Source organism: Ambystoma mexicanum, chromosome 14, assembly GCF_040938575.1.
Source record: "Ambystoma mexicanum isolate Mex_15411 chromosome 14, UKY_AmexF1_1, whole genome shotgun sequence".
In the NCBI taxonomy this organism is placed as follows: Eukaryota; Metazoa; Chordata; class Amphibia; order Caudata; family Ambystomatidae; genus Ambystoma; species Ambystoma mexicanum.
Window position 1 is genome coordinate 4,134,156 of NC_090940.1, and position 144,179 is coordinate 4,278,334.

General features: G+C 48.4%; 1 protein-coding gene across 3 annotated transcripts; it reads right to left on the minus strand.

The window, feature by feature from the left end:
* Nucleotides 1–53,040: 53,040 nt before the first annotated feature.
* LOC138527335 (uncharacterized) lies at nt 53,041–102,878 on the minus strand. 3 transcript variants are annotated; one of them, XM_069638396.1, is made up of 3 exons: nt 102,757–102,878; nt 96,885–98,660; nt 53,041–53,828 (listed from the first exon to the last, which is right to left on the minus strand). In XM_069638396.1, the coding sequence occupies exons 2-3, from the start codon at nt 97,947–97,949 to the stop codon at nt 53,823–53,825; spliced, it is 1,071 nt and encodes a 356-aa protein (XP_069494497.1). In that variant the 5' UTR covers nt 97,950–98,660; nt 102,757–102,878; the 3' UTR covers nt 53,041–53,822. The 3 variants fall into 3 exon arrangements, with proteins under 3 accessions (XP_069494497.1, XP_069494496.1, XP_069494495.1); XM_069638395.1 differs by lacking the exon at nt 53,041–53,828 and adding an exon at nt 92,800–93,426; XM_069638394.1 differs by lacking the exon at nt 53,041–53,828 and having other exon boundaries at nt 95,678–98,660.
* Nucleotides 102,879–144,179: the final 41,301 nt, after the last annotated feature.

Below are 144,179 nucleotides of genomic sequence, written 5' to 3' on the forward strand. Positions count from 1 at the left end.
AAGGAGCTATGGTAGTTAGCAATTACTTGTCTTCTCAGTTCTTCAGTAGGTAGGTACAAGCGATTTTGATAATGCGGTATATCCTCCTGCAGGGTGAATTGATCGCCTCGATTAGTCCAGGCAAGCAGCTCTTCAGGAACCACATTCCTCTTGACTTCCTTCAGTAGTTCTTCATAAAAAGGGTCTTCTTGACTTCCTTCAGTAGTTCTTCATAAAAAGGGTCTGAAGTGTTTAGTAATCCTAAAACCCTTTCTCCAGCAATGATGTTGTTTGGAACTTGGGGAACAAAGGTCTCGTCTTCATTGCCAATCTGGGACAAGGCATCAGCTTTCCCATTTCGAACTCCTGGCCGAAAAGTGATGACAAAGTCATACTCTGCGAAGAATAAAGCCCATCGCAGTTGTCTAGCCGATTGGGCCTTGACTGAGCGGAGATACTGCAAGTTTCGGTGGTCAGTAAGGATGGTGACTGTGTGTTGAGCACCTAGCAAATAATGTCTCCATTCCTTTAAGGCGCACTTGATTGCCAACAGTTCCCTGTCTGTAATTGCATAATTTCGTTCTGCAGCTGAATTTTCTTTCGACCAAAACGCCACTGGATGCAAAACTTGAGTCTACGGATCTCGTTGGTACAAAACAGCCCCCATGGCAGCACTCGAGGCATCTGTCTCTACAATGAAAGGTAAGTCAGGACGAGGATGTCTCAATATAGGAGCCTCAGTAAACTTGGACTTGAGAGTCTGAAACGCAACTGTGGCCTCCGGGGTCCAGGCAAACTTCTGGTTCTTTTTAAGCAAAGACGTGATGGGATGAACCAACTGCGAGAAATTTTCCACAAATCTTCTATAGAAATTTGCAAAGCCTAAAACATGTTGGACTCCTTTCACAGAAGTTGGAACCGGCCATGATAGAATTTCCTCCACCTTACGAACATCCATCTTAACTCCTTGAGAGGACAGCACAAACCCTAGAAACTCTACTTCAGGAGCATGAAATGAACATTTTTCCATTTTCACAAAAAGGGAGTTCTCTCGCAATTTTTTAAAAACTGCAGAAACGTGATTCACATGCTCCGAGGGGGTTGCTGAAAAAAATCAAGATATCGTCAATGTAGACTACTGCGCAGACATCGAGCAAATCTTTCAAAATGTCATTCATAAAGCACTGAAATGCTGCTGGCGCATTGCATAACCCGAATGGCATGACTTGGTATTCGAAGAGGCCATATTTTGTGCGAAATGCAGTCTTCCACTCGTCGCCTTCCTTAACTCGGATCAGGTGATACGCCCCTCCAAGATCCAGTTTGGTGAATATCTGAGCTCCTTTAATTTGGTCCAACAAATTTGAAATGAGAGGAATAGTTTATCGATTCTTGACAGTAATCTGGTTGAGTGCGCGGTAATCGATACAAGTTCTGAGATCGCCTTCCTTCTTGGCGACAAAAAAAAAGAGGCGAAGCAGCAGGAGACTTAGAGGGTTGGATGAAACTATTGGCTAAGTATTGGTCTAAGTATTTCTTTAGGTGAGAATCTTCTTTCTCCGTTAACGAATAAATCCGACTACACAGAATTTCACTTCCAGGAAGAAGATCAATCTGACAATCATAGGGTCGATGTGGAGGAAGCTCCTCGGCCAATTTCTCTTCAAAGACGTCTCGGAATTCTGCATACTCGGGAGGTAGTAAGCCGATTATTCCTAACGTTGAAACAGAGACCTTCTTCATTAAACGGCAATCATCCTGGGTGTTTGTTTTACAGCAAGATTCTCTACACACAGCAGCAAAGGTCAGAGACCGAGTTCGCCAATCAATCCTTGGGTTACGTTTCTCCAACCAGGGCAAGCCAAGTATAATTTGGAGTTGGGGAGCGCTAATAAGGTCGAACGTGATTCTCTCTTCATGTTTCCCCTGACAACACATAATAAGGTTCGCCGTGCGTTGAGTAACAGGACCTGAAGCCAAAGGCGTACCATCGACTGCTGATACATTTTCAGCTTCGTGCTTGTTCACACGAGGAAACCCCATCCTAGTTGCCAAATCGATATCCATATAATTTCCAACTGCTCCACAATCGATGTAGGCTTGCAAAGTCTGCATTCTTGTGGGCTGTTCTGTACTGGATAAGGTAATGGGAAAAACAAAATGTGAGGTCATCAAACCTTTTTCCATGCTCGACAAGTTGACCTCTACACTTGTCGGGCACTGGAGTTTTCCGAATTCAAGTCCTTCTTGTCTGGGTTAACACCTCCAATAGGCTTCCGGGAAGGTTTAATAGGACACTCCTTGAGAAAATGACCAGCCTTACCACAGTAAAGACACAACTGTTGTTGGCGTCTCTTGTCTCTTTCAGCTTGTGATATCGGTCCTCTGACGGCTCCCAACTGCATGGGTTCAACGAAACTCTCTGAACTGGCTCTCAACTGATTTTCCTTGGGTCGCACAAAATAAGTTCTGTTTTCTGAGTGAGAGCGATCCATCCTTCTGTCTTGCAATCTCTGATCAAGTTGTACCGTTAAATCAATAAATTCTGCAATTCCTTCTGGAGGATTCACCACCTGAGCCAGGATGTCTTTCAATTCATTACGTAGTCCTCTCTGAAATAAGGTGGTTCTTTTCTATGTGGGCCAATTTGTTTCTGCCACCAATCTGTTAAAGGTTGCTACATATGCCAACAATTCCTGGTTACCTTGGCGAAGTGAAAGCAACTCATTATCCAGAGCCTGACCCTCAGCATGACGTGCAAACAATTTCTCCATCTCCTTCTGAAAGTCTGCAAGATTTCTCAAAATCGGATCATCCTTATTTACTAACGGGATTGACCAATCAGCTGCATACCCACCCAAATAGGATAATATAAACGCTACCTTGGCCTGATCAGAAGGAAATACCCCAGGGCGACAGAGGAAATGAAGCCGGCATTGGTTGAGAAAAACCGCAAACTTCTTAGGATCTCCTAGAAAGCGTTCAGGAGGAGCTAATGGGATATTGCCGGGAACAATTACTTGAACTGGTGAAGGAGGCGTGACTGAAACGGGGGCAGAAGCACTGGCAGGAGGCAAGGGAGTTTGACCCGCTTGGGCTTGCAACATCTGGCGAGCTAAATCATCAGTGCGATCCCGGTTAACAATTAATTCTCTCCGGAGAGCACTGGTTTCTGAGCGGGCTGCATGGACCTCAGCCCTTAGTTCTCCCAATAACTGGGCGAACTGGTCTACTTCTGGAGTTTCCATAATGTCCAGGCAGAGTATTTTTTAAAGTTGGCTTCGCGTTCTGTAACACTCACCTGAAGTCTCCGGGAACCTTCTGGAACTCCAACTGACTTCTACCTTCCTGGGAACTAGACACGGAATTTCTGTGAAGAAAATAACAATTTTCCCTTCCTTAGTTTTCTTTTGTTAAATAGGAGGAACAGACTGGTAACTATGGGACCAGCAATAGCTCACCTTGGTATTTAATTTGTTGAGCTCTCCATCCTGTTCTATACAGGGGCGCAAGTCCTGAAGATGGGACACAGGAGAATGTTTTCTTCTATAGGGGCTAAATGGGCTCTGATGGAGAGCAATTATCACTGGGAAGAGGAAATGACAGAAACCCTATCCTAATTTGACCCTAAAAGGGGCAATATGCTGTGGTGAGATGCGTGTGTAAAAATACAGACAAAAGAGCAGTGAAGAACTATTACGACTTGCCAACTTCCTCACAACAATGCGTGACAGAATAGTAAACCCCTGAAACTAAGTAGAAGGGTCAAAGAACTACTCAGTCGGAAACATGGAAGCACCTTATGACTTTGCGTAATATGAACATGAGTGTGACCAAAAATATCTGACTAGAAACAAACTTCCAAGGCAAACTCCACAGAAAAGGCACAAACCCGCTAATAACAACGTAATACCCTGAAAAGCCTGAGGAATTCTAATAACATTTATACACAATTCAAAGTATCTGATAAGGCAGCAAAAACGAAGCAAATGCATTCGCACATCACTGGGAGTAGTTGCGTGAGAGAAAACTGCCACGGACTGTGAGGTGAGGAGACCGCTTTGACAGGACTCCGGACTATGGACTGTGACTGAGCCGAGACGACTGCAAACTGGATGAAACAGGAAGGGAACTGATATCTAGTAATAGTTACTCATGGAATGAATGGTAATTATATGTTGACAAGGAATATTTGAGCTGTGACAGCAAACAGAGGTATGCGGCGAGCGTTCCATCTGAACTCAGACGAACGACGCGAAGCGCGAGCCTCCTGATGGGCGGGGCTTAAATAGCCGGCTCATGAAAACAACCAGACCCGCTAGCTAACTGACTAAGAGGCACAACCTAGCGGCCATTAAAGAAACTCCAACCAACCATTAACATGTGGGAATTAGAATCAATACCCAGCTAGGGCAAATGAATTCCTTATGAACCTGTATCTCTTAGGACTAGTATGGGAAACCTAACCTGTGGTCATGACAGTGATCGGGGACTTTTCTAGCGACTTTTGCTTGCACTACACGTTCCCTTTCTCCACGCGTATTCCGTTTACTTGTCTCTCTCAGCAACCCACTTAGTCTCCGCCGTCATATCCCTCTCTAGTGTCGGGAGACTTCTATCTTTACTCTGTTCTATCCTAATTTTCGTGTTCCCTCTATTGTTACCTTTTCTGATCAATTCATACCTGCATCGTTACCTCTGTGCAGAATCTTTCACGGAAGTCCGCAATACCGTTTAATCCTACGGACCATCTATCCCGGGTCCCGAAGGCTCCAGCAACCAGCCTCTTCTATTTACATCGGAGCTTCGCGTCTGTGGTGTCAGCGGACCAGATTCCCCACTTCTGCAAGTCTTCTGGTTTATCATCGGACCTTCCCATTACAACAGTCTTGGAATCCATCAGGGTTTTTTCTGCCAACCGGCTTTTTCCCCATTTTTAGGGCGTGCTCCTCGGGTTACCTCCGGATCTCTACTATATTCAGACCACGGAGGCGGCCAAGGGAGCGCAACCCTACCTACGTCAAAAAAAGGAAAAGAAGCCTGGACAAGGAACGAAGATAAAGACCAAGAAGAAGAGCTCAGTCAGGGTAGAGGAAGTACCTGAGGATACAGGTGAGGAGGAGTCAGGGGAGGAGGAGAGCCCGTCTGACACCAGGGGGCAAAAAACAAAGCACAGCTGAGGGAGACTCAAATTGGAGGTGGCTGGCCTTATCGCTACGTGACTCCATTCATCAGCTGAAAGAAATTAAGCTAAACCTTAAATAACGGGAATTATATTTTCGTGTTATCCTGGAATTCTCGAGGCCATACCCATTTAAATAACTCTGCAGAACTGGACAGAAAATTCATAAAATCTTCAATCATCTGTAGTCAGGAAACCTGGATGACCAGCCTTTTTCTCCTGAATGGCTTTGAAGTTCATTCCTAATTAGCCACTCAGGGTAAATTAGGGTGCCCAGTGTGAGGCCTCTTAATTGCTGTTAAAATTGGCAACAATATGAAAACACTGAAATCTATTCATATATCTAAGTGCATACTGGTGTGTGGGAGCGAGGGGCCAATGGGCCCCTCTCTACCATCACTTCTCAGGACAAAACTTGGACCAAGTGCCTCCAGTGGTGGGTACGCCCCTCGCCCTTATGCAATACTAACTTTTGGTTATATTCGCGTAGATGGGTCCACCGAGCAGGACACAGGGCATCCATTTTCTGTATCCCCTTTCAACTCCATCTTGGTAACTAGGCCTCACGGCGATAGCAAAAAATGCATCTCTCCCTTTTTGCCCGCCGCTGTAGCTCGGAGCACATGGCCCCCACCCTCGTCCCCACTCCAACTGGAAAAATCTGCGGCTCCATTCTCACGCTGAGGCCGGAGCTGCTTGCAACAAATAATAAATGTAACACATCCCTTTTCCTCTGAGATCACTGTCCTGCATGTGAACCAACATGAGCCAAGCACAGGGCTTGTCCATCGCCACAAAAGTGTCCTTGCCCTCTTACACTCGCCAGTTGAAACTTATTGCCATTCTAACCCTGTGTCCTTGCAAGGCATCCCTTTCATGTGCCAGACTGCCAACCATACTATGAAACCTACCCAGCAGACCCCCAACTAACATTAGACCCCTGTGCAGTATATCGTGCCCAATACTAACAAGTGCCACATACTTGAGATTCTTGTGAGACTAACCCTATAGTTCAATGACAGTATTATAGTGGTTAAGGCCCTTAAACCTGTGACCTGTGTAACCCAAATGTGTAGATGGTATAAACCCTTGAGTGATTTGTATAACGACAATGATACACTATTGAGAGTCTTTTGATCAACTGTTATTTAGTGCATGCATTACTCAGAATGTATTTTCTTAGCTTAGATAGTGACCACCGTGTTTCATAGCGACCTGACCTTCACCCATCCGGAGCACAAATGTCTGAAGTCAATCCTCCCGCCAACCAAGCAACCAACCCGGAGGAAGAGATGATGCCCACACCTAAGTCACCACCACGGCTGACCAATCCAGGTCCAACGTAGCATCATGTGTTAAAAATGTAGATGTACTATATAAATGTGTTACAACCTTGATGTGGTCAGAGCGCTCTCAGAGATCTAGATAAACTTTTCCTTGAACTCTCGCAGCCTGCGCTTTTGTGCCTTATTCGCTGCCCAGGGGGTGTCTGTTTTATTAATTTTTACACGTGTGAGTCAGAGTGGGCACAAACACTGGCAATAGTTTTAGAACTAAAGATCAATCCGACACCATTAATTTTACTTGTAATGAACATCTATTGGTCTCCAACCCAGAATCTTCAGGACACATTGGAAGTAATGAACAAAGTTATCACGGAAGAAATGATTACGTATACTGAAATGAAATAAAATGATATTTTATTTATATCGCGCTTGTACACAAGTGTTTCAGAGCGCTACCAGGCAAAAAGGGAGGGGAACAAGGGAGAACAAAAAATAAAACAGCAATCTTACTAGGCCAAGTGACATTTAAGAAAGCGCTGTGCATGGAAAAGGGAAAAGGGCGAAAATGCACGGAAGGGGGGGGAGTGGAAAGTGCGGAGCAGAGAAAACATAAAATAAATATTTAAATAAAATAAATAATTAATAAGGGCGATGAACCATGGTAGTGCAGCCAGCAAGCGGCAGGTGAAAGTTAGTCAGATAAGGTAAATCTGATAAGTGCAGAAGAAAAGTGGGAGGGCGACTGTATGGATACAGATACAGAACCCTAGTGCAGAGGGTGGCCTGGAGGCAGTGCAGGAGGGTGGCAGGGTGAGCAGATACCTGGGTCCCAATGAACAGAGGGTGGCCAGGTGAACAATGCCAAGAGAAGAAACAGATCAACAGGGGAGAAGGGGGGCATAGGCAGAGGCAAAGAGGAGGTCTTGAGATGCTTCCGGACCCAGAGATGGTTGTCCTCAAGTTTCAAGGTGGCTGTGAAGCTGTTCCAAAGGGAGGCACCAGCTGACGACAAAGATCTACCGCCAGCTTGTTTCTTTGCAAAACGACTAACCCTGAGGGAGTTAGAAGTAGAGGAGCGAAGGGCTCAAAAAGGGAGGTCTCGAGCCCCAGAAAGCCTTGTGAACAATGCAGAGGGTTTTAAATGTAATCCTTGCATCCAATGGGAGCCAATGAAAGGATTTCAGGGCTGGAGAGATACAATCCCAGGGTTTGAGGCCAAGGACAAGTATCGCAGTCCTGTTCTGGATTAGTTGTAGAGGGAGGAGAGTGGAGGCAGGTAGATTTAGAAAGAGGCTGTTACAGTAATCGAGTCTGGAAAGAACCAGAGCTTAGGAGACAGTGAGCTTTTGAGAGAAGGAGAGGAAAGGCAGAGTACCTCTAAGGAGGTGCATTAAAAAGTTTGACTTTTTGGAGACACCAGAGATATGTGCGGAGAAGAAAAGTGTAGAGTCAAATATAACCTGAGGTTCTTAGCCACACAGGTGGGGGTAGGAGGATGTGGTGTACCAATAAGGAGGATCTCTGTCTTGTTGGCATTTAGACATAGATTGTTGGCGGCACACCAGTTTTGGATGGCGATTAAACAATCAGAGATGAGGGAAGGAGAGGAGGAGGCTGAAGGAAGCCTGAAAATGAGTTGGGTGTCTTCAGCAAAGCACTGGAAAGTTGAGCAGAAAATGGAGATGCAGTAGGCGAGAGTTGCCAGGCATTGGTGGAAAAGCCAGGGAGAAAGGTTAGACCCCTGGGGGACACCACATGTGGAAAGGGAGATAGAAGATAGGAAGGACCCACATTGTACCTGCGAGGTCGATCAGAGAGAAAAGAGGTCAGCCAGGCCAGAGCCTGATCAGTGATACCCAGGTTATCACAGAGACGATTGAGCAAGGTGAATGGTTGACCGTGTCGAACGCAGAGGAGAGAACAAGTAGGATGAGGACAGAGGGAATGTTAGAATCGAGGTTGGAGAGCAGGTCTTCACGGACGTTCAGGAGAGCAGTTTCTGTGCTTCTGGCAGCCCTCAAGCCAGATTGGTGATCATGGAGGGTGCCAAAAGAGTCGGAATGAAAATTGACAGGTGACCAGCTTTTCCAGGAGTTTACCCAAAAAGGGAGTCATGAAAATTGGGCGGTAGTTTGCCAGACATACTGGATCAGCAGTGGATTTCTTGAGGACAGGGTGCACAAGGGAGTGCTTAAGTGGAGAGGAGAAAGAGCCAGGGGCATAAGAGAGCTTGCAGAAATCATCAAGGGCCGAAGCAAGTGTGTCAATGTGGTCCTTAATGGTTTTAGAGGAGCAGGTATGGACCTGTTTTGATGAGGTTTTCATAGATCAGACTTGTCTAGCAACCTCATCAAGGGAGAAAAGAGGAAAGGAGGAGAAACGGGGAGAAGGGGTAGTTGAGGGAGGATGAGCAAGCCGAGAAGCAGAGGGAGGGGGAGGGGGAGGGAAGAAGAGGAGAGGGTGGACAGGATGTCCTGGGTTTTAGAGAGAAAGTGAGAGCCAAGAGCACTTCAAAGAGCCCGTGAGGCGATAGGAGGGGTGGAGGCTGCAGCAGAGTTGGCCAGCTCCTTGCAGATTTTTAAAAGTTCTGCCGAATTGTTAGATGGCTCAGAAACGCTGGCTTCTATGTGGACTCTCTTCTTAGTGTGGACAGTGAGTCAGTATTTCCTTTGGAGCAGGGGGCAGGCCAGTTTGTCAGAGGATGAGCAAGAAGCCCTCCACTTCCCCTTCGCCGCCCTACACTTCCGTTTAAGTGTAGCTAGCTCAGAGTCATAGCAAAAATTTCACTTGGTTTTGGACTTAAAACGGATCCTCATGATGGGGGCAAGAGTATCAAGAGTAGCAGAAATAGAGGAGTAGAGAATAGAGGGCTGTGTCAGGGTGTGAGTCAGCCTGGGGTGGAGGAGGGAGGGGGCGAAGGTTGCAGTAAAGGCCTCGACTGACACACGCTTCATGGGCCGGATATCCGAGAAGGTGGGTGGCAATCTAGGAGTGGACTTGGCTTGGGGGGGGTGGGGAGATGGATAGATGAGAGGAGAGGAGGCAGTGATCACTCAGGAGAGAGGAGTGGTAAGGGGACTAGAGAGGGGGAGGCCGGATGAGATCAAGACATCAAGTGTGTGTCCAGCAGAGTGAGTTGGGCCGGAAGGAAGGATAGAGAGGGAGAGTGAATCGCAGAGGTCGTGGAGAGAGAGAGAGGGAGAGTGAATCGCAGAGGTTGTGGAGAGAGAGAGGGAGAGAGAGAGTGAATCGCAGAGGTCGTAGAGAGAGAGAGAGAAAGAGAGAGAGACTGCACACTAGGCATTCAAAAGAGGAGTAATCTTGAGTGGGAATGAGAGAGGCAGGAATCCACTCAGGGAAGATGAGGGCTACACCTCCACCAGGCCGGTTGGATCTGGGGGCTGAGAGGATCTTGTAGCCATTGGGGAGACAAATGTCAAAACTCGTGGCAGAGCTGGCCATGAACCATGTCTCGGTGACACCGAGGACATCAAGGTCGAGTTCTTTAGCGAGGTGACAAATGTCAGGAGGAGTGCTTAACCGCTGAGCAAGAATTGAGAGTGGCGAGATGGAGAAGGTTGTCGGCCTTAAAGACCTTCCGGGGAGCGATACAGATCAGAGGTATGCCCTGCGTAGGTGTGGAAGGAGCTTGAGATGTGGCAGAGGAGGAAGTGGAGGAGGGCAAGGAAGCCAGGGGAAGAGAGTAGGGGACAGCTGGCGACGAGAGGAAGTTGATGAGGTGAGGGAACCGCCTATCAAAGAGGACGAGATTAGCCTGAGGGCCTTGCACCAAGACAGTACCATTTTGATATACGTTGGTTAAGGCTCTGGAGGAGTCAAAGAGATCCATACGTACTTCCCAGTGGGTGCCACCATTAATGGGAGAGGAGGAGATAGAGATCATATGAGGGTTCCAGAGATCTGGATAGGGAACGAAAAAGAGGATGTTAGTGAGGGTTTGTCTGGCAGAGGTGCTGAAATAGGTATTAGCGAAGGGAAGACCTGGGTTGGAAACCAAGATATCCTTTTGAATTTCTTCTTACCAGACTTAGTGAGAAGGGAAGGAAAGTTGATAGAGAAACAGGTGGAATAGTTATGGGAAACAGATAACGCCATGGGCAGGTAGAGAAAGGAGGCAGTAGGAGAAATATACAAGATCAGAGGTATGGAGCAGTCAATGGGTTAGCAGGTTACAATTGAGGGCTGAAGTAAGGTGAATAAAAAGAAGAAAAATAAAACTGGGCTCCAGATAGCTATCATGGGTGATTTAAATGCAAAAATTCCACGATCAAAGGGAAATACACCTCAAGTGACAAAGGGTCGAGATCTTTTAACCGTCATCAATGAGGGTGATACATGTCTTCTAATGGGAGGATCCTTAGGGTGGGGGCGAAAGAAATCTCAGGGCCGCCTGTGTAACTCCTTTTTTACAAACTGGGGCCTATATACAACTAATGAAACTGGTGCAGACAACACAAATCAAACAACTTGGACAAATGGGGTTAGGTCATCAACTAAACACTATATATTTATGTCCCAGTTCCTATTTGACGTGATAACCTCTTTTTACATTACTGAGTCACCAATGAGCGATCATAAAATGTTGAAATTGACTTTGAGATTGGGACAGCGACCAAATCACCAGGAGAACTATTCTGTTCAATTAGTAGCATATTGTTCCAAAACTAGAATTAAATGGCATAATGGCAACATTTTAAAAGTAAATACCACCTTCATAAAGGAATATAAGGGTACAACTATCAGGGGAAAGCGGTTACTCTTCTCTCATGAGAATTTTGTGAATTCAATGGACCAAATGTTGGGACAAACAATCGCAATCTCTACATTTCGAAAGACTATTGTCAGACATAAGCACGCCTATGACTATCTAGTAAAATTCAATAAAAACCTCTGTAATAGAGAAGTTTGTTGTTTGAAAAATTGGGGTCTAACAAGAGAGTGGATAAATATGGGGATATTATCTGATATAAATATCAGAGGAGCAAAACAGAAATAAAAGAATTGGTTGAAAGACTACCGCTCATTCCTGTTCCAAGCTGACAGTAAAGTAATGTTAGAAGCTCTTAAAGAGGGCTCGAGTAGACAGTTTTGGCTCCTAATAAATAAGATGGAGACAACACAATTGAGTATCCAGGCCACTCCGATACCGGAGGAAGTGTGAGTGGGCCATTTAGGAACTTTGTACGTGCCGAATGAGAACTCTGACAGACATCCTCCTAACAAACAGCTAGACTGGAACTGCAAGTTCTCAGTGTTGGATATAGAGTTTCAAATAAAGAGGGCCAGCACGTCACGAGCAGCTGATCCGAATAAGCTTTCAGATGCCTTATTTAAAGGAAACCCACAATTATGGGCGAAGGCATTGTGATTTCTGTTCCAAGATATAATACGTAGCAGATGTATCCCCACTCCGTGGCACTATGCATATGTTATTCTGATTTATAAGCAGTGGGATAGGAAAAATTCCCATAATTACCACCTGATTGCCATACTCGACACAGATACCAAAATATTAGCTGGACTCATTCTGAAAAAATTTGAAGATTGGGCTGGCCAAAACCCAATTCTGTCCTCACAACAATTTGGGTTTAGGAAGCGTGTTGGAACTGAAGCAGGGGGCCTCTTACTTACAGTATTGCAGGAAATGGCTTAGCAGGGAGACGCAACACCTATTTATATGGCTGCAATGGACCTTTCCATGGCCTTTGATTTAGTTGATAGGACTAGGCTATGGAGTAAATTGGATAAATTAGGAATCCCGGGAGATATTTTATCCATTTTAATTCACCTGCATGAAGACTCTCAAATACAGGTACGTTTGAACATGCAAGGTCTGCTATCCCATCCTAGAAGAATATATAACGGTCTCCGAGAGGGCTGGATCTTTGCCCCATCCCTTCTCAAATATTATGTTCGGACAGTGGAAACAGTTTGGACAGTGCCTCCTTTGCACCTCCTAAAATTGAAGGGAATACAATAGCGTGGTGTGCACACACAGATGATTTCCTGCTTATTACCCAAACACCTAAAGGTCTGCAGCGTCCGATTACGGCTTTCTGTGGCTATATTGACTTAAACTATCTTCACATTAATTTTTTTTTTAACCTGTCATTATGAGGCTGACTAACCGTAAAACATTGATTGGTTACTCTTGCTTTATAAACCATGAAAAACTCAAGATTGAGGACGTTTCATCCAGGAACTGCCCAGCGCAGTGTGAGCAGCTTTACTGTAGTTGAGGTGGGGGATGGGCAGTGCAACACACACATATTTTCAGCCAGGAAGCTTCATGTGCTGTTAGTGCCCCTTGGAAGCCCACCATCGTCCAATATAATTTAAAAGCGGAGTGGACGGAGAGTGGCAGTCCTGCAGGAGAGTCTGTTGCCCATTTCTACTGTTTTCAGCGTGGGGGAGGACCCTTATATAAACCCCTTCTATCCGCGGAGCGGACGGAGAGTGGCAGTCCTGCAGTCATGACTGTCAGGGCTGCAAGGGCAAACAGAGAAATGCGGGAAATTGTCATGAACCCAGAGCAGAATGACCCTCCGAGAGAGGAAGAAATGGAAGAAGAGGGCAGACGCCTGAGGAGCGCCAAACTATGCCAGAAACAGCTGAGTCAAAAACAACAACAAACACCAATATCCATGAATTACCTAGCGACATTGCCTCAAATGGGCTCATCAAAACCGACGTTCCAGCAAGAGCCAGCGAACACCATAAAGGTACATCCAACCAAAAGCAAAGTCTTCCGGCCTGCAGTCTTACAAGACCCCAAAGCAGACCAACACGACCCTCAGGAACGACCATCCTTAACTGGAGGAGCAACTGATGATATATGGGCAAAGAGCCTGGAAATCAAGACAGTCGAGGCCTCGGCTGGCCGGAAAGACACCCGGCCGCCACTCCGAGCCGCCGCGGTTGAGCGAGACCCCGCGGAGGCGACCCTCGAAGGGGGACCGCGGTCCGCGTGGGACGGTGAGGAGGGGCGGACGGAGAGGGAAGACACGGCTAAGGAGGACAGAGCCGCCGGGAGAGCGAGCCTCGGAGTGGGAGCTAGGCCTGCCGGTCCGGCGCAGCACCCAATACCTCCCTCCCCTGGAGCCCGGCAAGACGCTCCCCGCCCCACGACGGGAGCTCTCGGAGGAGGGCTGCCAGACGTGGAAGTTGCTGAGGGAGAGAGGGGAAAAAAGATGGATGGCACGACTGCCTCAGGAGAGGCAGAACCGGAGGAGGTGTCGGGCACCCCACCTGAGGTGAATGGGCAGGGGGAGCCCGATAGAGAGCTGCACACCACAGGAGTATCGCCGATGTGTTCACTAGCGGAAAGGAAAGTGAAAGTGGTGGCTCTCATTCACAAAGAGGCGGAGGAAAGTGCAGAGACCAGTTGGGTCTCAGAAAAAATCAATGTACAAGGGCCATCAAACCCCAACAAAAAGAAAAGACAGAGAACAAGTTCCTTGCCTCTCAAGAAACTCAAGAACCGTATAACAACGAAAAACAAGATCAGCAGCAGAACGAAAAAAAGGCCCCAGAAGCTCGAACAGCAACAAAAAACACCTGACCAACTGTTGGTCAAAACAAATGAAAACGACCCACAGAGAGGAGAAGGAGGGGCACTTAAAAACTCAATAAAGGATTACTTTTACGCAAACATTAGACAAAAAGCAACAAAAGAGTACCCGCAGAGGGAACTTACAGATCTCGAAATACTGGAAGCTTTAAACGACTGCCTGCCGGTAGCAAAACTACGCAGAGTTGAGCACTATGTCAGTGATAACCGGCTGCATAGTAAAAGATGGCCCTCAGGAGAAAGTAATAAGCCACAAGGACAGTTGAGTGACAAAGTGGGGCCTGAGGGGGAACAACCGTGCCCGATACTACCCCAAAAGATTTCCACGAATTCACCAAGAGGCCAGCAAAATCTGAAGCCGACAAAAGTCACAGAGAAGGGGGAACTAAAGAGAAATCCGGGCAAAGCACAGCAGACGAACTAAACCCAGAAAATCTTACGAGACCCCTTATCAACCAAAACTTGAACATGGGGGGAAATGACAATCGAAGTCTCCACACCGACAAAAATCGAAAAGGAAGAGCCTCACTAGAAACAACAAGGCAAATTCGAGGCAGCTGGACAAATCAGACAACAATGTTAACTGAATCCCCCTTAAGAAAAACCTCGCCACATCATTCGACCAGCCCGACGGATCCCTCAAATAAAAAAAAAAATGGACTTACTGTCAATTATGTCATCAGTGAACATTGCACTGGCACCATTCATGAAACTTTACGAAACTATCGCTGACTCCTTGAAAGACCACACAAGCATCCAAGCGATGATCCACAGCAAAGTTATCTTCTTAGAAGCATATGTCATCGCTTTGGAAGCCAGAAAATCAAGCACAGTTATAATAAATGACGAGGGTTCGTCTTCACGACAAAAAGTGCAGTATGAAGACAAAGAACAAAGACCGGTGAATAAAACCAGGGGGACTCAAACCATAGCTATTACAGGTCATACAACAAATAATCCACCAACAGAGGGTGCAAATAAAGAGGCGAATTTAAAACAAACTGAGATTCAATCAACAAAGAGACCACCACCTAGACAACCCTCAACTGGAAACCAAACTGCAGAAGGTATTTTTCAACTTTTCACACGACCAGTAAAACACAAGGAAAAACCACAAACGAAAGACAAAGAAATAGAGTCGAGGCAAACAAAAAACCCTGAAACTTCAGAAAAAAGAACCATCAGCCTATCGCCGTCAACAATTGAAACGCCAGAAAAAAGAACCTTCACCCTATCCCCATCAACAATTGAACGCATCGAAGACGAAGAATTGATGAATCTGAGCCAACACCTGGCAGAAAACTCGCCTACGAGTCCAGCTGCACATTGCTCCAGTGAAGGACCAACTTCACAATCACACAAAGAAAAGGAAAACACAGAATTCAGAAGAAGAAATGAAGAAGTGACTGGAGAAAAAGCAGCAAAACATTTTAGGGAAAACGCGAAGAATACAAAGAACAAGGGCGCCAGTCCAATTGATACAGATAGACAGACAAAGCCAAAAAGGATGCAGAAAGAAACAAAAAAAGAAAACGAAAGGTCGAAATCGAGACCTAGAAACAATCAGACCTCAGGAAACTGGAAAAAAGAACAAAGATACAACTCCTCCAGACAGAAAGAGGGTGAACGCGGTAAATCAAGAAGGAGATCAGCAGGTTGTCATGCATGCTGGACGCTACGCTCGTAGGACAGCTAGACCGTTCTACTCCAAATGGAGGCTATTCGATACGTTACCGGGAAAACGACGTTTGCACTTTTCACGTCGCTAACTTCACGTGACTTTTGCTTCGTCACGTGAACTACGGTATTACGTATTTAAGCAGCGTAGTAACTTCACTCGCTGCTTCTGATCGTCTCTATTGGCGTTGTGTAGCTGGACCTCTGATCTACATCCTGGCTGAATCCTACAGCTACTTTTGGGCCTTCGATAGCGTGTGTTCCGCCACACGCTGATTCCTGGAGCTATCCCTTCGCGTGATAATTCACACGCGTTCTCTGTCTCCAAGCGCGCCTGGCTAAGGCTGCGTAAAACCTGCCCGCGTGTAAAATCCACACGCGCTCTTCGTCTACACACGCGGCTGGCCAAGGCTGCGTGAATCCTGCCCGCGTGTAAAATCCACACGCGCTCTTTGTCTTCACACGCGGCTGGCCAAGGCTGCGTGAATCCTGCCCGCGTGTAAAATCCACACGCGCTCTTCGTCTACACACGCGGCTGGCCAAGGCTGCGTGAATCCTGCCCGCGTGTAAAATCCACACGCGCTCTTTTGTCTTCACACGCGGCTGGCCAAGGCTGCGTGAATCCTGCCCGCGTGTAAAATCCACACGCGCTCTTCGTCTACACACGCGGCTGGCCAAGGCTGCATGAATCCTGCCCGCGTGTAAAATCCACACGCGCTCTTCGTCTACACACGCGGCTGGCCAAGGCTGCGTGAATCCTGCCCGCGTGTAAAATCCACACGCGCTCTTCGTCTACACACGCGGCTGGCCAAGGCTGCGTGAATCCTGCCCGCGTGTAAAATCCACACGCGCTCTTTGTCTTCACACGCGGCTGGCCAAGGCTGCGTGAATCCTGCCCGCATGTAAATCCACACGCGCTCTTTGTCTTCACACGCGGTTGGCCAAGGCTGCGCGAATCCTGCCCGCGTGTAAATCCACACGCGCACGTTGTCTTCAAACACTATTTTCTTCTAACTCCTGCATCTGTGGAATTAACAGAAGGATTGATCCCTAAAGTGGGAAGGAAGTCTTTCAAGGATTATTGGAAGTGACTTTGAACTGAACTTTGGACGCTATCCTGTGGTGAACTCAACCCGTATCTAGCGTGAGCCTCGTTCCGTTCGGGATAAGTCTCCCTTACTAATTTTCCCTTCCCTGTCGTTTGTTCTTCATTTCAAATCCATCAAGAGACTTCTGGATTATTCTACCCAGAGATACAGGTCAGTGTGATCATTCCTGTCATTGTCTAATTCATCATACTCAGGTTGGAACAGTTACTCATGATACTTTAATTTGTCCTAGGCTGGGTTTCTATACCTTACCCACGCCCTTTCCAGTGATCCATCGCTCTGCCTGTTTTATCAGCCAGAGGGTTGTATCATTTGGAAGGTCTTTGTTGACTTCACGACTATCAAATCGGGTGAACAGGGATCCGGAAGACCCTACCTCCTGTATCCTTTTGAGTATTGTATCCTTTTCAGTTGATACTTTGGTACATTCTGACAGAATCAGAAGCCATGGAGGGTACGGATCCTTTAGCTGTTTTGACACAGTTGATCACCGATTTGAGAAATGAAATGGTTACTGCACAGGACATGTTACGGCACCGTATGGACGTTATGCAAGACGCCCTACATGGTAGTCCTCAGGGAGCACAGGCGCCGATGGCTACTGCATCTGGATCGGGGAGTACGGCACCCCCACAGGAAACTATTAATGTGGTTATGCCCACTCAGTTTCCCTTGGCCCCTCCGGAAAGGTTCACGGGTGATCCCAAAGCCTACAGAACCTTTGTAAATCAGTGCCGGCTCCATTTTCTTTGCCGTCCTACATCTTTTCCTGATCTAACCACAAAAGCAGCCTTCGTGCTTTCCCATTTAGGGGGCACAGCCGCTGCTTGGGCTAACCCTTTGTTGGAAACTAATAGCCCTTTGTTGTACGATTGTGACGATCTCTTGACTGCTATGAGTAAAGTCTTTGACATGCGTTACTCTACTCAAGCCACCGATTTAGAGTTGCTTAACCTACAACAGGGCAGCCAACCCCTTATGTCTTACGTTGCCCGGTTCAATCAACTGACGGCGGAAACCCAATGGCCTGACAGCAAGAAAACGGCTGTTTTTTATAAGGGTCTTTCTGAAGAACTGAAAGACGCCTTATCTACAGTTCCTGTGGTTCCTACGGGTTTCCCAGAGCTGCTCGATTTGGTTCTACAAATCGACGCCCGAAGGAATGCTCGAAAGGGAGAGAAAAAGCCCTTCATGCCGGTCTCGGGGCGGTCAGAGACACCAGCAGTCACCTCTAACGACCCTGAACCCATGCAGATAGGCGCCGTGAGAGGCCGATTGTCCAATGCAGAACGGGAGAAACGAAGAAAAAACCACTTATGTATGTACTGTGGTTCTTCCGAGCATTTGTTGGCAACATGTCCTAAAAAACCCATCAAGCATGCGGGAAACGCCAAAACTCGACATTAGCAGGAGTCCCTATGTCGAGTGTTTCATCGGACTCCAGTACCATTCCTAAACATGCGCCTGTAATAGTTCAGGTGACGTTGCATTGTGAGGAGCGAGAAGTGGTTTCCAAGGCCATGGTTGATTCTGGAGCCACCAGCAATTATATAGACATCACTTATGCCAAGAACCGTTCCTTACCCCTTGTAAACAAAAAAAGACCTGAAACGGTGAACACCGTGGACGGATCTGTTCTGATTTCTGGTATGGTAACCCAGGAGACGGTACCTGTTCAGATGACGTTATCAAATAACCATTCAGAAGAAATCATCTTCGATGTTATTGCTGCTCCGCAGTACGAGATCATACTTGGTCTTGCATGGTTAACCCTTCACAATCCTGCTGTTGACTGGGTTTCGGGATCGCTCCAATATCCTTCGACTCATTGCAATGAACATTGCTTTACCAGTCAGGAGGTGTCAAATAAACAACACATATTGGCCTCTATGGTGGAGGATTCTATTATCAGCGTTGTACATCAATGCGACAATATCATACCATGCGAATACGCTGATTATGCTGATGTCTTTGATAAAGGCCAGGCAGAACAATTACCTCCTCATCGACAGTACGACTGTCCTATCGAATTGATTCCTGGTGCCAAAATTCCTACAGGCCGTGTTTATTCTTTAACACCTAAAGAAGATGTCGTGTTAAAAGAATACATTGACAAAGCGCTAGCAACGGGCTTTATACGACCCTCACAATCTCCTGCTGCATCTCCTCTATTCTTTGTTCCTAAGAAAGAGGGAGACCTCAGACCATGTATTGATTACAGGGCACTTAATGACATCACCATCAAAAACCAATACCCCTTACCACTAATAAACGTTCTGTTGGATCAGTTAGGCACTTCCAGTTATTTCACCAAATTGGACTTGCGAGGTGCATACAATTTGGTTCGCATTCGTGAAGGCGACGAATGGAAGACCGCTTTTAAGACACGGTATGGTCTTTACGAATATTTGGTGATGCCTTTTGGTCTGTGCAATGCTCCCGCCACATTTCAATTCTTCATGAATGATATATTCAGAGACATAATGGACCAATTTGTGGTGGTCTATCTGGACGACATTTTGATCTACTCATCTTCTTTATCGGAACACGTCAGACATGTTTCTACAGTCCTACAAAGACTCAGGGAGAACCATCTTTATGTGAAAGCCGAAAAATGTGTCTTTCATTCACAGGAAGTGGAATTCCTTGGTTACGACATTACCAATCTAGGTGCTCGAATGAGTCGTTCCAAGGTAAAGGCCGTCTTGAATTGGCCGATTCCACATAACGTCAATTCACTACAGTCTTTCTTGGGCTTTGCGAATTTCTATCGCAGATTTATCCATTCCTTTTCCAAAACAGTAGCTCCTTTGACGGCTTTAACTAGTTCCAAAACACCTTTCTGTTGGAACCAACATGCCCAAGTAGCATTTGAAAAGCTGAAGGAAGCATTTACCACTGCACCCGTGCTTCAACATCCGGATCCTGATCGCCAGTTTATCGTTGAAGCGGATGCATCCAGTGTCGCTATTGGCGCAGTGCTCTCACAAGTTTGCACAGAAACTAAGGAGGAACACCCAGTGGCTTTCTTCTCTCGTAAACTCACCTCATATGAACGGAACTACACCGTTACTGAGCGGGAACTACTGGCTATCAAAGATGCTTTCCGAGAATGGCGTCATCATCTTCTTGGGGCCAAACAACAGGTGTTAGTGTACTCTGACCATAGAAATCTCCAAGCATTCAAATCCATGAAATGCCTTACGGCCCGTCAGGCCAGATGGCATGTCTTTTTTGCCCAATACGATTTCCGGGTCACCTATCGTCCTGCCCGAGAACATGTTAAGTCGGACGCTTTGTCCCGTATGAGTAAAGAGGCGCAGGAAGAAAAACAAGTACAGATCCAGCTGTTGGCAGATCATGTGATTTGTAGTTGTTCGGTTCAACCATCCCTAAAAACCGATATACAAGAGTGGGTAAAAAATAATCCACAAGTAGTCCAGGATATGAATCTGGACGTGCATAACGGTTTACCTTTCACACAAGGAGTACTTTATCTACCGACTCCTTCAATGCGGAATAAAGCCCTCAAATGGAATCATGATTCCTTGATTGCAGCCCATCCTGGACGGAAGAAAACACTGGACCTGCTCAAAAGGTGGTGCTGGTGGCCATCCATGGCAAAAGATGTTATAAACTATGTATCTTCTTGTTCTGTATGTATCCAATGTAAAAATACTCCTGGTAAACCAGTGGGCTTACTCCAATCCCTGCCTGTCCCTAACAAACCATGGGACATGATATCTATGGACTTTGTGGTAGAACTCCCCCCAAACCAGGGATATGATACCCTATGGGTCGTAGTGGATTATTTCACTAAATTGGCTCTGTTTATTCCCTGTATTGGTTTACCAACTGCTACTGTTCTGGCTGAACTATTCATCCAACATATATTTCGTTTCTTTGGTCTACCATCAGTAATCATTACTGACAGGGGCTCGCAGTTTGCGTCACGCTTTTGGAGAGCTTTAACATCTGCATTACTAATTGATGATAGAATGTCCAGCGCTTATCATCCTCAAACCGACGGACAGACTGAAAGGGTCAATTGTACTATGGAACAATATCTGCGGTGTCTGTGTTTGCAATACCAATCGGATTGGCTCACGGTACTGCCGGTGGCTGAATTCGCCTATAACAACTCTTATCATAGTGCCATAGGCACTTCACCGTTCTATGCTCTCTATGGACAACACCCCCGATCAATACCTCTGGATTCCGGTCTATCCCTGGACACGCCTGCCGCAGGCCGTACTCTTCGTGATCTGAAGAGTTTACAAAGAAAGGTGAAGCAGCAATTGGAGCAGGCTAAACGACGTGACAAGTTCTATGCCGATGCTCATAGGGTATCCGCACCTGTCTATAAGGCTGGGATGAAAGTCTGGCTGTCCACTAAGAACTTAAGAATTCCAGGCAAAAAGAAATTGTTGCCTAGATACATCGGTCCGTATGTAGTGCTCCATGTTCTTAATCCTGCTGCTGTACGTCTGGCTTTGCCACAACGATGGCGGGTGCATCCTGTATTCCACGTCTCGCTCATTAAGCCATTCTCTGACACTACTAGACTGCCTGTACGGCCTGTTGCTATTTCTGTGCGGGGTTCTGATGAATACGAGGTACAAGACATACTGGATATGAAACTCCGTTCTGGTAGACCATATTATCTGGTGGACTGGAAGGGCTATGGTCCCGAAGATAGGTCCTGGGAACCTCTTTCCAACATTCATGCTCCTGCTTTATTGAAGCGCTTTCACACAAGAAGGGGAGAGGTTGTCCCTTTGGGGGATGGCACTGTCATGCATGCTGGACGCTACGCTCGTAGGACAGCTAGACCGTTCTACTCCAAATGGAGGCTATTCGATACGTTACCGGGAAAACGACGTTTGCACTTTTCACGTCGCTAACTTCACGTGACTTTTGCTTCGTCACGTGAACTACGGTATTACGTATTTAAGCAGCGTAGTAACTTCACTCGCTGCTTCTGATCGTCTCTATTGGCGTTGTGTAGCTGGACCTCTGATCTACATCCTGGCTGAATCCTACAGCTACTTTTGGGCCTTCGATAGCGTGTGTTCCGCCACACGCTGATTCCTGGAGCTATCCCTTCGCGTGATAATTCACACACGTTCTCTGTCTCCAAGCGCGCCTGGCTAAGGCTGCGTAAAACCTGCCCGCGTGTAAAATCCACACGCGCTCTTCGTCTACACACGCGGCTGGCCAAGGCTGCGTGAATCCTGCCCGCGTGTAAAATCCACACGCGCTCTTTGTCTTCACACGCGGCTGGCCAAGGCTGCGTGAATCCTGCCCGCGTGTAAAATCCACACGCGCTCTTCGTCTACACACGCGGCTGGCCAAGGCTGCGTGAATCCTGCCCGCGTGTAAAATCCACACGCGCTCTTTTGTCTTCACACGCGGCTGGCCAAGGCTGCGTGAATCCTGCCCGCGTGTAAAATCCACACGCGCTCTTCGTCTACACACGCGGCTGGCCAAGGCTGCATGAATCCTGCCCGCGTGTAAAATCCACACGCGCTCTTCGTCTACACACGCGGCTGGCCAAGGCTGCGTGAATCCTGCCCGCGTGTAAAATCCACACGCGCTCTTCGTCTACACACGCGGCTGGCCAAGGCTGCGTGAATCCTGCCCGCGTGTAAAATCCACACGCGCTCTTTGTCTTCACACGCGGCTGGCCAAGGCTGCGTGAATCCTGCCCGCGTGTAAATCCACACGCGCTCTTTGTCTTCACACGCGGCTGGCCAAGGCTGCGCGAATCCTGCCCGCGTGTAAATCCACACGCGCACGTTGTCTTCAAACACTATTTTCTTCTAACTCCTGCATCTGTGGAATTAACAGAAGGATTGATCCCTAAAGTGGGAAGGAAGTCTTTCAAGGATTATATTAAGTGACTTTGAACTGAACTTTGGACGCTATCCTGTGGTGAACTCAACCCGTATCTAGCGTGAGCCTCGTTCCGTTCGGGATAAGTCTCCCTTACTAATTTTCCCTTCCCTGTCGTTTGTTCTTCATTTCAAATCCATCAAGAGACTTCTGGATTATTCTACCCAGAGATACAGGTCAGTGTGATCATTCCTGTCATTGTCTAATTCATCATACTCAGGTTGGAACAGTTACTCATGATACTTTAATTTGTCCTAGGCTGGGTTTCTATACCTTACCCACGCCCTTTCCAGTGATCCATCGCTCTGCCTGTTTTATCAGCCAGAGGGTTGTATCATTTGGAAGGTCTTTGTTGACTTCACGACTATCAAATCGGGTGAACAGGGATCCGGAAGACCCTACCTCCTGTATCCTTTTGAGTATTGTATCCTTTTCAGTTGATACTTTGGTACATTCCGACACAGGTAGACGGAACGATCAAAAACACAAAAGAAAGCCGTCTAGAAACATAACACCTGGCAGACCGCGTTCCCAATCCACGAATGCCCATAACAAACCCAATACTGGAAAACGACTCATCCCGCCACAAGACAAAGGAGAAATGATCTTTCGGTACAGATCCAGACCACAGAAATATAACCTAAAACCGAAAAAAGTGGACAAAGCTAAATGGCGTATAAAGATCACACAAGTGAAAGAAAACAGAGACGAAATAATCTTGAACCGAAACTCAGTGCTAACACTGTTTAAATACATTCGAAAGCTGAATCAAATAAAATCAGAAGATCTCCTTGTAGTAGAGCCAAGCCACGTAAATGCAAAAGCAAAAACGGTACTCTACGTAACATCAACAACGTTGAAAAACCTGATCCTCGACTGTAGTGAAGAGCTAGACGTAATGGGGTACGAAGTCAAAGTGCAATCAAACAAAAGCGAAGAAGACAATAAAAGGGAGGCAGAAAACATAAGGCGTATTAAGCCCAGTAAAAAGGAAGTAGACAGACACCCAAAAAGTGCCTTAGGAAGAACCGGTCGCAATAAGTCGCCTGAAAAAAACAAGGACAGAGCAAAAGCCCGGGAAGTTGAAGAGAAATTGAGGGAAAAGCGACAAGCCTCGAAAGAAAACAAAAATTACGAAAGTTTCACAAAAACCAAAGATACAAAAAAACTTAATAAAGCCAAGGCAATTCCAGAAATAACAGCCAAACTTTCAACAGAAAAATTTCCCCAAAAAAGATGCGAACCCACGAAAGACATATGGTCCTGGTTGCCCAAAATCCTGAGGGAAAAAAAGCAAACATAGCAACCCGCGAGAGACGAGCACATTCCACAAGACAGACATCGCGCGACCCCCTTAAAGTGCGAACTAAAAATGTGCTCATGGAACACGAGAGGACACATCCATCTACTGTCTCCAAAAGACATGGACCTGGGATCATATGACCTTCTAGGCCTCCAAGAGACCTGGCTGACTGAACCCCCTGCAATAGGGGGGTTCGAAGTCATCCTTGCTCCAGCCAAACAAGGATGTCGAGGAAGACCCTCGTCGGGCTTATTGATTGCATCTAAAAAAGACTCAGGGATCAAACTAGAAGAAACATTGATCCGCAACCAAATGATTCTGATGGTTAAGGCGGCATGGAGCCGGTGGAGTACCGTTAAAAATGCCTACGAGAAAGTCACCTTAATTGTAGCAAACACCTACTGGAACCCCGCAAGCATAGAGCCTACCGCCTACATAGAAAAAATGGAGGACGCTATAGATGAGGCACTATCGGAACACCTGGTAAAATACTTCCTCATTTGCGGAGACTTGAACGCTACGTGTATGAGCTCGGAAGAAAGAGTGGCGGACCTAGGCCACAACTCAACAAGCAAACAACGCGGCTACCTATGGGTCAAATTGATGAATTCAAGAAACCTTCACAATTTGCACGAAGCATTCCCAGACCCAAATCGCCCGCCATCATGGGAAAGGAAGGAATTGACAGGTACCATAGACTACATCTACGTCACTGAATCACTACTGGTAATAACGAAAGATTTTGTAATTACAAGAGTTACAGCCAGTGACCACAACCCCCTGTCAACAACCTGGATGTCAATAAGGCCACAGAACGAGTACGTCGAGCACCAAGTCATAGCCAACACGAAGGGAAACCGTCTACACCTTACAACTGAGGCCATTAAGGAAATAGACAAAGGATTCAGCTCAATGTCAAATCACTTGGGCAAAAACAATACAGACTATACGCCATTCCTGACGAAGTTTAAGAAGACTCGTAAAATAAAAACAAACAGGGGAAATCCCCCAAGACACGTGTATGACCTAACACTGGTGGAGAAACGTCGGGCACTGCGGAAAATACAACGCAAAGCAAAATCTTCAGGATCTCCAGGGGCTGTGAGAGCGGCAGAAGCGGAAACCAAACTCTACAAAGCATGGGTAAAAGGCCACAGACTGTCTCTCTATCAACAAGATGCTGAAAACATTCTAAAAGCGATAAGTGGTAAAAACATAAAAGAATTTTGGAAAATTTTGAGAGCGATTAACGAAACCCAAGAAAACACAATCACAACCGAGATCGGGGAAACTACTTGGACAAAATATTACACTACTATGTACCAGGCACCAAGTACCAACTTAAAACTACAGGGCGGAATGTCTCCTGAGCCATGGATAATCATAGATGACCCACAGGAAATCCGAATGAAAATCAGAGGCTTAAAAAACTCCCATGCCCCAGGACCCGATGGGATCACGAACTCCGATCTAAAAACACTTGAAAATGAGTGGCCAAGTCTGCTAAGCAAAATCTTTGGCAGACGCTGCAACTTAAAAACGATACCACCCTCGTGGAAACAAGCAACAATCGTTCCAATATTCAAGAAAGGAGACAAAAAGGACCCGATAAATTACAGACCAATTGCGCTCCTGGATGTCATAGGTAAAGTGTTTGGCTCAATGCTTCTCGATCGTTTCAAGATCTGGATGGAGGAATCACCCTGTAACGATCCACTGCAATCGGGATTCAAAAGAAATCTGGGCACGACAGCCAACATTCTAATGCTAAACGTGCTGAAAAACAGAGTACTGGAAGGAGGAACGAGAATCTTTGTGGCGTTCATCGATCTGACACAAGCATTCGACCGGATAGACAGGGCCCGCCTATGGTCCAAACTTGAAACCTGGGACTGTCCACCGTCTATATTAAACCCGATTAAGGCACTATACACCGATACCTCAATACGCATCCGACTCGATCAAAATGGCCTTTTATCATCACCCATCCCAACAGCGAGAGGAGTGAAGCAGGGGTGCCCGCTGGCCCCGGCCCTGTTTCTGGCATTCATTGGTGACATCCAAAACGAGGATCCAAAAATTCGAGCATTTCCCCCAAAAATCTGCAAAACCCCGATAACACGATTGCTTTATGCAGACGACTTGGTCCTAATGGATCACACACCAATCGGTCTGCAGCGCCAACTGACAAAGCTTCAAGGGTATATGCAAGAAAACAAACTGGAAATAAACGCAAAGAAAACAAAATTCTTAGTGCTGGAAAAAGCGACCAGGAAAACAGAAAAACTGAAACTAACTTTGGAAGGATCACTGATCAAGCGAGTGTTCGACTTCAAATACTTAGGAGTAACCCTAGACTCCTCTTCGCAAGACAAAGCCATGCAATCGGTCCTGATGTCCAAAGCCAACAAATTGGCAGCCCAAGCTAGGGCCATAGATAAAAAGTTTGGAAGATTCTCACTGATCCCTGTACTAGAACACTATAAGAAAAAGGTGATGCCGACATTAACATATGGGGGAGATGCTATGATGAACTTACCACGATCCATTTGGACAAAAATTGAGGCAAAGTTTTGGCGAAAAGTCCTCAGACTCCCAAACTCGACCCCAATAGCCTCAATCCGACGAGAGCTTAGTTTACCCTCTCTCAGAAGTTCAGTCTCACTATCGTCTCTAAGACTGTTCAGGAAATGCCAGATGGCTGAGCCACCATCAATATACTTTCTCATTAATCTCGAAATAGAAAGGAATACAAGCAAATCCCTTAAAAAATGGAAAGAAGAAAACTTCAGCTTGCTAGAACAGGTCAATGCAGACGAAGAAGAACTAATAAAGTACCCAAAGAGAACCTTTACCAAAATCAAAGAACTCGACTGGATAAGCACCCTGGAGACAGCAGGAAAAAATAAACTAACCTTACACCTGCCGCCAACCACGAAAAAACTCAATGAACTCCAGGAATATATAAAGAAGTTTCCATCCAGGAAAGGGAGAGACATGCTGATGAGAGCCCGTTTAAATGTCTTGCAGACAAATGAGATCTTGTCAATTAGAGGCCAGACGGGAAACAACAGTTGTCGATTTTGTGAGATACAAGAAAAGGAAACAATCCGCCACTTGCTCCTAAAATGTGCCTCAAACCAACATATAAGAAGTCGATACTTAAAATCAACCTTCACAGATTTCATCATAGAGGACGAAGAAATATGTTGGTCTCGTTTGATTGGAGGCGACAAAACATCATGGCAAATAGCATCCTATAAAATCCTGGAAGCCATAAACTGGCCGACAAAGGCACATTTTTAGAGAGCTGTTCTCATTTTCTCATTTTCTTTCTTTTTTCTTCTTTCCGTCACGCTACAGACAAAAGACAGAAACCTCAAATTTTGTAAAAATCTTTTGATTAAATACAGAAAAAAAAAAAAAAAAAACTCAAGATTAAAAGCTCCATGAAATATTTAGGATTTCCAATTTTTGACAAATACAATAAAGTTCAGTATTGTGAATATCTGCTGCAGAAGACCCGTCGTCAGATACCGCTGATGAGGAAAATAGATAAAAAAATTAATTCAAAGGTCATTCCCAAAATCATTAATGGCCTGGAATTATTTCCCTTTCGGGATGAATAGAGTCACTTATATGGAGATTGAATATTTATCACTTGGCAAAATCTGTTTCCTTTGTTGCCATAAGATATGAATTGGCCTTAGATTGGGTAATTCTAAGACAGCCTTGTTGCTAAATTTGCAGGCAAACAGCTTTCAAACACTAGACAGGCTGGGCCTCTCAAGAGAAACGTTAATAAACAACCCCCTCTGAGTAAAAAAGGTTTTACAGTTTGTGGCTTGGGCAGAAACCCTGGAAAGAGTTGGGTAAACAAAGCTGGTCTCTCACCTGGTATCACACTATAAAATGCTGGGCTCCCCGAGTTATATCTAGTAAGATTTCCAGATAGAAACTGGCGTAACGGCCACATGAGGCTTCATTTTAATGTCTTGTTGACCTATGAAATATTGGAGATAAGAAGTGCTAAGGTCAGAGGGGAGAGGGACAATACACTGATACCATGCAGATTTTGTAAAAGCACAATCGATAGAGAATCTCTAAGACACCTGTTACTAGACTCATTTCGAGCCGTATACAGGCCTTTAAAAACGTTGTCTGTAACTTAGAAAGCGTTAACCTAGATCAATTATGATGGAATATGCTATATGATCAATCAGTACCATTAAAAATTGCGGTGGTTCGGTTTCTCTGGGCTATTTGTGGGCTAGTTCACTGTGGCCAAGTGAAAACTGCTCTTTCAGCAGGCCGAGATGAGATGAGACCACCAGAACAGACTCTTCAAAGGATCTGAAACTGTGAAATTTAAGAGGTTATTGGGGTCATCTCACATCTCAGAAAGGAGAGGGAAAAGAAATGAGGACCCATGTATAAATGCCGATTTACTTTTAGACAAATGCACAAACGTTTGGTAATTTTAACATGACTATCTCGCCTGTAAATACACGGTTTTCTTTTTTTCCTTTGCAAACTGTATGGTGTTTTTTTTTTTCTTTCTATCTTATTTTAATGATGATATTTTAGTATTATTCTGTTTGTTTGTAAATATTTTGTTTTGGTTTTGTATAATGTATCTCATTCTGTGTGTAATTTTAGCAAATTTTTTTTTTCTTTTAAAAATTGAAACCAAGTTTATATCTTTTTGTAAAGGTTTGTAAAAACCAAATACAAATCAATAAAAAAAATAAATAAAAAATAAATAATTCGAGGCCATAGATAATTTCAGGAATACATTTCCGCTCATAACATTTTAATGCTGGTTTGATCGAATAGCGACCACATTTTTGGTTCTCAATCGCCAATTGATTCGACAGAAGGGAAGCTTTTTGAACCAAGATTTGCTGAAGGTTAAGTGTAGATGGGCCAGCAGAGATTAAACAAACCCAAGTAGATCATGCTGGGGGAGGGCAAAAGGGTGGCTCCTTCAGAGGGCCATGCTAGCGAGGCCGTTTTACTCCGTCCGCTGAAGCTAAGAATTTAGGCAGTTAAAGAATTAATTATGAGGCCATTCTCGTCTACAAATTCAGAAAAAGCGGCCAGCAGCCTCTTTATGCCTACGCATGTATGATCAACCAATAAAAAATCATTTGCGTACGCCAGCCATGATATTTTTTCCTGGCCCAGCTTAGGAGAAACCAAAGAGGCCGTCCTTAAATACGTCGGTACATCACAGGCGTACAAATTAAAGAGAATGGGAGCAAGTTTGCAACCCTGCCTTAGACCGGACGGGGTAGGGGTAAAGTCTGCATTAGCACATCTCTATTCTGACAGCCCATCACAACCCTGAGTTCTCTTGAAGGGCCATTATTCGTTTTTAAAAAAATATATGTTTATTTTAAACAAGTCAGGATACAAGTACAGTTATGCATTGCTTCAACATTCCGGTCACTTTTTAATCACATTTCCCCCTTCCCATCCCTCATTCCCACCCCCACCTCGAGTGCCTGTCCGGGTTACGATCCTGGAGGTTGGGGTCCCTGCCCACCCCCCCTTTCATGTTTCACACCCTTCATTGGGCGTATTCCCACTGCACAGGATCCGCTTAGCCTGCTGGGGCTTATATGTGAGAGCCGGGAATTTATGGTCGTAGTCTAGAAATGGGCCCCAAATGTTTTGAAAGCGGTGAAGTTTTCCCGCCTTAGCCGTCGTCACCTTCTCCACATTTTGCTCCACCAGAAGGGCAGAGGTGGTCCCTCCCTGGTTTTCCAGGAGCGGGCAATTGTTATTCTCCCTGCTAGAAGGCATTGGGACAGGAGCTTGGCTTTGGCCCCCGACCTAGAGTATACTCCAGGGACCAGGGCGCCCAGGAAAACGAGTTCAGGCTCTAGGGGGAGTGTTGTTTGGGTGATATCTTCAATGATATTCAAGCATTGTCTCCACAATTGTTGGGCTTGTGGGCATGTCCACCACATGTGAAGGAAGGACCCTGTGTGTCCGCATTGTCTCCAGCAGCTGTTCATGTGGTGGAGCCTTAGAGGGGAATAGTATCAGCGTAGCAATATTTTGTAGGCACATTCCCTGTTAGTGATGCATGCTGAGGATGAGTGCGCCCGAGACCATATGTCCACCCAGGTCTGGTTCTCTATGGGATGGCCTAGTTCTGCCTCCCATTGTGCCATGGCGCAAGTTTTTTCGACGAGGAAGTCCTCCTGGAAACGTTTATATAGGGCCGAGATCTTACCTCGGGCCGGGAGATCTACCAGAGTTAATTCCAGTGCTGTAGGAGGGCGGACTGCTGCGAGACGGGTTTGTGGGTTGGAGCACCAATGGCGAAGCTGGATGTAGGAAAACCTATCAGTCTCGTGAAGTTGAAAGGCTTCCTTGCATTGGATGAAAGTGCACGGTTCACCCCCCTCGAACAGTTGCCCCAGCGGTTCCAAGCCCCCCATAATCCAGTTCTTAAAGTTCCAGGGGTTCATAGTTCATACCAGGAGAAAAAGTTGGGTTATGGAATACCGGTGATGAGGGGCTCAGTCCGCTAGGGACCCCTTTTTTCTTTAGCGCTCTGTCCCATGTGTCTAGAGTGTGGCTGGTGGCAAGCAACAGTCTCTCTGTCTGTTGCATAGGCAGTGGAATGTGCGGGAGGATGCGTGGGGGGAGAGATAGGCGGGATTGTTCAAGTTCCACCCATCTTGGGCGGTCAGAGGACACTCGCCAGGCTTGGGTGTTTGCCAGTTGTGCAGCCAACTGGTATCCTTGTAGGTCGGGTACTCCCAGGCTGCCCAACCTGACATTCCCTAGCATCGTTCTTAGGGGGATTCAGGGTTTTTTCCCCCTCGAAAATAAACCGCAACATATTCCTTTGGAGGTCCCGAAGAGCTGGGGGTGGGGTAGGCACTAGGAGTGAGGAGCAGGCATATAGGAATCTGGGAAGAAGGTTCATTTTACAGGCAGTAATGCGGCCCATCAATGAGATTTCCTCTAATTTCCATCACTTCAAGTCATCTGCCAGTTCCTTAAAGGGGGGGGGGGAGTTTGCGCGGTAGACATCCTTTGGGTTTGCTGGGATTTGGACCCACAGGTAGGGGATTGTCGTGGTGTTCCATTGAATGGGGCATAGCAGGGTCAGGGTTTCCTTTTCCGACGGGGTCAGGCCTATCACAAGAGCTGCAGATTTGTTAAAGTTGATAGAAAAACCTTTGACTCTTCCATAGTTCTTTATCTCGGCCAGGGCGTGTTTCAGTGAGAGGCAGGGCTGTGAGATGGTAAGTAGGACGTTGTCCACGTATAAGGCAACTTTGTGTTGGGAGGACCCGACCTGGAGCCCCTTGATGGAGTTATTTAGTCTGATTCTTTGGGCAATGGGTCCATAGTCAAGGCGAATAGGAGTGGTGATAGCGGGCATCCCTGCCTGGTCCCGCAAGTCAGGGTGATTGGGGCAGAGAGGGTGCCGATAATTCTCAGGAGAGTCTTTGGTGATCTGTAGTTCGTCAAGACCATGGTTCAGAACTCCGGTCCGAAGCCAAAGGCCTCTAGGGTGAGGTTCATGAAGGTCCAGTCCACTTTATCGAACGCTTTGGTGGCGTCAAGGGCTAGGAGTGCCAGGCCTTGAGAGTTCCGGATGGCCAGGTCCACCAGATCCAGTGTTCTACATATATTATCAATTGTTGCTCTATTTTTAATTAATCCGGTCTGGTCTGGGTGGATTATGTCAGGCAAAATGCAGGAGAGACGTGTTGCCAGGACCTTAGAGTAAATGTTGGCATCGATGTTCAGCAAAGAAATATTTCTGCAGGAGGCTGGGTTCGCTTGTTCCCCCCCAGGTTTAGGCAAGAGGACTGTGATAGATTCTTGCATGGAGGGGGCTATAGTGCCTGTGTTCCGGAAGGAATTAAAGAGATTCACCAGTGGTTGATGCCTGAAGATTTTGTAGAATTTAGTGGTGTATCCGTCTGGTCCGGGAGCTCTGGATTTAAGGGGTTTTATAGCCTCTTCTACCTCTTCTGCTGAGATTGGTATGTCCAGGGTGTCTCGAGCTGAGGGCTTCAGCTGAGGGAGGGTGGCTTTCTGCAGGTATTCTGTCTGCTCCTGCAGGTTTCATGGCGGTGCGGACATCACTTGTACCAGATGGTTGGTCGCTAGCCGTAATTTCTCCGGCTCCGAGTATTGGGTGTTGCCCAGGGGTCTCGCAGTCTGATAATGGTGTTATTCTTCTTGATTTTAGCGAGTTTTGCTACCATTAATTTGTTTGCTTTATTGTTCCTGATGTTATAAAATTGCTTGGCCTTCGCTAATAGGTGTGCCGTATGTTTGACGTAGTGCGCCTCGATTTCCTTTCGTGCCATCCGGAGCGCTTGTTGTATCTTGGGGGACCATCCTTTTTCCTTATGCCTGGCTTCTGCTTCCTGAAGGTCTTCCTCAAGGGCCACACGCATCTTGCCTCCTGTTCCTATGGTATGCCACTCCACAGGCTATCAGTTCCCCCCCCCCCCGGATGACCGCCTTCATGGCGTCCCAGGTGTTGGCCGGGGAGGTGTCTTCGTTGGGGTTCTCCTGGAAGAAGTTTGAGATTGAAGTTGCTATAGCGTCCCTTATTGGCATTTTGTTTAGCATTGGGTCATACAGTGACCACTTGCGGCGAGCTGTGGGGGTCGGATCGTGAATGTGGATTTCCAGGGTTACCGGAGCGTGATAGGACAGTATTCTTGATCCGATAGACACCTCATTGGTGAAGGCAAGTACCTGTGGTGATGTCAGGAGGAGGTCAATCCTCAAGAAGGTTCTGTGTACGTAAGAGTAGAAGGTGAAGTCTGTTTCCGACGGGTGCAGCACCCGCCATGAATCCACCACTTCCAGGGTCCTAAATAATTGTAGCAGGCCGAGGGCAAGGATGGTGTCCCCGGAGGAGGCCGGTGTGACTTATCCTTCGTGGGGTCTGCCACTCCATTGAAATCTCCTCCCATCATGATTTGGCCCTCTGTGAAGGGGACCAGGGCGGTGTTCAAGGCTTCATAGAATGCGACTTGTCCTGTATTCGGGGCGTACACCGAGATGAAAGTAAATAGCTGGTCCAGCAGGAGACACTTCACCACCACAAATCTTCCCTCCGGGCAGAGTTTAGTTTCCAGGATGTGGGGGTTCAGCCCCTTCTTGAAGAGAACTGCTGTGCCCCCTTTCCTGCTGCCACCTGATGCAATGAATTGCTTTGGGAATTGTGAGCGCAGGAGCCCAAAGTCTGCTGGCATTAAATAGGTTTCCTGGATCAGGGCCACCGCCGCTTCCTCGTCCTGGAGCTTCTGTAGGATAGATTTACGTTTGGGGGGGAATTCAGCTCCATGACATTGATGGAGATGACTCTCAAGGTGCTATGGTCCCAGGTGGGGGGGAAAGCCTCTGTTGGGTTCATTGCTCGGAGAGATGGGGTTGCCTGCTAACCTGCTCTTCTGTTTTTAGTCCCTGCCTCCAACAGGGAGGCTGGGTATTAACTAGAGGGGGGACCGGCTTTGTAGGGCCAGCACCACCCCAGGCCAACTGGGCCAAACAAACGTGGTCAGCCAACATGGCTGGAACTTGCGGCCAGATTATAACTGGCATTCCAAGGATTTGTAGGTGTAACATACCTCGGAAGTGGGCAGGAGCCGTGGGGGGGGGGGCTGCTATGGATGTGAGCTGGTTCTTCTGCAGTGTTTCAGTTTATGGCGTCTCGTCAGGGTCGAGGAGAACCAGGTCGGAGGGAGAAATAGGGTCACGTCAATTTGGACCCTGGTTGTGCAAGGGTTGTGGGCTATCAGTATCCGACGTGATAGCTTCCCGGTCTTGTGCCTATGCGCCTTCTTGTAGCATTCGGCCATTTCTTCCTTCTGTCCCTTGGGACCCTTGTCCATGTATTTCGCTTTTCTTTTGGCAGGGGTATAGGATCCCCACCTGTGGCAGTGTCGGAGGCCCCTGGGGAGGTAGTCCCGGGTGAGAGTGGATGCATTATTTGTGTGGCATCATCTAGGTGGCTGATTCTACGAAGGGTGCCTTTGTAGGTGAATTGTAACGCTGTTGGGAAGTACCATTTGTAGCGGACCTGTTGGGCCTGAAGGAAGAGAGCCAACGGTCGAAGAGATCATCTTTTTTGGAGAGTGATGAGGGAGAAGTCCTGGTAGATTTGGAGAGGGGACCCCTGAAAGGTTAGCTCGTCACGGGTGCGACAGATTGATGAAATGGCCTCTTTGGTGGTGAAAAAAGTGCGCTCTGGTGATGATATCGGGAGGAGAGTCTGACTCCACTCCGCAGCGTGGGCGTAACCTGTGGGCGCGATCTAATAGGAGTTGGGCCTTGTCTAAGTGTGGGAGAAGGCTCTGTAAGAGGTCCCCAACGTATTCCGTTAGTTTTTGATACGGAACCGAGGCAGGAATACCTCAAATTTGTAGGTTATTGCGCCAGGCTCGATTTTCAAGGTCCTCCTGTTTAAATTCCAGGATTTCGCATCTGTTTTGTAGGGCTCTGATGGAGTGTTGGATTCCGTCTATAGCCGTGGTATGGTCTTGGCCCTGGTCCTCAACCTCCCCCAACCTTTGTTCTGCCTCTGTTACCCTCTGGTCTGTGTGCTCTAGTTTCGTCGAGAGCTCGCTCATGCAGGACCTAAGTTCAGATTTGATGTCGGCCATAAAGGCCAGTAGGTCGCTTCTGGTTGCGAGGGTCTCTTTGCCCTCCTGGTCCATCTGTGGCGTGGAGTTCGGAGGGTCTTGTTTCTTCCCCTTGTCTGCTGCCAGTAGCATTGTGGCAATATCTGTATTCTTCGTGGGTTTAGGTTGCTTAGTCATGATGTCCCCTCTCCTGGGTAGGGCAACGGAGGATAGGGGGTCGCTGGATGGGCAAGGGCGCCCCTGGAATGGTGTCGGGTTCCTCTGGAAGTCAGTCAATTTATGAGGCAAAGTGGAGTGTGAGCAGGCAAGGGCCCCACCGGTCTTCTGGGGTAAGGAAGAGGTGCCCCATACACTGCAGGCGGTAGTGGGTAGACAAGAGATCCCGGGATCCCCAGCTCATGGGTGCTGGCTTTCCGGACGGTTATCTTTGGGTCCCGGAGATGGAGGAGGCGGGGGGAGGAAGGCCTCCTCTCCTGGCATTGTGAGGTGTCCGGGAATATCCTCAGCGGAAGGGCAGAAGGTTGCTGAGTGGGCCGGGGCACCCCAGGAGTGGTGTTGGGTGCCCCAGGAGGCCCGATGAGATCGCAGAGCTTGGGGTAGGTCAGCAATGTAGCGCCCTCCAGATGGGGCAGGGCGCTCCTGTGGGTCACCCGCGTATTGTGTTGCAGGCTCCCAAAGGACCCCCCGCTCACCCGCACCAGGGCTCCTGGAGGTTGCGCTTCCCTCCCGGGGGTGAAGAGAATGGAAGGAGAGGGCTTCCCCTGTCCAGCGTTGTGTAGTTAATCGATGGCACCCCGGTGGGGGGGAGGCGACGGCTTGTTGGGTGGGCTGGGGTGCCCCAGGAATTGGTGGATGGGGCACCTGAAGGCCCGGTGGAAATCGTGGGACCCATATTGGGTCAGTCTTGCATGGTGGGGGGAGGGGGACAGATGGCCCTCCACTGGGCCTCAGACAGGGGCTCCCCCGGATGTCCGCCTCACACCAACCCCAGGCTGCAGTCAGGCCCCGAGCTCCAGGCAGGGATATCCCGCTCGGGGCTACATGCACCTCGGTGCTGCAGGCAGGCTCCGTGAGGCGTGCGACGCAGTGGTAGGCTGGGCTGGCTTCCGACCCGAAGCCCGCAAGCCGCCTCCGAATGGATCAGGCACACAGGAGGAGGCGGCCGGCCCCACAGGATAGCTCTGACGTGCCGTGTGCACAGGTCGGGAGCCACAGAGCCCCAGGTACGGGGATCAGTGAGTGCCAGGCGGGGTGGGCGGACAGGCGGAGAGTTGGGTAGCGCGCCCCTAGGGAGCACTGCGATGGGCCGATGCATTGAGCTGCTGCCTTGCTCACTCTGCAGTGGGTGGGGACAGTGCCCCCACAGACTCCACGCCCGCCGCCCGGAAGCGCCAAGTCCACTCCAGTCACATGGCACACAGTGCTCCGTGAAGCCGTTGGGTCCCGGGGATGCCAGTCCTCAGTTGTCCCCCACGTTCTCTCTGCTCCTCCCCTCTCTGCCGAAGCGCCCGTCCGCCATTTTGGAATCAGCGATGCCGGCAAGCAGTGACTTTCCCCATCAATTTCAGGGATTTAGGATGTGAGACGGCTGCACATTTTGGCACCAGCTGTGCTCGGGGTGTTCCAGGTGCAGTCGCTTTAGTTTCTGACCTGTTCAGGTTGGAGGAACCGCCTAATTCCTACATAGCAGCGGGCTCCCCACGGAGGCCGTTAAATGAGTGGCCAAATCGATGGCGCTCTAGGCCACGCCCCCGGCATTATTAGTTTTAACATGCCTCTGGGCATACACCTAGAGTCCAATTTCCACCACAGGTGCCCACGGTCCACTCGGTCAAAGGCCCCTGAAAGATCTAGCGAAGCCACAAAAGTAATAGCTGTTTTATCAGACCATGAGCTTTCCTGGATGGCTTTTACCACCAAACCATTAAGGTTGGTAGAGTGTCCTCTATGAAAGCCTGTTTGGAAGATTCAGAACCTGTTCACTGCATTTGCCCAGGCTCTAAATGGGGCATCAGTAGGGATGCAAAGATCTTACAGTCTGAATCCTAAAGTAATATTGATCTATAATTCCTTGGTTCCGAACTTGCACCCCTCTTGAATATAGGGACCACTATGGATGTATGCCAAGACGTAGGGAGAGTGTTTAGCTCAATTATGCTCTTAAAAAGAATGACCACAGCATTCGTCAAATGAAAGGTGTCAGCCCCTAAGGTGCTATTGGTTAGGCTATTTGGGCCAGCAGCTCTAAAAGACTTACAGGATTTAATTAGGTGACCAACCCTCTCAATGTCCACCATCAGCTCAAAACCCATTGGTGCTTCCGTCAATGGTTTTAGAGCCGGAGATTCCTGTTTCTCTTTCCCCATAGAGTTCAGAGAAATGCGTAACCCAGTCCTTCTCCAGGACTGCGTTAGACTGGGAGAAGTGGAACATCAAGGCCATTGATCAATTACCAAAACGCGCCCACATCTTTGCTGATCAGTACCTGAAGCATATTTTCTGCATCCCTTTTCGCAAGTTCTACTTTCTTTTGTTTACAGAAATTCTTGAACCTTTGTTTTATTAATCTAGTTTTTACAACTTGGAGAGAGCTTTTGAGTCCCCCACCCCTGAGCACTTTGATTTCACGCCTCATGGTTGTTTTCCTGTTGGCAAGTATTTCATCATATAGGGGAACACCTTTCCGTTACTTCCCCGTTACTAGGTTCATCATAGGATTCTCTATAGTCCAGTCAAAGTGGAACACATTGAACACCTTCAGCTTCCATTCAAATGAAGAAGTAAACATTACTCGTTTGAGTGAGTCATTTAGAGTATCTATATTTCATGGAGACCATCTAATCCCATGGCGACCTGCTAATACGGTGAGAGCTATCGGTCGCCCTTCCAAATGCTGAATAGGTTTGTAATTGAAGTTGACTTTACATGTTGCACTAAGAATACAGTGGTCACTCCACAAGTTTTTCTCTATGCAAAACTTTGAGCATAGATCAAAAAGGGAACGGCCCACAATGATATAGTCCAATGTTGACTAGTACCTCGAAACCATGTGCAATTCCCACCCACCTGTGTACCAATCTGACCATTCAAGAGTTTCAACCCCCAGGAGCCGGCCGCACTGAGCCATTTCAACCCTGCCTGGGATTTCCGCTTTTTTAGTTTGACAGAATCGGGGTCCCATCCCATGTGTTAGCTGTAGTTTCAGGAAGGAGACAATCAGCATTTAAGTCGCACCCAAGACAACCTGCCGAAACCCTGCTTAAACTGCCAAGAGGAGAGAAGGTCATTTAGTGCACAAATAAACTGCTCCAAAGTGCCCATTCCCCTGTGCCAATAGATGTTAACCAGCAAAAGAGTAACTTTTTCTCTCGGCTTATTACTTCCACCACTCGTAGCCCATACATAGAGTTCGAAACCACCCAGATTGTTAGGCCCATTCCAACGCGGATGGCAATGAACAACCCCCTAAACTTGTTTTTCTGGCTGTGAAAAAATGCTAAAACGATCTAGCAGCGGTGGAGTAGTAAGCCAAGTTTCCTGATGAAAAATAACCGCGCCCCTTTTCAAGGTCTCAATAGTTTCAACATTAGTTAAAAGATGGATGTTGCTCTGAGGTTTCAAGGATAGCAATTCTAATTCGGTTACACCAAGTAAGCTGGGAGAAGCCCTCCTATCATCATTGACCACTCCTATGGACCTAGGCTGGAGCCTCAGCGTGCCTGACTTATCCACCCAGCGCTTCAGGACCCCAACCCTGACCCAGCCGCATATTGCCATAATTAATATTGCACTGCCCCACCAGAGCGTTTAACCAACAGGGAAGTAATTTCGAGCCAGGTTCACTTCTGTGGACCACAGTAAAGCCCAAACTCTGCAGATATTCCTTCTGAGACAGTCCATCACTACTCTGGAGCCAAAGTATAGACGAACATGCTTTGTTTCCCCTCTGACTGGAAAGAACACTCTATCCATGTCTGCAGAAGACAGACGACATAGTAGCCCAAGATCAAACATCAGAAGCGCGTTTGTGCGATTTAAACGTATGGGAACTGCATAACCCAAAAAGCTAGATAGATCAAGCACATTTCTACCAAGGTAAGCAACCCTATTCAGACCTGGGCCAAAAATAGGTCATTAGTTTGCATCTCTCGTAGGTTGGGTGAACTTTGGTAATAGAGGGGCCACTCCTTACAGATGTCTGAACGCTGTAAGGGTTCTCAGGACCCTGTTCCCCTAATTTAGGTTTCATTTTATATGATTCTTCCTATCGCAACTGTAAACCTGTACCAGGGGAGGGGATGTTACTGGACTGAGTGGCACCCCTCCAGTCAACAGGCATGTAAAGTTTACCAAAGCGTTTCCCCAAGTTGGAATTAGCACCTTCTGTACAAAGTCCGACAGGTGTAGCCACCAAGGACAGAACATTGGGTTTTGTTGGTCAGCCATAGATAAAAAGTTAGGGGTAGTCTGGGAAGGTTTCCCTACAAGGCCACTCCAAGAGCCACATCCGGGACCGACTTGCAGTCCCACCTTCAGCCTCCCTAATGGATTGAGTTTTTCCTGCAGCAGTCAAGAGGTTTCAGTGGCAGAGGGAGGAATGGCGTTACTCTTCAGAGCTCCACTCCCCTCCATCTGCACCCCCACTGTCATTACTCCCCGAGTGGACTGGGCAGATGTATTTGTTGTTACCAGGGATCTTATTGGCGGAGGCAGGCCTGCTGAAGTCCATCCTCTCCGGGGGGTACCCCTTGCAGTTGACACTCCAGAGCAATAGATAGAAGAGTAACCAAAGTTTGTAAACCTGCCTCCACTGGGCCCTGGGAGCTGGTTACTGAAGCCCTGCCAACCGCCCTCTCAGGAATAGAACCCTCTGTACGGCCTTTTGGGGGCAGAAAATACGGGTGCACCCCCTTAAGGGCTGTATCCACACTAGTAGGCATGATGAGGACTTCTTCCGTTGGAAAAGGTGGAACCGGGCAAATTCTTTGAAATGTTACCTTCTTGGCCAACGGAGTAAGGTCAAACAAACTTTCCTGCACCCATATTAGATTCCTTCTGGATACGCTTACTTTTTTTTTATACAGACGCTGGCAAGGAAAGATAGCGCATACATTTCCTCGACAAAGAGTTTTTCCTGTGAGTGGATTTCTGCTTTATAGTCCTCTTCAACTTTCCTTTCTCTGTCAAAACCGGCTCCTCAAAAGGTTTCTGTTCTACCACCATTTCACTCCCCAAAATACCGACTTCACCTCTCCTACTAGATTCCGTGTTAGTAGACTCAGAGGCCGGGATGGGGTCTTCCAGAGTGGACTCCTCGATGACAGTCACTCTGTAGGTATGGGAACGCTCACAGGTTTATCCAGGATCGTCACTGAGCCAAAGGACACTGTGTGCCCCAGGCAGGATTCCAGATCTTCAACCTTTATGCTGATGGAGTTCAACATTGTGGTGTGACGTTCTACTTCCTCCCAGATGTTGTCGTAGAGATGCAGAAAGGAACTCCACACCATGTTAAGTGCAGACAGACTGGGTGAGGTGAGCTTAACTATGCTGTCTGTGTCTCTCAGTCTATGGTGGATAAGGTCATCGTCTGTATGCTCCATAAATTCTGATGGGATTGGGAAAACCACGCCCCTGCCTCTTGAGCCATAAAGACAGTCAGGTTTGTTGGAGTACCTGGGCGCAAAGCGTCACAGGTCTGCTGGATCACACTACTCTGAGCTTCAGTAGTGTCCACTCCAATCACTGCGTCCATGTCAGTAATGCTCATGTCTGTTAACACATTCACCCGGGAGCAAACTAAACTAGCCACACATCTGGTAGGATTAACAGTTCGTATTTCCATGCTGGAACCCAATGATTTGGGGAAGAATTCTTTAATTGTCTGCCCTGCTATAGGTGACAGTAAATATCTCACTGATCTGCTTGGTGCACTTTTGAAGACCTTTTTCCCTTTCTTCTTCCTGGTAGGGCATTGAGCTTCAGGGGCCATGGGGATATGGCGTTCCATTAGTTCATTGGATGTTTCAGCAGATAGAAGATCAAGGTTAGCCTGAGGCTCCCCTCGTCGTTCCCTGAAGCTGGATTGAACCACAAGTTACAAGAGGAATCCTCCAGAATGGACCGGTTTTTTCAGGGGTAGGCTGAGGCATAATGTCCGTGTTGGACTGTCTTCGCAGGCCAGTACGGAACGCCTTGATTTTAAGTGCAATGTTTGTTTCCCGCACCATCTCTGGCTCAAAGGGCCGAGTATTCAACCCTACAGTCACCAGAGGGGAGGGTTAATAAAAGCAGAAAGAGGATGCAGGGCTGCCTTGTGCTCCGCTTTTCCACAGGATAAATGGGTGTAAGCCATGTCAAGGAGGAACACAGCAGGTCGGATGCAGCCCCTATAACAGCAGGAAAGTCACAACAAGTCTCAATAAATGCAGGATTAAACTTGTGTGGATGGCTTAAAAGGAGGGGGTGGAATACCTGTAGTCCAGAACGTGTCCGTCCACCGTACCGCCAAAGACTCAGCGCCGACTCCACGAAGCTCTGCGTTGTGTTTGTATTTTTTAAGCAGAGGTCCTGCTCTCTCTCACAGAGTTGACAGACTGAATCAGAGCCTGGATATGCCACCAAAGACTCAGCGCCGCCGCCGCAGTATTAAACTGTTCAATATCATTAACACCCTCCCCCTTCCATTACAAACTATCATACAGACCCTCATACAGACCCTCATACAGATACTCAGTCACCTCAATTACTGTGCAAGCCGTTTACATGACCTCCCACTCTGCTCCTTCGCCCCACTTGGCCAATTCCTCAACTCTGCTACATAAGCACTCTACAATCCTTCCTGCACTTCTCCCACCTCGCAATACTACCTCAGTGCCACACAGGTGCTGATTAAAAACCAGTCACTCTTCAAACATTTAAGACTGCTTTCAAATCCCTGCATGAGCTTGCTACTTAGCGGACACCATCTCCCACTACTTTCCTTAGCCACACCCTCCACTCTAATCAATTTCATGGCCACCCAACACCTGCTACTGCTTCCGTGGCTTCACTCTCCACACCCCACTGAAACGCTCTTCCTCTTCATGTTGTATTTGTATTTTGTTTATTTGTATAGTGCACAAGGCCCGAGGGCAACCGGGCGCATTCTTTAGTTACAGGCAGGTTACATACATACACAATATTTACATTAAAATATACAGAATGTACATGATACATTGGCAAAGGTGTAGAGGTTACACAGCCTGAGCAAACTATACAGTCAAGATATAATGCAAAGGCGGCCTATGATGCTAATAGGAAAGTTCCAGTCAAGGTCATGCCTAGTCAAGGGTGGACGGCCAAACTTTAGCCTTCCGCTTGAAGGCAGGGAACGAGGGTTCAGCTCTGAGTGGATTGGGTAGAGAGTTCCATAGTTTAGCCACGAGGACTGGGAAGCTACGACCACCAGATTTTTGGAGGTTGAAGCGTGGGATGACAAGGCAATTAGCGTGTGTGCTTCTGAGGGGTCTCGTTGGAACATGCAAGCACATTATTCTGTGGATAACAAACTTCATGCATCAAAGGAGGTTTATATTTAACAGACCACTCTCCGTGCTTACAAGAGAACATCCTAATGCAAGACACACAGACTAGGAGAGCAGAGGGGCCCACACTAAAGCAGGGAAGGATAGCTGGGGTTTCAGGGCTGTGAAAACCCAGAGGGTGTTTCACAACCTAGTCCCCAGGGATCCCGTACTGAGGTTGCCAGGGAAGGCCCATCGCTTTTGGATCCTGACCTTGGGGGTGGACAAGCTGGGGAGGATCACCCGGGTAGGGGGACCTCGGGGAGTGGAGCAGAAGCACCCAATGGTGAGACATGGTATCCCCCTTTTTCCACGACCCAACTAACCCCTATCCCTGTGGGAAACTACAGCGCCCCTAATTCCTCCCCTCTTTATATTGACAACACTACTGAGACAAGGAAGACAAGGAAGATGGGGAATGAGACCAGAAAGATTACCTCCACTGACTTGCATTGGCCCTGTCCCTGTAATGAGGCCAGGCAGAGTCAGGCAGGTAGTCTTAACTATACACACCTGCCACTTATTAACACTCCCTGTCAAGACAAAAGGTAGCGTGCACAGCCACGCAGTCAGCGAGGCTGGGCACGAGAAGGAACAGCTCTTTAGGTGCTGTTGCGAACCCGGCGATGGAAGCTGGAAGACCAAGGGGCTGATGCAGAGATCAAGAGAGAGTAGGCGACAATTGGACACTTTTAGGAAGCCGTAAGCGTTACGAGATTGAAACCGAGAGGCCGAGTGAGCCATTACAAAATGCTCCCAAATCCTATATAAGGCCAACTGTTGTATGTTCGTTATCCAATCATTTTCAAACAATTTCTGTTTGACCGACCATGTAAGGAGTATCCTCTAAATCCTCCCTTACTGGAGCATTATTTTCAAGAATATTTATCAAAACATTCACCCATAAATGTAAAGGTCCACAGTCTCTCTTCCTGAGAATAACATTTGATTGTTCAAATAAAGTGTTAACTGGGGTTGGGGGGAGGGGGAGTAAGATGCTTCTCAGCAGCAGTACTCTACGCCACAACACAATAGCATCGAGAGATACCAAACCCAAAATGTTGTTTAAGCGCCGAGGGCATGCACCTGGGCAGTGACAGTGCATGTTTCCAAATGAAGGACTCCGTCTTAGGCCAAAGCAAACCGTCCTCTCGCACCTCAGCCTCATAACCCAATCGAGGAACCAGCACTTGTTTATACAATTTCAAGGCAGTGAAGAGTGAAAATCGCCCATATTTTTTGTCATGCAGCCGAGGTTTAACCGCTGCCGAAATAGCGTCCAGCTTAAGTGCCTTGTTTGCCAAGGCAACAGACTTCCTTACTCTGAATATAACCCCCAGGTATTTGAACTCATGTACAACCTCAAATCTCCGACCGACCACCAATGTACCAACCAAAGGTCGACCGTCCTGTACAAGACTTCTGAGGGTTAATAATAAGGACCTTAGATTTTGGTACATTAATATTCAGACCAATGTTCGTGAAACATACATTCACAGATTTCAGTGATTTTTGTAGGCCGATTGGCGTATAATCCAATACAACCAAGACATCAGCATATAAAAGGTAATGTAATTTCAACGTACCCAATTTGGGGTGATTTACCACTATAGCTTCTAATGCAGCCATGATGCCAAAGAACAAAAAGGGGGCTAGAACACATCCCTGTCGTAATCCTGTGCGGCATAGATCCAACCCGAGTGTAGAGGAGCAGTCAGTTGCATCTGCAGGAAGACCCGTCCCCCTACTACCTGTATGGTGGAAGCCTGAAACAGTGCGATGTTTGACACCAGCAGTTGTGACTATTCCGCAGCGAGTCTTGGAGAAAAGGTATCCACTAAGAAAACCCTATCAGATGTAATCCCGAAGAGATGACAATCTCGTGGATGAGATCCCTGAAGGAATATGAAAAAGAGAGAAAGAGAAGTTGGTGATGTCACAAGAAACGAGCGTGACACCTGAGAAGACTGGCTGCTGCAGAGAACGCATGGACCTTATCGAAACTGATGACGAAGCAAAGAATTGAGTAAACTTTCATGTGCAAAAAGAAGATTGCACGTGTGAAAAGCACTGTAGAAAATGCAAGCCATTTAATAATTGTACAGATACAGCAACGCAAGTAGACTAAGTGATCATAGAAGCTGGCTATACATAGTGAATAGACTGCAGCCGAAGCCGCCATTATATAGAAGCTGGACATCAGTGTCACAGTTTTAGTAAGTTCAGACCATGGAGAGAGGGGCTGAAGACTGTGTTGCAGCAAAGAATTAGCTGGGCGCATGGAAGAAGCGAGAAGGGCTGTCTGGCCTGGTGTCAAGACTTTAATGCAGCCAAGAACTCGTTATCGATCCTCAAAGAACAGTGAACATGAGAAGCTGAATTATCCCTCGTTAAATGTGCAAAGAAAGAACGAACGCCATGAGTGCCAAGTATATTAATTCAAGACAATTAAATGCTAGAAAATGGGCCGATTTGCGGCCTCCTGTCACATGACCTAAGGATAGGAATAGAGTTGGGCACGCAGTCCAGAACTTTGATACACTCGTGCCCACACCCCCTTATATTCCCAGAGACGAGAATACATTGCAATGCCAAGTTCAAAGACAGTTTGCATGGCAGAAAGCATGGGTGATGAGAGCTGATGGGCTAATTGGGTGGGGAGGTACAGTTGAGTCTACCCCCTGGCCCCTGGGTCTGAGCTCACATGCTGCTAAGTGAATTGAATGCTCCCAAAGGGCACGAGCGTGCCAACAAATTGTAGAGGGCCATATAACAAAGAGACTTATAGTTTGAAGTCCAGTGGAGTACCGGTTTTCTAATAACTGATGAAGATGACTTGCACTGAGCTGGGCATGAGTTGTCCACCTTACTGTAGAGACCCCACCACAACTGGACCCCTTATAGAAAGTATACTTGGATGATCCCCTGAGCCAACCACAATCCCCCGTAAGTTTTTCTTATTTGCCACATAGTATGACGTCATGTATGATGAGTTTTTACTATAAAAGTGTTTCTGAAATGCTTTGAGAGAACGCTGTGCGACATCTGTTGATGTCCGTTGTAACTCCCTGATTTAGATCATTGATATTAAAACAGAAAAACACTTTTGCATCTTCACGAGTTGGTCTGATTATTGGAGTACACAGTTATTCTGGTTCCCATTCACATGCATGACACGCTACCTAAATGAAGGCCCTGTGGTCACGAGTATGAACTCCTCTAATCCAGCCCTACTTTCAATTTTACATTGGAGCTGCTCCAGAATGTCAATCAAAGGTTCCGGGCAACCACACTCTCTTAGCATCTTCCACAGACTTGCCCGGTCTACACAATCAAAGGCCTTGGAGATGTCTAAGAAGGCTAAATGAACACTACGCTTCACTACCGTGGCCTGTGAGGTCAGTAGCTTAATCAACAGACAGTTAAGCGATGTACTAGTGCCCTTTCTAAAACCTGACTGGTTAACATCCAACCTACAGGCACCCACCGCCCAAGTTTCTGATGCTCGCAAAACAAATCTATAGAAAATCTTATATGAAGCATCCAAGAGGGGGATGGGGTGGTAATTAGCAGGATCCGCTCTGTCTCACTTCTTGAAAAACACCACCACAATAGCCTCCTTCCATGCTGGAGGAAAGAGATGGCTTCTCAAAATATTTTGAAACAACTGTAATAGCACCTGCGCCCAGAGATCAGGAGTCGACTTGAATGTCATATTCGTAAGCCCATCAGGGACTGGCGCATTCGAAGATTTTGCCCTTTGAATGGCCATGAGAATGCGCTCAGTATCGATATCCAAATCAAGTAAGCCATACACACCAGAACCCTCTACCCCATTCATAACTTCAGCCTGAGACGAGAAGGGTAGAGTGTTCCCAAAAACCGTCTCCCATTGAGGCCCAGCTATTGGGTGCACTTGTAGAGACAATTGCATCCAATTTCCTCTAATTAATCTCCAAAAGCACGACAGATGGTTGGAGCCCAGTGCTAGTAACATGGATTGAGCATCTTTTTGAAATAACAAGTATCTATAACTTTTGAGCCAACTTCCTTAAACTTGTTTTAGTTTACTTGTTGTTCTAGATACCATCGCAATTCTCTTTTTCACTTTTCTAAGGTGGCTTCTAAGTGTTTTCTTTTAGGGCAACCTGTTCATCGAATTTATGAGTGAAATCAACTCCATTCGGATTAATAGCTAAGCTTTTCAATGGAATTAACCCCAACAGTATCAACTGAATGTGCGAGACCAAGGCAACCCTGGGGGGCCACAGTACAGTCTGGTCTTGTGATCCGAGGCAACCCTGGGGCGCCACAGTACAGCCTGGTCTCGTGATCCGAGGCAACACTGGGGCGCCACAGTACAGCCTGGTCTCGTGATCCGAGGCAACCCTGGGGCGCCACAGTACAGCCTGGTCTCGTGATCCGAGGAAACCCTGGGGCGCCACAGTACAGCCTGGTCTCGTGATCCGAGGAAACCCTGGGGCGCCACAGTACAGCCTGGTCTCGTGATCCGAGGCAACCCTGGGGCGCCACAGTACAGCCTGGTCTCGTGATCCGAGGCAACCCTGGGGCGCCACAGTACAGCCTGGTCTCGTGATCCGAGGCAACCCTGGGGCGCCACAGTACAGCCTGGTCTCGTGATCCGAGGCAACCCTGGGGCGCCACAGTACAGCCTGGTCTCGTGATCCGATTTCAATGTCATCAATGACTTTATTAAACCCTCCTAAGATCGCCACCAACAATGAGTGGCCACTAGCAGACTTATCTATCACTTCCAAAGAAAGAAAGCTAGTGATCAAACTGCCTATTGAAGAAATATAACCCAAGGTGGATCTTTGTCCACCATTGCGCCAGGAATAACGGCACGCCCCCCTGAATATTATCATTAATGGGGAACAGATCAAAAGTGTCAAGAAAAGAACAAATCAAGATCCCTCTTTCTCTTAAGCATTGCGAATATTGTCTACCAGATCCCAAATCATACCACTGAGCCTCTGAGCATTCAGTGTTCCAATCATCTAAGAGGAACATCCCCACATTATTAATCGCAGAATAGGGATCAATTGCCTTCGAAATAGCAGGGAAAAGCTCTGCCAAAGCAGAAGAGGCAGGGTTATAATAGACACTCAGGACAATAATCCCCCTCCAGGCATCCCATTGGACGACTTTTAGATAAGGGCGAGGCTGCATCACTGATCACCATATGCCAAGCAAGCCTTTCTCCCCGGACCTATTCTACGTCAAACTGAGCATTATCAACCCTTTTAAGTGCACGTTGATGCCTAGAATATTCCAATAGTAGCAGTCCCAGCCCGAAAGCCATCCCTCCGCCATCCCTCCTCAGGCTATCTTAACCCAGTGCCTTTTTTTGAGAAAATGGTCTCCTGCAGACGAGGATTATACAATTCATGATCAAGACCTACTGGGTTTGAAGATTGCCTTACAGGGATGGCACCACTACCTGCTTGGAGCTTTGCACACAGTAATCCTCTATAAAGATCATCAGTCCCAACCATTTTTAAAACCGGCCCTGTGCGTGTAAATGTGCTACAGGTACAGGTACTAGAGTGAAGACAACCACACAAATCTACACGGTTAATAATGCCGTTACTATTAGCACTGCACAAATGGAAAGCACAATCTGTGGATTTTATTGCACACCGACCTGCCGGCCCCAGGCACACTACTATACAGGTAGTAGTTTATCAACTCACCAAGTTTACTCACTTTATCCACATGAAGGAATTCCATCTGGCAACACACAAGCTCAGGTATTTTTACAAGTGTTGGCTTACATGGCCTACCTAGTGTCACAGCATCAGAGAGCAGTCTGCAGTGTGTTTTGCGGTTTTGACTGGAGTTTTGTTCCTGTATTGATACAGACATAAAACGTACATCCGGTAAGCATCCTCCGAGTTCCAGATGGTGTGCCTGAAGAAACTATTACAAAATCAACTCCTATGGCGCTTCAACAAGGAGAGGGACGTCTGACAAACTCTGTTTCATACAATTCAATCAGACCAGGAAAGAAAGATGGACCTTGTAAATGAATGTGGGCACGCGCCCAAATACCATGCAGATCCCAAAAGGGTTCCCGCTCCCACACGCGCCATTGAGGATAGGGTTTACGTTTCCACTCAACATTTGCTTATTAGGGGTTTTACAAGGTTTTCCCCTACATGCAGTGGTCGAAGTATAAGAAAAGAAGTAGTGGAACTATGTTCCCTGCTAGCCTGCACCCACTCCCCATAAACCCCATTGCCACACCGCCTCCCACACAAAATACAAACCCCCAAACACATGTGCCTGCTGTTTTAGGGAACGTTCAGTGTAATGCACTGAAAGTGCATGTTCCAACTTCTTCCTACACTGTTATTTTAAAACGAAACCGTTCCGGAACGGTTTCTTTTTAAAATAAAAGTTTAGGAACGGTAAAACCTAATTAAAACAAGTAGAGGAGCACCGCTCTGACCACTCCCGCTCACTTCGACCACTGCCTAAAGGCCTGTTCCAATGACCCTATAGTGGAATCTTTATGCTGCAGGACTAGGCTGTCAGACCACTCCCTACTCGAGATGATAAGATGGCGTGCCTCAGCACAAGGTAAAAGCAGTCTTGGAATCTAGGAGGACCGTGCCTTCTAGACTGTAAGGGTAACAGTCCTGAGGGAGGTCCTGGGAACCAGCAGGTTCGTCCACGCACCATGTGTAGATTGCCACTGTCATGCTGCCATACCAGGACAGTAGAGAGGGTCTGGTCTGCAGGGCCTTTGACCAGAGTGGGGTCACCAAGAGGACAGACACAAACATATGTCAAGATTAGGGTAAGCAGTTAGTCAGCCTTGATGGTTTCATGGAGACCGGGTGGTAGAGAAGCCCCAGCCCAGTATTAGAGCCTCTAGGGCAGGGCTTACACTTCTTAATTCATTCATTAGCCAGACAGAGGAAACGTTTTCAACACAATGATCACATTTAACGTCTCGTGAGAAGTAGATCCGGGATTCATGGCATTTAAACAACTCCTGTGCACATTCCTGCTCCTCTGAACTGTGGATTCTGGTGGAGCAGAAATGCTGTATTCACTCCCACCTACCTCCTGAAAAGCAGTCAACAGAACAGCAGCCATGGAGCAGCATTGCTTACAGAGGTGCCTGAAAAGAAAAGGAGAAAAAAACAGACTATTCAGTGAAGATTCACTCCCACCTACCTCCTGAAAAGCAGTCAACAGAACAGCAGCCATGGAGCAGCATTGCTTACAGAGGTGCCTGAAAAGAAAAGGAGAAAAAAACAGACTATTCAGTGAAGATTCACTCCCACCTACCTCCTGAAAAGCAGTCAACAGAACAGCAGCCATGGAGCAGCATTGCTTACAGAGGTGCCTGAAAAGAAAAGGAGAAAAAAACAGACTATTCAGTGAAGATTCACTCCCACCTACCTCCTGAAAAGCAGTCAACAGAACAGCAGCCATGGAGCAGCATTGCTTACAGAGGTGCCTGAAAAGAAAAGGAGAAAAAAACAGACTATTCAGTGAAGATTCACTCCCACCTACCTCCTGAAAAGCAGTCAACAGAACAGCAGCCATGGAGCAGCATTGCTTACAGAGGTGCCTGAAAAGAAAAGGAGAAAAGAACAGACTATTCAGTGAAGATTCACTCCCACCTACCTCCTGAAAAGCAGTCAACAGAACAGCAGCCATGGAGCAGCATTGCTTACAGAGGTGCCTGAAAAGAAAAGGAGAAAAAAACAGACTATTCAGTGAAGATTCACTCCCACCTACCTCCTGAAAAGCAGTCAACAGAACAGCAGCCATGGAGCAGCATTGCTTACAGAGGTGCCTGAAAAGAAAAGGAGAAAAAAACAGACTATTCAGTGAAGATTCACTCCCACCTACCTCCTGAAAAGCAGTCAACAGAACAGCAGCCATGGAGCAGCATTGCTTACAGAGGTGCCTGAAAAGAAAAGGAGAAAAAAACAGACTATTCAGTGAAGATTCACTCCCACCTACCTCCTGAAAAGCAGTCAACAGAACAGCAGCCATGGAGCAGCATTGCTTACAGAGGTGCCTGAAAAGAAAAGGAGAAAAAAACAGACTATTCAGTGAAGATTCACTCCCACCTACCTCCTGAAAAGCAGTCAACAGAACAGCAGCCATGGAGCAGCATTGCTTACAGAGGTGCCTGAAAAGAAAAGGAGAAAAAAACAGACTATTCAGTGAAGATTCACTCCCACCTACCTCCTGAAAAGCAGTCAACAGAACAGCAGCCATGGAGCAGCATTGCTTACAGAGGTGCCTGAAAAGAAAAGGAGAAAAAAACAGACTATTCAGTGAAGATTCACTCCCACCTACCTCCTGAAAAGCAGTCAACAGAACAGCAGCCATGGAGCAGCATTGCTTACAGAGGTGCCTGAAAAGAAAAGGAGAAAAAAACAGACTATTCAGTGAAGATTCACTCCCACCTACCTCCTGAAAAGCAGTCAACAGAACAGCAGCCATGGAGCAGCATTGCTTACAGAGGTGCCTGAAAAGAAAAGGAGAAAAGAACAGACTATTCAGTGAAGATTCACTCCCACCTACCTCCTGAAAAGCAGTCAACAGAACAGCAGCCATGGAGCAGCATTGCTTACAGAGGTGCCTGAAAAGAAAAGGAGAAAAAAACAGACTATTCAGTGAAGATTCACTCCCACCTACCTCCTGAAAAGCAGTCAACAGAACAGCAGCCATGGAGCAGCATTGCTTACAGAGGTGCCTGAAAAGAAAAGGAGAAAAAAACAGACTATTCAGTGAAGATTCACTCCCACCTACCTCCTGAAAAGCAGTCAACAGAACAGCAGCCATGGAGCAGCATTGCTTACAGAGGTGCCTGAAAAGAAAAGGAGAAAAAAACAGACTATTCAGTGAAGATTCACTCCCACCTACCTCCTGAAAAGCAGTCAACAGAACAGCAGCCATGGAGCAGCATTGCTTACAGAGGTGCCTGAAAAGAAAAGGAGAAAAAAACAGACTATTCAGTGAAGATTCACTCCCACCTACCTCCTGAAAAGCAGTCAACAGAACAGCAGCCATGGAGCAGCATTGCTTACAGAGGTGCCTGAAAAGAAAAGGAGAAAAAAACAGACTATTCAGTGAAGATTCACTCCCACCTACCTCCTGAAAAGCAGTCAACAGAACAGCAGCCATGGAGCAGCATTGCTTACAGAGGTGCCTGAAAAGAAAAGGAGAAAAAAACAGACTATTCAGTGAAGATTCACTCCCACCTACCTCCTGAAAAGCAGTCAACAGAACAGCAGCCATGGCGCAGCATTGCTTACAGAGGTGCCTGAAAAGAAAAGGAGAAAAAAACAGACTATTCAGTGAAGATTCACTCCCACCTACCTCCTGAAAAGCAGTCAACAGAACAGCAGCCATGGAGCAGCATTGCTTACAGAGGTGCCTGAAAAGAAAAGGAGAAAAAAACAGACTATTCAGTGAAGATTCACTCCCACCTACCTCCTGAAAAGCAGTCAACAGAACAGCAGCCATGGAGCAGCATTGCTTACAGAGGTGCCTGAAAAGAAAAGGAGAAAGAAACAGACTATTCAGTGAAGATTCACTCCCACCTACCTCCTCAAAAGCAGTCAACAGAACAGCAACCATGGAGCAGCATTGCTTACAGAGGTGCCTGAAAAGAAAAGGAGAAAAAAACAGACTATTCAGTGAAGATTCACTCCCACCTACCTCCTGAAAAGCAGTCAACAGAACAGCAGCCATGGAGCAGCATTGCTTACAGAGGTGCCTGAAAAGAAAAGGAGAAAAAACAAACTATTCAGTGAAGATCAACAAAATAAGAGGTTGGCAAGCACGTGTGTTGCCAACGTGAAAGTTAGATCATTTGGGCATTCAGACACAACCAAGAACCAGACACAAAGGCAGCATTTGATAAGCACTGTGTTGAAAAGGAACAAAGACACTGAGGCCGCATTTGATAAGCAATGTGTTGAAAAGGAACAAAGACGCAAAGGCAGCATTTGATAAGCACTGTGTTGAAAAGGAACAAAGACATTGAGGCCGCATTTGATAAGCACTGTGTTGAAAAGGAACAAAGACACTGAGGCAGCATTTGACAAGCAATGTGTTGAAAAGGAACAAAGACACTGAGGCAGCATTTGATAAGCACTGTGTTGAAAAGGAACAAAGACGCAAAGGCAGCATTTGATAAGCACTGTGTTGAAAAGGAACAAAGACACTGAGGCCGCATTTGATAAGCACTGTGTTGAAAAGGAACAAAGACACTGAGGCAGCATTTGATAAGCAATGTGTTGAAAAGGAACAAAGACACTGAGGCCGCATTTGATAAGCAATGTGTTGAAAAGGAACAAAGACACTGAGGCAGCATTTGATAAGCACTGTGTTGAAAAGGAACAAAGACACTGAGGCAGCATTTGATAAGCACTGTGTTGAAAAGGAACAAAGACACTGAGGCAGCATTTGATAAGCACTGTGTTGAAAAGGAACAAAGACACTGAGGCAGCATTTGATAAGCACTGTGTTGAAAAGGAACAAAGACACTGAGGCAGCATTTGATAAGCACTGTGTTGAAAAGGAACAAAGACACTGAGGCAGCATTTGATAAGCACTGTGTTGAAAAGGAACAAAGACACTGAGGCAGCATTTGATAAGCACTGTGTTGAAAAGGAACACAGACACTGAGGCAGCATTTGATAAGCACTGTGTTGAAAAGGAACAAAGACACTGAGGCAGCATTTGATAAGCACTGTGTTGAAAAGGAACAAAGACACTGAGGCAGCATTTGATAAGCAATGTGTTGAAAAGGAACAAAGACACTGAGGCAGCATTTGATAAGCAATGTGTTGAAAAGGAACAAAGACACAGAGGCAGCATTTGATAAGCACTGTGTTGAAAAGGAACAAAGACACGGACACAGCATTTTGATAAGCACTGTGTTGAAAAGGAACAAAGACACTGAGGCAGCATTTGATAAGCACTGTGTTGAAAAGGAACAAATACACGGAGGCAGCATTTGATAAGTGCTAAACTGAGTACAAAAGGCATTGGGGCAAGTACAATATTAGAGAATGTACTACAAGGCAGCAGAGTTCAGTGGCTACTGAGCCACGTTCAGAGCTAAAGCATGTTTTACAAAAGTACAAATGAAGGCGTAAGGGCAGATATTAGCACCAAATTCAGAAGCTATCCACAACACCAACCTGTCTAGGGTCAGCTTAAGTGAAGTTATCTTGCTGGGTACAGAGCTAAAGGGTAAGATACCAACACTTCTTGAAATGCGATGTATCAGTCACCAACAGCACAGATGATATGTTATCATTTGCACACAAGGAGTAGAACCAGTGCAGTGGCTAAGATATATCAGTAGCACCGGGGAGGGTTTGAAGCTTAAAAGGGATAAAGACTATTTACAAGTACTAATACATTTCTTTTCTCTTTTCGGATTCCTGTCAAGGGGTTGATGTTTACGATTCCTCTTTCATCTGCAATTCTTGACCTTCTGTACCCTTGGAGAGGCCGTGGGCTTCTGAGGATTCAATTGAATTCAAAAAGGTCTGTGGGGCACGCCGCTTTGACCGTGGACTGCTGCGGGATCTAACACTACAGAAAAAACAAAAATTAAAAACAACTTTAAGTGAACGTTTGGAAAATGAAAATGAATGGATTTCTGAGGTTGACACAATATATTCAAATCCTCTGGTAATGCTAGCAGTCACTGTGTGTGGTAAAAATGGATACTGAATAGCCTTTGTTAATCAAAGTATTATTTATCCTCTTGTGGGAAAGCATACGTGCACATCACTCATTCAAACAAGAACCAAATCCTTTGCTCCATGTATATTTATCTCAAATATTTTTTTTCAAAATTGCCTAAGCAGTAATAATACAGTGATACTGCTTTCGGTTGAAAGAGTGTTTGACAATCCATGACTTCCCGAAGGTGGAGAAACTAAGGTGAGAAGCAGCGTCCCAACTCCTGTGTTCCCTGGTGAGGTCTCCACACAGCCCACTGGCCCAATCCTGACAATGAACATGGAAAGCTCAAAGGCTTACCAGGCATGTTTGCGAATGGTAATACTCACAATGGAGACACTTCGAGCCTCAGCCCAAAACAGATAATAAATTATATGTTGATATGTTGAAAACAGTAGAAAAGTGCAATTAAACCCACCTTACTCATAAAACTAGGAGAGATACAGTTACAGTGAGGTAAAATACTACTCACTTTGAAGGGTTCACGTGGATAGAGAAGGGTCGGGAACACACAAACAAGTATCTCCTCAGGTACTGTTGTCTCCAGAGCAAAGTTAAAATTGCATTTCATAGGTACATTATGGTTAGTGTCACTTTTAAGGAGTTAAAGAAATCTAAGAAAGTTTTTCTATAGGGTTAATTGGACACATCTAATAGTTATGGTAACTTTTCATTATGCTGAACATACAACCCATAGGGACAAGGGAGGAGAAGCCGCTGGTTTCTTGGTCAAGTTTTTATTTGCAGCCGGATTGGTTTCCGGTGTTTCCCAATTTGCCACCACCCTTTTTGCAGAGCAATGCGAAAAGGTAATATGGGATCTGACCGAGGACCCTTATCCAGGATGTCTGTCAGATCATCATGTTCGAATGGCAATAGAGGCCTACTCCACCCCATGTAGTCCACTACCTTGGACATGAGCTGTCTGTAGGACGCATCAGCATGCTCCCCAACCTCTGGCCTCCCAAACTCCAACTCAGGTGAGGCGTCCACCCCACTGGCTGCCAAAGGTGTCAACAACCTCGACCTCAACTTATACTTGTGCTTTTGGCTCTATGGATCCTTTGATGTTACATCAGCGGATCAAGGCCTCGACGGCTCCCGATGAGGATTAGGCCTTCGTCCCGGGGCTCGAAGGCGCTGGATTTAGGTTGAGCCCTTTCCTTCCCAGCTTCTTTCTCAGGCACGGTAGCAGCCTGGCTTGGAGGCTTTCGTTTTTCAAATATCTTGAGCATCTCTGCTCTGAAGGCCTCTCACTCGGCCAGAGTGTATTTTTTAGTTGGGCAAGATACCCTCTCAGGGGGAAGCGTCCGACGATGAAGTTAAAGAAGTCGACCTATGGTGCCACTTATTATACTTCTTCGACGAAGAGGAGTGTTGGGAGCCACTCCTCGATCTCGACCGCTTAACCTCCTTCCTCTGAGAAGAGTCACCTCTCGACTCGTGGGTCGAAGGTTTTTTTGTCGGGGTAGGAAATTTTGGGTTTCGACCAACCGTCAATTTTCCCTTTCGTTCCTTCAAAGGTCAATTGTGTAAAAGGTCAATTAGGACCACTCTAATTTGGTCAATTAGGACAAAAGGTCAATTGCTCATGATCAATTTCGGTAATACCGTTTTAATACATTGGCCACGTCCACAAGATACGCTTTCATGATATCCATATTTTACAATGAACATGTTGCAGCCAACGGGCTGTAAAAAGGACCCCGAGACAACAAAACTCGAAAATGATTTCCCTCTGCGGCTTTAGAGCTGGTGAGTTGGCAAAGGCCGGTTTATCGACAGATGGGGGGGCGAAATGGCAGACTACTCCGTCGCTGCTTTATCACACTCGTTGGAAAGACATGAACAAGCCTGTAGTAAGCAGTCCATAAAGATCGTCCAGAAATATCTAGCTTTAGGGCTCCAGCCACTGAATCAGACAGCACTGCAAGGGTAGCTCCTGTGGGACAGTGTTGCATAGGAACAGGTGGGTGCACTGAGCACTTTGGTTAAATCTATTTACCTCGTGCAGGAACTGACCACTGTTACTGCCACTGGGGTTTATATACAATCGCTGCCAACTGGTTATGTACTGCCCAACAATGCTTGCAATATGGTGGGAGTACATAGACAAGTGGAAGCAAAACCACCCCCTTCTATCTGGGATCTGCTGATTGTTTTGGCCCAATCTTCTCCAATTACAATGTTAAAGGGTAGGGCTCCACACCCCCAGACATCAGGGAACCGAATATATACGCTTTCCCATGTCTTCACAAGGTACTCTCCAACAAAGAGCTATCATGTGGCGAAGAGCTAACTACCAATTGTGATCTAGAACCGGTAACAAAACACTCCAGGGAACTGACATGTATGTTGCTCTAGACCAGGTCAGCAGATTACCTAGTTAGCCAGAAAATTAAGCTATGTGCCATTTCGGAATCGTGGCTACATGACGCCGCCGGGCCTGCGCTTACGTTGGCGGTGCCGGCTGGTTATACTATTTTAAGAACTGACCATGTGAATGCTGAAGGTGGGGGAGTGGTGCTTCTGTATAATCAAGCCCAAAAAAATTGGAAAATAGAGAATGCCCTGCTCCCGGAATATGAGGTGTTGTGGGCTAAGTTTGAGACTGACCTTAACACCACAATCAACATCTTCCTGATATATAGACCACCACATTGTATGCCTGACTTTTTGACTCATCTTCCTGATCTTATAGCTCACAGTCTTAAACCTAAAGCAAAAATTATCATTCTGGGAGACTTCAATTTCGAGTTTCTTGATGACTCAGATGGGTCATCTATGGCGGTCAAGAACATGTTGCTTGACTTAGGTTTTCATCAACATATTTCCCAGCCCACTCACAATAAAGTGAGTGACTGCTTAGTCTGTTAGATAAGGGCAAGGCAGGGCTATTAGTACCCCTAGGTTTGAGTGCGGCTTTCAACCTAGTCGGCCACCAGCTACTCCAAATGGCATTGGAGAAAGTGGCAGGCACATTGCTCTAAAGAGGCCTCTGCATGGCTGGCATCCTTCCTTGCAGACAGAGAAGCCAAAATCCACTGGGGGGAGAAATTCTCCAAAACTGCACCTATCAGGTACAGTGTCCCACAGGGGGCTAGTTTATGACCTCTCCTTTTTAACCTCAAAATGAGATGTCTCTGTGAGGTGCTCGAAGGTATCGGAGCATATTTTACCAACTACGCTGACGATATCCAGCTGGTGGTGGAACTATGTGGTAATTACATTGAGGATAGTGTCAAAATCACAACGTTATATAACATCATTGAGAAATGGATGAAGAACAATTGGATGTGCCTTAATGGCAGCAAAACGGAGATGATGGTTTTTGGCACCCATCAGGCTCGTGCCAAACTGGGGCCAGAATACGAGGCCTTTTACATCAAAGACGCTCGCATACAGGTATTTGGGAAGGTGAAAACCATTGGCCTTGTTCTGGAAGCCTCATTGGGAGCAGAGGCTCAGGTTCAACACCTCCTCAAGAGCAATCTATACCGCCTACGCCGTCTCAGAGGTATACAACCGTTCCTCAATGAAGAGAATTGCACCACCATTGCGAGGGCCACCATTTTGTCCCGCCGAGATTATGGGAATGCGCTACTGCTTGGTGCTAGCAAGAGTTACGTAGCTAAATGCCAGGTTATGGAAAACAACGCGGTCAGAATAATAAAAATGAAGCAGAAAAGCGAACACATCACCACAGATAGAAGAGCCCTACATTGGTTGAAAGTTGAGGACAGGATTCAGTTCAAATCCCTAACATGGTCATGCACCAGCGCACTTCAAGGAGAAAATTGTCCAATACGTACCCAATCGTGCCCTGAGATCGGAGGCACTGGGCATGATTACAGTAGCAGCCCACAATCGAGCAAATGGTCTAGGAATGGCTTTTCCCATGCTGGCGGCAATACAATGGAATAGCCTTTCACTAAGCATCAGATTGGAACCCAGCTATAGGGCATCCAGGAAAAGCCTAAAAAAACATATCTATTCAAGTGAGGAGTAGGCCTACCCATACTGGGATTACCCATACTGGGAGGATTAGTCAGGTTTGGTCCTTTGTCTCGTACGTTTTTCTGTTGTAACTCTGGGTTTATGTATATGCGCCCGATGCCAGCAGGTTTTCAGAGCTTTATAAACTTATAAATAAATAAATACATGGAGGATTCTCTATTGGGTTCTGTCACAGAACATTACCATTGGGGACATGCATAACAGTGAGTGCCCATGGTCAGACCATCATCTTCTGGATTGGAATATGGCCATTCCGCCCCTCATTAAAATCACACAAGAGAAATGCTGGGTTTCTTACAGGGGCCTTCGTAAGCTTACATCTGTTGCCATGACACCCTTCGTTGGCCCTACGACTGATAATCTGGCCAACCTACATTCTGCTGATAAATTGGCAGCCCCCTACGGTAGAACTTTAGAGATGGCCGTTGACAGTGTGGCTCCTGTCAAGTCACGCCTAATGAAAAAACTACCCGATAAAAAGTGGCATTCGCCAGTCATCAAGACCCTAAAGAAAGATAAAAATAATGCCCTTAAACAATGGGAAAGAACCAAATCCAACGAGGATAATTCAGTCTGTTTGCAGGTAACATACACAAGGCGGCCATGTCCCTAGCCAGAACATCTATCATAAACAACGTATCCTTGGGGCTGCCTCCAGCTCTAAAGAACTGGTCAGAGTTCTCAAAGAGCTCGAAGACCCCTGTCCCCTTCCATCTCACATTATCAAAGACAGCCAATGGTGTAATTCCAGGCTACTATCTGTAGCGAAAACAGCCGAAGCAATAAAGAACACAATGACCTGGCAGTGTCTAATACCAACAGAACTTGCCCTGAATTCTTTTTTTCACCCAATATCAAAGCAGGACCTCGCTGGTGTCCTGAGTAAGTTAAAACCCACGAATTGTAAAGGGGACATTTTCCCGGCCATTGCAGTGAAGTCTTGTTCCCCAATGCTGGTTCCGCATATCACTACATTTGGAATGCTTCGTTTAGGGAAAGCCACATGCCCAGTGACATCAAACAGGCATGGAATTCGACCTTTGTCGTCCTAGCATACTAGGTCACTAGCAGCCCATTGTTAATGTCCCCTATCTGCTCAAAATACTGGACAGAGTTGCACATCCGCAGAGTGAGGCCTGCTCCCTGGACATGATATTCTGGGCTACAAACAATCGGGATTCAGACATGCTCATAGCACTGAGTCTACCTTGCTCGATTTAAAAACCAACATATTCTGGATCATGGAGGGTGGACATACTGCTCTGATTGTGATGCTGGATCTCTACGCCGTGTTTGACCTGGTGGATCCTACCATCCTGGTGGACTGACTCCGTAGCACAGCACAGTTTTCCTCAGCAGCAGTCGAATGGGTGAAATCCTTTTTGGCTGGGCGTAGGGCTAGGGTCTTCTTTAAAGATGCCGGGCGGATGAGCTAATTGTCACTTGTGGGGTTTTGCAGGGCTTGTGCGTGTCACCTATGCTTTTTAACATCTTTACACTCCCTCTGTTTGAACAAATAGACCGGGCAGTCATTATATATGCGAATTACACAAAGCGAAGGCAGTGAGCAAAGGCTGCCGTCCCTCTCTGCAGCTCCGCTGCGTCCCTCACCATCAGCTGAGGCAGCCAACCTGCAGGGGACACAGGAGTGTGCCCCCAACCCTTAGATTACCATGCTGACCCCCTCAGCAAAGATTGCCACCGCCTTCCCCTCCAACAAACCTGGTGCCGGAGCAACCAGCTACAAGGATCACTACTGGCCCACAGCTGGACCAATAAACAGGCTTGCCGTTAGCCGAATGGTGGAGCTGAGAAGAAAAGGCAGTGAGCAAAGGCTGTCGTCCCTCTCTGCAGCTCTCTGCTACTCCCCGCACTTCTGGGACCATGCACACCTCCAGGACGCTGTTCCAAGTGAACAAGGTAAGCCAATGGCACCTGATGATGCACATGGCATTAACTTGTATTGTTCCCGCACCCCCCCCCCCCCGCCGCCCCCTGGAGCGCTAGTCCCAGTACTGATTTTGTTGTTGGGGACCCGTACACACATACCGCCTCACCCACCACAAACATGTCCCAAGGGTCACCTCACCTCCCGCCATAGCCCGGCCATCTCCGTATCCCTGATCCCTTGCCGGACCGCCATTCACAGCACTCTATCAGCGTCACCCCCTCAACAACCACCAGCCCCCCATCTTGCTCACCCATACTGCTCCACACCAACCACTACTCACCTCCCCCCACTACCTTCTTACCTCCTCTCACCCACGGTCCAATCCACCTCTCCCATAGCCGACCTCTGTTCTCTCCGGGAGCAACAAAATGGGGCCATGCATGCCACCTACCCAGACCCACCCTCTTCTTACCCTACCATAGCGAGTTGCACCTCCAGCCCGTACTGACAACCAGGCTTCCAGCCCTGCGTGCCGGCAGCACCAGACCTCCTCCTGATAAACCCTTCAAAGTGCATCCCTGCACCCACAAACCCTGCTTCACCAAACAGCACTTAAGCAAGACCTGCATCCTACAACGCTGCCCCACTCTCCACATCCCATGCCAGTTGGATCACAGACCAACATCCAGCACCATGACCTCCAAGCCCACGCAACGCACCTCTCACCAACCTAAATCCCCCTTACCTAAAATCCATCTTCCACCCAGTCACCGTACCACTCACCAAAACCGTTCACTCCCACAATCACCCACAGGTCCACTCCAACCCACCCACACCTCGACCACACAACACTCTCCCACCCTCCAATAGAGCACAGAACGCTTGTCTTACACTCAGGACCACCAGCCCATGAGCTTATCAGCCCCAGCCCACTACACCACAGATACCTGCTTCCAGAGCTCCCTCGATCAGACTCCGGAACGCTTTCCTAGGCTACAGGACCATTACACCATGTATTGATCTGCCTCAGCCCACCACCCCACTCATTCCTGCCACCAACGCTGCGCCTTACCATGTTGTCCCACTCCAACCAACAACCCCACCTTTTAACTCAAACACCACCATGCCACACTGCATTCCCCTGCGCTGTGCCCTCCTCAACACTAGGTCCCTCCATGAGCATCCTTAAGAAATCCTAGACCTTATCACTACTAACGACCGAGACATCCTAGCACTCACCGGGACTTGGGTCTCCGCTTCAGCAGGCCCAACCCTCTCCATTGCCATCCCTGCTGACTATGCCATCCTCCACTGTGATAGGCCAGACAAGAAAAGAAGTGGAGTAGCCCTCATTTTTTTAAATATATGTTTATTGTGACCAAGAATTACAACGGCCAACAGGCCTAAACAAGAAAATCTACAGAAACTTTTTGCATTTTGACCAATGCAGCCACATGAAGAACATTTTCCTTTTTCTAAAGAGAATAAATGAAAGTCAAGCTATACCCCCGATCCTCCATAGCAAAAGGGGGAGGATCGTGGAAAGTTAGTAAGAAATGAAGGGGCAAAGAGAAAAAATAAAAAGAGGACAGAAAGCCCATTTCCCTTCCCCACCCCTCACCTAGCCTTCTCAAGCTCGCATGAAAAAATCAATAGTCACAGTATAGATTACGATGGATTCGGGTGCGCATCAAACGCATATGACTGTCTGAAGGATGGAGAGCATCAGCAAGTTATGCGGAAATTCCTAGCGGGGGCTCAGCCCTCCAGGATGGCGTACAATCACATGTATTGGAAAGGGGCATGATGGCTCGACCCCAGGTTCTAGGTTCTATTGCGTTGTGTTTTACTACTTTTCAAATCCATGTTCCCTTTCCCTCTTTGTTTCTTGTACTTATATTTATATTTGTATTTGGGGGCGACTCAGTTGAGAACTTGGCGCGGGCAGGGGACTGAACGCGGATCAAGAGCTTGCGTGTTCAGTGGTCCACACGGTTTCCTCTGTAGTATTGGATGAATGGAAGCCACTGTTGATCTAGGAGTGTTTGCCTCCTTTACTATAGCTGTGAGGCTCTCCCTTTCATAGATTTCTTTTGCTTACTCAGCCAGTGTGCCTTTGTGCGGAGGGAGGCAGCCTTCCATTTTATCGTCACACAGACACGGGCAGCTAATAAAAGGTTCCTGGGCATGTGCGGAAGAGGCATATATCAGTCTTCTAGGTGTTCCACACACGAACGGAACCAGGAGAGGAGAGAGAGCCCTGTGAATGCCCTCAATGTCGTGTATCCACCCCAAGATCTCTTTTCAGAACAACTGGATCTGGGAACAGGCCCGCCATTAGTTTAGTTTATTATTTATACGGCGCGCCAGACCCTGGGGCATCAGGGCGCACAAGACAGGAACATGCCCAACTTAGTTACAGGTCCATGGTAAGTAGGAACAGTACAGGGTCATCAAACAATTTACAGTAGGCAGATATATACAAGGCCGGATCTAGGTCCAGAAACAAAGTTTTGCAGGTGCAGGTATTCTTGAGAGCAATATAAAATAATAATATATACAGTAGTAATATACAGGCACCAGGAGCATTCCAGTGCAGGAAGAAAGAGGCGGATTCAAATAGCCTGGGAATCGGGTGCAAGTAGAACTTCAGGTTAGTGCGTCAGCGGATACAAGCATGTCAGGGTAGTTAGGTGTCATGAGCTCTCAACCAATTGGTCAAGTTCTGTCTGAATTTCGCAAAGGGCTGGGGTTCTCTAATGCCATGGGGTAGTGAGTTCCACAGCTGCGCGGCCTTGACTGGGAAGCTGTGTCCTCCTATAGTAGCGAGTTTAAATCGCGGGACTTGTAGGCAGTTAGCGTTCGCTGTTCTTGTGGGTCTGGTCGAGGTTCTTAGATGTAGCCTGTCCTTGAGGTAGGGTGGTGCTTTGTTGTTGAGGCACTTGTGGGCAAGGGAGGCAATTTTGAGTTGAATTTTATCAGAAGTGGATAGCCATTTATATTCTCTTCTTACCGAAGATATATGCTCCTTTCTGTTAATCTTGAGAGCTGCTCTCAGGGCATTGTTCTGGAGGACCTGTATTTTATGGATAGTCTGTTTATTAGCCCCAATGTATAGTCCATTACAATAATACAATTTTGAAAGTATAAGGGCTCTGGCCAGCGTGATGCAACTGTCTGTAGAGAGGAATTGTTTGCTGGCTCTGATGAGTTTGCATGTGTATGCTGTGGCTGAGGCTAGAGAGTTAACTTGTTTAGCAAAATTCAAGGTGGCATCTAGGTAAAAACCTAGGGTCTTCACTTCCTTAGCTACTTTTATGTTATTCCCATCGATAATGAAATTGGCGTAGTCAGGGCTAAGTTTGGATATGTATGTCGGGGTGCCTAGGATGATGAGCTCAGTTTTGTCATCGTTCAGGCATAAGCCGTGTGTGGCCATCCATGCCTGAACGATGCTGTAGATTCTATTCACTAAGGCCAGATCCTTGATGTAGTCTCCTGAAAGCGGAAGGAGGATCTGGGTATCGTCTGCGTAGCTGGTGTAGGCGATACCCAGTTGATCCATTTCATCAAAGAGCGGCTTTGTGAATACATTGTAGAGGGTGGGTGACACACAAGATCCTTGAGGTACACCACATGTTATGGGGATCCGGTCTGCTGAGGCTGATAGAGAGAAGACTCTCATAGTTTGGTTACTCAAGAAAGACTTGATCCATATTATGGCCTCTTTACAGAAGTGGGCTGCAGAGTCTAGGTGGCTACATAAGACTGTATGGTCGACTAAATCAAATGCCGCTGAGAGGTCTAACAGGAGGAGTAGTGCTGCTTGGCCATTGTCTCTGCATTGATCTATTTGGGCCTTAAGATCGATTAGGGCTGTCTCAGTCCCGTGCTGTGGGCGGAATCAGGATTGGCGGGTTCCGAGTAGGTGGTCGGATTCAAGGAAGTTTTGTATTTGCATGTATGCCACTTTGTCTAGAATTTTTAGAAGAAAGGCACGGTCGTGATGGGCCTGAAGTTAGTGGGAATGGCCGGGTCAAGAGTTTGCTTCTTTAAAAGTGGCAGTACACAAGACTCTTTTAAGTTATTCGGTACAGTGCCTGTGGTGAAGGATAAGTTGATGAGTTTAGTTATGAATGGCGATAGTTCTCTCGCAGCATCTTTAATCAGTTGGGCAGGGCATTGATCGCCTTTACAGTTGGACGGTTTAAGTCCCAGGATAACTTTTTCTACCTCAATGGTCGATACCTTGGAGAAGCAGAAACGCGTTTCTTGTTTGGGTTTTGGTGGTGGTGCTATAGTCTGCGGGATATGAGGGTTTAGAGATGCTTTTTTGAGGGCAATTTTAGTTTGTAGGTTGGCTACTTTGTTGGTTAGGGCAGACTGTATGCTCGAGCACCATTTTTTGTCCTTCGTACAGTTTTCTTGGGGAGCAATCAGTGTTTCCAGTTCTTTCAGAATGCTGAACAATTCTCTGACACTAGATTTAGATTGAGATATTCTGGTATTATACGTTTCCTGTTTGGCTAGAAGGATGTCTTTCTTGTATTGGGATGATGCCTTGGCGAGGTTAAGTTTATTTTCGGCTGAAGGCGAGAGTCTCCAAATAGTTTCAAGTTTTCTTTTAATTAGCCTGAGATTTTTTAGATGAGGAGTGAACCATGAGTTAAGATGTTTTTTCGGTTTACTGTTCCGTAATTTGAGCGGAGCTATGTGGTCGAGGGCTGTATTAATAATTTCATTAAATTGTTCGACTAACACATTGGGATCCATATTGACTGGGAACGAGTTCAGTTGCGGTAGTATAATGGGCAACAGTTTTTCCGCTGTCATAAGTTTTTTATTCTTTGTGGGTATAGGAGGGGAAAGTGAGGACTGGGCCGAGTTCATTGCTACTGTAAATAATAGTAGATGGTGGTCAGTCCAGATCTGGGGTACGGTATCTGTGATGGTAACTTCACAGTTGTGTTCCGCTATCCAGTCAAGGATTCAACCTTTGTTATGAGTGGGAAGGTTAACTTTCTGGGAGAATCCCAGTTCTTTTAGGATCAGGGCAGTAGCTGTTGACTGGATATCCTTAATGTCATTGTAGCCTAGGTTGAAGTCCCCCAGCACTATTGTTTGGGAGGTGTTTTTTAAGTTGTTGGACAGGGTTGTGGAGAGATCCTCAGCAAAGGTTCCAATAGGACCTGGAGGTCTATAGATAAGGAAGAGATTTAATGTGTGGGAGCTAGCGGTGGCAATTTTGACCGTGAGGCATTCACAGGATTTCACGGTGGGGGTTGTGGTAATTCTCATGTCTAGACTGATCTTAGCTATGATAGCTAGACCCTCACCTCGAGAGGTGTGTCTGTCTGCTCGTAAGATGGTATAATTGTCGGGAACTGCTAATGATAGGGCATGGCCTGCCGCAGCATGAAGCCATGATTCTGAGATAGCCAGGAAATCGAGGTTGTCTGCGAGAATGATATCTGAGATCTCTGTTGCATGTGCGACTAGAGACCTAGCGTTTATAAGCGCACCTTTGAGATGATGTTTGTGGCTTTCTGAGTTGGGGTGCGTAGTACTGAGTCTATCTATAGTGGTAGGTTTAGTGCGGTTTTGTGTGGGTCTTTTGGGATTGCAATATTTCTTAGTATACTCTACAGTTGCCTTCGAGGGTAGGTGTTTTTTTTTTTAGGAGATGAAGTTGTTCAATTTTCTTTGCTGGTAGCTCATACAGTTTAGATAGGCGTGTGCGTAGTCTTAGGTTTCTGTCCGCTGTACTACATGGCCTTTGTATAATAGTATCTTCTTGATACTGGTTCGCTATAGGTCCTGTGATTTGTTGTGTGGCAGACATGGTGAGGTAAGAGAGGTGAATAGGGTGGGACCTGGTGCCGTGGAACAATATGTTAGCTTTGGTAGCCAGGCTAAGTGTTAATGCTACCATTGATGCCAATACGTGCAAATGTGTGCGCACCCGCGCCACCAGTAAGGGGAGATACCAGGATACATTTTAGCTAGTCGCTGGGGGTTAGGTGCCATTGTACTAAAATCCTGCAATTGTGCATCTTATATTGCATTGCTATTGAGGATTTCCAGACTGCTCTGTAGATGGCATCCCATCCCGCCGGATCACCCTCCCATCCCAGCACCCGTCCCAATTAGCTTTGCATTTAGGCTCAGTGAGATGGCCCCTTTCCAGGAGTGATCTGTACATTTTTGATATGACACCCCTGTAGCCCTCATTTTTAAAGACTTTCTCCACCTACATGCCTCCACCACCACCACTTTGCCTCACTGCGAATCATTGTTGGCCAAACTTAGATGTTTGCCTAATAATACTATCAAAAATACATCTCATAAACTGGCCACCAGGACCCATTGCCTCCTTTGAAGACAACCTCACCCAACTCATCTCTACCAACCTCAAACCTTCCACTCAACTCATACTTCTGGGTGACTTTAACCTGGGCTTCAAGGACACCAACGACTCAAATGCTACTACCATGGCCAACTCTCAAGCAGCCTCTGGATGCACCCAAATCATCACAGATCCCACACATGCCTACGGCGGCACTGTAGATTGGCTTAAGGACCACAACTGCAACATCACCATCACCATATAATATAACCTCCTATGCCCTTGGTCCGACCACCACACCACCACTTTCTCCAGCCTTTAGCAAGTCCACCAAACCCTCCCCTACACAAAACACAACTATAGGCCGCAGCTCACACAACCTGACCAGTGCCAACATCATTCCCCTCCTTAACACACCCCTCTCTGCCATGCCTGACCCCTCGGCCTTACTTGATCACTACAACACCCTGCTCCACAACGCAGTCAACATCCTTGCTCCTTTCAAAGCCAAGAAGCCTACGAACCCAACTCATTACAACTCCTGGTTCACCACAGAACTACGCGCCGCCAGAGCAGCCAAATGCACAGCAGAAGCTTCTTGGCTCAAAACCCCTACCCTTATTGACAAGAGCCACCTCTCTTCCCTCTCACTCCAATACAAACAGCTGATCCTCTCCTCAGAAGCATCCATTTACAACCCCAGAATCGCTAACGCCGCCTCAAGATCCCGGGAACTCTTCACCATTCCCCGCGAACTTGAAACTCCCCTGTTCCCCCAGAACACCATCGTCAGAGACAACGACTGGTGTAACAAGATCCAAGACACCCTCACAGGTAAAATTACACAGCTCCAAGCCAGAATGCTCACCAAACAAGCCTCCCTACGCACAACAGTCTTCCATTCGGGGCCGACCCATTATAGCAACCCACCCTTCAAGTTTCAGCCTACCAATGTCACCTCCCTTGCCAACATCATTGCTGGCCTCAAACCCTCCCGCTGCAAGGGAGACGCCCTCTCAGCCTCCATAGTCAAATACTGCATTGAGCCCCTTCTCCCTTTGATAACCTCCATCCTCAAATTCATTCTTCACTACTTGCAGTGTCCTGGATCTCACCGTTCCTGACCCTGTCATCCACACCAACTACCGCCCCATCCCCACTGTCCCTTCCTCCTCAAAATCATGGACAGAGTAGCTCAACTACAAATACAATCCTTCCTCGAACTCCATCACATTCTTGGCATCCACCAGTCAGGCTTCCGCCCCAAGCACGGAACAGAAACAGCCCTCCTCGATTTAAACAATCAACTTGACACTGCCAAAGACAAAAGGAGCCTTATCACTGCTCCTCCTCCTAAACCTCTCAGCGGCGTTCGACCTTGTTGACCACAAGATCCTCTGCCAAGTGCTCTCATCCGCCGCCCACTTCTCCCCAGATGCCACTAACTGGATCACCTCCTTCCTATGCAGCATATCCTCTAGAGTTTTTGTGGGCGAGACCACTGCCTCCCCAACACCCAGGCTCGTGTGTCTCACCCACCTTGTACAACATCTACACTAAGCCACTGTTTGACCACCTTGACACCTTGAGTATCTTGTATACCAACTACACCGATGATACCCAAATTCTCATCCCCCTCTCCGGCGACTATCTGAAAGACATCCTGAGAATCAACGAAATATATGAAACCTTCCAAGCCTGTTTGGCAGCGCCTAGTCTCTGCCTCAATGACAATAAGACTGAGCTCCTACTCATTGGGTCTCCTGCCCGCCTTAAGAGCCTCCCCAAGGATTACACATCCTTCGTCATCGATGGCCACAGAATTCCGGTAGCACCCTCCGTCAAGACTTTGGGGGTGTACCTCGATTTTTTCACTCTCCATGTCTCGCCATGTCAACCACATTGCCTCGACCTGAGGCTATGCAATCAAACTGATTAACGCCAACAAACCCTTCATCACCACCACGACCCATCTGGAGGTTGCACAAGCTCCTATTTGCTCTAAACTGGATTACTGCAACTCCTTACTCTGCAGCACCTCAGAAAATACCTCTGCAAACTTCAAACCACCCAGAACAATGCCCCCAGCTTGGGCAAATGGGATCACATATCAGAGGATAGGAGATCGGCTCACTGGCTCCCAATTAAGGACAGAATCACTTTCAAAATCCTATCCCTCACCCACCAATGTCTCTCGAACAATGCCCCAAGCTACTTGACGTCCAGCCTCCGAAAACACTTCAGCAAGACCCCCCCAGGCAGGCCTATCGTCACTGCCTCGTCACCCCTAGGTTCAGTCGGCCCAAAACTGGGGGCTCCAGCTTCCCAGTCCGAGCACCTTCCCTCTGGAATAAGTTACCCCTGCACCTGTGGGATGAACCATCTTACAACGTTTTCAGAAAGGAACTGAAAACTCTGCTGTTTAACTGATTTGTCTCTGCTCCCTACCGTTTTCCTGTCTTTCTCCTCCTGTAACTAGCGTCTAGATGCTTATGTACATGTATTTCGCCACTGCCAGCTCACAGAGCTTTAAGATGCCAATCTATCCAAAATATTACAGTAAGAATCGTCAGACAAAAAGATAGAAGAGATCACATTACAGCTGACAGGAAAGCCTTGCACTGGCTAGCATTAGAAGACAGGATCATCTTCAAAACTATGATCTTAGTACATTGTTGCCTATTTGGAGGCACCCGTCTACTTGAAGGAACAAATTGTTCATTATACCCTGAGTCGGTCTCTAAGATCGGAGACACAAGGACAAATCACATGCATCACAGCTAAGAAAGCGAATGGACTCGGAAGATCCTTCCCTGTGAGAGCAGCCCAGACATGGAACGGTCTGCCGATCAAACTCAGAGTAGAGGAAAACTACATGAGTTTCAGAAAAAAGCTAAAAACCACTATTTTTAAATAAAGTTAGATAGGAGAAGCAAATGCTAGGAATCCGATTGTCCCGTCGAAATCTTTATGTCTGCGGGCTGTTCGGCGCGATATAAGTACATAAATAAAACATAAGATCCAACAATACCAACCTTCTGGAGGTACCCAGAACCAGACTTTCTCATGTAGCTCATAGATTGTTCACTCATGCTGCCCCACGGATCTGGAATGCTCTCCCACTAGATCTGAGAGCATGTGCCTCACTCGCACTTTTCAAGCAAAGGCTGAAAACCGTTCTATTTGCTTAAACTCCTGTTGACACCTCTTCCCTGATTGAGAGCCTGACTCACTTTGTTACATGTTGTATGTCTTGTCTCAGCACTTCTGTACCACGGGGCTTGCGTCTAGAGCTATATAAATAAATAAGTCTGAAAAAGGGACAGACAGCTCATTGTGAGAGAAAACAGACTAACACCCGAGACGTATACCTGATATGTTCCAATACAATGGTCAGGCAGGGTCAGGCAATTACTGACCATTACACACACCTGACTTCCATCACACTTCCCCACACGAATAAAATGTGGAGCACAAAAGCACAATCTGAGCAAGGCAAAGCACACGACGAAGCAGCAGTTCCATGATGGCAGTTTAATACAAGGAGAAAGACGGCAAGACCGAACAGGATCACAAGGAGGGAAGTGCCCTTGAACTATTCAACGTAAGACTGTAACTTTCATAAACCTTCAAGAACAGAAAATTAAGACCAGGGATCAAGGCTGAAGAATCCTGCATTGTGTGTCAGAGATGCCCGGGGCTCTCCCACGTTGATAGTCAAGGTGGGGAGAATAATTTGCCGCTGGTGTACTGTCCGTGGCTCCTACAACAAAGTAGCACAAGAGAAGTAAGCACAGCTGGTGAGTTGTAGAGACTGATACCAGGCTGGCTTGTGTTGAAGCCAAGGTTGCAAGCGGCAACATTGTTTAGTGAAAACTGAAGAGAACAATGTATGAAGCGTATGTGGCAAGTGGTGTGAACACAATTAAACAGCAGATGAGTGTTTGAACTTTGAAGCCAAGATTCAATACCGAAGATAGAGTGGTCCGGCACTGCGTGGGTGCCCATTCAAAGGTCTCTGTTAGGTATCCAGCTGGAAGGTGGCAAATGTGCAGAGTGTTAAAGAATTGTGAAATCAAAGTGGTCCTGTAACGGGTAAAGCAAAACCCTGTGCACATTCGAAAGTCTTCGATAGTTGGTCCAAGCCCGGCAGAGGGAGATCAGCTAAGAGCTTTTGGTTAAAGCCAGTTTGTGTAAAGAGAACATTGGAAATTGGAATTAGTCTGAGCATGGTGGAGGGAGACTAATTGAACATTGTGTTAAAAGGGATCTGAGCGCAACTGAGGGGGGGGGTCTGAGATCTGAGCATGGCTGAGGGGGATCTGGGGTGAACCGCAAGTCACCTGAGAAAGAATATCCGACAAGAAATTGGATGCATAATTAACAAATATTGTGTTGGGATGATCTGAGCCCTGCTAAGGGGGATCTGAGGTGAATAGTGAATCGCCTAAGAAATTGAGTACTTGTGAAAATCTGAAAGAGGAAAAGAAGTAATTGTTTGTTTGTCACATCAAGCCCTCTGAAGCAAGAGAATTTTGAAGGCAAAGAGACTTGGGAACGGAAGGCCATGATGCTAATGAATGAACTGTATCTTTGTGCTAGAAAAAGCCAGACTGTGCTAAGCTCGAGTGTGCCGCCTTGTCCTGTGCTGAAAACATGGGGAAGGGAGGTCAACGGCCTGAACATCCTGACATATAATTTTGTGAACACTTTTCTTTTTCATAACATTGTTTCCCACACTATTTGTATTTAGAGGTAAGGATTGGCAATAGGTTTATTAGTATAGGCCCTTTTATTTTGACAAGACACCACTAGGACTGTGTTATTATTTGATGGTCGTAGCTTGCTTGCATCTATAGATTTAGTATTAGATAGGCGTTTTTTCAACCTTTTTTTCAAGTTCAATAAACACCCTTGAACTGCGGTCACTTGTGTCTGTTATACTGTTGATACCAGGCCTTCCTTACACACCCTTGAACTGCGGTCACTTGTGTCTGTTATACTGTTGATACCAGGCCTTCCTTACACACCCTTGAACTGCGGTCACTTGTGTCTGTTATACTGTTGATACCAGGCCTTCCTTACACACCCTTGAACTGCGGTCACTTGTGTCTGTTATACTGTTGATACCAGGCCTTCCTTACACACCCTTGAACTGCGGTCACTTGTGTCTGTTATACTGTTGATACCAGGCCTTCCTTACACACCCTTGAACTGCGGTCACTTGTGTCTGTTATACTGTTGATACCAGGCCTTCCTTACACACCCTTGAACTGCGGTCACTTGTGTCTGTTATACTGTTGATACCAGGCCTTCCTTACACACCCTTGAACTGCGGTCACTTGTGTCTGTTATACTGTTGATACCAGGCCTTCCTTACACACCCTTGAACTGCGGTCACTTGTGTCTGTTATACCTTTGATACCAGGCCTTCCTTACACACCCTTGAACTGCGGTCACTTGTGTCTGTTATACTGTTGATACCAGGCCTTCCTTACACACCCTTGAACTGCGGTCACTTGTGTCTGTTATACTGTTGATACCAGGCCTTCCTTACACACCCTTGAACTGCGGTCACTTGTGTCTGTTATACTGTTGATACCAGGCCTTCCTTACACACCCTTGAACTGCGGTCACTTGTGTCTGTTATACTGTTGATACCAGGCCTTCCTTACACACCCTTGAACTGCGGTCACTTGTGTCTGTTATACTGTTGATACCAGGCCTTCCTTACATACCCTTGAACTGCGGTCACTTGTGTCTGTTATACTTCCTTACACAACAGCCCACCTGGAGGAAGTAGTAAACTTATTGCAGGCGTGCCCTGTAATGGTCTGCTGACATTTGCTAACAAAGAATCTGGCCTTTGTTCAACACCAGGGGTTATCAAAGACCTAACTACAGTCTTGGTTGTCTTAGAGCCCAAGTATGGAAAAGAAGCAGTTTGTTCCTCTGTTAATTCCGTACAAAATTCAACAGCAGTGGTATTTTGTAAACAAATGTAATTTTCATTTCGTACTGGAAAGAAATCTGTGATTTTAGTGTTTGGTTTACTGCCCCCTATAGCATCTTCTAAGTAACCTAGATAATCATTTGCAGAGTTTCTCTTGGGTAGAGTAAGAGGACCCACCATCTATAATGGGCTGGGTCTCATCCGGTCGAACACAGCAAACCAAGCTAGTCGAAACAGAAGTGTCCACCTCCACAACATCTCTGTGTAATGGCAGGGATGTCTGGAGCTGCATTTCCATAGCTCCCTGCTTCGTGACCGCCCCCCGCTTGGCCACTCGCGTCGTAATTGCAAAGAGAGCCCGTCGCTTCTGCATGATTGCCAGGATAGCTCTATGGCGCTACTTCTGGCCCCCTTTTCCCCCTGTCAATGGGCAAAGTCGACAGAAAATAGCTCAATCCACGCATCAATGTCAAAGTCAATCTTTACAACGTCTCGCTTACCAGGAGTAAGAAGCCATTATGGGCTTGATGCAGTAGGTGTTCGATCTGCGTGCCGCTCTCCCACCCCGACAGACCACTTCCTGTCCATGCGGCACTCTGCGCTGATATAGGGATTAAGTAGTCATAATTGTGAGCTAAGGTAGCAGGCTCCTTCTCTAAGCAACGAGTATGGTAAAAAGACTTGGACCACGATATACCACTTCCTCTCTCTGCTGAACTAGGGATTAGTAGTCACAATGGTGAGCACAGGTAGCAGATTTTGCATTTCGTGTTATATTGAGGATGAGTTCAGTGTATATTGAAATGAGTAATGTTTGCATTTTGGGGTTTAATGGAGTGATCTGGGTGGTAAGAATGTGGTAAGTGTTTGAATGGCATAGGAAGCTTGAGTTCAGAAGAAAGGTGGCGCTGACGGCATGAACACATGGGGCCTCATTACGACCCTGGCGCTAAGTGAAAAACGATTGCGGTAAATGGTTACCGCCATCGTTTTCCGCCAGGTCCGATCATGACCCGTGACCGTTAACTACGATGCCATTAGCGGCATCGTAGTTAACGCTGGCGCTAACTGCGCCAAGGGTGCGCGCACGCGACCGGCCACACCGTACTTAACGCCATGGCGGAAAGGTACGCAAATGCCGACCCAAGCGGACATGCACCTAACGCCATCAACCAGCCCGTTAAGTACCTTACCGCCATGGTGCAAATAACGCCATTGCAAACCAACCGTAAAGGGCCATGTTAAGTGAATGCAGCTGCCACAGGTGCACAGAAACAGCACAGGTGAAGGCAATACAGACTCAGGGAAGCACAAAAAGAGCACACCCCACCCCTTCCCACACCCAGTCACACTCCACAATGATGCCAATACGACTAGCAATGTTGGGGCTGGAGGACCTGATAGCAATGCATATGCTACAACAGCAACAACAACAACAACAGGCAGCACAGAGGAGACGCAGGAGGAGAAGGAGGGCAAGGCAGGCCCAGCAAGCCCCACCAGCACAGCCAGTGCCACCACGCAGGCAGCCCCCAATCCCACGCATCAGAGCCAATCCATTCAACCTCACTGCTGAGCAGATCCACACCCTGTACCGTTTGGACCGGGACACCATCACCGCCATCGTAGACATGACACACAACGACATCGTCAGCATGATAGAAAGTCCAACCGCCATCCCCCCCCTACTGAAGGTAGTGTCTGTACTCCACTTCCTGGCCACAGGCACCTACCAGCACACAGTGGGGCACCTGCATGGCATTTCACAACCATTATTCTCACAAACACTCATCCAAGTGCTCGATGCCCTCCTCAAGCACACAGACGACCACATCTCATTACCACGGACTGCCCAGGAGATTGCAAACACCAAAGTGGGTTTCCATGCACTAGCCGGCATTGGTGCCATCGACTGCACCCATGTGGAATTGGTGGTTCCACGTGCCATGGAGGTACCGTACCGCAACCGGAAACAGTTCCACTCAATCAACGTGCAAATGGTCTGTGACTCCAACAAGATCATCACACATTGTTGTGCCCGATTCCCCGGATCAACCCATGATTCAATGGTCCTGAGGAACTCCACAATACCACGCTACATGGAGCGACATGCAGGCCCAAGATCCTGGCTACTCGGTGAGTCCAATGTCATGGAAGTGGGCAGGTGAATGACGTACCGATGCATACTCCACCTGGCAGAAAGGGGGGGGGGTGATGCATACTCCACCTGGCAGAAAGGGGGGAGGGATGATGCATACTCCACCTGGCAGAAAGGGGGGGGGGGGATGATGCATACTCCACCTGGCAGAAAGGGGGGGGATGATGCATACTCCACCTGGCAGAAAGGGGGGGGGATGATGCATACTCCACCTGGCAGAAAGGGGGGGGATGATGCATACTCCACCTGGCAGAAAGGGGGGGGGGATGATGCATACTCCACCTGGCAAAAAGGGGGGGGGATGATGCATACTCCACCTGGCAGAAAGGGGGGGTGATGCATACTCCACCTGGCAGAAAGGGGGGGGATGATGCATACTCCACCTGGCAGAAAGGGGGGGGGGTGATGCATACTCCACCTGGCAGAAAGGGGGGGGGGATGATGCATACTCCACCTGGCAGAAAGGGGGGGGGATGATGCATACTCCACCTGGCTGTGAGTAACACAGAGAACGGAGACAGCGGATGGGCACTCACAATGCACACAACCCCTCTGCATACATTGGGTGATGGCATGCAAAACAGGCCATGGGAGCCATGAGCATATACTGGTTGCATTGTGTGAATCAATCAGTGCATGTAGAAGTGAGCCAAAGTAACAGTTGGATGCGAGCCATGGCGGAACATCATGTTCCTGATCAGACAACATGACTGACACATACATTCTCGCCTACATACAGGTGATGCAGGCTATCCCCTGAAGAGGTGGCTCCTTACACCAGACCGGAACCCGCAGAACCAGCACGAGGAGGACTTCAACCGTGCACATACACGTACTCGTGTGGTCATAGAGCAGACATTCGGACTATTGAAGGCACGGTTCCGAAGCCTCAGCAGGTCTGGTGGCGCACTCCTGTATGGCCATGAGAAGGTGGCAAAGATCGTCATGGCATGTGTCATGCTACACAATATGTGCGTCAGACGGAATGTGCCCCTGCCCCCTGACGCAGAACTGCAACCACCTGACGATGAGGATGAGGATGAGGAGGGTGCAGATGGGGCGGCACCCCATGGAGGAGGCGATGCACAGGAGGGGCGTGCAATGCGCCAAAGTATCATCGACCACTGCTTCTAGCACACACGGCTGGTGTTTATCACATGGAGACTGCACTTGGGGCACTGTGTGTCTCTGGGACATGCACACTGTGGACTGTACACCAATAAAGCACACATACGCAATGAAAATGTCCACACATTACTTTTTTTGAAAGAATAAAGTGTATTGAAACTATGAAATGTCGTGTCACACCCCCTCCCACCTCCCCCCTGCACACCCCAACACACCCCCTCCCACCTCCCCCCTGCACACCCCAACACACCCCCTCCCACCTCCCCCCTGCACACCCCAACACACCCCCTCCCACCTCCCCCCTGCACACCCCAACACACACCCTCTAGGTGTCAACAGATGCCTGTGACAGTGGCCACAGGCTGTTACAAGCCCCCTCTCCCGGCCCCCGGGGCACCCCTGGCTGTGGAGCGCAGGTTACGACCGGAACGTCGCACGGGGCTGCTCTGCGCAGAACTGGCAGTGGAGGATGTCCCTGGCTGCCCCTGTGCATGCACGTCCTGTCGTGTGTGGGTGAGGCCAGTGACCGCACGACGCAAGGCCGCAAGTTCTGCACAGATGTCCCTGGACATGGCCTGCATGGCATCCCTCAGGGTGGCAGTGCTCTGCGCCACTTCGGCCCTTAGGGTCTCCGTGGCCTGTTCAATGCTAGACCTAGCCCCCACACATTCCGCGGCATGCTCATCCAGCATTGCGGACAGTTGATGCTGCCGTTGAGTGATGTCCTGGAGGGACTGCTGGCCGTGCTGGCCCATGGCCAGTGCTGGTGGAGTGATGGAGGGGCTGCTCCCCTCCTGTGGAGTGTGGACAGGGCATGCGGTGGATGGCCACTCCTCTACCTCTGTGTGCCCCTGTGTGTGACCCTCATGGGGGCTGGCGTCTGAGAAACAGGGGGAATGTAGTAGGTCAGTGGGGCTTCTGACCTCGTGCTCCATGTCCGAGTCTGAACATGCAGCTGTTGCAGCTGTCTCCCCGATGTTGCTGCTGGCCGCTGACCCCCTGCCTCCTGTGGCAGGCAATGTCGGTGGAGGTGGAGCAGCTGCTGCTGGCCTGCTGCCAACAGGGGTGCTTGCCGGTGGGACCTCCGGTATGCCTGCAGTGGGACCTGCTTGTTGTGGGGTCTGCCGCACTGCAGCTGAGGTTGAGGGTGCAGGGCCGTTGTTGATGGCCTTCTTGGCTCTCTTTGGCGCAGGGGTGTCCTGGTCCTCTGGGTGTGAATCTGTGCCTGTGGTGGAGCAAAGGAGGGAGGGCGTTATTGATGGGTCTGCGTACTTTGGAATGAAATGTTTGACATTATTGTGGTCAGTGGATGAGGAAGATTTCAGGCAGTGCCATGCAGGTTGTCTCCTTTTGGTGTGGAATGTGGATGCAGGTATGCGGGTGCCAGCAGTGTATGCAGGGTGGTGCTCGCATGTGGCTATGGGCAGCGTTGATATGTGTTGCATTTACACTCTAGGGCAACCTTGTGCTACACATGATTGGACTGCTGTGACTATGGCATGTCTTGTTTGAGGCACCTACCTTCATCGCCTGATGTCGGAGCTCCCCTTTCCATCCCTCCGACGCCTTCAATGGATTCCATGCCAATCGTGGTTGCACAGATCTCCTCCCACGGTTGGAGTTTCAGGGGGGATTCCGACCCTCCACCGGTACCCAGGGCAAGGTTGCGGTTTGCTGAGATGACGGCTCTGACCCGTATGCGTAGGTCATCCCAGCGCTTCCTGCACTGCTGTGGGGTGCGGGGTACGGTCCCCACCGCGCTGACGCGCTCAGCCACCAGGGCCCAGATGGCCTTCTTTTTCCCGATCGCTGTCCTGGTCATGTCCGGGGAGAAAACGACACCTGCGTTGTCTTGCAGGGTCTCCGCAAGCATGCAGAGTTCCTCCTGGCTGAATCTCTCCTGGCGCTGGCGGTCACATGCCTTTTTCACAGATTTAGGCATTTTCGGGTACTTGGATGGGTGGGTGGTTGGTTGGGACAGGTGTCAGGGTTGGGTCTGGTGTTGTTTGGTAGGATGGCGATGGATTGTGTTTTTCAAGATGGCCGACGGGCTGTTTCCCGTTCCGGCGCGATGACGCTATTTCCGGTTCGACTTTTTACGGCCGCCGCTAATTACGGCCGCCGCTACTTACGGTGGCCGCTACTTACAGTGGCCGCTACTTACAGTGGCCGCTACTTACGGTGGCGGAAGTGCACCTTGCTCGCTTAACGATGCCGGTAGGGGCCTTTTCCGCAATGGCGTTAATTGCATTACCGCCATGGCGTAATGCTCGTGCGCGATGGGTCGTAATGTGGCGCTCTTTACGCCATCGTCCCACGGCGTAAACGCCCATTACGCCATGGCGGTAATGACGGGCGTTTACCGCCAGGGTCGTAATGAGGTGACAGACAGCATTAAGGACTGTGCTGCTGATGTCTCACTTCATTTTACAGGAAGGGCATGGGTACAGATTATGCTGGGAAGAACTCCAACACATGGACCACTAAACATCAATGCAAGAGCACAGTGGCGGCGGTATGCCTGGCAGTGGTGGGGTCAGACTGGAAGAGCACAGAAAGCTGCTCTGAGCTGAAGGTATCCTAAGCCGGCGTGTCTGGATCTAACAGAGGGCTCAAGTTCTCAGTCTTCCTAACACCAGATCCCTCGAACCAGCCACTTAGACTGAAACTGAATCCCATGCACTGCAGGGACCATGCGCGACTTCAGGGATCCCACTGAAACCCACACAGAGAGTGACAGGGCTAGCAGACTACTGCTGATCCTCTCGCGGCAATCCTGGGTCAGGAGCAACCAAGAAGACCCACGACACAGACAAAGAAGAATAGGGATGCAAACTGGATGCTCCAAAACATGCTTGCAGTTTAGAACTTGGCATGGACCCAAATATAAGGAATGAAAGAAGAATAAATAGAGAAGGAGAATCCGTCATGGAATAAGTAGCACAGGGTTGATGATCACTCTTCCAACGTGGTGTCAGGAAAGGGCCTACAGTAGTTCTATCAGACCGACTTTGCATTGGTAGTTATGCTGAACTTAGTTATGGGTAAAAGAAGAGAGAGGAAGAACTTCTAAAACAAGAGGGTGCTAGAGAAAGGCTACAGTAGAGAGGGAGGGAAGCTTGGGAGGACGTGTGCATACCCAAAGCTTCATAAAGACAAGTGAGTGGTGGTGAACCACTTGTTTGAAACACTAAGCAGAGCGTTTACTATAATAAAGCTGTGATTGAATTAAGTTATATGTAATTCTTTCGATTTTTGTAGGTCACCAAACGAAAATAATTATTTATTTTGGCCGACTTTAGGCGTCCTACAAATACAAAAAGGACATTTCTTCACCCCCCCCCTAAACCCTCTCTTGCCCCATTTGCTAAAAATCAGGGGGTTTCGCCCACTGAACCCCATTTCCTTGGCCACCGACTCCCCCCACCATTACACACACAAAAACACATGCACAAATGTACTTATCCGTTCTCCCTCGTGGCCGCTTGTGAGTCCTGGCGTGCCTGGCAGCCCCGGCCACGCACACCTGTGCGTGGCCGGGGCTGCCAGTTCAATTTAGAAAGACCGCTCTGTGCGGTCACAGAACAGCCTTTCTAAATCATTTTTTTATAAACTCATTGACCTAATACCATTGAATTGCTCTTGGAAAGTAGTGAGCATTAATCCTTGGGTGGTAGCACCCTTTGAGTTTGGCAGTTCCGGATCCCAGTTCCACCACCATACGCCCCGGGGAGAAAGGCTGCAGTATTAGCTCTCAGATCCCATTTGAGGTGGGCTGTCTCTCATCGGCCTCCTCGGATCAATGCTCTTTCAATGCGTGCGCGCCCCATTGCCAAAGTTTCCAAACTTTGCTGGAGACTCACTGAAGAATGCGAGAGCCCAGAGATTCCAGACCAGCCGTAGAGGGGAGGCGGGTATGACGGAGGGAGAGGAGGAGAGGCGCTGTGAGAGCAATCCTGGGACCCGGCTGTCATTTCAATAAGGAGACGAGTTACGTTTCCATTAAAAAAGCCCCCCTCGTCTGTATTCTAAAGTAGAAAATGTATGATTTATTCGCTTGATGTTAACAAGTATCTTCGTTTTAAATAAAGCCAGGGGTACATTTCATAAGTGAGTACATACATGGGTGGTCCCTTCGTTTGAGTACTTGGGTCATGGAAAAGGCCATGGGGATAAAAGGCCCCTTTATTGAGCCAGGTGGCTGGAGGAGTACTTTGTTACTAATGGCAAGTATGGTCCTGTCACTTATATGCACTGGTGGGAGCGTATAGAGGCAAGGCCGTTGCAGTGACTGTGTATGGAAAGGAGTGGTGGGGCCCAGCCAATGCCTCTGCATTGGTGATGAGGAAAAATAGGTTCTATTACCTCCTTTGCATAGCAGTAAACCCCTCTTCCAGAAGGACAAGAGGGGAAACGGAGGTGCAGCCCATCCAGCAAGAGGTACCTTGAAGGCCCTTGCTGCTCTGGTTCAGAACTTGGGGAGGTCTCCCCATCAATGTGCAATAAGCACTTGGAGGAGGTTAACCAACTAAAGTGTCCCCGAAAACTGCCCTGGTCGTCCCAAATGAAAACACTGCCTGAGAAGCTGCAGATGCAGTTTTTGTGAAAAGACATGAACATGATAGTGTCGGAAAACACCAAGGAGTCACAGCCCCATTACCATGGCTAAGTGGAAATAGAGGTATTGAAGTTGGCAAGTCAGAGCCTCGAGCTAACTTTGATATCATGAGTTTGCATAGCTTTGAACAATACCTGGACCAGATGAATTGGCCAGACATGTTAGACCTACATTATAGATTTGTATTGGGTACTTTCCCCCTATTGATATTTGTTGGCAGCTGGTCTGGGCTTCGGCCACAGGAATGTGTGTGCTCAGCCAGGTGCTCCAGACAAGAGAAGGTGGCCATTTTGTATTATTCTGTTTTGAATGCAGCTGCAAATGGTCCACTGCACAAAGAGGCGGTTGTGAGTGTTGCATGTCACCCCTGTTGGGAGACATGGTATCTCCCAGTGCGTTGTCTTGGTCACATGGGGGAACCATGTGACCAAGTTAATAAAAAGCACAAGCTGTTTCCGGCTCGTCAGTCAGACCAACAAAGGCTCCTGTGTCGTTCCTGTCGGGCACCATGTTGGTGCAACACCACGTGTTGTGGGCCCAAGGACGGGGCCCAGCACGAGGACGGTGCCCCTACTGGGCAATGCCGTTCCTTAGGGCTACTGCTGCCATGTGACCATGGCTGCCGGTGCGACCCTCGCCTGGGTGCCCCCAGAGCAGGGGCCACAGTGTGCTGGGTGCCCCCAGCCACGTGATCTGGAGTGGGTGGGGTGACCCCCCACTCATTTGTTCACATTGTGAGCGATGGATTGAGGGTCTGTGTCGGGCGCTCCCGACACACATAGGGGCCTGCCCGATGATCCGAGGCAGGCCCCCCAACAATGGCGACGAAGGCTGGTCTGGGCCCGGCGCGGTGACTTTGCGGGCCGCGGGCAGCCAGTGCGTGTGAAGGCAGCGTCGGCCACTCTGCGGGTGGGCCGGGGCCCGTGCTGCTTATGGGCATGGGCCGCCTGGTGCCTGCAAAGTGAACGCAGCGTTGACCGCTGAAAGTGAGGCGTCGGCTCGGCCGGTGGCCCAGGGCCCATGCTGCAAGTTATGCAGCGTCAGCTGCTGGTGGAGAGGCGGCAGCGGGAGTGCCGCATTGTGGATGGGCTGCCGGGGGGCATGGCCACAGTGCCGTGTGCCGGGACCGCGAAAGAAGAGCTCGCTCTGAGGAGCAGACAATGGAGGCATGGTGCCAAGGGGGCCGCAGAACAGAAGGAGGAAATTCCCTGTCAGCCGCATGGTGAGGGGCGGCAGTCACCGAACAAGGTGGGTGGGGCCTAGGCGTCCCTAGGCCCGTGCTGGGATGTGTGTCTGTGCGCACCGGCTCACCGCGCGATGCAGCTGCGGGAGTGGGGGCCGGGGCGCTACAGACAGCTGGTGCCTCCCTGCAGTGACCTGACTGGGCCGCAGCGGTGATATCTAACCGGCCCTAATACGATTCGCTTGCAAACAGACAATGTTGGGTGTGGCCCACAAACCACATGCCGCGGTTTCAACAAAGGGAGCAGTGAAGCCTGCGGTGGCCCCAGAAGACGGGGCGCTCCCAGTTTGAGACCCGGGAGCGCCGGGAAGGAAAAGTTTGAAAAAATAAATATGAAGTCTACGGAGCCCTGTGATGGGCCCGGAACTAACAGGGAGGGGTTGTTGCCTTCCAACACCTGGGCCCGGCAGTGATCTATGAAAGCATCTCGCCCGCGACAATGAGGAGGGCTGTGGCGGCACACGGAACAACAAAGTTTCAAGTGTCTCGGCCGCAGCAAGAGGGGCGAGGCATACGAATACCTGGGCCTCCCAGGGTGAATAATCAACGCAGAACAGGACAGAAAGCATGGGGAAAAAAAAGGGGGGAGGTGCCATACAGTACCCTGCACGCAGGAAAACACAACAAAGGACTGCAGCCGTGGTGAAAGGGGGACGTGGCCATCAATCACACGGGGTCACGGGTGCAATCAGAGGTTACCATATTGCTAACAAATCAGGCCATGGCCCTGGAGGGAGCCACATTTCCCAAGTAATGCAGGGGTGCTGCAGGTGACCCCCAACGCTTTGTAAATGGGGAAAAAAGGGGACAGCGCTTCTGCCACCCTCCACCAGAACGGAGCGCTGCACTGGTCGGCTGGGCGCCCACTCAAAAGGGCCCGCAATCGCCCGGCTGCCCAGGGTGTCAGTTGACTGTGGAGTAAATCTCAAAAGATCGAGGAGGGCCATGCGACCAGCACTACCCAGGTCCAGAACAGACATTCCATTAGCCCTGAATGCCCATCAGGGCTAGGGTGCCCTCCGGGCCCATCAATGTGTACCTCACAGAGGCTCCCAATTTTTCCACGGAAAAGTCAGGAAGGGTAGAGGCTCCATGGGGAGTGCTTGTGCGCCCTCAGGGATTTCGACTCTGAACCGATACAGGTGCATGCCGCCAGTGGACACGGCTGGGGAACATCAATGAGCCTGGTGCGGAAAGGGGAGTGCTGGGAGTGGCCCATCATCGAAGCCCCCACCCTGCCATCGTGCTGCCTGAGTCTTCCTGCAACCACCCAGAGATCAGACTGAAGTGGCGCCCTGCCATTCCCAAGTGCAGCGCTGCCTGCCCTGAACATGGAGCTGGCCTGTCATGGCCACGCCAGCAGCCTGCCATGCTATCTGCCTCCACCAGCGAAGGACTAGGCCGATGTGGCCCCTGGTGCCCCCAGGTGCGGCTTTGCGGTGTGACTGTCCTAAGCGAACATTGGTGAGGATCCAAACTGGTCTCCTGCTACTCCATGGGTACGCCAATGGACACTGTAGACATCCCCATGAAGGCTGGGAGCAGGCAGACTTGGAGTTGCTTAAAATGGCCCATTTGGTGGGCAATGTAAACTGGTGGACGTCGGTATATGTGGAATGCTTTATGTGGTGCCAGGGTCCCTCGTTAGTGCCGTTCAGTGACATGAGACCAACTCACCCAGCTTAATAAAGGGTGCATGTGTGTGGGAGTTATGCGTTTGTAGTGGTAGTGTGTATATTATGTCATGGTGTTCCATTTATTTTGTTGTTATGAAAAAGGAGGAGTGTTTCATGTCACCCCTGTTGGGAGACATGGTATCTCCCAGTGTGTTGTCAGGGATAGCCTTGCACTATGTCAAGCTTACTTAATATCTATACAATAATGGTCATGGCCACGCTTCATGCCCCCAGTACCCAGAAATGCCATACCGAAGCCCCCCTATGCAAGTCAGCTCTCGCGCCACCGCTCCCATCCATCACTCTCAAGGTACTCAACTACACTGGCCATACCAGCCCCTTGCACCAGGCCATACCAGGCCAACTAGCCTATACCTCTCAGCCTATTCCAACTCACGAGAGAAACCTCAATTTACGCGCCAGACTCAATAAACTTTATGAGCCACTTAGAAGATCCCTTCCCGCTATAAAGCGTACAATGAAAGGCCAACATACCAGGATATGTAATGGCCCCAATCCCCATCACTCCCCACCAGTGAACACAAATACCCAAACTTTCAAGCTCGAGATAAATACTAATTCATCAAATTCGGCTCCAACTAAAATGGACCCTGAAGGACATTCCTTTAAGGGAGCACTGCTTAATGTAAGATCCCTAGTGGCACACGCCATCGACCTAGCTGACCTAAGTATAGAAACCAATCTAGACTTCATTGCTATAATCGAGACCTGGCTACACAGTGCGGCAGGTCCATCACTCATGTTGGCCATTCCTGACGGTTACACCATATCCAGGCAGGACCGAGAAGGCCCCCGTGGAGGTGGAATCACCATTATATCCAAAACAAACCTATCATTACGACTAGCCCCTGCCACAACCATGCAATCATGTGAAACTCTCACTGCGAAAATCCCCATAAACAACACCCAAACTCTACCTATTCATCTAATTTACAGACCTCCGGGTTCACTTGGAACCTTCGAGGAGGATTTGCACAGCCTTCTGTCCAACAATACCAAAACTACCTCACAATTGCTGGTACTAGGGGACTTTAACCGCGGCTTCAATGACCAAGCAGATGCTCATGCATCAACTATAGCCAATACCCTCAACACTTTAGGACTAACCCAAAAAGTCAACACCCCTACTCATGCGAAGGGCAGAATACTTGACTGGATCGCTGATTCCAACTGCTCAGCCATAGTCTCATCTACTACGCCCTTATCCTGGACCGACCACTCCCTGGTGTCCTTTAACCTAATTGCTACGAAACCACCCATTCCAGTCCTACAGGTGGCTCCTGTCAGGAATCTGAGGAAAGCTTCAGGTCGGCGCTTCTTGCTTTGCAAGAGGCGATAAACTACATTTCCCATGAGGCGTTGGGAAAGGTGTAGTTCTCCTATCGCGCGCTACAACAGCTGCTCATTAGCAGCAACTGTTAAAACTCGCCGCCGCCCGTGCCTCGGTGCAGGTAATTAATGATTTTCAGCACGGGCGGTGGCAGTTTAGGATCAGGCATGCAGAAATTCTCAGACGCCGAAGGACTCTTGGAGCTTCCCCGGGCCGTGACGGTGACAAACAGCTGAATATCCACGGGCCGCGGCGGTGAAGCGGGCTCCCATAAGCTTCGGGCATCGCTCTTCAGGGTCCAGATGTCCTTGTGAGGCATCCGGACCATCAGTTAAGTGTTTTTGACCCCATTGTTCATATTCTGGAGTTGCTATATGCTTACTTGTTTATTAATTGACTACTTCAATGCTGTAGTGGGTGTGTGAGGTAACACGCCTTAAGATACATGCCATGCATTAGACACGCCATGTGGAGAAAACATGCTATAAAGCTCTGATCGGATAAAACTGGGCACTGTGAAAGATATAGAGACTATGGGCCTCATTACACGGTAGGGGGTGAGCCATGGCGCTATTAGTGCCATGGCTCATGCCGGTAAAATACCGGCACCGCTTTGGCGGAAAGGGGATTTACCGCCCCATTCCAAGGTTGGAGGGGCGGTAAATCCCCTTTCCGCCATTGCCCTTCCCCATTCCCATTTCTGCCCCATAGGGCTCTATGGGAATGGGGAAGACGCTAATTACGGCACCGCAATTTTGCGGTGCCGTAATTAGCTCCGAGGTCCCTTAGCGGGTTGGATTTTAACGCCTGCAAAAAGCAGGCGTTAAATCCCCCAACCCGCAAAGGGACCTCGTAGTAAGGCGGTAAGGATTTACCGGTACCGGTATTTTACCAGTACCGGTAAATCCTTACCGCCATCCGTGTAATGAGGCCCTATGTAAAGAACACGCATGGGTCCACACAGTACAAAGGCATGTTCGTGTGTGTCTTTTTTCCTCAATCATTGTTTGTGGCTTCATTGTGCCCGACGGGCCATGTGTCTCGTGTCTTCAACAAAAGGGACACCCTTTTGTTTGTGCCATTTAGCTTGTAAGCCAATCTATGTGTGTTTAAGAAATGACTGTCCAAGTCCTACGTTATGTTCAAGCCCTATGTTATGTTCAAAGTCCATGTTCTAGGTTATCCGCTTATGTTCTGTGAGGTGCAAAGTGGAGTTTAAAGAGCTCTTATGATTCGTATGTAACAAGGTCATTACAGGTATAGGAGGTCAGGTTAGGTGTTCAGGAAATAGAGGTACAGGTTCAGGAATTTCGCTGTGTTGTATGTATTTGCTTGTGTATGTTCCCCTCCTTTCCTTTGTCACTCCATCCCCTTTTCCCGAACTCCATCTTCCCCCCATTGGCTGCCACGTGGCTACCTGTGATATCATTTTCAGGCGCCTGTGCCAACCACGGTGGGAGGGGTCAATCTATTTGGCTTCTGTGGTTCGGAAGAGGGGATTGAGACCCCTATTCCCTTATAAATTCGACAGAATTACCTGCCCCCGATTTCGGGGTAACTGAACCACCCAGGCCAAATGGATACGAATCCTCCTCCTTTAGCAGATGTGCTAAAAGCACTACAAGACATACAAGTAGAATTGGTACAAGCTAGGCAAGAGTCTAGTATGTTGAAATCTCAGGTACATGGGTTGGTCGCACAAGGCACCCCCCTGGATGGGACTGGAACTTCTACGGGAGGGCAAACTGGTAGAGTCCCGCCTACTGTAATTGTGCAGCCCCCTAGTAGTGTGCCATTAGCCGCACCAGAAAGATTCACAGGAGACCCTAAGAAATACATGACCTTTTTAACACAATGCAGACTTCATTTTTTGTGCAAACCTAAGGCGTTTGAGACAACACAAGCTAGAACAGCATTTGTTATTTCCTATTTAACTGGAGATGCGGCAGCATGGGCTATGCCTTTAGTGCAAAAGGATGATCCATTATTATATAATTGGGATGGTTTTCTAGTGGAGTTTGGTAGGTTATTTGATCGCCGAGAGGTGTCTTTGGCTCAAGACAAAGAATTGTTAGCTTTAAGACAAGGAACACGCGACTTGGTTTCGTATGTTACCCAATTTAACAGGTTGTTGATTGAAACTGATTGGCCTGAGAATAAACAGACTGTGTTGTTTTATCAAGGGCTCAAGGAGGAATTGAAGGATGCTATTTCTCAAGTAGAACCTCAGCCTAGTACATGTACCTCCATGATTGACTTAGCCCTAAGATTGGATCATCGTATTGGAGAACGCAAGGGGGAGAAGAAAAGACCAGAAGTGTTGTCTTTTGCTAGGTTGGATCGGGGTAAGGGAAACAGGAATACAGAAGGAGAACCTATGCAAATTGGTTGAATAAGGGGGCCCTTGTCTGTTGCAGAAAAAGAGCAACGGAAGGCTAATAACTTGTGCCTTTATTGTGGACAACCAGGACACTTTATTAGAACTTGCCCGAATACTCACAAGAAAGGAGCAGGGGTGGATAGAAGCAAGGTTGAGACGGGAAAAGGACTGGGCCGGCCTTAGGGGGAACGCAGGCGACAGGCCCAGAAATTAATAGGTTCCCCAATTGGAGTGCAAATACGACAGGGAAAAGAAATTCACATTTGTACATTTTGGTGACTTTACTTGTTGCCTGTACTAAGCAGCTAGTGTCTGCAATGGTGGACTCAGGCGCCACCGGTAATTTCATTGACATTGGATTGGCGAAAAGATTGGGTTTACCTTTAAGGGAAAAAGCTCAGGTTGAGGGGGTGCAATCAGTGGATGGATCACCATTGGTTTCAGGACCCATATGTCAACAAACTAAACCCATTCTAATGAGGTGTGAGTCTGGACATATAGAGGAAATTGTATTTGATTTAATAGCGGCACCTCAATTCGGGCTCATTCTGGGCATGCCTTGGTTACTTAAACACAATCCCAGGATTGATTGGATTAAGCGGGAGGTGGTATTTGCAGGAGTGGCATGTGAGGGTCACATGGAGGAGGAGGTGAGACCCGCATTATATTTGGCAGACCAGGTGGCAGAACCACAAATGGTGGGAGCAATGACTGTGAGTATTCCAAATCAGTACCAAGATTTAGCTAAAGTATTTGACAAAGGGGGAGCAGACAGGTTACCACCCCATAGATCCTATGATTGCGTAATTGAATTGGAACCAGGGGCTAAATTACCTTGTAGTAGAATCTACGCTTTGACTGAAACAGAAAACCAGCATTTACGTGAATACCTGGATGACCTATTAAGTAAGGGATTTATTAGACATTCCACCTCACCTGTGTCGTCACCTTTGTTCTTTGTTCCAAAGAAAGAGGGAACACTTAGGACATGCATTGATTATAGGGCATTGAATAAGGTGAAGAACAGGTACCCCTTGCCTTTGATTTCAGTATTACTGGATCAAGTAAACACAGCAGTGGTTTATACCAAATTAGATTTGAGAGGGGCTTACCATTTAATCCGTGTGAAAGAGGGGGATGAGTGGAAGACAGCCTTCAGGACTAGGTTTGGTTTGTTTGAATATCTTGTGATGCCTTTTGGTTTGTGTAATGCTCCGGCAGCATTTCAATACTTTATGCAGGAGGTGTTGAGTGAGTTTCTAGATCAGTTTGTTATAGTTTATATTGATGACATTTTAATTTATTCCTCTTCTGAAAAGCAACACATAGTGCATGTGAGAGCAGTGTTAACAAAATTACAAGACCATCAGTTGTATGTAAAACTGGAAACATGTGCCTTTCATACCACTGAAGTGGAATTTCTTGGTTTTATTTTGACTCCCTCTGGTATTGTGATGGACAAGAAAAAAGTACAAGCAGTGATGGAATGGCCAGTGCCTCAGTGCATTAAGGATATCCAGTCCTTTTTGGGTTTTGCAAACTTTTATAGGCGCTTTATATCAAATTTTTCACAAATCGTTACCCCCATTACCAAATTATTGAGGAAAGCCACTAAGTTTGATTGGAACACCGAGGCAGAAGTAGCTGTTCAAGAGTTAAAGAAAGCATTTACATCAGCTCCTGTATTGAGACACCCTAACCCAGAAAAACCTTTCCAAGTGGAAACGGATGCTTCTAACGTGGCTGTTGGAGCAATATTGTCTCAAAAGGATGAAGAAGGAGTATGGCATCCAGTAGCGTTCTACTCTCGCAAGCTTACTAGCTGCGAACAAAACTATTCAATCACTGATAAAGAGTTATTGGCGATTAGAGCAGCATTTTTGGAGTGGCGACATTATTTGTTGGGGGCCAAATATCAGGTTACAGTGGTCACTGATCATAAAAAACTTACAATACTTCAAGACAGCTCATACATTAAGTCCAAGGCAGTTAAGATGGTCACAGTACTTTAATGAGTTTAATTTTGTAGTCACTTTTAGACCAGGGAGAAAAAATGGTAAGGCGGACGCTTTATCTAGGCAGCAAAACATGGAAAGCAGTGTAACCGAAGTGAAGACTATCATTCCTGCAGAAAAGGTTGTAGGAGCAGTAATGACTCAATTACTGAGACAAGTAAAACAAGAAATGAAAGGAAAGGTCCAATTGAATTGGGGAAAAAATCCTGCAGAAACATTCCACAATGGGCTTCCTTATTATGCAGGGAAATTGTTTTTACTGACGCTCGCCTTGCAGAGGAAGGCGATGCATTGGTGTCATAATTCACCTTTAGCAGGACATTCAGGAAGCAAAAAGACACAAGGGTTGTTGGAGAAATATTTCTGGTGGCCAGGGTTAAGACAAGATTCTATGAAGTACATTCAAGAGTGTGAAACATGTGTACGCAGTAGGTCAGACCATAAAAAAAAGGCAGGGTTACTCAAGCCACTACCCACCCCGGAGAAGATTTGGACACATATATCCATGGATTTCATTACTGATTTGCCTCCGGATGATCAGTATGACACAATCTGGGTGGTGGTGGATTATCTCTCTAAACAAGCCCATTTCATACCTTGTAAAGGAATCCCAGGAGCAGGGAGATTGGCGGAATTGTTCTTGCAACATGTGGTCAGATTACAAGGGCTACCTCATAGTATTGTATCTGATAGAGGCCCTCAATTTACTTCCAAATGTTGGCGTGCTTTTTGTAAAATGTTAGGCATGGAGTGTGCGTTGTCCACCAGTTATCACCCACAGACGGATGGACAAACAGAGAGAGTCAATCAGACGCTGGAACAATATTTACGGTGTTATTTAAGTGAGGGTCGTGAATCTTGGGTACAGTCTTTGTGGTTGGCTGAGTTTACTTATAATAACACTGAACACGCTTCATTGGGTATGTCTCGAAATGTGTGTTTGTATGGTCACACACAAAATATGATACCAGAACATCTACCTGATATGGATATTATTCCTATGCTTTAAGATAGAAAAGAGGTACTACTACACCTCAGACAGAAGGCACGAGCCAATTTAGACCAGGCTAAGGAACAATATAAAAAATATGCAGACCGAAATAGGAGAGTTGCTCCTCAGTATAAAGTGGGGGATAAGGTCTGGCTTTCAACACACAATTTGCCTTTAAAGGCGACCCCGTAAATTTGCCCCCAGGTTTATTGGACCCTATGAAATTGTGAAATGTATATCTACGGGGGCATGCAAATTAAAGTTGCCTAATACGTTAAAGATACATCCATTGTTCCATGTGTCTTTGCTTAAACCCGCAGCTCCGGGAACGAGAGTACAGAGACCCCCAGCAATTATCAAGGATGGACAGGCAGAATATGAAGTAAAGAAGATACTGGACTCAAGATGGAGACAGAATCGTTTATGGTATCTCATCCAGTGGGTAGGATATGGACCTGAGGATTGTTCATGGGAACCGGCTAGTGCGGTTCATGCACCCAGATTGGTGCAACAATTTCATCTGCAACATCCAGAGAAGGCAAAACTTGGAAGGGGCCCTGAGAGAGGAGGTACTGTCAGGAATCTGAGGAAAGCTTCAGGTCGGCGCTTCTTGCTTTGCAAGAGGCGATAAACTACATTTCCCATGAGGCGTTGGGTAAGGTGTAGTTCTCCTATCGCGCGCTACAACAGCTGCTCATTAGCAGCAACTGTTAAAACTCACCGCCGCCCGTGCCTCGGTGCAGGTAATTAATGATTTTCAGCACGGGCGGCGGCAGCTTAGGAGCAGGCATGCAGAAATTCTCAGACGCCGAAGGACTCTTGGAGCTTCCCTGGGCCGCGACAGTGACGAACAGCTGAATAACCACGGGCCGCAGCGGTGAAGCGGGCTCCCATAAGCTTCGGGCATCGCTCTTCAGGGTCCGGATGTCCTTGTGAGGCATCCGGACCATCAGTTAAGTGTTTTTGACCACAGTGTTCATATTCTGGAGTTGCTATATGCTTACTTGTTTATTAATTGACTACTTCAACGCTGTAGTGGGTGTGTGAGGTAACACGCCCTAAGATACATGCCATGCATTAGACACGCCATGTGGAGAAAACATGCAATAAAGCTCTGATCGGATAAAACTGGGCACTGTGAAAGATATAGAGACTATGTAAAGAACACGCATGGGTCCACACAGTACAAGGGCATGTTCGTGTGTGTCTTTTTTCCTCAATCATTGTTTGTGGCTTCATTGTGCCCGACGGCCCATGTGTCTCGTGTCTTCAACAAAAGGGACACCCTTTTGTTTGTGCCATTTAGCTTGTAAGCCAATCTATGTGTGTTTAAGAAGTGACTGTCCAAGTCCTACGTTATGTTCAAGCCCTATGTTATGTTCAAAGTCCTTGTTCTAGGTTATCCGCTTATGTTCTGTGAGGTGCAAAGTGGAGTTTAAAGAGCTCTTATGATTCGTATGTAACAAGGTCATTACAGGTATAGGAGGTCAGGTTAGGTGTTCAGGAAATAGAGGTACAGGTTCAGGAATTTCGCTGTATTGTATGTATTTGCTTGTGTATGTTCCCCTCCTTTCCTTTGTCACTCCATCCCCTTTTCCCTAACTCCATCTTCCCCCCATTGGCTGCCACGTGGCTTCCAGTGATATCAGTCTTCAGGCGCCTGTGCCAACCACGGTGGGAGGGGTCAATCTATTTGGCTTCTGTGGTTCGGAAGAGGGGATTGAGACCCCTATTCCCTTATAAGTTCGACAGCTCCACCCCGCCCCACAAGAAACAAAAAGAATATTACAGTGGATAATATTATTCCCTTGGTCCTTCCAACCTTAAATGCACTGCCAGACAACCTTGACCCTAGTACATTGGTCAACGAATACAACAACATTATGTGTACCACTATGGACAAAGTCGCCCCACTCAAAATGCGAACAAGCAAACCCAAGGCACATTTAAACAAGTGGTTCATGCCAGGACTTAAGGCCCTGCGTTTAACCAAAAGAAAATACGAAACAGACTGGAAACTATGTCCAACCGAGGAGAACAAAGTTAACCTAACAAACATCTCCCGGCACTATAAAAATGAAATCTGCCTAGCAAAGCGTAACTCTTACAATGTTCGTATTGCCAACTCTAACTCAAGCATGAAGGAACTCTTCTCCATCCTGAAAGAACTTGAGTCTCCCATTGCCACACCAGATACCTGTATTAAGGACCAGACCTGGTGTAGAGATATCCAAACTGCCCTAGCAAATAAAATTACCACGCTGCAAAATAAAATCCAACTAAAAAAAAGAATCCTTAAACCTCCCAAATAAGCCGCCACTCAACGACACCACCAACGACCCTACCAACAAATTCTCTTTCACTAAAACTACCACCTTCGAGGTAGAGAAAACCATCCTTTCCCTCAAACCCTCGGATTGCAAAGGTGACATCTGCCCAGCACAACTAATAAAAGACGCCGCCAGAGACCTCTCACCGTTCATTTCCAAACTGATAAATGCCTCCTTCGCCCCAGGTAACATCCCGGCTAACCTAAAACAATCATGGGTGCTCCCGCTTCTCAAGAAGCAGACTCTAGACCCCCTCATCCCCACCAACTATCGGCCCATTACTACGGTACCTTTCTTACTGAAAATACTAGACAAGGTTGCCTATACACAAATCCAAAGACACCTTGAACTACATAATTTATTGGGAGCTAGACAATCTGGTTTCCATACACTCCATGGAACGGAGACTGCCCTCATTGATTTAAAGACCCAAATAGATGAACTGAGAGATGAAGGTAAGACAGCACTCCTCCTTCTACTTGATCTCTCGCTGCTTTCGATCTAGTGGACCACAAGGTCCTTTGCAAACACTTGGACACTCTGCACACTTCTCCACCCATGCCACTAAATGGATTGAATCCTTTTTGAGCGAGAGAACAATGAGAGTCTTCTCCCCTTCGGCAGCTGCCGACCCTTCACCAATCATGTGCGGAGTCTCTCAAGGCTCTTGTGTCTCACCGACCCTATACAACTGTTAAGTAGTGAGCCGGAGACACCAGAGGATTTTGACAAATGATATTTATTTTTTTATAGCACTTCAAGTTGCAAAAAGGGAGGTTATGCAAAAAGTCTCAATTCGAAATTAAAGTGCCAACCAGGCTTCTCAGAATTCCTTTTCAGAATGTGACCGTAATCATAGGTTCAGGTTTACCTCCAAGAAAACTGTATCATACCATGAAGGAATACAATGGATTGGTATGTTTAAACCGGCAGTTCGTCACGGCCATTCAACTATTTCCACTTTTTCCCCCCTTCAGTTTATACCGTGACCTCACTGGTTAAAGTCCTCTGTCAGCACCTTCGTTCGTGCCGTGCTGAGCGGTTTCCTTCACACGCTCGACTGAGCACCCGCGGTAGAGAGAGATCTAGCCTTTGATTGCGATCCGTCATGTAAAGTTCCTCCAGTATTCTTGCCGTCCTTGAAGTGAAAGGAAAAACTCCAGTATTTTTTTATCACCTTGTGAACAGTCCCTCTCGTGGTGACTGTGCTCTGCTCCGCGCACAGTGTTGCCTCCCGTCTCGATATGGGTTCGTCCTGCGGAGTTCCCTTCTTCCTCTAATAAGCCCACCGGTCTTGTGAGCTGGTCTCTTCCCACTCGGAATCCACGCCGGCCGTCGCCTTCCACTCCTGAAAAATGAGACACACGTTGAGGCGTTTAGTGCAGCTTTTAACCCTTGTGCCCCTCCTCCTCCTCCCCAGCAATTAATCACAGGTGCTGCCTCTGGGCGCAGTACAGCCGATGCTAATTCCCCTCCTTCCTGCTTCACACACTCGGAATCAGAGTTAGTTTTCACCCTTAACTGGGAGAGTCTATTCATATAAGGAAATGTGGATTCTCGCCTTCTTTCCCTGTTTTCTCTTCCCCGTTGTTGGCTTTTATTTAAAGAATGCATCTGTTGAGGCCTTCTGGGAGTTGTAGTCCGTGTCGTTACTGTAGCAATCATTCCGCCTGCTGTGATGTGTGAGGTCTGCCCCTTTGTACCGTTTTGTTCTTTATCATTTCCCGATAACCTGTCCGCTGCTACAGGTTCTCTATCACATACTCCCCCCGAAGACCCATGCCGTTCGGGCATGTCCATTGCTCTGGATAAATAGTCCGCCACACATTGATACCTTCCAGGTTTGTGAACTGTTATGAAGTGATATGGTTGTAGAGTTAAGAACCACCGTAGTACTCTATGATTGGAGTCTTTTTGTGTTGCCAACCATTTCAGTGGTGCGTGATCTGTGAAGATGGTAAACCTCCTCCCCAATAGGTAGTATCTGAGGGACTCTACTGCCCATTTAATGGCCAGGCATTCTTTTTCAAGGGTTGAATACGGAAGCTCGTGTGGAAGGAGCTTCCTACTGATGAATGCAATGGGACACAGGTTTTGTTCGGTACCCTGTGAGAGTACCGCTCCTAGACCACATCCCGAGGCATCAGTTTGTAAGTAAAACTCTTGGCCGAAATCCAGACAATGGATAACTGGTTTGGAGGAAACCATTTGTATTAATGTCTGGAATGCCTGTTTTGCTTCATGGGATATATGTAGGGGTCTATTTGTTTTTAATAAGTCCGTAAGTGAGGCTGCCATGGTAGAAAAATGAGGCAGGAATCTCCGGTAGTACCCTACAAATCCTAGGAAGGCACTCATTGTTTTTCGGGTTTCAGGCATTTTTAGCTTTTGCAAGGATTGGATTTTATCTAACAGTGGGGTTACCATTCCGCCCCCTACTTCATACCCCAGATATTTTGTGGTATTGGCTGCCAATTTTGATTTTTTCGGGTTAATGTGTAACCCGGCTTCTTTCAATGCCATTATTACTTGGGTTAAGTGTGCCAAATGTTCTTTCCATGTTTTGCTGAATATTACAATATCGTCTAAGTATGCAGCTGCATACTGATCATGAGGCCTCAGTATTTTGTCCATTAGGGTTTGGAAGGTTGCTGGGGCCCCATGTAGCCCAAAAGGCAAAACCGTAAATTGGAACAGACCCTGTGGTGTGGCAAATGCGGTTTTCTCTTGGTCGACTGGGTTGAGGGGAATCTGCCAATATCCCTTTGTTAAATCCAGTGTGCTTAGGTATGTGGCTGAACCTAGTTTTTCTATGAGCTCATCAATTCGGGGCATCGGATACGCCTCATACCGGGAAATAGCATTTAGTTGCCTAAAGTCCATGCAGAACCGGGTGGTGCCATCCGGTTTAGGAACTAATACTATAGGGGAACACCAGACGCTTTTTGAAGGCACAATGGTTCCCAATTCTAACATGTTCTCTATCTCCTTGGCAATCTCTCCCCTTTTTGCTTCTGGAATCCGGTATGGTCTGAGGCGTACCGTTTTTCCCTCCTCTGTAGGTATTGAATGCATAGCCAAATGGGTCCGCCCTGGTATGCTAGAAAAGGTCTCGGATATCGGGTTTAGAGTAGAGAACAGCTCAGCTTTTTGGGACTCACTTAGTTGCTCCCCCAACTGCACTTCTCGTATACCACAAGGATGGTTTGGGATTAATTGTTCCGGGACAGACGTGTCTGATAAGGTTGAACACAGCACACTTTGGGTTCCTTCCTTCCACAACTTGAGTAAATTGATGTGATAATTCTGATACTTGTTTTTACGTTCTGGTTGTTCCACCTCATAGTTCACGGGTCCTAATATTTTTGTTATCTGATACGGCCCGTGCCATTGAGCCAGCATTTTGTTTGTGTGGGTCGGTAGTAGCACCAGGACCTTGTCCCCCATCTTCAGGGATCTAGGTCTGCTTCCCTGATCATAGTACTTCTCTTGTTTTTCTTGTGCTCTACCCAAGTTTTCCTGAGCAAAATCCCTCAGTTTTCCCAGCTGTTCTCTTAGGTCCTGAACATATTCGGTGAGGGACGTTTCTTCTTGTTGCTCCCATTTATCGTTTAGGATCTGTAACACCGATTTGGGTTGTCTTCCGAATAACAGCTCGAAAGGGGAGTAACCTGTAGAGGGCTGAGGGGTATCTCTGAGTATCATTAAAACCCATGGCAATACCCAATCCCATCCCAAACCGGTAGGGCTGGTGGCTCTCTTTATCATCTGTTTGATAGTCTTGTTGTACCTCTCCACTAACCCATCTGTCTGGGGGTGATACACTGAGGTTCTCAAGTGGTGTATACCCAGGGTTTTGCACACCTCTTTCATTACTACCGACATGAAATTACTCCCTTGGTCTGTCACTATCTCAAGGGGTATTCCCACTCTAGCAAAGAATGGTTATAGTACATCACACACTTGTCTGGCAGAGGTACCTCTTAGAGGAAAAGCCTCGGGATATCTGGTGGCGTAGTCCACTATGACCAGGAGGAACCGAAATCCTCTACTGGAGGGTTCTAACGGACCGACTATGCCTATACCTATCCTTTGAAAGGGCTCCTTGATCAAAGGCATTCTTTGCAGGGGTACCCGAGCCGGGATATGATTGCTCGTATTCTGACATATGACACATTCTTGGCAATATTTAGCTATTTCAGCATAAATCCCAGGCCAGTAGAAATTCTGTAACACCCTCTTTCCCGTCATATTTTCAGCTAAGTGACCCCCTGTAGTATGATCGTGTGCCAGTTTGATCAAGGTTTTCCGATATGACTGAGGAACCAACAGTTGCTCCTTCTCTTGGTTGTCTGTTCCTCAGGTCACTCTGTAATAAAGCCCTTGTTTTTCTTTGAAATAGGGAGTGATAACTGGTGAGTCTTTTATGGTTAAAGCTTGTTTGCGAGCTCACTTTAGAGTCTCGTCACGACCGACTTCGGTCCGGAAGGATGGCAGATGGTCGTCAACCCTCCAATCTATAAGGGCAATATCTCTTCCCGGATGCCCAGCCTGGTTTTCTTTTTTCTGTTTCTTGGTGAGTTTTCCCCTTGGATTCCTCCCTCTTATCTCGGTTTGTGAAAAGGGAGCTTCCTTTAACCATTTATCAAATTCGGGAATGTCTGTCCCTATTAGCACGGGTGCGGGTAGAGTGGGTATAATAGACACTTTAACAGGTATTTCTTCTCCCTGTAACCCTAACACAACGTCTTTTGTGGGATACCCTTTAACGTCCCCATGTACACATTTAATGTCAATAGTTCTCACCTGTCCTGGATCTTGTTCACTCACATGGGGTTGTATGGCTGTCTGCCGGCTTCCACTATCCATCATGGCTTGTTGAGGATGACCATCCACAGTAACTTCTATCACATAGGGAAGTCTTCTTCTGTTCCCCTGCGGTTGTAAGGTGCCTATTTCCATGGGTTCGGTTTTGTTTCTCTTTGCACAGAACCGGGCGATGTGACCCCATTCCCCGCATTCAAAGCATTGAGGCACCTGTCCTTTTGTTAGGTTGGTTCCGTTGGTTGCCTTAGGTTCCTGTCTGACTCGTGGCTCAGGTGCACTTCCCCGGTGGTTACTGCGTAAGGCGGGAAGATCATAGTAATGCTTTGCTGTTGGTGCTGCCACACTGCGAGGAATTCCAGCTTTTTGGTAGGCTGTGGCCACATCTATGGCTTCAGACAATTTCCAACGGTGATGTTGCCTAACCCACCGTTGGATAGGACCTGGCAGTGCTTCAATAAATTGCTCGAGCATTATCTTCTCCTTGATTTGCCCGATTGTGGCGGTATTGGTTTGCAACCATTTCTCCGTTAGATCTTGTATCCAGTAAAACAACTGTCTTGGGCTCTCGCCAGGTTTTAGTCTGGTTTCCCTAAACTGGAGCCTATAGGATTCCTCATCCATCCCTAGCCTCTCCAGTATTGACTTCTTGATGTCCACATATGGGGTGTCCCCGTTCGGATTGGCCGCCTGATATGCCCCTTGCATTACTCCCATGAGCAGGGGCGCCAAAAAGAAAGACCATCTGTCCTGGGGCCATTGTGCCGCTCGGGCTATGCGTTCAAAATTCACAAAGAAGAAACTGGGATCGTCTCCTGCTTGGTATTTTTGAAGCACTGTGGGTGGAATGGCTGGATGTGTCCTGTGCGCCGCTACTGATTCTCCCAGAATTCGCAGAGCTTCCCTGCCCTGCTCTTGGGCTGCTGTTTGTACCTGTAAAGCCTGTTGCAGGGCTTGTCGATCTGCTTGGGCTTGATGTCCTTGAACCTGTACCAGCTGTTGTAATTGTTGTTGGCCTTCAGCCAATGCTTTGATGACTGCTTCCATTATGTCAAAGTAGACGTGTCTCTACAGCATCCCACCGCTGCCACCACTGTTAAGTAGTGAGCCGGAGTCACCAGAGGATTTTGACAAATGATATTTATTTTTTTATAGCACTTCAAGTTGCAAAAAGGGAGGTTATGCAAAAAGTCTCAATTCGAAATTAAAGTGCCAACCAGGCTTCTCAGAATTCCTTTTCAGAATGTGACCTTAATCATAGGTTCAGGTTTACCTCCAAGAAAACTGTATCATACCATGAAGGAATACAATGGATCGGTATGGTTAAACCGGCAGTTCGTCATGGCCATTCAACTATTTCCACTTTTTTCCCCCTTCAGTTTATACCGTGACCTCACGGGTTAAAGTCCTCTGTCAGCACCTTCGTTCGTGCCGTGCTGAGCGGTTTCCTTCACACGCTCGACTGAGCACCCGCGGTAGAGAGAGATCTAGCCTTTGATTGCGATCCTTCATGTAAAGTTCCTCCAGTATTCTTGCCGTCCTTGAAGTGAAAGGAAAAACTCAAAAACTCCAGTATTTTTTTATCACCTTGTGAACAGTCCCTCTCGTGGTGACTGGGCTCTGCTCCGCGCACAGTGTTGCCTGCCGTCTCGATAAGGGTTCGTCCTGCGGAGTTCCCTTCTTCCTCTAATAAGCCCACCGGTGTTGTGAGCTGGTCTCTTCCCACTCGGAATCCACGCCGGCCGTCGCCTTCCACTCCTGAAAAATGAGACACACGTTGAGGCGTTTAGTGCAGCTTTAAACCCTTGTGCCCCTCCTCCTCCTCCCCAGCAATTAATCACAGGTGCTACCTCTGGGTGCAGTACAGCCGATGCTAATTCCCCTCCTTCCTGCTTCACACACTCAGAATCAGCGTTAGTTTTCACCCTTAACTGGGAGAGTCTATTCATATAAGGAAATGTGGATTCTCGCCTTCTTTCCCTGTTTTCTTTTCCCCGTTGTTGGCTTTTATTTAAAGAATGCATCTTTTGAGGCCTTCTGGGAGTTGTAGTCCGTGTCGTTACTGTAGCAATCATTCCGCCTGCTGTGATGTGTGAGGTCTGCCCCTTTGTACCGTTTTGTTCTTTATCATTTCCCGATAACCTGTCCGCTGCTACAGGTTCTCTATCACAACAACATATTCACCAAACCCCTTTTCGATGATTTGGACCTTCTAGGTATCACCTACGCTGACCTTCTAGGTATCACCTACACTAACTATGCAGATGATACACAGATTCTCCTCCCGCTTTCTGGGGATCACAGCAAGGACAGGGAGTTTGTGAATAGGGTGTACCTCATTATTCAGGCATGGATGGCATCCCATGGCCTATGCCTGAATGATGATAAGACCGGGCTGATCATCCTGGGCACGCAGGCCAATATCAACAAGTTAGGCAAGGACTACTCCATGTTTAATATAGATGGCAATGGCATTAAGGTTTTGAGAGAAGTAAAAACACTAGGTTTCTATCTCGATTCCACCATGTCTTTCACCAAACAAGTTAACTCCTTAGCTTCCACTACAGCTTATACCTGTAAATTAATAAGAGCAGGCAAACCCTTCTTATCTAACGATAGTTGTATGATCCTAACGAGAGCCTTAATATTATCCTGACTTGATTATTGTAATGCCCTTTACAGTGGCGCTAACAAAACTATCACCAAAAGGCTACAAATCTTACAAAATAATGCCCTCAGAGCTGCTCTAGGCATAAATAAAAGGGAACATATCTCCTCTATCAGAAACCAATACAAATGTCTCTCCACCGACAATAAAATCCATCTAAAAATGCTCTCCTTGACGCACAAAGCCCTCAACAACGCTGCTCCTAGCTACCTGATGGACAAAATAAAAAGAAAAATCACCAGTAGACCGACAAGAACCCCCAACTCCAACTGCTTGGTAATTCCTAGATTTAAACTTGCTAAAATTGGCGGCACCAGTTTCCCTGTGCTAACCGCTAAATGTGGAATGCCCTGCCACACAACTTGAGAACAGACCAACCTTTCTTACACTTTAGAATGAATCTTACCAAACACCTCAATGACAAAAATCTGTAAGGTACTGATAGACACTTGTGCTATGCTACTTTATCTGAATGTATATATGTATTATTAGAGATATATCACAATTGTAAATAATTTTAGTAACACTGTATACAACTGATTACCTCGCTTTATAGCAATGCCTCCCTGCTAAGTCTGTACATACCTTCTCTTTATCACTGTAAATTATGTAATACTGTAACTCTATGTAACATTGCAATTCTTTGTAACACTATAATTCTATGTAACATTGTAAGCTTTGCATATTCTCTTCTCTGCGCCCGGTTACCCTTGGGTCTGGTGCGCATTACAAATAAATAAACAAACAAACATAAACAAACAAACATTGCTATGACTGCAAAGCACTGATAGGTTGAACGCCCTCAGGGACCGTAGTCCAGGTCAGTTGATAGAGTAAGGTGTCATAGGGTGCTTGGGTGCACCAGTTATGTGTGCAGCTGATGTAATTGCCTGATGGTAGCTGCATCCTAGCATTAGGTGTGGTGGTATTTGATACCAGTTGAATGTGTGCAGTCTGCAGGATGGACACCAAGACTGGGTTCTGGCTGTGTTAGGCCTGTGTAGGACGCTTATGTGTGCCACTAGGCCAGTTTGTCATGGGATGTAGCTGCGTTTTATTAGGATGATGAGATGTTCATGGAGTAATGTTTGTATGTGAGCAGCTAGGCCAAAATTGATCGAGGGGTGTAGCTGCACTCTTATTGTGTGTTGGTGTAGAGTAGAGAGTAGGCGTAGTGATATGGGAGGTGAGTGTTTGGGTGCAGTTATTATCCAAGTAGCTTGCTATTACGGATTTCAAGCGTGCATTTGCTTAATAATGACTTAATACATGTATTCAGTGGCATCATTGCTTGGGATCTCATTGAGCATTTGTCATCGGGTTGTAGGTCTTAGTCGCCTCAGATGGTAGAGTCGGCATTACAGAAAGAGCCACGTTTTTAGAGCTTTGCGGAAGGTCATATAGTCTTGGGTGTATCAACTATTTATTTTGTTTTATTTTTGTATTTGTAAACTGCAGCCCAAGGGCATAGAGGCGCTATTGCAAGCAGGTTCTTAGTTACAGGGTACGAAGGCTTGCTCGTGGGTTTACAGAGAGCAGAAACCTAGACATAATGACGGGAAACAGGCACATAGAAGATTGCATAAATCATAACTCAGAATAGCAGAGAGGTTACATTGCATGGGTGCAGATATCAACAGAAGATGGGAGGCAACAGAAATCTCAGAGGCCCCCTTTGTGGGGGGAATATGTGGGGGGAGTGAGTTCCACAGAGTTGGGGCCAAAGTTGAGAAGGCGGATCCTCCGATCCTGACAGAGTTAGAAGTTGGAATCCCTAGAAAGACAGCAGTGCTTGATCTTAAAGTGAGAGATGGGAGGTAGGGTTTATCTTCTCTTGTAGGTACATTGGGCCGGTCTTGTGCACCGCTCAGGGAGTTATGCATAGGGTCTTGAAGGTGGCCCTCTGTCCAACTGGGAGCCAGTGGAGGGTTCAGAGAGCGGGTGAGATGTGGTCTCTGACTCAGTGCAAGGAGCAGTTTTGCGGCAGTGTGTTGGGCTCTTTGGAGTTTGTTGAGTTGGTATGCTGGTGCTCCCAGGTATAGGGAGTTGACATAGTCCAGTCTCGACATCACAATAGACATAACTGCAGCAAGTCTGTTCGGGTAGGAGCGGTAGGGAAAAATGTGTCTGAGAAGTTTGAGGTGGTTTGACACATTGTTGATCTGACGGGACAGGGTTAGGCCCGAGTCTATAGTGCAGCCTAGGTTTTTGACTATGTTGGAGGGGGTGGGGGAGTGGGCCGCGGGAGCAGTTTTGGGAGAAGGGCAGTATTGTTGCACACCATGATTTCAGTTTTATCAGGGGTCAAAGGGAGGTGGTTATTTGTTATCAATCGGTCAATATCGCAGAGACAAGCTGCAGTGCACTGAATGCTCCCTTGAACAGAAGGGGCATGTTTTTAGGGGTTTGTATGGTGCGTGAGAGGGGGCGTGGTGATGGTCTGTGGGGAGCGGGGGACAGGTCTGTAGGGAACATAGTTCCGCTATTTCTTTTCTTATACTTCACTGATTCTAAAATTGTTTGATATAGCAATTTAGGCTGAATTCAAAGGTATGTAGTGTCATGGCTCTCAACCTTTTGTGTCACCAAGGTGGTCCCCTTTAACGATATGTGTCATGACTCTGCCATGAATTGGCTCCAATAAAAGGAGCCTTGGCCGGCGTGTGCGCTTAGACTCCATGAATGGCACTTCTGTCTCGTATCTCATTTACTGCCTGCAGGTTGACTTTGTGTGATCACGGTACTGCAGCCCCCACTGATCTGGGTGGTCGCAGATCAGTATGTATGACCTGGGTGCCCCCAAGCCACTGTGCAGCTGTGTGACCACAGTTCAGTTGCAAGCCCAGAAGCCGTGGCACCTGATGTCCGCCGTGTGCCCATGGCAGCTGAAGGATATGCCTGGTGCCCCCAACACGGATGGGGGGTGGGGGAGTGCATTGAAGCGTGTGGGCATGCACCTGCGCCTGAGACAGTGGATCAGAAAGTGGGGGCCCCTCCCAACAGTAGGAGAGATGAGAGCTATGCAGTGTTGTTCTGTATGGATGAACTCGGAATAAGGCATTGAATACTTAGAATTATGATCTTAAATCTGCCTGGTACTTTGCCCAAAATCCTGTAAATCACCCCTAAATCTGCATGTACACCCCGTAACTCTGAGCAGGGGCCTTTAGCTATATCCTGCCATACCTCATCAGAAACGTGCAGAGTCCACACTTGCTAAAGATGCTCTTTTATAAATATTCTTAGATAAACACTTCTAGAAGCATTGGAGTAGGTGACAGTGGCGCCATATCGCCCACGGAAATGTGTTCACGCCTGACAGCATGGGGCTAAGCGCTCACTGCGCATGCCCATGGGGCACTTCCTTACTGCGCATGCCCACTGCATTCACTCACTAATGCGCATGCCCAGAAATGTCTCTCTAAAATGCGCATGCCCATTGTGAGCCGTGTGCTTAATCACAGCATCAAGATCACCGCTTAATGCGCATGCTCATTGGATGAATCGAGATGCAAAGCCCATCGCGAGCTACGCATGCCCATTGAGTTCACAGCTTACTGCGCATGCCCATTGTGAGCCGCGTGCCTAATAAGTTCACATCTTAATGCGCATGCTCATTAGATGAATGAAGATGAATGAGGATGCAGGTGCCCATCGCGAGCTACGCATGCCCATTGGGTTCACAGATTACTGCGCATGCCCACTTGAGGTCGTGGTTGTCCACCTGCACGGCAGCGAGTAGGACAGGTGCACGCTAGTGCGCATGCGCAGTCGAGCCTGTCTGACTGGCGTCTTCAGTGAATGGTGTGACTGAGGGTTGGCAGGGCCCCCCTCTCGCCCATCCCTCTCCCTGTAAACCCGTCACCTTTCCCTCCTTTCCCCGCGGATTCCCGTGCAGAGCTCCCTGAACAGTGTCTCGGTTGCTGGGCATGCGCGCTGTCTTCAGACAGGGAGTGGTGTTCTACTTCTACCACCTCTGCGGGACTCAGTTGCACCACATTCCTCTCCTGCTCGTGCTGCCAGGTGGAGAAATGCCTGCAGTAGAGTGACCCCACGAATCTCAGATATGCGGGGCAGGAGGCCGGGTGGAGGGCGGCGCTTGAGGCTTTGCCTGTTCAGGGCAGGAGTGCTTTCCTGAGGACAGCACTGTGGTGTTGGCTGCAGCTTGCCCCCTCCCCTCCCACCCGCTGCTATTAGCATCAAGCCGGCCCCCTTGGGTGCTATGGGACATCAGCACTGTTGCATGTCAACCCTCCTGGGGAACATGGTACCTCCCAAGGATTTTTATATGGTCATGTGGTGGCAACCATGTGACCAAGGTAATAAAAAGAATCTCTACCAGACTCCATTGTCGCTCTTTGGGTGCACCCTGCTGGTGCAGCACCGTGTGTAGTAGGCCCAAGGACGGGGCCCTACACGAGGTTGGCGCCCCTGCTGGGCAACGTCGCCTTCTCAATGGTCTAGCCATGTGATCATGGCTGAATGGTGCAACCCCAGCCTGGGTGTCCCCAGAACCTGGGCAGCCGTGAGCTGGGTGTCCTCAGCCATGCGGTCTGCTCAGTGCCCCGGGGCGAGCAGGGTGCCCCCTGCTCCTCTGTTTGCTGCGTGAGCGCAGCACTGGCAACACAAGTTGGGTGGTCCCCACACAACAAGCACCCTGGAGGACCAGTTCCTCGGTTGCTGCCATACCTGCCTACATTTGAAAATCAAAAACCCAGAGAGTTATGTCCCGCCCACAGCCACAAAAGACTCCGCCCTTTGAACACGCCTCTGCCCACACAACACGCTCACATGTCAAAATGTGCAGTTTGCACTTTACAGTGGAATGCAATACATTTCATTAAATTGGCTATTCATAACCACCCAAATTGCATAGGACGAATGGCATGCGCTTTCCATAAAATCAAAACACAAACAAAACCAAGAGAGGATATTTTCTTCAAATAGTGTTTTAGAAAACGTTAAAAGGTGTGAATGTTTTAAACTACTCACAAGAACCAATGCAAAGGTTTTCCCTAGAACTTGCAGTACCGAAATTGGACAGTTGTTGTTTTTCATCAGGATATATAGTGCAGTGGTGAAGTGTCCAGCCTGAAAACCTAATGCCAGTGGGTCAATCCTTGAAGTCGCCTTTAATTCACAAATTCAAAGAGGACCTTCAATGTTTCTCACTGTAGCTGAGGAGGACTGGCCAAAAAGAATGAAAGCTTAAGCAAAATACACGCGGTGATACTGCTTTGAATCCGGTGTCATTAATGACACCGGATGGAAAGCAGTATTCTACGTTTATTTTGCTCCAGTCTGCATTCTTTTTGGTCCCGCCCACACCTTCACCTGATTGGCTACCGGCAGCGGTCTTTTGAAGCCAATCGGATGGAGGATTGGACGGGCCCTGAAACTGCAGCTTAAACTCAGAGACTCCAGGGTCTTCCCTGGTGACCCAGAAAAGAGGCTAACAATAATTATTACTTCCACAGTAAACACTAACCTGGTCAGACAGCAAAATCCAGTGGAGGAGGCAAATGCAGAAGTGAAGATCTCCCGGGCAGTCCTGCCCCTCTCTTACCGGGAATAATGTGACCAGCGAGAGAAAGAGCACGACCCCCAGGCAAACCCTCCGGGGGTAGAAAACCCTGTGTAGACACAGGCAACAGGACTTCAGGAATAGATCTTGGGATAGGTCACAGTCCTCTGGAGTATGGAAGGCTTGATGGCTGTGGTGGATTCTCTAAGGGTGAGAGACAGAACAGTTAAGTATTCTGTAAGGAGAAGGCTGGTGCATTGATCAGACCGAACGGCATAACATGGTACTCGTAATGGCCAAATGGTGCCCGAAAGGCTGTTTTCCACTCATCACAAGGAGCAATCCGGATAAGATGATACGCACCTCGGAGATCCAACTTTGTGTAAAGAGACGCCCCCTGAACCGCTTCTAAAATATTGGTTATCAAAGGCATAGGATATTTGTCAGATATAGTGATCTTGTTGGGGCCTCGATAGTCGATACAGGGTCTAAGTTCCTTCGAGTCTTTCTTGGGGATGAAGAATAGGGAGGTACCAGCAGGAGATTTAGATTCTGTTATGAGTCCATTCTGTATATTGGAGTGAAGATATTCTTTGAGAGCTGTCTTTTCTCGTTGAGAAAGAACATACATTCGTCCAAATGGAATTGGCTTGTCCGGAAGAAAATCTATGTGACAGTCGTCTCTCCAGTGAGGAGGTAAAGTTGGAAATCTGGGTGTAGCAAACAGTGATTGATATTGTTGATGACATTCAGATATAATACCTAACTGACTAATCGAGGGAACAGCAGAGGAATCGGCAACCTCTGAAGGAATCTGCACTCCTACTGAATCTTGGGAGAGACAATGAGTTACACAATATTCTGAGCCTAAGAAAAGAGTACCCGCTGTCCAGTTTATGAAGGGGTTATGAGCTCGTAACCATGGAAGACCTAAAATTACAGGGAAGTGGGCAGCTTTTATCAGATCGAAGACTGAGGTCTCCTTATGAGAACCAATCATGCATGTTACTGGTTTGGTCTGTTCCCAAATGGGCCCAGAGCTTAAGGGGCTACCGTCTACACCTTGAATTGGAGTGACATAAGATTTGGCAACTCTAGCAAACCCCTTTTTGGCAGCCCATTGATAATCAAGAAAGTTTCCAACTGCCCCACAATCAATTAACGCAGGTATTCCCTGCAAGACTTGATCTGGTAGTAGTATAGTTAGGGATAGAACTATCATAGTCTGACTGTGGAAGATTCAAGAGATAAACCTATCCTATGAGGGGAACCCTGTTTGTGAACTCCTGCCGTGGTTCCCCCTATGGCAGGGACTTGGCGTTTCCCAGCACCGGGATTCATGCACGGCGTGGAGGAACTACCGGACAATCCCGTAGAATATGTGAGGGGGACCCACAATACATACATAAACCTAGAGTCATTCGCCTTTCTCTCTCAATAGCGGAAAGCGGACCTCGCACTGATCCTATTTGCATGGGCTCTTCCGCTGGTATTGGTTTGCTAGCGGTTGGAAGATAATCTGTGTGAGGTCGAACCCCTTTCCCTCTCTTCCTCTCGTGTGAGCATTCTTGGAGGCGGTAGTCTATCTGCATGGTGAGGGTAATCACGTCTGCCAGATTTGCTGGACGAGGGACTTTAGAGACTTCGTCCTTGAGTTCCTCCGAAAGTCCTCATCGGAATAATGTGAGAAGCCCGTCATCAGGCCATCCCGTTTCGGAGGACAACTGCTTAAATTGAGTGATATAAGACATAAGGTCTTTGGTGCCTTGTTTAAGATCAAGAAGCTTCTCCTGGGAAGTTACCAAGATTTCCTGCCAGCTAAACATTGACTTTAGAATATGAGTGAAAGCCGGATAGGAGTCGAGAATGGTATTCCTCAGGTGACTAATGGGGTGACCCAAGCTAAGGCTGGTCCACATAAGTGTGATATTAGGAAGCCAACCTTGTACTTATCAGTTGGGAAGAAACGGGACTTGAAAGTAAATTGGACGGTGCAACTATCCAGAACTTCCTTCAGTTTGTGAGGATCCCCATCAAACTTGCCCGTATGCAAAGTAACTGGGGGTGTTTCTGAAAATGCCCGGGTGACTTGCTGTCTCAACTGAGCGTTGTCTTGCTTAAGGGAATGCATTTCCAGAGACATTGACTGCATAGCTGCCATTAGCTGCTGCATTTGTTGCTCCATTGATAATGCTGTTTGCCCACTCTTTCACTGGCGTCGCTAACTGTTAACAATAATTATTACTTCCACAGTAAACACTAACCTGGTCAGACAGCAAAATCCAGTGGAGGAGGCAAATGCAGAAGTGAAGATCGCCCGGGCAGTCCTGCCCCTCTCTTACCGGGAATAATGTGACCAGCGAGAGAAAGAGCATGACCCCCAGGCAAACCCTCCGGGGGTAGAAAACCCTGTGTATACGCAGGCAACAGGACTTCAGGAATAGATCTTGAGATAGGTCACAGTCCTCTGGAGTATGGAAGGCTTGATGGCTGTGGTGGATTCACTAAGGGTGAGAGACAGAGCAGGTAAGTATTCTGTAAGGAGAAGGCAGAGTACGTGGAATAGGAAAGGTAGGAAAGCTAACACTTACTTATAAGTCCTAACTGAGGTAAGCTAAAGTGCATACGCAGACCCGAATTGCTGCAGATAAGAGCACCTATGTCCAGAAATACTGGGAGAAAAACAGCCCTAAGGAGAGAGAGAAGGTTACTTTCTGAGGACAGTGAATGAAGATCTAATAGGAAAACTGCTGGCAAAAAACGAAGACTCACTTTCCAGTGAAAGGCGGGAAAGTTGCAATACGCTGTGTGGTAAATGGATGTATAAGAATCGCCTGGTAGAATGAGAGTAAGGAACAGAAGCTGCTTTGGGATCTCGGCAGAGGAAGAGCGCCATTGAGAATGTCTTGGTGAAGAAAGATTCCGATAAGAAAGTTTAGAAAGTAAAGAGTACACACATTAGTGGACGCAAAGTTGAAACCTAGAAGCAAACTTACGGAGCGCCGGCATACACAGTAGCGATGCATGTGATTGCTGTCCTTCCGTCCGTATATGGAATCACGTGACCAGCCGGTAACGTCCCTTGTGAACGTGCATCGCCTGTACCGCTGTCTCCTGCACAGTCAAGTAAGTCAGCGGCCATATTGGACGTACTCTTCCGTATTGCTCCACATAGCCGTCTGCGCTGGCAAAGAGACCAGCGCCGGAATGGTGTAACAGTCTCTGTGGAAACCCCAGAGGTTATGCAGGTATGGTTGCTGCAGGACACCTGGTCTTAAATGGGGGCAGGGCGGGCCATGCACCGACCATGTGGATCCTTGCCACCTTGCTGGCACGACAGCCCCACAGCATCATGGCCTGTAGGCCCTTGCTCTCATGGTGTGGGCCTGGAGGCCTAAATGAGAGACTGACTCAGTCATTCCTATTTGGGAGCCTGCAGCCATTCTTTTGCACGTGCCTTCAGGGGCTACTTTTACTTCTGGCTTTTCAACCACTACCTGGCACCTCTTGCACACTGCATCGCTACTTTCTGCTCCAATTTCAAATGTTGTGCGGATGACACTCAGCTCTCTTTCAGGCGCCCCTCAGCCACCTCTGCTTCTTCTCTCATACCAGACTGTCTGGCCGCAATTCAGGAATGGTGTGCGACCAATGATCTCTGCCTTCATGCCAGTAAGACTGAGATCCTCCTCACTGGGACACCCACTCCCTCCTTTCCTCTCTCTCTCTGGCCGCCCAATCTGGGCCCTCTTCCTGCTCCTTTCTGTGAGGCTAAGAACCGTGGTGTCATCTTCGACTCCACCCTATCCTTCTCTCCTCACATCTCTGATGTTTCTAGGAAGTCAAACTAGCAGCTGCACCTACTCAGAGGTATTATTCCTTTTCTCACTTTCCCCCAGAAGCTCACTGTCTCGAGAGCTCAGGTCCTCTCTAGGCTGAACTATTGCAACAGTCTTTTTCTAAATCTTCCTGCCTCTACTTTTCGAACTTTACAACTTATCCAGAACAGGACTGCAAGACTTGTCCTTGGCCTCAAGCCCAGGGATCATAGCTCTCTAGCTCTGAAATCTCTTCACTGGCTCCCTGTGGCTGCAAGGATCAATTTCAAGACCCTCTGCATTTTCTGCAAGGCTTTCTATGGCCTGGGACCGCTCTACCTCCAACTTTCTCTTCCAAAACATCTTCCTTCTCGAGCTCTCTGCTCATCCCCCTCCAACTCTCTGAGGGTCAGATACTTCTCCAAGCAGATAGTTGGGGGCAGATTTATCTCCTCGGGTGGGGCCTCCCTCAGGAACAGCCTCCCTGCCTGTCTCAAACTTGAGCAGAACCACCCCCGGTTCCAAAAGGAACTCAAGACCTTCCTTTTCGCTTCCGCTTTCTCTCTCTCTCTCCCCTGCTGATTCACCTGACTGCTCTGCGCACTGATCACCCTCTGATCTCGGACCCAGGCTCCTGCATGTCCAGTTGCCCTCGCACTGCCTCTAGGCTCCCCAGCACTAAAGGGTCTGTATCTGCAACCCTACAGTCCATTCTCTTTGCACTTATCAGCCAACCGCTGGCTGCACTTGTGAGTTAACTGCACCTCCCCCTTCCGCTCCCCCCGGCACTTCTCCCCTTCCCTCTTCTCCGCACTTGCGCGATCTGAATGACACAAAGCCTAGTAAGATCGTTATTTTGTCCTCCCTTGTTTCCCCTTCCTTGTCTTGTCGCGCTCAGCAACACTTGTGTACAGGCACGTTATAAAAGCAACATCATATATCATTAGTTTGGGCCATGACACAGTCATGGCCCATCTTAAAAGGGCAATACACACAGGAGGGGCACATCACCATAAAAGGGCAACACACTTGGGAAGGTCACACACCACCCCCCTCCTTTTTCATACCAAACAAACCTTGATGAAACATAAATGATTCCTTCCTCCCATTACAGAACGACAATACTTATGCCACTTGGGAATTGCAAGGTAGACAACTAGTAGGATATGCCACTGATACATCCATAGGGACTCAGGTAGTTGCAGACATAAGACACATATCAACACACTTTGACTATAATTAGCAGGTTACAGTCGTGGTTGGCGAACCACTGGTTGAATCTTGACAGTTCTACCACCTTTCACAAGACCCTTTATTAATCTGAGGTCAGTGGCTGCAAACTACGGGAACACAGCTTCACATCCATTTAACTGGGGCCACTTTAAGCACATCATTTACATACAGGCTCACAGCATCTAAACACGTTTACTGCGTCTTCTCTAAGCACTTGCAGGATACCAGTTCACTTTGCTTCAATGTCCATTCAGGATAGTCATTACCACGGGTCCATGTCTGTTGATGGTACAGTTCACAAACCGGCAAGGCCGCATCTGGGAGTACCAGGGGCCACATCGACTTAGTCCCAGGATATTAGGACAGGCAGCGAGATACGGTTAAAAGGGTGTCTAGGCTGCGCCACATGATGTGGACAGGGCATGGGGTGACAGCATGTTACGCACCCCTCCTCCTGGTCACGCTCCCCAGGGAGTGGGGTACAGGAGGGCGCACAAGCACTTGTGCAGAGCTGCAACCCTTCTCCCCTGTTCAACCTCTTTCTGGGGGCAGCTGTCAGTGCCGCAAGACATTTGTTGGCCAGACACAGGTGCCAGGGTGTCTGGGCCACCTTTCCCCTCAGCCAGGCAGGAGACACTGCTGTTGATGGGGCAGTCGTCCTGGCCAGTCCTCTCTTCCCTTTGTTCCGGCTGGATAACTGGGTAGTTGGCATTCCAGTTCAGGGCTTGCAGGTACCGCACCTGGGGCCACATCGACCTGGGCCATGGATGGTGTGGCCAGTCGGGCGACACTCATGACAGGGTCTCAGGGCCTCGCTACTTCCTCTGCTCCCCCAGACAGGATTTGTTGGCAGGATGCTGCCAGTAGAAGAGGGCGCACAAACACTCACCCTTGAGTTGCAACCCTCATCTCTATCTGCCTTGGGAAGTCACCAGCTTAGTTCCTCTTGGCAGTCCTGTGCCAGTTGCCTGATGCCATAGGGGCCATAGAGTGCAGTATCACCACCTTCCTCTCTAGTCCTCATATCGCAGGGCCCCTCTATTCCAGCGCCACAGCTATGTGTCATGGTATGTTGGCACAATGGTTGGATGTCTCTGTGATCATCAGTCTGGCTTCTCGCCTCTGAAGCACTCTCTTGTGCACCCTCTTCTCAAAAAACCCACAGCCGACCCCTCTTGCCCATATTGCCCGATCTCTATCACTCCTTTCCTGGGCAAACTCCTGGAAAAGCTGTCCATCTCCCAGCTTAATCTTCACACTGATTCTGTTTGTTGTCTCCATGACCATCAGTCTGGCTTCAGAGCTGCCAGAAGCATGAAAACTGCTCTCCTGAACATACGTGAACACCTGTTCTTCAACCTTGATTCTAATAACCCATCTGTCCTCATCCTACTCGATCTTTCTTCTGCCTTTGACACGGTCAACCATGTCATCCTTCTCAATTGCTTCTGTGATAATCTGGGTATCACTGATCAGGCCCTGGCCTGGCTGAAAACCTTCCCCTCCAACTGACCCTCCCAGGTCCAACTTGGGTCCTTCCTTTCCTCTAGCTCACTTTCTTCCTGCGGTGTCCCCCATGGGTCTAACCTCTCTCCCTGGCTCTTCAACCAACACCTGGCACCGCTCACTCACTGCATTGCTGCTCTCTGCTCAAACTTTCAATGCTATGCGGATGGCACCCAACTTGTTTTCAGGCTCCCTTCTACCACCTCTTCTACCTCTCTCATCTGTGACTGTCTGTCAGCAATCCAGGAGTGGTGCGCCACCAATGACCTCTGTCTTAATGCCATTAAGACAGAGATCCTTCTCATCGGCACACCTGCACCTTCTTTTCCTGTCAGTCTCTGGCTGGTCTCCCTTGGCCCTCTCCCTGCTCCCACTTGCGAGGCTAAGAACCTCAGGGTCATCTTTGACTCCACGCTTTCCTTCTCTCTTCACATCTCTGACGTCTCAAAAAGGTATAACTACCAACTGCACCTCCTCAGAGGTATTCTTCCTTTCCTCTCCTTTCCCCAGAAGCTCACTGTCTCCAGAGCTCTGGTTTTCTCTAGGCTGGACTATTGCAACAGCCTCTTTCTAAATCTGCCTGCAACCATTCTCCGTCCTCTGCAACTCATCCAGAACAGGACTGTAAGACTTGTCCTTGGCCTCAAGCCCTGGGATGGTATCTCTTCAGCTCTGAAATCTCCTCATTGGCTCCCAGTGGCTGCAAGGATTAAATTCAAGAACCTTTGCATTGTCCACAAGGCCTTTTGGGGCTGGCGTCCACAATACCTTCAACTCTCCTTCTGTAAATACATTCCTACTCGAGCTCTTCCATCCTTCACCTCCAACTCCCTCAGGGTCAGTCGCTTCTCCAAGCGATGAGTTGGGGGTAGATCCTTTTCCTCAGCTGGGGCCTCCCTCTGGAACAGCCTCCCTGCCTCTCTGAAATTTGAGGAGAACTATCTTTGGTTCCGGAAGCACCTCAAGACCTTCCGCTTTTTGCTTCAGCTTTCGCTCTTCCTCTCCCCTGCTAATCTGTCTGCTTTGGCACTGGCACCTGGTTACCCTCTGATTTTGGGCCCAGATCCCTGCCCTCTCAGCCACACACCCGCACTGCCCGATGGCAACCCCTCCACTTGGGTCTGTATCTGTAACCCTACAGTCCCCTTCCAGCAATTAGCAGACACCCGTTGTCTACCTCTTGTTCTCGCACTTACCACCTGCTAGCCGCAGTACCTGTTGGTCTATCACGTGTTCAGCACATTCCACTCCCTCCTCGCACTTTCTACCTTCCCTGTCACCTGCATTTGCACGTTCTCAATGTCACTGGGCCTAGTAAGATCGTTGTTTTGTCCTCCCTTGTTTCCCCCCCCTTGCCTAGTCGCGCTCTGAAACACTTATGTATGGGCGCGATACAAATAAAATATGATATCATATCATGTTGCCAGACCTTATCCAGTTGTCGGTTGACAGCCAGGAGTTGCAGCTTGGTTTACCCGGGCTAAGTCATGTGCACAATTGTGAAGGCAGGATGGTAGGCACTGCTTTCCCCAAATTTGTGTGCTCGCTTGCCTGTGCCAGGATGCCTGGATTAGGTGGGCCGGGCTCTAGCTGTTCCCCCTTCTCTATCCTACTCTTTTATTTTCCTTGGCAGTATAGGGCTCACTCACGCCGGAATGAAACCAGAGCTTCCCACTGAAAATTGGTACAGTAAAGATAGGGCGTATTCTGTATGCAGATGAGGTAGTCCTGCAGGACCAGACCCCAGTAGGACTACAGAGACAACTTGACACACTTCAGAAGTATGTGGAGACTAATGACCTAAAGATCAATCCAGGGAAGTCACAGATTTTGACGTTTCGACTAGGCAACAAGAGGCATCCTAGGAGAGCTAGTGCATGGTTTCTGCAGGGACAGAAATCCCAGAGGATCTTTAACATATCTGGGAATGTGTTTGAACATGAACAAAAAGGACCCGCCAAGAGTCAAACTTCTCAGAGCAAAAGCATTCAACCTGGCAAGCCAGGGAAGAATATTGTTGAAGAAATTCTGTGGATTCTCTATGCTTCCACTAATATCTTTTTACCATATGAAGGTACTCCCAATACGTATGGGGCAGAAGCTTCTTTTACATTTGGTGAAGAAAATTGGTCAAAGATTGAAGGTCTATTTTGGAAGAGAGTGCTTCATTTGCCTATGAACACTCCTATCCAAGCAATCTTGATGGAGTTAGGCCTTACAGCTATGAAGACAATAGTTGTGTGGAAATCTTTATGCTTGTACAAGAAGTGCATGGCCGTCCCCAAAACAGTACGTTTTGCAGCCTTGAGAAAAGCGCTTGTGGCCAATGATGAAATAACGTTGTCAGAATGGCGGATATTGTGCCAGGAAATCATGCGACAACTAGGCGAATCTGAGTCAACCCTGTGGGAGAACACAGACAGGGTAAAAAAAACCTGTATATGCAAGACTGGATTATAACCCAGCAAGAACGCCAGCAATTTAAACTATACGGGAGGCCAATCCAGGAACCAAGAAAGTTGAACAGTTTACCGAAATACATTGTGCTGTTTCCGAACTGGTACTTTAGGGATCAGTATCTGAGATTTCGGCTGAACCACCTATTACCTACGAGAGAAATACTAAGCCAAGGAAAGAAAAACAAAAGCATAACAACCTGCAGATTGTGTAAGAAAGAGGACTCATAGGAAACCTTGAAGCACCTTTGTTTATATTGTCCAGTTATAAGAAGCACAAGAGTTACTTGACTTACTGAATTTATCATGAAATATGGCTCCCGCACAATGGAAGACTGGTCTACTGAGCTGTTGGGAGGGAACCATATACCACTGACTGTAGCATTGATAAAACTACATTTAAGAATATTTGCGGATATTAAAGAAGCAATGTAAAAGCAAAATAGTTAACTTGAATGTAACAAAATGCAATGGAAAGACTGTCTTTAAGTTTGTTTTGATACTGGCAAAAGGTTATCAATACTGTGTAACCATATAAAGCCAAGAAAAAAAATATATAAAAAAAATAAATTCCTTCAGTATCCATCCTGAGCAGCACCTGCCCTGATCTGCATTATCCTGGTCCTTTTTCCGACAACCCTACATCCCTCACTTCTCTTGAGGATGCCTATATCCTGTTCAGCTCTGCTAGCAACTCTGCCAACCTATCTTCAAACTCCCTTGACCTAACACCCACGGATGATGATACTTCAGGCAGGTGTGCGTATGGGGTGGGGGAGCGGTAGCCTGTGGTGTTACTGGTGCTGAAGGGATCCCTATCACAGTGGGTACATAGGTTGGATTTGTGTACTCATCTGCGGACACACTGTCAAGGGATATAATCCCCTGCGTTCTGCTGATGCCCGACCCTCTCCTTCTCCCCTTCAGCACTTTCCATCTTTCTGTATCTGTGCCCCACTCCGTCCCCTTGGTCCTCTGTGTCCTCAAACATTCGCCAGAAGTCTAAAATTCCTTTTCCCTTAAGTAGCTGTTTCCCCTTATACTTAGCTACTAAAAATGTGGACATATGTTCCAAGATGCTTGTACATATACTCTATTGGTGTTCCTCCCCCTATGCTGGGGATGTCTATGTCTTACTGACCCCACAAAACCCAGCTAACGTGCCACGCATGCTGCCGCTGCTTCTGACAATCAACAACAAAACATAAATCACCCCCAACCTTTTTTTGTCCCTCTCCACCACGCACACACACTCCCTCACACAACCATCCAATGCCACACCACACCGCGACACACTGTTCTGTCTTGATGGTCGTGCAGATAGAGGAACTTCCGTCCCCAAGTACCACACGGGTAGAAGGAAAACCACTACCCGTGCAATCTTTGAGGCCACAGGTGTAGAGTGTCGTCAGCCTGGAACCAGGAACGCCGGAAGAACCCTCCGACCACTGCAAGGCAAGGAATGGTTATATTACACAGTGACATTGAGAAGTACTTCAGTGTGATAAAGGGTTAATACCAGGAGCTTACCTAATGGGAACAGGAAGGGACTCTGCAGAGAATGGAAGCAGGAAAGTAACCAGCGGCAGCCGCAGGCTGGCGAAGATCTTGTGGCACTCTGAGAACACACCTGAGCCAATGATAGAGCAAGATCGTTGATTCGTGATCAGTCCAGAACACAATCCGATGTCGAAAGCCAAAACATAAACCAGAGCCAAGGAAGTCCAATTCAGTGTCCAGTAAACAGGCCAGAGGTTGATTTCCAGAAAACAAGAAGTCCCGCCTGAATCCAAGGATGAACCAAAGACAGTCCAGGTAAACGTTCCATGGTCGTGATAACGCAGGAATTGCAAGAGAAAACCAAACGCCAAACAGTCCTCCGAGGAAGCAGCTGTGAAGCATTGCTTCCGCGTTTGCTCAATCCATTTGAATGCGAGGAAAATCTCATGATGCGGGGCACGCGACCGCGGGCAGCGTGTCACGTGTCCCGCGATGTAGACAGGGATTGGTGTTGCCTCATGTGATGCTGCTTTGGTTTCCTGATCACGTGACTCGAGGATTTCCAAACTCCTATGTAGTGCCGCTGAGCATGGGGGACTCGCCATGGCAACTGCTAATGTAGAAAAGGCCGCAAGGATCTCAGTCTAACAGCTGCAAAACCCTGTTTCCGGGTAAGCCGCTGCCGTTGGGTACGTGAGTGAGACTGGGGAACACAAGGGACTTGGCGGGTGGTGGATGTGTGATCGGACATGACACACACACACAATTGATGCCCCTCATAGGGCCTGTTCTTTATCTATTAAAACACAAATACAATACATTAAATAACAAGCTAAAATAACAACTGCTACTTATTCCAGGCCTACTGCTTATACAAGACCACTACTTTTATTTCCGTATTCTTCCTTTAAATAATATATTTTATTGTGTTACCACCTTCCCTCCCCTTCCGAGGAGGGGCTCCCTGTTTTACCTTATAATGCCTTACCAACAAAATCTCTTCAAAGTACAAACACCAATAAGAAATAACACAAACCACACCCACGTCACATCAACAACCTCACTCTCCAAGTGTTCACCCCATGCATCTGTCCCCTACTTGTTATCGCTTACAAGAGTCTCCTCACATGTGCGCGTTCATCTGAACTCTTCTGTCACAGGGTTCCAACACCGGCCTGCACTCTCCTCAGAGCTGCACCCCACTTCAAAGAGCAGAGAGAACTTCTCTTAAAATGGCCCCTGCTAAACCACTCGGAACACGTGTTTTCTCGGGACCGATCACTGCAGGTGGGCGTGGCTCCTTCTGGAGAAGCGGACTGGAAGCGTATGCAAATATGGGGGGCACTGGGGTCATGTCAGGGTCTCAAATTGAAGGCACGCCCCTGCACGCTCACACCAGAGAGAATACAACATGCTAGGAAAGAAAGGCCCAAGTCGATCTTGCAAGGATAACAAGTTTTAATCTCACACACAGATGAGAGCAACAGCAAAGAACTCTGCTGCCAAGAACGTTCTGCCAAAAAAGGGTACAAGCAGAGGCTTAAGAGGAGAGGAGACATATCATCATTGTGATGCAATACATACATTAAAACCTGCGCGGCTGGTTGGTGTGTGCCTATACAGGATCTGCCTGGCCTATAAGGGATGCCAGGTCATTGGTTCCAGCCCAGTCTGTCCGTCCGTCTTCCATCACGTGGGTGCTGCAGGTATCATCTTCTCACTGATGAAGGTCAAATAACAAATTATCATTATACTGTGCACCTGGCAGGCTTTAAGACTGGCACAAACGAGGGTCTGGGGCACTCTGACCTCCACACACACATTTCACTAACACAATTCACTCACTCCCTTCCACGCCATCCGGCTCCAAGGCCTCCACCCTCATTCTAAACTATCATTTATCCCTCACAGCACCTCGCAATACAAATCATAGAATTGTAGCTGAAAGACTTGTTACTTTGGGTTTGGTGATCAAAGGGCACCTGGTGCCATGGAATTCAGTCATCTTGAGGTTTAGTCAGTTATATGGGCTATAACTCGTGGTCATCTGGGGATGGGCCGGGTCATGCTTTGGCCAGTGTGAGATAACATGACCACCAGGTGCCCGTCTATGATCGCAGCCTTGTAGGGCATATTCCTTGTGGATAGAAAAACATCTTTGCAACAATGTTAGAACAATGAATGAGCTTTATGGCGGTTGGGGGTGTGGGTTGTCTTCATGAGAGCTCGGGCGTGGCTGGAGATTTCCCTCGTCTCACAATTAGGGCCTAGTGCATGAAATACTTAATTTGCTGCGCGGGCCTTGTCTCCAAACTATGGTTACTATCAACTACACAGAATGCACTAACATCTATACAAAATGGCAGTCTTGCTCATGCCTTGGGCTGCACTATGTGGGTTGATTATATTGGGATGGGGTCCAACTACCATCCCCCCTCTGCCTCCCCATCATAGTGCTTCGAATGCCTCTCGCCTTACTCTAAAGCGCTTAGGGGGGGTGACAGGGTCACCCCTTCCCAACACATCTCAAATTTATTTCCACTTGGGCATATTTACATATTCCTGTTTTGTTCATAATCAAAAACAATTGCACAAATGTGTTCGGTTTAAATATTAGACCATCTATGCAGGGCAAAAGCAGGGTTTACACATTTTTCATTAACAATCTGTAGATACGGCACAAGGAGGAACAATTATTTTCTCAGGATCGCACCCTTTAGCTAAGTGATGGAGCCGGGATTGGAGACAAGTCTATAAAGTAAGCACTTTACTGCATATCTTCTTAGGTGTAGTTGGTAGGAGAATGTGTTCACGTTTGGCTTTTAAGATATCTCGCTTTTGTAGAAATGACCAGCAGAACAGAAATCCTAATAGAACAGCATGACAAATATAAATCCTTACAGAAATATGTTAAGCAAAAACAGCATAACTGTAGTTTTCTTCTCCCCCACCATGAAGAGCTATGCAAGTTTCTGAAATGCAAAGTAATGCAAGCTTAAATAATGACTTAGGTTTTGCAAACATGCTCTCAGCACTTAAAGCCCAATAACATAGGATACTGTGATAAGTTTGCCTGCATATGTGTTCACCCATGCATCCTTATGTATGGGTAGTGTAGGGAAAATGTTAAATTCTGCATAAATCCAAACCCTCCTTTGTGTGTTAAAATATGAAAGCATGATGAAATAAGAGACAGTTTAAATGGTTTTGTCTTGAAATAAGGCCCAGACTTTCAGGCCTCATCACAAGTTTGGCGTTAATCCAGCGCATTTACTACCAGGCGGTAATAGCGTTACTGCTGCGTTGTGTGGCAAAATAGCATAGCACTGCATCACAGCCTGGCGTAAATATGCCCTTGACCCCGGCGGTAACGCTATTAGCAACCAGGGTTAACTGTGCCGAAATAAGGGCTACCGCTGAGAAAGCAGCGCTAATAGCGCTACCGCTGCCGATCCCGGCACTATTTGCACCGGTGGAAATTGCATCACCGCCAGAATGCAAAGCATTGCAGCGGCCATTTTGAAAAACTCAATCCATTAAATATCTCCATTTCCTGCAGCCATCCGGTCCTGGTAAGCAGCGAATATGTCTCAGGAGAGGATAAGAGGCAAGGTGGTAGAAAACCGCCTCCGAAAACTCAAATTCAGCAAGTTTGAGCTGTTGTCCTCACAGATGAGGTAACTTCACACTGGGATGAACTTTATGCCAGTCACCAACGCAAAACCACTGGGCAGCGCAGGACCGCCATCTGGACTTCCATCTCCCAGAAGGTGACAGCAGTATCCAGCATGCCCCGTGACGGTGAGGACTGCTGCAAGCGGTTGAATGACCTGAGGATCAGGGTGCACGGACTGCTGTCCTAACAACGCCAGGAGTCCCTGGCGACTGGAGGAGCCACTGTAGAGCCACTGGTCCTCACCGCCTGCGAGGAGAAAAGTAGCATGGTGCTCGATCTTGAAGCGGTTGAGGGAGTCGGCAGTGTGGAGGCGGGTGCTAGCAGCCAAGACACAGGAGATGAGTCAATCCCCCCAATTCATGCACAAATGGAAACCCAGTATAAGATGCCCAAGCGGACAGGGACACAAGTCAGCAGACCCAGAAGTTGGGCAAGCAAACAGGGCAGAGTGACATGGTGGCACATCAGCCATCCTCCACATCAGCCATGGGGCAGGTCACCAAAAGCACCCCCGAGCCTCACAGCAGAGGGAAGGTCAAGCAAGTTAACCAAACCAATGCCATGGGCACCACATCCCTACTGGCGCACGCTGTACTAGCGGGATCAAGGTTTGTGAGTGACCACAACACTGTGCAGCAGTCACACCAGCATGTTGCAGACCCAGTAGGCCTGCCCTATGTCAGCATGGCAGACTAGACACAGGGAAGTACACGTCCCACACACCGACATGTGCCCAACTTGCCAATCACTGTGCACCACAGTGCAGCGCTGCTGGCTGTACAGCAGTGCCCCATAGAGCCATGAAAGTGCTGTGGACTAAGGCAGCCCCCATGTGAATGCCACCTGGTTAGAAGATGTGAGGCCATGAAGGAACACAAGCATGCATGCTAGGTGTAAGTTTGTCCCAGCATGGACACCCTGGCCTACCCACACTCAGGCCAAAGACCAACAGGCAATGGGTCACACAACCATCGTTACAAGCAGTCCAATGACGTTGACCCCACATACATCCTCCCATTGTCCAACCATGCCCATTTGCCCATATGTGTGGGGTCACACTCTGTACCATAGCAATTGTACCTTGCATGCCAACACACGTAGGTGTACATTACCCGACAACATATCCTATGTCCCCTGCAGGCACTCACGCATTGCCAGAGGCATCAGAGGAGGAAGATGAGCATGCAGGTCCATCAGAGAACGCCGCTACCAGGCCCTCAAGGTTTGCCACCACCATCCCGCAAAGGCCTACACAGGCCACAACAAGGCAGATGTCCTGGCGCGTAACACTGCACCTTGGCAGGCCCAAGGCAATGCCTACACCACAGGCCACCAGGAGCAGAGCAGGGCACACTACACACACACCCTTGGCCGGAGGCCCTGACACTAAGGACACCCCTGCTGCCAGGTCGAATGATGAGCCACAGGGGGACACCAGCCTAGTGCTATCACCTGCCGAAGGGCCACACTTCCCTGAGAGCCCTCCATTCCGCCAGTGCCAGCACTCCCCGGAGAGCCCTCCACGCCACCAGCGTGCATGGACACCAGAGCCAGACATGGATAGCACTTCTCCATACCATCGGAACTGCAGGGTGCTGGAGCGCTTGCCTCACTCCCACCTCCATCGAGGCAGCAAACACTACCTGGAAGCAAGGTAAGCCCCGTGGCTTACAGAAAGGAAATTCTGCGCTTGTGCGCGATTTTTGATGAAATGCACATTTTAATATCTAACAATGACTGAAAACGGCACTTCAGCAAGCAGACTCGTGGTGATGTTGGAATCAAGGCTGGACTTAAGGCTCGTGTAATTGTTTGGGGTCCTGCTTCGCCATTCCAAGATGGCCGGCCTGCATGCACCGGAGTACCAGGGCTGTTGTCCTCTACTGCTTCGCCCTGATTGGCTAGGGTGAAGTATATCCTGGCCAATGGGAGAGCCGGCAGGCTTGGCCGGCCCTCCCTCCAAGGCCAACTAATGGCCCCTGTCAGCTACCTGTCCGCTACAAGTACGCTAAGGTATGCCGTGTGATGTGCCCCCTAACCCCGCTAGTCACCCATATGCCGTGTGATGTGCCCCACACCCCCTTGGTTGCCCATATGCTGTGTGATGTTCCCCCCTTAGTCACCCATATGCCATGTGATGTGCTCCACCACCCCCTTAGTCACCCTATGCCGTGTGATGTGCCCCCCACCCCTTTAGTCACCTGTATGCCATGTGATGTGCCCCCCTTAGTCACCCGTATGCCATGTGATGTACCCCACCACCCCCTTAGTCACTCGTATCCGTGTGATGTGCCCCCCACCCCTCTTAGTCACCCGAATGCCATGTGATGTGCCCCCCACCCCTTAGTCACCCGTAAGCCATGTGATGTGCCCCCCACCCCTTTAGTCACCTGTATGCCATGTGATGTGCCCCCCTTAGTCACCCGTATGCCATGTGATGTGCCCCACCACCCCTTAGTCACCTGCATGCCATGTGATGTGCCCCACCACCCCCTTAGTCACCTGTATGCCGTTGTTAGGGAGAATTCTCTTTTTAGGCTGAATTTCCTAACCTAGTTAGTCCCCCAGCAGCTTTGCTGGAGTTTGTTTATTTCCATCCTGCCAAGAGTGCGACTCTTTTCTCCCACTCTTGGACATGTATGTGTGTAATTCCTTTGAAATGTCAATGTGTTCGATGGGCTATGGGGTCTTTTACTCCATAGGGTCTCATATGTTTTTCTATGTGTGTTACACCGCACCCTGCGTGCCGTAACACTGGGGCGTCCTAGCGGACCCCCACCAGAGACTTCATACCCGGGGACTGACTACTGTCTCCCTTTGGCTTGACTAGACCTAAATTTACTAACAGAACTAGTACAAACCATCTTATTGTGGACGTACTAGTAGGGGTAATTCGATTACTCCTAGATCTGTTACTCGAGGGGGCACTGTCCCGGCACTGTCCCGTCCCCCCTCATCGAGCTTTGGCTGGTGGCAGTGGAAACTACTTGTTATGTTCGACCCCGAACATAACCCTATGGGATTCGTCCCATTGTTGGAGATCGACCCTTTTTCTCATTAATCTCTAACGTACCACCGGTCTCCTTATCTTAAATAAGTTTATCGGATGGTATTTTCTGCCAGAACTCCGTTTTTAAAATGGCGTCTGTGTTCGTCTCTGTGACTCCAAAACCAAAGGTTGAGCCCTTTGTTCCACTTTTGGCGGGCCTCTGGACAGAGACCCTCCAAAGTGGTGCCATTCTGTCTGGGTTACCACAGGGGTGTGGGAGGGGGTTTAGGCACCCTGGACCGAGTTGCCTTGCCAACTCCGGTCGCACTCTGGAGTGATTGGCCCAAGTGGTGAGCCTTCCCGCTCACCACTTAGCATGTGTTGATTGACAGCTAGGCTGAATGAATGGGGGTTTTCTGCATAAAAGCAGGGCTTTTGGGACTGGATCTTCAGAAGTCGCCACAGGACCTAAGAATCCGTCGAGGGTAACGCTGAGCCGACCTGCACGACGACACCTCCGGTGGAGCCCTGCAGAACCGACTCACCACTTCCCGACGACAGAGGAGATCTCCCTGCTTGGAACTGTTTACCTGTTGCCGGATATTTTGGACTGCACCTCGACTTGTCTTTGGATCATCCCTTGGTACCTTGCTGATCTTCTACGCCTCTTCCCTACTGGGGATTCAAGTCAAGCCCTGACTCCCACAGGTGGCTACCCTTCATCCACGCTAACCTGCGGTTCTACTATTCCAGGGACCGCCGCATCTAATGAGCCTCGAACCTCCCTACTAGGTTACCTGGGTCTCCCTTACACCAGATAGGTAAGACACTTTAGATTCTTTTTGTTTACCTGCCTGTATTGTGATTGCCTGGTGCTTAACCTCCTTCCTTCTTGACAGCAGCATCGGTGTTCCAGAGGCTCCGTGGATCTGGGAAGACATCTCTCACCTGTGGCCTCAAGGGTCGCACAGCGGGTTTCTATTTCGTTCCCCTGTGCGTCACTTGGGGACGGAGGTCTCATCGGTCTACACGACACTCAAGTCAGAACACGACATGACTGTGAAGATACCTGTCAGCATACAGGGTGAGGTACCAGGACGCGTACTATTGGGTAACGATTTGAAAACTCTCGGAGTTGTATCGCATACTCCCAGACCTCCTAGTAAACGGTTACAGGAGCTAACCAGAGCCGCCAGAGAGAGGACCATGCGCGGTACTCTCCAGGAGATGATGAAGAAAGATATCACTCCTGCTCCACTGGAATTGTCGGCCGCTGTCTCCAAGAAATCAGGAGCGAAAGGGAAACCTAAGACTTCTATCCCGAAACCAGCAGCCCGCATTCCAGTGCAGCCAACACGGACTTCCCCGCGGTTGTCCACAGTTACACCCGTAACTCCACCTCCAGCCGAGGCAGAGAGGGAGGTACAACCCTGTGTGGTAGAATTAGACTCTGAGGAAGAGCTAATGGAAGGCCAGGAACTCATTGGAGATCTGGATCCTGTTGACCATCCTGAGCTGCAGTCTTTACTGGCAGAAGGTGGACCCAGCAGGGCAGACTTCAGTAAGGGACAGAGAGAATGTCCAACTCTGGAAGGTCTTCGCCACCAGGCAGAATCTCAGGCTGAAGGGCAAGAGCCTGGGAAATACAGGTTGCACTGGGAAGATGGCCTCTTCTACAGTGAACCAACCGAGTCTGCACCTGGAGACTACAAACGACTTGTAGTACCCCAAGAGAACAGACCACAGTTCTTGCAGTTAGCCCACGAGATTCCTTTGGCTGGTCACTTGAGTTTCAAGAACACTAAGGAAAGGCTCTCTCTCTACTTCTATTGGCCGAAGATGGGGGCCGAAGTAGAAAAACACTGCAGGAGCTGCCACACCTGCCAGACCTTTGGTATGGTTGGCTTCAAGAATGTGGCACCGTTAGTGCCTCTCCCAGTCGTGGGAGTCCCATTTGAGAGAGTAGGGATTGACATTGTTGGTCCCCTTGATCCTCCAACCTCCTCAGGCAACAGGTTTATACTTGTTGTAGTAGACCATGCTACTAGGTATCCTGAGGCAATTCCTATGAGGACTGTTACAGCTCCGGCTGTGGCTAAGGCCCTCCTTAGTATTTTTACTAGGGTCGGGTTTCCTAAGGAAGTAATCTCTGACAAGGGGTCAAACTTTATGTCCCACTACATGAAAGCCATGTGGAAAACCTGCGGAGTTACTTACAAGTTCTCAACGGCTTACCACCCACAAACCAATGGGTTGGTAGAACGGTTCAACCGAACCATGAAGAGCATGATAGGTGCTTTAGAGGAACCCCTTAAGCGTAAGTGGGACCTTCTACTGCCATGCCTTCCCTTTGCTTATAGAGAAGTCCCTCAGGAAGGCGTAGGTTACTCGCCCTTCGAACTACTCTATGGTCATCCCGTCAGAGGTCCATTGGCCCTGATTAAGGAGGGGTTGGAGAGTGCTCCTTCCCCCAAGCCAGTCAGAGTGACTGACTACGTGATAGGTCTCCGGAGGAGAATGTCACACATGATGACGGAAGCAAGCGATAACTTGAAAGCTGGACAAGCATTGGTCAAGCACTGGCACAATCAAAAGGCTAACATGGTTGAGTTCGCTCAAGACCAGCTCGTTCTCGTTATGATCCCAACAAGGCAGAGGGCCTTGCAAGATAAGTGGATGGGACCCTTCCGAGTAGTGGGTAAACTCGGAGAGGTTAACTATCTGGTGGACTTGGGCAATCCCAAGGAGGCTCCGACAGTCTTCCACACCAACCGACTTAAAGCGTATGTCTCACGACCGGATGTAGGAGCGTTGCTTCTAGCATCATCCGAGGAAGAAGAATAGAGTGAAGCTCTTCCGGATCTCCTCAGAGGCATACCTTTAGATGAGAAAATTGAAGGAGTAAATCTCTCCTCCAATCTGACACCCGAGCAACAAGACGAGTGCAAATCTATGTTGAATCAGTTTGCCTCGCTGTTCTCGCTTTCACCAGGCTTGACCCCTTGGGGCCAGCACGACATACTCACTGGTGACTGTCTGCCAGTCAAAAGCAGAGGATACCGCGTGTCAGAAAACGTACGAACCCACATCAAAGGTGAGGTCAGCAAGATGCTTGATCTCGGGGTAATAGAGCCCTCTACTAGTCCATGGTCTAGCCCAGTTGTGTTAGTACCAAAGGCCGGATCTAAAGAACTTAGATTCTGCGTGGATTATAGAGCTCTTAATGCAGTCACCAAGACTGATGCCCACCCTTTGCCAAGAACAGATGAGTTGGTGGATAAACTTGGCGCCGCCAAGTTCCTCAGCACATTTGACTCGATGTCAGGCTATTGGCAAATAGCCCTGACAGACCATGCCAAGGAGAAAACTGCATTTTCTACCCCCGTTGGCTTATACCAGTTTAAGGTAATGCCTTTCGGATTGAAGAATGCACCTGCTACGTTTCAACGGATGGTAAACCAGGTTCTGAATGGGATGGAGGACTTCTGCATGGCATACTTGGATGACATCGCAGTGTTCAGCAATTCCTGGGAAGAACATGTAACCCACCTGAGAGATGTTTTGCAGGCTCTTGGACGAGCCAATCTGACCATAAAGGCGAGTAAATGCCAAATTGGACAGAGTAAGGTAGTCTATCTTGGGCATGAGGTAGGCGGTGGAGAAATAAGGCCTTTGCTCAGTAAACAGTAAAATTGAAGCTGTGCAAAATTGGACAACACTGACTACTCAAACCCAGGTGAGAGCCTTCCTAGGCCTCACTGGGTATTACAGGAATTTCATAGAGAACTATGGGACCATAGCTTCTCCACTGAATGTCATCTCCTCGCCCAAATTCCCTAAAAAGGTTAAATGGAACGAGGAGTGCAATCAGGCTTTTGAAAACCTGAAAAAGGCTCTTTGCCAAGCCCCAGTACTCAGAGCTCCTGATTACCGCCAACACTTCATTGTGCAGACAGATGCTTCAAATGTAGGAATAGGTGCCGTACTCAGTCAACTGGATGGGAAAGGTAGGGAGCACCCCGTTTGCTTCATCAGCCGCAAGCTGAAGGATCCTGAAACAAGGTGGGCAACAATCGAAAGAGAGTGCTTTGCTATCGTGTGGGCTCTGAAGAAGTTTAGGCGTACTTGTATGGTTCTACTTTTGTCATTCAGACTGACCACCAACCCTTGAGATGGTTAATGCAAATGAAAGGGGAAAACCCAAAACTATTGAGATGGTCGATCTGCCTGCAAGGGTTTGATTTCACCATTGAGCACAGGTCAGGGTGTCACCACCAAAATGCTGATGGTCTCTCTAGGACAGTGGTCTTCAAACTTTTTGACCCCGAGCCCCCCCTAAGAAAAATTTCTCCGGCCCAGGCCCCCCCCTATACACATGTACTCCAAAATGTTACTCGGTTGCGAACGGTTATCGCGCGCTGGAGTATAATGGTGCCCCCAACGAAGGAGTGCATGCCACACACCACGTTGTTTCAAAATCATTGCTTGCAATGATTCAAATCAGATGAGGACAAATATTTGTAAACAAAGCATTCCGATTATTTTGCTATAATACAGAGGACTCGACTAAAAATAGTGTTGGGTATTTATTTCACACAAACGAAAACACCCAATATTGCTGTCCTGTAGTAACATTTGCTATGCAAGTGCTGTAACAATTTGTTTCTGAAGTACAACAACGTACTGTCAATGCTGTCACTTGCAAGTTGGACAGTGGCATACTGGAGAACTAGTGTGAAGGGTGGGCCTGCCTTTCACCAGCCAGCCTGTCAATATTGGGTTCAATTTTTCCAATAGCCAACCGCAGGCTTTCTTCCACCTCCAGCTTTGACCGATATTTTGTCTTTAGGGCTGCAAGTGCAGAGAACCCAATTTCGCACAGGTATGAGGTGCTGAAAGGTAAAAGTACATTGACTGCACTGGTTGGATAAAATACATTGGTACAAGTCTCAGAAGAATTACTATTACTATTACTATTCAGATCATGCAGGCCCAGTTCTAATTTCTTTTTGCAGTGTGGCCCCGGACTAGGTTGCAGGTGATAATGTGCCCCCCCCCTGGGTTGCCCTTGATGATGCGTATGTCCCGTCCCCCCGGTCACCCGTGATGTGGCATCAAGCAATGCAGCGCCATACAGTGATAGAAATCAGATGGGCAGTTAGTAGTGCAAGAGTGCAAGAGGACAGCTTTGTGGGGAGGTCAGGCAACTAAAAGCAGATTGGAGCTTTACCCACAAATACAGGATATGAGAATCCAAAGGAGATGGGTTTGCAGTGAGAGGTGGCATACGGCATGAAGAAAATGGGGCCTTGTGAAATCCATACCGGCAAGGGGTGGTGGTGGTGGATGGCGGAGCTCTCAGTTTTGGGAAAAATGGAACGGTAGCGCAATCTGAGCAGGAACGAGGAGGGCAAGCATTGACTAGGGGTCCATAGATAGCTTGCGTTTAGGGGAGGAGAAAGGAAATGAGCTTAGTGTAGTAGTTGAATTTGCAGTAGTGACAGATGTGGTATTACATACCATTTGGGGATTTTCCCTAGAGCCAAGAACCTTAGTTATGGCCAAGTGCCATCAGTTTGTAGGAGAGGCTTTGCCGAAAGGAGTATCAACCTCAGAATTGGGAAAGAAAAAAGGTACCACCAAAAGTTGAAAAACATTCTCCAAAAGTCAGTAAATCATCTGTCAAACAGGACCAACACTGAAAACGAACCTGACTTCATATCCAGAGAAATAAATTTCAAGCTGCAAGTTACTACCAGGCATGAGAAGTCACTCACCACTTCAATTCGCCAAATGCACACCATATATATACTCCCCATGATCACTCGCTATTGGCGGGTGAAGGTTGAGAGCCCTGGTTTAACCAACACATTTTTTCCAGAACGAGGAGCATTGCGCAAGCTAGGGATCCAATGGATGACTGGAAACACAGCCATGGCAAATGAAGCAGGACCGGTGCTGCATTAACAACGCGGCTCCCCCATGGCAGATTGCTGGGCTCCAGCAATCTGCCATGGGGGAGCCGCGTTGTAAAAAAAAACACCAGCAGAGCAGTTCCGGTCCCCCGCTCGCCTCCTCTCCTCCATGCATGCCCCCCAATGTGGGGGATGCAGGGAGAGAGGGGCGCAGGGGGACCGGTGCTGCATTAACAACGCGGCTCCCCCATGGCAGATTGCCACGGGGGAGCCGTGTTAAACATAAAGCGGAACGAGTCACTTACCTCGGACTCGTCGGCGGCGGCGGCAGCAGCAGCAACAACAACAGGGAACACAGGACACCACAACGCAGCCTGGACGCGCAATCCAAATGCAGGAAAGCGCGCGTCCAGGCTGCGTTTATTTCCTGTTTCCATGGCCACGCCCCCACCACATCGCACTGGCTGAGCATGTGCATGGGAGCCAGTGGCTCCCCATTGCACATGCTCAGTTCAGTGCGGCCAAAAAAAAAAAAAAAAAAAGCGTTACTCGTTTTCTTTTCTTTTGGAAGGCATCACGCGCCCCCCCAGGCATGGTGGCGCGCCCCCCAAGGGGGGCGCGCCCCACAGATTGAAGACCTCTGCTCTAGGATGTATGTCATCGACTAGAGGTATGAGATTCATCCAGGAGTGGATTAAATCCTCCTGTCCCTTAGTCTGGGGGGGGGACGAGTGTTAGGGAGAATTCTCTGTTTAGGCTGAATTTCCTAACCTAGTGAGTCCCCCAGCAGCTTTGCTGGATTTCTGGAGTTTGTTTTTTTCCATCCTGCCAAGAGTGCGACTCTTTTCTCCCACTCTTGGACATGTATGTGTGTAATTCCTTTGAAATGTCAATGTGTTTGATGGGCTATGGGGTCTTTTACTCCATAGGGTCTCATATGTTTTTTTATGTGTGTTACACCGCACCCTACGTGCCGTAACACTGGGGCGTCCTAGCGGACCCCCACCATAGACTCCATACCCGGGGACTGACTACTGTCTCCCCGGACATGTAAAGTCACCATTGGCTTTACTAGACCTAAATTTACTAACATACTAACAGAACTAGTACAAACCATCTTATTGTGGACGTACTAGTAGGGGTAATTCGATTACTCTTAGATCTGTTACTCGAGGGGGCACTGTCCCGTCCCCCCTCGTCTAGTTTTGGCTGGTGGCAGTGGAAACTACTTGTTATGTTCGACCCCGAACATAACCCTATGGGATTCGTCCCATTGTTGGAGATTGACCCTTTTTCTCGTTAATCTCTAACGTACCACCGGTCTCCTTATCTTAAATAAGTTTATCGGATGGTATTTTCTGCCAGAACTCGCTTTTTAAAATGGCGTCTGTGTTCGTCTCTGTGACTCCTAAACCAAAGGTTGAGCCCTTTGTTCCACTTTTGGCGGGCCTCTGGACAGAGACCCTCCAAAGTGGTGCCATTCTGTCTGGGTTACCACAGGGGTGTGGGATGGGGTTTAGGCACCCTGGACCGAGTTGCCTTGCCAACTCCGGTCGCACTCTGGAGTGATTGGCACAAGTGGTGAGCCTTCCCGCTCACCACTTAGCATGTGTTGATTGACAGCTAGGCTGAATGAATGCGGGTTTTCTGCATAAAAGCAGGGCTTTTGGGACTGGATCTTCAGAAGGCGCCACAGGACCTAAGAATCCGACGAGGGTAACGCTGAGCCGACCTGCACGACGACACCTCCGGTGGAGCCCTGCGGAACCGACTTACCACTTCCCGACGACAGAGGAGATCTCCCTGCCGGAGAGTCTCTTCCCCTGGCTGGTGGGAACAACCAGTCCCCTTTGCTTTTTATTCGCCTCAGGACGCAGTGGTCAAATTGCCCGTGCAGAGCACCTCGGCAACCGGATAGCCACTACCCCTGTACCGCGACCAAAAGGTGGTGCCTTGTGACGGAGCACTCCGCGGCTGGTCTCTTCCCTGGTGGTGCACCGGACTTCACTTTTCTTCGACGACGAGATCATCTCTACTCTTGGCAAAGACCCGACGTGCATCCACCACCAGGAACAACTGCCCCCGCCGGAGCTGCCCTCCACAACAAGGTACCGTGTCCGCCTGGCTTCCCTTTCGATCGGTTCGAGTGAGGTGTCTTAATCCTCTCCGTTCCGTTGGGTCGCCTTCAAGCTTTACTCATTTATTGTTCTGAACTAGTTCAATCTGCTGATAACAATTTGCTGCAAAGTCTTGAATGCATCTCCACTAGAGACTTTTTGGGACATCGCGCCTTGCTCTCTCCGAGTGGGCCTGGCCTCTGAACTTTATGATCTATTGTGATTCTTGCCTTCCCGCCTTGCATTTTATCCACGAAGGATTGAACTGTGTTGATTTCATAACCTGCCTATCTTTTTCTCTCCCGTCCTAACTAATGTTCGAGTGTCATCTAGGTTGAGGTATACACCTCTGTCTGAAAATAAGTGGTACCGGTAGAACCTAGAGTTGTCGAAATATTGCTAGGGGGATTGATCGTTTTCTGCTTCGTAGAGTAATTGTGTTTGATTTGTTTGCCGTGATAGTGCTATAGTGTTTTTCATAGATGTTCTGTTATAAATACCTTAATATCTTTACACTAAGCTTCGTTGCGTGTTTGCTTGTCTTGCTGTGAAGAATTGCCCTATTTTGTATACTCCACATACTGCTCAACTTTTTTTGAGAGAAGTCTGACTGCTCAGCCACAGCTACCAAGTGAATCTGTGTGGTGCAGACTGCTACCAAGTAGGTTCACCGCCAAACGCCTGTAGTCCTAAATCTTTTGCAGTGGTCCCAGAGGGAACTGCACAGGTTTCCGCCTAACACCGTGTGATGTGCCCCAACCCCCTTATGTCGCCAGTATGTCTGTTTTGCTTCCCCCACCCCCTTAGTCACCCGTATGCCATGTGATGTGCCCCCCACCCCCTTATATCGCCAGTATGTCTGTTTTGGTTCCCCCACCCCCTTAGTCACCCGTATGCCATGTGATGTGCCCCCCACCCCCTTATGTCGCCAGTATATCTGTTTTGCTTCCCCCACCCCCTTAGTCACCCGTATGCCGTGTGATGTGCCCCCCACCCCTTTAGGCACCTGTATGCCGTGTGATGTGCCCAACCGCCCCTTAGTCACCCATATGCCGTGTGATGTGCCCCCTACCCCTTAGTCACCCATATGCCATGTGATGTGCCCCACCACCCTCTTAGTCACCCGTATGCCGTGTGATGTGCCCCCCACCCCTTAGTCACCCGTATGCCGTGTGATGTGCCCCACCACCCCCTTAGTCACCCGTTTGCCGTGTGACGTGCCCCACACCCCTTTAGTCACCCGTATGCCATGTGATGTGCCCCCCACCCCCTTAGTCACCCGTATGCCATGTGAGGTGCCCCCCACCCCCTTATGTCGCCAGTATGTCTGTTTTGCTTCCTCCCACCCCCTTAGTCACCTGTATGCCGTGTGATCTGTCCCCCACCCCCTTAGTCACCTGTATGCCATGTGATGTGTCCCCCACCCCTTTAGTCACCTGTATGCCATGTGATGTGCCCCCCTTAGTCACCTGTATGCCATGTGATGTGCCCCCCACCCCCTTAGTCACCCATATGCCATGTGAGGTTCCCCCCCACCCCCTTAGTCACCTGTATGCCATGTGATGTGTCCCCCACCCCTTTAGTCACCTGTATGCCATGTGATGTGCCCCCCTTAGTCACCCGTATGCCATGTGATGTGCCCCCCACCCCCTTAGTCACCCATATGCCATGTGAGGTTCCCCCCACCCCTTTAGTCACCTGTATGCCATGTGATGTGCCCCCCTTAGTCACCCGTATGCCATGTGATGTGCCCCCCACCCCCTTAGTCACCCATATGCCATGTGAGGTTCCCCCCCACCCCCTTAGTCACCCGTATGCCGTGTGATGTGCCCCCCACCCCTTTAGGCACCTGTATGCCGTGTGATGTGCCCAACCACCCCTTAGTCACCCATATGCCGTGGGATGTGCCCCCTACCCCTTAGTCACCCATATGCCATGTGATGTGCCCCACCACCCTCTTAGTCACCCGTATGCCGTGTGATGTGCCCCCCACCCCTTAGTCACCCGTATGCCGTGTGATGTGCCCCACCACCCCCTTAGTCACCCGTTTGCCGTGTGACGTGCCCCACACCCCTTTAGTCACCCGTATGCCATGTGATGTGCCCCCCACCCCCTTAGTCACCCGTATGCCATGTGAGGTGCCCCCCACCCCCTTATGTCGCCAGTATGTCTGTTTTGCTTCCTCCCACCCCCTTAGTCACCTGTATGCCGTGTGATCTGCCCCCCACCCCCTTAGTCACCTGTATGCCATGTGATGTGTCCCCCACCCCTTTAGTCACCTGTATGCCATGTGATGTGCCCCCCTTAGTCACCCGTATGCCATGTGATGTGCCCCCCACCCCCTTAGTCACCCATATGCCATGTGAGGTTCCCCCCCACCCCCTTAGTCACTTGTATGCCATGTGATGTGTCCCCCACCCCTTTAGTCACCTGTATGCCATGTGATGTGCCCCCCTTAGTCACCCGTATGCCATGTGATGTGCCCCCCACCCCCTTAGTCACCCATATGCCATGTGAGGTTCCCCCCCACCCCTTTAGTCACCTGTATGCCATGTGATGTGCCCCCCTTAGTCACCCGTATGCCATGTGATGTGCCCCCCACCCCCTTAGTCACCCATATGCCATGTGAGGTTCCCCCCCACCCCCTTGGTCGCCCGTATGCCGTGTGATGTGCCCACCAACCCCCTTAGTCACCCATATGCCATGTGAGGTTCTCCCCCACCCCCTTAGTCACCTGTATGCCATGTGATGTGCCCCCCCACCCCCTTGGTCACCCGTATGCCGTGTGATGTGCCCATCAACCCCCTTGGTCACCCGTATGCCTTGTGATGTGCCCCCCCACCCCCTTAGTCACCCGTATGCCGTGTTATGTGCCCCACCACCCCCTTAGTCACCCGTATGCCATGTGATGTGCCCCCCACCCCTTTAGTCACCTGTATGCCATGTGATGTGCCCCCCTTAGTCACCCGTATGCCATGTGATGTGCCCCCCACCCCTTAGACACCCGTATGCCATGTGATGTGCCCCACCACCCCTTAGTCACCCGTATGCCGTGTGATGTGCCCCCCACCCCCTTATGTCGCCAGTATGTCTGTTTTGCTTCCCCCACCCCCTTAGTCACCCGTATGCCATGTGATGTGCCCCCCACCCCCTTAGTTACCCGTATGCCGTGTGATGTGCCTTCCCACCCCCTTGGTCGCCCGTATGCCTTGTGATGTGCCCCCCCACCCCCTTGGTCACCCGTATGCCGTGTGATGTGCCCACCAACCCCCTTGGTCACCCGTATGCCTTGTGATGTGCCCCCCACCCCCTTGGTCGCCCGTATGCCTTGTGATGTGCCCCCACACCCCTTAGTCACCCGTATGCCATGTGATGTGCACCACCACCCCCTTAGTCACCCGTATGCCGTGTCCCCCACGTCTTTAGTCACCTGTATGCCATGTGATGTGCCCCTCTTAGTCACCCATATGCCATGTGATGTGCCCCCCACCCCCTTAGTCACCCGTATGCCATGTGATGTGCCCCCCACCCCTTAGTCACCCGTATGCCATGTGATGTGCCCCACCACCCCTTAGTCACACGTATGCCTTGTGATGTGCCCCCCACCCCCTTGGTCGCCCGTATGCCATGTGATGTGCCCACCAACCCCCTTGGCCACCCGTATGCCTTGTGATGTGCCCCCCCACCCCTTTGGTCGCCCGTATGCTGTGTGATGTGCCCACCAAACCCCTTGGTCACCCGTATGCCTTGTGATGTGCCCCCCCACCCCCTTGGTCGCCCGTATGCCGTGTGATGTGGCCTCCTCCATCCCTATCCCTTCCTAGCCACACACATCTTAAATGTCTCAACGCCAAAACATTTCTAAAAATGTCTCAAGGCATTAGAACACTGCCACCGCCTTGCAACATGGGGCTGGCAACATGTCTCTGCCACCCTACCTGACCTCTGCATCTCTATACTGATGCCACCCAGCATAAAGGGTTAGGCAACATGCCTTTGCCACCAATTTTTACCTTGCGTTTGCATGCTGCTAAAGCCCTGCAATTTGGGGCTGGGCAGCATGTCTCTGCAACCTCTCCTGACCTCTGCATCTATATGCTGCTGCTACCAGTCAAGAAGGGTTAGGTAACATGTCTTTGTCACCAATTTTGACCCTGCGTTTGCATGCTGCTGCCACCCTGTAACATAGGGCTGGGCAACATGTCTGTACCACCTTATCTGACTTCTGCATACATATGCTGCTGCCACCTGACAAGAAGGGTTAGGCAACATATCTTTGCCACCAATTTTGACCCTGCGTTTGCATGCTGATGCTGACCTGCAAAAATGGGTCACGCAAACTGTATGTTTTTTGCTAGCACTATGTAACTAAATAAGCCACACCTTGCTACATGGGGCTTTGTAACATGTATGAATGGATGCCTTTCACAAGCACTTATGTAACCAAGTAAGCCTTCTTGTATAGCGCTGCGATGCCTGAGGGCAGTTGTGCGCTCTATAAATGCAAATATATAGATACTCCCACATATCTCTCCCCTGTATCCAGCCCTGTGCCAGTGCAGAGCTCAACACCGCCGGTGTCCTTCTACACACAGCATGCTGTTGCGTAGGTTCGAGGACATGGAGCGCATACAGCGGGAGATGGAAGAGATTGGCCACACCCACACTTCACACCTCTAGGCAATTAGGGACAGCATCCAGGGGGCTATCCGCAGGGTTGTGCAGGCCATGGCACGGAATAGGGCCGAGATGACAGGAAACACATCCGCCCTTACACTCTACTCCCAACGTGTCAGGGAAATGGCAGAGGCCATACCCCAGAGCACAGAGGTGCAACAGAAGCAAAACCTGGGGATAAGCTCTGCCGCATCCACGTCACCCACAGAGGGGTCACAGCAGGGCACCGTGCAGCAACAGTCAGAGCACCTTCTGTGCCCAAGATCAGCAGGGGCTGGCAGGGGGGAAGAGGCCACGGCTTTGAAAAACTCTGGGACACTGATTTCCTTTAGTGGCCATGCTGGGGAGTTGGTGGTGGAAGGGGTTTGGGGGGATGGTGGGAGGCGGAAGGGGGATAGTGTGATGGGGAGTTGGTGGTGGGAGACGGAGGGGGCAAAGTGTGATGGGGAGTTGGTGGGGAAAGGCGGGATAGCGTGATGGCAGTTGGTGGTGAGAGGGTGAGGGGAGATAGTGTGATGGGGAGTTGGTGGTTGGAGGAGGCATAGTGTGATAGGGAGACGGTGGTGGCCGGGGGGGCAGATAGTGTGATGGGGAATCGGTGGGGGGATAGTGTGATGGGTAGTTGGTGGTGGGAGGCGGAGGGGGGATAGCTGGGGTACTTCATTCCATAAAAACCGTTAAAAGATCATCAATGTGAAGACATTTTCTGATTGTGTCACTGTCATGTTTATTGATTGGGGTGGTGTCACACAGTGGTGCATATCTTGTGCCATGCGTAAGTGTCAGAGGAAATTGTCCATCAGTCCTTGGTGTGCCATTCTCACATCCCTCACATCATCCCTGGCAATGCGTGCATTTGCCTCTGCCACATGCACTGCATCCTCATCCTCTGGGGTGGCATGTCCACGTCAGGGGGTGGCAGAACATTTCTCTTCAGGCAGATATTGTGCAACATTGCACACACTAGCACAATTCGTCCAACTTTCTCTGGAGCGCAGTGCTCCACTGGTATGGTCGAGGCAGCGGAAATGTGCCTTTAGGAGGTCGAAGGTATGGTTGATGCAGACACGGGTCCCGCTGTGAGCGTGGTTGTAGGCATTCTTTTGCAGTGTTTGTGGATCATGCACAGGGGTCATTAGCCAGGGCAGCTGTGGGTATCCTGAGTCACCTGCATTGGGAGAGGCACAGGCATTAGTGACGGTGTAGGGTGTGGGGATGGGTTTACACAATGTTAGGTCAATGGACTACTTGTGCATGCAACTGGGTCATCATTTCACGGCATGTGTCTATTCATGCAGTGTCACTTGTGCCATGCATTGTTTGTGCTTCACATGCACCATGTTCCCTTTCAGCATATGTTACGTAAGGTGTCTGTAGGTGACATGTCCAGCGGACACAGTGGCTGTCATGTGGCTGCGTATTTACACTGTGCATGGGGCATGATAGTGGGTTCTCCATGGACCCTCCCTGGGCATCTGGTGGCAACGGGGGCTTTGTAAGCTGGCCGCACATGGGTGCATGGCCATGGCACTGGCAGGGATGTTGGCCGTTTGTCTGCATTGATTTGGTGGGTGCAATATTGCATTGTGGTACCTGTAGTCATGTTGGTCGATTTTGTCGATACTGTATGTGTACTACTTCTTTTCCAGGCAGGTAAGTCTGACATGTGCATGCTCCCTGGTCTGTACTATGAAGTTAGTGTGCTAGGTGGTCAAGTGCGGATTTTGCATTCGCTTGTCATGCCATGCTTTGTGTGGTCATTTGCACCCATTCCCCCATTTGGGCATGTGCTTCATGGCGCATGTGTGCTGGCTTTTCTACTCACCCACTATCCAGGTCCGTTGTCCTCTGTGACACCCCATGTATCTTGGCGTGTGCTGTGCTGTAGGACCGTGGGTGGAACCAGGGCAGCGGGCACAGCAGTGGGTGATGAAGTTGGGGTCGCAGGTCACCTACACATTCAGGGAATGGTATCGCTAGCAGTTTTGGTACACTGCTTTAAGGGCCTGGGGGGGGGGCACCCGCGCAACATGCATACAGTCCAGGGCAGCTATCACATTTGGCATTTGGGCAGCAGCATAGAACTGTACCTTCATAGCATTTACCTGGGCTGGGGTGGTAGGTAGTGAGATGTGGCGTTGCACTTGACGCCGGAGGGCGTCAAGCACCTGGGCCAGCATTGCACAGAATGCGGGCTATGCAATGCCGTGCATCATGCCCACGGAGTGCTGGAAGGTGCCAGTTCCGAGGAATTGTAGGACGGACACTAGCTTCAACAGTGGGGGCACAGCTGTCCGGATATTGAACCTGCTCCCTATGTAGTCCTATATAGTGGTGAGCAGCTCAGTTATGGTCACCCTGTTGAGGCAGTACAGGGTGACCAACTGGCTGTCAGTGCGGGTCCAAGGTGAGGGCTTGACCCTGGGGATCGGGGCACACCTTGCTTGGGCTCTCTTCCACCTTCTGTCCACCCCCCCTGTACTCCCTGTGCCCTGGCCTGGTTGTCCAGCCTCTCAACTTCCAGGCGCAGTATGAGCAGCTGTCTGTGCCAGCACACAGTGGCTGGTGACAGCATGGTGTTGGAAACAGTGTCTGGGTAGGGGTGTGCCTTATGTAGCCCTCTGGGGTGGATTGGGGTCACCTGTGGCCTCATTTCAGGACCCTGTGTTAATGTACCTCCAGATGGGTAACTGTGCATGCTTTCGGCGGTATTAGCACCGTTTTTTGGCGCTAATACTGCAAAACAGGGACTTGTCATGTGGCTGTGTTTGCTGTAATAGCACTGGCTGTAATAGCGCAGATGATTTTACAGTCTGCTGTATTTGCACTGGCTCAAGATCCGGCAGAGCAGTATGCGCTAATTCCGTTACTATCACTTTTAAGGGTTTCCACCAGACTATTTGTTATCACTGGCCGTTCAGAAAGAGGTGTTATTTATTTAAGTGCCACATATGGGAGCCCTGTGGACTTTGCTGTCTGTGCAGCAGTGCATGCCCGGTCTCTCACAGGCATCCTCTGATCACTGCAGAAGGAAGGCAGCTACAACGCAGCATTTTATTGCAGCGCTAACAATTCCGGAGGTTCCATGCTCTTCCCCTGAGCCCCGGAGAAGAGTGTGAAAACCCGGAGGCTCCGGGAAAAACACAGAGGTTAGGCAGGTCTGCTCTGTTGCACACCCGGCACTCCACCTCTGCCAAAAGCCTGTTAGCACTTGATGATGTCATCATAGCTTTATAGCTGAAAGTTGTATCTCTGTGCAGCCTACCCACAGTTTACACATTCCCAATTGAAAAGCTCCATTTTAGTGTGGCTGCCCCCATCTGCTGGCTGTTGTTTGCTGATTGGAAACGGGATGCATTCGGCCTAAAAGGCAGGGTATGTCTCTGGGAGTGCAGTAGAAACATTGTGAGTATCCGTTATTTCTGCTGCACTCTGGTGCTGGTGCGTACATAACACTCCCTTACCACTGATGATGCACTATTGCACACCCATCCGTAGCTTGCACTCTGTCCAATTTACAGTGAGGGTCCAGTGCCTTTACAATTGCCCCCTTTAAACTTTATTTTGCAAATGTCTAGCAGAGCACACAGCAGATGACATGATATGATATGGCATTTATAACGTGCCTGTACACAAGTGTTTCTAGGAGAGACAAGACAAGGAGGGGGTAACAAGAGAGGACAAAATAACGATCTTACTAGGCCTTATGTCATTCAGATCATGCAAGTGCAGAGAAGAGGGAAGGGGAGAAGAGCCAGGGGGCAGAGGGAAGGGGGAAATGCAGTTAGCTCAGCAGTGCAGTCAGCGGGTGGCTCATAAGTGCAGAGAGAAGGGACTGTTGGTTGCAGATACAGACTCTTAAGTGCTGGGGAGCCCAGAGGCAGTGCAACGGCAACGGGACATGCAGGAGTCTGGGCGCAGAGCAGTCAGGTGCATCAGGGGAGAGGAAGAGAGAAAGCCGAAGCGAAAAGGAAGGTCTTGAGTTGCTTCCAGAACCAGAGGTGGTTCTGCGCAGGTTTGAGAGAGGTAGGGAGGCTGTTCCAGAGGGAGGCCTCAGCCGAGGAGATAGATCTGCCCCCAACTCTCTGTGGGTCTGATGCTTCTACAAGCAGAGAGTTGGAGGTGGATAAGCGGAGAGCTTGAGAAGGAAGATGTTTTGCAAGAGAAGGTTGGAGGTAGAGCAGTCCCAAGCCCCAGAAAGCTTTGAGGACAGTGCAGAGGGTTTTGAAGTTAATCCTTGTAGCCACGGGGAGCCAGTCAAGAGATTTCAGAGCTGGAGAGATACGATCCCTGGGCTTGAGACCAAGGACATGTCTCACAGTCCTGTTCTGGGTAGGTTGTAAAGGTCGAAGAGTAGAGGCAGGAAGATTTAGAAAGAGGCTGTTGCAGTGGTCCAGCCTATAGAGGACCAGAGCTCTGGAGACAGTGAGCTACTGAGGGAAGTGAGAAAACGAAGAATACCTCTGAGGAGGTGCAGCTGATAGTTTTACTTTTTAGAGATGTCAGAGATGAGAGGAGAGAAGGAGAGGGTGGAGTCAAAGATGACACCAAGGTTCTTAGCCTCACAGAAAGGAGCAGCAAGAGGGCCCATGGTGGGCAGCGAGACAGAGAGAGGAAAGGAGGGAGCGGGTGTCCCAATGAGGAGGATCTCAGTCTTACTGGCATTAAGGCAGAGATCATTGACGGCACACCATTCCTGAATTACGGCCAGACAGTCTGGTATGAGAGAAGAAGCAGAGGTGGCTGAGGGGAGCCTGAAAGAGAGCCTAGTGTCATCCGCATAACATTGAAAATGGGAGCAGATGCAGTGGGCAAGAGGTGCCAGGTAGTGGTTGAAGAGCCAGGGAGAGAGGTTAGACCCCTGGGGAACACCACAAGTAGAGAGAGAGATAGAAGAGAGGGAAGACCCCAGTTGGACCTGAAAGGGTTGGTCAGCGAGAAAGGAGGTCAACCAGGCCAGGGCCTGATCAGTAATAACAAGGTTATCCCAGAGACAATTGTGCAGGATGGCACGGGTAACCGTGTCAAAAGCAGAGGATAGATCAAGGAGAATGAGACAGAAAGGAGATTAGAGTCAAGATTAGAGAGTAAGTCTTCACAGGTGTTCAGGAGAGCAGTTTACATGCTTCTGGCAGCTCTGAAGCCAGTCTGGTGGTCATGGAGGCAACCAACAGATGACGTATGTAAATTAAGCTGGGTGATGGCCAGCCTTTCAAAGAGATTGCCCAGAAAAGGAGTGATGGAGATCGGGCGATAGTTAGCCGGAGAGGAAGGATCGGCAGAGGGCTTCTTTAGAAGGGGGTGCACAAGAGAGTGATTACGGGGGGAAGGGAAGGTTCCAGTGGCAAAGGAGGGATTGCAGAATTCGGCCAAGGCTGGAGCAAAGGTGTCAAGGCTGGAGCACCAGGGTGCTGTTGCAACAAGTTACATGAAACAAATCTTGGGAAAGGCAATACACCAAGTGTTATGGATAAGAGGTCATTACAGAGGAGAAGTTAATACAGACCGAGAGTCCGTTTTTCCTAGAAAGTGAAATGTGTGTTAGACAAAGAGCCATGACCTTTCTACTCTTAAGGCTGTGGGAAGGGCATTCCAGTGGTTAACTGCTACCGAGGGGGAGCTTGCCCCACCTCCTTTAGCTCTTTTGAGTTTGGGTAGAGTGAGTCTCTGAGCGAAGATAGACCTAATTGGTCTTTTGGGTGTTGGCCTCTCAAGTTTCTGAGCCAGATAACGCGGGGCGGTGTTGCTCAAACATTTATGAGTAATAGATAAAGTTTTGAAGATAATCCTTTTTTCTTGCGACTGAGATGTGGTCTCTCCTCGGGATGTTTAGTGCGACTCTGAAGGCGTTATTTTGAATTAACTGGAGTTTGTTGATTTGTTTTGGAGGTCCCAGCAAACAACACATTGCAATAGTCCAGTTTTGCGCCATGGTAGCTCTTGCTATGGTCAGGCAGCTCTCTGGTGTTAAGAAATTTCTCACTGCGGTGATGAGTTTTGCTGTGTATGCTGCTGAAGAGGCAACAGCACTGACTTGTTTGGTGAGGGTAATGCAGAGTCAAGGTGGATGCTGGGGTTTTTACCGTAGCAGAAATTAGAGATCTGGAAGCCATCTATTCTGAAGGATGAGTATTGTGGGCTGAGTTTTTGAATCAGAGACAGTGGGCCTGCCAAGAGGATCTCTGTCTTCTCGTCATTAAGACAGAGGAGGTTTGTGGCCATCCAAGTTTGAATAGTCGAATAGATGTGGTTGAGGGTGAGGGAGTCTTTTTCATAGAAGTCTGACAGGGGGAGAAGGATTTGGGTGTCGTTGACATAGTTGGTGTAAGATATGCTGATGTCATCCAGGATGTCGAAGATAGGTTTGGTGAATATATTGTAAAGGGAGGGTGGGACGCAAGAGCATTTAGGGATGCCACAGGGAATGGGGATAGGGGCGGCATTGGCAATGTCTGAGAAGACCCTCATGGTTCTACCTACTGGCAAGGAGGCTATCCAGGAGTTGGCATTGGTGGAGAAATTCACTGATGTGGTGAGGTGGTTGCATAGAGTGGTGTGGTCAACTAGATTTTGCGTCATCCCTGAGGTTGTCTAGTTGAATTGTTTAATCCAGCAGGGCCGATTCTGTGCCATTACCTGGCCAGAAGCCTGATTGGCGCATGTCTAGGATGTGGTTAGATTCGAGATGGGATAGTATCTGGTTGTAAGATGCCCTATCCAGAATTGTAAGCAGAAATGGAACTGTGATGATAGGGCATTAGCTATTTGGATCTGTGGGGTCGAGTGAGGGTTTTTTCAGCCACGGTTCCTTGAGGCTGGATGGTACAATGTTATTGGAGAAGGAGGCTTTTATGAATTTGGTGATGAAGGGGATGAGTGAATCTGTGCAATGTTTGATTACCAATGCTGGGCAAGAATCTAGCTTGCAGTTTGAGGGTTTGAGATGTTGGTGGTTTCCAGCTCTGATATTGGCCTGAAGTGGAAGGCTGGTGCCTGGTGAGCTCTGGTGAGAATAGGTGTGGGGGAGGGGGTAGATTTGGCTTGTTTGAGCTTGATTTTTTTTCTGTAACCAATATATTTTCTTACGCATGGCATTCTCTATGTTTGTGCTCCAGGTCTCGTATTTGTCAATAGAGATTGGAGCTGTGGTGGGTGTCTCTAGTTCCCTGAGGATTTTAAATAGTTCCTTGGAATTAGAGTTGGCGTTTTTGATTCTTGTGTTGTAGATTTGTGCTTTTGCTGCTGTGATAGCTAATTTGTATTCTTTTTGCTAATTTATTAAATGCAGTTTTATGAAGATTGGTGTGGTCTTTTTTCCAGAGGGTTTCTGCCTGACGCTTCCTAGTGCGCAAGTCTTGAAGATCTCAGCTGAACCATGGGTTGAGGTGTCAATTTGGCTTAGCCTTTCTAGGTAAGAGGGGGGCCACTAAGTTGACAGCGTTGGTAAGTGTGTTGGCATAAAAGTCGGCTAGGTGCTGGGGGTCTGTTATATCGAATGCTTCGATCTGATGGTTTGGGGGAGGAGAGATGGAGTCTTTGGTGATTTTGCTGCTACTGCAGGCTAGGGTAAGAGGTAGAGTGGATAGTGGTACTGTCGGCTGTTTGTGAGAGGAGAATGAGAACGCAAGTATGTGGTGGTCAGACTAGGGGCATGGGGTGTTTGCAGAGATGTTAACAAGGCTATTCGGGTCAGATATCCAATTGAGAATCCTTCCTTTGTTGTGTGTAGGGGAAGAGATGCAGTGTTTAAAGCCAAGGTCAGTAAGTGTGTTGGCAGAGAAGACGGCTGCGGAGTCTGTTGGGTCATAGAGGCCAAGATTGCAGTCACCCAGTAGTATGGCTCTTCAGGTGGTTTTGATGTTACCTAGCGTGTGGGTGAGATTTTCCTCAAAAAGTGTGGAAGGTCCTGGTTGCCTGTAAAGTATGTGTATGGTGATGGAGTCTGTGGGGCCCGTGGTGAGTTTGATAGTGAGGTGTTTACAGTGGTCATCTGTGGAGAGATGGGTGGGTCTGATTGACAGGTCCACTCTGTAGATCAGGGCAACACTTCCACCTCAGGAGTCGGGTCTGTCACACATGAGGATGGTGAAGCCTTCGAGAAGGGCTAGGGATAGTGCAGTGCTGGAGGCCTGGTTGTGCCAGGTTTCTGTGATGGGCAGTATGTCTAAGTTTTGGTGCATGATCAGGTCATTGATATCTAAGGCGTGGGCAGGGAGGCACCTAGCGTTGATGAGTGCCCCATAGATGAGTCAGGGATCACGGGGTAGAACAGGGGGTTGAATTAAGGTTGGGTTGGCCGTTGTGTTGTGGAGGGGATGTTGCAAGCTCGCCTTCAGGGATGGCTTTGGAGTAGATTGTAGCTGGAGATGGGATGGAGGGAGGGTGGTAGCAGGTTGCAGCAAGAGGATGATTCATGATATGGGATGAAATCATAATGATTAGTGTTGGGCGGAGTGGTCTGGGATCTCGAGTTCAGGTGTTCGTTTCTGAAGAGGGTGGATGCTGGAAGGTGAGTGGGAATGTTGGTTGAGGTTCTTAGGCCAAGTCTGGTGTTTCTGGCAGCAGTGCTGAATGGGTGTGTTGTGCCCGTTTCAATGGATAGCCATCTAGATGCGTGAGTGGACTTGTCATAGGTGGGTATGGCACTCCATGTGTGCATGGGTTGGGGCAGATTGTCTGTGGCATAGGTATTTGTCAGTTTAGAACGTGAAGCTATGCCATATTGCTTGTGGTGTCGTCAGGAGTTTTGATCACTGAATAACGGGGGGCATGATCCGGCTCTTCAATTATGTGCAGCAGTGTGCCTTTGATGCTGTTAGAATACGAAGGATCAGGTCGTTCATGAGGCGAGCAAATAGGGCGCGGTATCTTTGTATAAGTTGGTCTGCTTTGGTGTTGGGTCGAGGCAGGGATCGTCGGTGGCGCGCATGGAACGAGAGATAGCTCTTGCTCAGGAATCAAGTATGGGAGTGGGTGGCTGCATGGGATAGTTGTTTTATGGGGGCATGAATCAGGAGCAGGGGTCAGAGCTAGGCATGGACAGAGCGTGACGGCAGGCAGGAGAAAAGGTGTTTGGCAAGGTGGGATTACACAGGCAGGGAAGGGGGGGCGCAGATCAAGTGAAACACTATAAGAGCCAGCAGTACAGGGCTGTACCTCGGGCTTACCTTCAGCCTTGATGTGTTGGAGTGCCTGAAC

What these genes read in the sequence shown, in the direction of transcription:
- LOC138527335 (XM_069638394.1), bottom strand. Translation starts at nt 97,949, where the DNA reads ATGGAAGCAGTCATCAAAGCATTGGCTGAAGGCCAACAACAATTACAA.